The sequence below is a fragment of the Leptonotus elevatus genome, chromosome 12 (genome assembly GCF_054856555.1).
Source record: "Leptonotus elevatus isolate MCC_2025b chromosome 12, RoL_Lele_1.0, whole genome shotgun sequence".
In the NCBI taxonomy this organism is placed as follows: domain Eukaryota; kingdom Metazoa; phylum Chordata; class Actinopteri; order Syngnathiformes; family Syngnathidae; genus Leptonotus; species Leptonotus elevatus.
Genome location: NC_141250.1, coordinates 10973004 through 11109163, shown reverse-complemented (window position 1 = coordinate 11109163; position 136160 = coordinate 10973004). Strand labels below are relative to the sequence as shown.

Here is a 136160-nt window from a genome sequence, read left to right as displayed (position 1 = left end):
TGCAGCCTCAACTTCAAGTGCCAAATATATCAAAAAATAATAATAATTAACTCTTGCAATAATAAATTTGTAGATATTCATTTAATACATAATAATAATAAGTTATGGAAATTATTAATCATGATTATTAGTGAAAAACTGTCAGGTATGAAAGTAAAGCACCAATATTAGTACAAAACTACAACAAATATGGTATTGAACTAACATTGACGTACGTTCAGGTACAAAAAGTGAAGTACTACATTAGCAGAAAAAGTGACTTTTTCCTTTTCTTTTTATGTAAATAAGAAACGGACACTCTTTTAGGTGCAGCAACTAAGTTATGGAATTGGTAGAAAACGGAATTTGTTAGGGGTAACAAAATAAAATATAAAATATATAAAACTATTTTAGACTATTTTTCAGGAACGATAATGAAACCACTAAAATTAATATAAAACTAACTTATTTTTAGAGCAAACAAAGGTACAAGGATTTTAATTAGTCCAACATTGATTCTGTATTAATTTTCTAAATGTACCTAATGAAGTGTCTTTGCTGTTCTCGGGCATCTCGTGAAAGTTGTATGAGAGCACCACACTGTGGATACTTTGTGTACTGCGATTGTAAAGTCAAATACTGTACTCCTTTCTGTCTACCCCCCAGGATGTGCACCTGAGACTGGACTGACCGAGGCCAGTCATGGAGCCGGAATGGAACTGCAGCTCCCGCTGTGATGCTCCATTGTGCCTCAGCCTGGCGGGTGTCCACAGGCAGGAGAGCGTGGAGGTGTTGCAGAGACTGTGCAGCCTCAGTAGGGTAATGATTGGCACCAGCCATATTTGAACATCTACCTGGTTATGTAACCCTTTTTCCCCCAAATAGGATTTCGAGAGCAAAAATATTTTTATTGCATTATGGAAGGCAAAAACAACAAAATATGAAGCAGGTTGAAAATGTTTGCGTGTGTTCTCAGATGGCCGTGGACCTCCCGAGACGCTCACTCTCCCCGGTGTTGAGCGCCGTGGTGTGGACGCTGCTCTCCTGCGGCATCCTTCTGGCCTTCTGCTTCCTGCTCTTCACTCTGCGCTTCAAAAACAACAGGTGGCGCAACACTTGCGAAGCTCAATCACTAATTGAAGCACTCGTTAGAAGAAAGTGGACTTTTTTTGATTTTGTAATTAGTTCAATTAACATTGACATATTTTCAGATACAAACGTTACGGTACAACATTTTTTTGAAAATTCTTTACAGTAATGTGTTTTATGCAGCCCCACTAGTCTATACACTGCATTCTGATTATATTGTGTTTTATCCATTTTGGGGGTGTGGCCATTTTGTCACCGAGAATGACATCACAGTTGCTCAGGGAACAACTAATTATGCCTCAGCTTTAGAAAACAGCTGAGCCATGATTGGTGATCGTTACCTGAGCAACTGTGATGTCATTTTCAGTCGATAGCACGTGGATGGATAAACTTTAACTCATATTACATAAACACAATATTAATCAGAATGCGGTGTTTAGACTAGTCGGGCGCATACAACATATGGAAAAGAACATCTTTGAGTTGAATAGCCATATTGTTTATTAATTATTTTTTTTTGCAATGTCAATAAAAACTGACCTTTTTTTTCTACAAGGATAGTGAAGATGTCCAGTCCAAACCTGAATGTCCTGAGTCTCTTTGGAAGTGTCCTCACCTACAGTAGCGGCTTCCTGTTTGCTGTGGACCCACGACCACACCCTCAGATGGAAGCGTCTACAGCTGTACTACATGTGAGTAGCTTTCACATCTATGGATTTTATATGTCCATGTACTAGTATGCTCTTTGTTCTCACTAATAAGACAATTATGTTTATATTGGACTGGTAATGGTTTTTGATCTGTTACTAGTGCATGGAGTTTAACCATAAATGCTCAAACAGATTATGCATTTTATTTTTTGTCCTTCTTCAATGGAGGCTGTCTTGTTCTTAATTTATATATATTTTTTTTATTTTAAAGAAAATTTGAGTAATTTGCATTTCTAATAAAACATTTACATAATCTGATTTTGGGGGATAACTGAGAAGTCTTAAGGTGATATTGACTCTCAAATACACAAACAACTTTCATTATTCATTGTCATGTCATCCATAGTGATTACTGCATACTTATTCTTACGTCTCGCATGCAGGCTCGGGTGTGGACCCTTTGCCTTGGCAGCACCATGATGTTTGGACCCATTTTAGGGAAAACATGGCGGCTGTACAGAGTGTTCACTCAGAGAGTGCCCGACAAGAGAGTGGTTGGTACAGTAGTATCGTGCAACTCATCTTATTAGAACCCGGTTGTTTTTTTGTTTTTGTTTTTTAAATGCAGCGCTGTGTACTAACACATTTGCACCTACTTGGTCCTAACCGGTGCTCTTTTGCACTCCCATATGCCAGATCATCAGAGACATTCAGCTAATGGCCATGGTGGCTGTCTTGATCCTGGTGGACCTGCTGGTGCTGACTGCCTGGAACCTTTCAGATCCCGTCCGCTGTTCTCGATCGCTCGCTGCGGTCGTTAAGGTAGGTCACATACAGTTGAATTGAATCTATGAAAACTGAATGGACTACATGCACATTGTTTGTGTGTGGTTTCCCCTCGCACAAGTAATGCTTTTCTTCTGTCTAGATGGTGGAGAAGGACATCTCCTATTCTTTGTTCCAGCTTGAGTCCTGCTCTTCTGTGTACTCGGAACTGTGGGTTATCATTATAGTTGTTAAAAAGGTAGGTTAAAAGGTATTGAGGGCTCATTGGATTCAAAATGTAGGTATACTTGCTTCCCATTGAAGTAATGGTGTAGTGTTATGGTTGGGCCATATGAAAAATATAATAAAATAACATTACTGCACTAAAGAAAGTCAGAGAATTATAGGAATACAGTTAATTTACGGGAGTAAAGTTGTAATTTTATGATAATACTGTACATAATTTCTACAGTGGAAACACTGTGCTGTTACAGGAATGAGGGTGCAATTTCAGCAGATTAGATAATTTTATGAGAAAGGAGGAAAAGTAAGAATTTTTCAGGGAGAAGGTCTAATGGTGAAAACCAAAATGTTACAAGACTGAATTTAGAATTCTTCCAGGACAGGAGTAATATTACAAGGATAATGTTTTAATTTTAAGGGCACAAGTCAAATTGTTGAATGAATGAAGTCTCAAGTTAACAAGACGTATTTACATAGCGTGAGAAAAAGTCATAATTTTAACTCAAATTAAAATTACAGGAAAATGTTGTAATGTTAAGAGAGAAAAAGGCGACAATACTTTAAGATATTATTTTACAATATAAACATTTAATATTTTTAATTATCATTTTATGGAGAGAACTCATATTTACAGAAAAACAAATTTTGACCAAAAAACATATGGCAATTATTTTTTTTAAATTCATATTAAAAGAACATTTGGAAGCTTACGCCATTTTTTGATATGAAAGGTGAAAAAAAAATACTAGAAGAAAATGGTAACTTAAAAGAAAAAAAGTCTAAATTTAAGCCCTTATTTCACAGTAATTGAAATTTATGAGGCTAACAGTTTATGAGTTGCATTAAGGGTACAAATCATAATTTTCACAGAAAATTTTTAAAATAAAAATGAGCAAAAATTGAGTTTTACCTCCAATAAAACAGTCTGAGAAAAAAATAGTAGCCTGTACATGCTTCAAAGTGAGAACTGTTGATGATCTTGTGAAGTTGGTATCAATTGTGTGAGACTTTCAAACATTAAAACTACAACTTCTTCCCTTGTAATTTTACCTTTTTTCGTGTGACCTAAATACACCATTATAAATTCCTAAAACAATGTCTTCCCCCCGTGCTTCCCTCAGGGGTGTCTCCTGCTCTACGGCACATATCTGGCCGGCCTGACCAGCAACGTCAGCCATCCTCCGGTCAACCAGTCTCCCACCATCCTCACCGCCGTCACTTTGGTCACCATCTGCGCCGGAGTGGCCGTCCCGGTGTCCGTCTTCATGCCGGCTTGGCCCAACGTGGTCTACAGCGCCGTGGCCGGTGCCATTTTCATCTGCACGCTGGCTACCAACTGCATGCTTTTTGTGCCCCAGGTAGGAAACCTCATCGTTGAGCCTTTAACTTGAGGGGTTGCAAGTGAGCGATAGTATACAACGCCACCTACTGCTGAGCCAATGGCGAGTCAGGATTTTTGTTACCATGTTTTAAGGCAAACCCCTCGAGTCGGGTGATTGTGTGGAATAAAGTAATCAGATAGACACAAAGTGTGATAAGTAAATTGGCTGCACGACTTTCTCATTTTGTCTTGGGGAAACTCATCTTGAGTTGGCGTTATCACTGGAGGGTGACTCGCATAACGTTTGAGTCAAACAGGCAGCTTTATGACCTGCCAAGTGTCTGTCTGTTGATGTGGGTTTATGTTGTGATGAAGGAATGCATCTGAAGGAGAAGGAAATATTTTGGTGGTGAGCTGTTTGCTCCAAACACACCTGGTCCAACGCCATGTATGTACTCATCATCCATTTTCCATGGGCTGTATGAGCTGCTGCCTGTCCCTGTCCAGTAATCCCCCCCCCCCCCCCCCCCCCATCAAAGGGGTTACATTCCAGACCACCACCGCAATAAGTGAAATCCACGATATAGAAGTGCCCTATTTACATACTATCTAGGCATGATTTTATCACATTTATGGTATTGACTTATGGCACCGACTTTTAACATCAACACATTTCATATATTGAGAGAGAGAGAGCAAAAGCAATGGATAACACAAAAACATTGCACTAACACTGTACTCATTACTCGTTTTACAGCAGAAATCTATCAAATCAATCAAAAATGTACATTATAAAATTAACACATAGCCATCACTCTTTGTTGGAGTGAAAAGCAAGATTACAGTGGATGACATTCAATCATTTTCAACAAAAACTAAGCTGTGCTGGAGTACTTCCCGTTTTGTTCTTCCAAATTTACAGTCTCATACTAAATAGGTGTGCCACCATCTAGCGGTTGACAGTGGAATTACACCAGATATAAAGGAGTCCAAAATAGACTTTCGCCTCTCTAACGTGACTCTCAACAGTCTGGTTACGATAGATTAAATGCCCTGAATGAAATGGCCTGGATGAATGACAACATTTACAAGTAAAACTACCATTTAGTCTTCAATTTTTCCAAGCATGTTTTTGGAATGTATCTCGTACAATAATTTTTTTTTACCTTTTACTTTTTTAGGGGTGTCAAAACGAGTGCATTCATTTTGAGTTAATTTAAAGTTCCTTTAAAAAAAAAAAAATTAACACACGATTAATGACCGTCCCTTACTTGGAAAGCCTGTACTGAGGTCATTCCATTCGCAACGCACCTGACACATCCACATCAAAATTTAGCAGTAAACATTTTAATAATAATGCATATATTTGTGGAGACTGGGGTCAAGTTGTATTTTACAATTTTTAAAAAGTGCAGAATCTCACAAGTTACTTCATGTTAAAGATTAGGCCGCTCTTACTATGAAAAGAGAAATACACTGAGCTGTCACCATCTTACAAATGCAATTATGCCATCTAGTGGCAGAAAAATGACCAACACAAATCAATATCATGTTTTTTTTTTACAGTACAGTAAATATTTTTAATTTTAACTCAATGTTATGAATTATTATGAAATTACTCTATCAATGACTAAAAGATGCAGCCATAGCCTATTTCTATTGATTTAACCATTTTTTTTCACTTTTATGTTAACAAGAGTATGAAAACTACTATTTGCAAACAAAATATTGTTCATTTTATTGTACATTTAGAACAGATATAAAATGTGCAATTAATCGTGAGTTAACTATTGAAATCATGCGATTAATTGCAATTCAAAATTTGAATCGCCTGACACCCTTACTTTTTCTACTTCCGTCGCCGTCGCCTATACGAGCAGCTGACCGAATGGAGGCATTTCGAGGAGGATCACAACAACCCGAGTCAGATGACCAAGTACTTCAGCAGCCCCAGTAAGAGCCAGCCTTCAGTCTACAGCCAGGAAGATGTCTACTTCCTCCTCGGGGAGAACAACTCCATGAAGAAGCTTCTCAGCGAGGTACTATTTTATTTGTTGTTTTAGAGCAGGGGTGGGCACACTCGGTCCTCGAGGGCCGGAGTCCTGCAGGTTTTGGATGTTTCCCTTCTCCAACACAGCTGATATATGACCAGCTCATCAGCAAGCTCTGCATAAGCTTGGTAACGATCCTGTTGATTGGAATCAGCTGCGAAACCTACTATTGTAGTTTTGGGATTGTCTGGAAACCAATCAAGGGTGCATGTACCGCGTGTCTCGCCCAAAGTCAGCTGTCTATTTTGAAAATGGAGGGATGGTGAACGGACAATCATTTTGGACTGACGCTCTTGAAGCACTATGGTTGAACTTGATGTTTATTTGCCGTTTTCCAGAAGGACGCCGTGATTGACAGCTTGCAAGACCAGGTGAGCAACGCCAAAGACAAACTCCTGCGTCTGGTGTCAGCCAGCCAAACGTCAGATGAGCAGGAGGCAGACAACCTCCAGTCCTCCTCCACTCAGACCACAGAACTTCAGTCCTGTCAACTTCCAGCTTCTCTACCTCATAGCGACGTCGAGTCCAGACTCTCACCCCCGCCGCCTCCTCCCTCATCATCTGCTGGTCCAGGATCTTATGAACGTCCCCCTTTGCCGTGTTCTGTAACCCCCGCTGCTTCCCCCTCTCCTGTTTCTGGTGGCTTGGACGCAGACCCATGCGAGTCCATATCGGACCCACTCCGGTCTTCGGGCTTTCTTCGGACAGCAAAGGAGACGGCTCGCTTTGTCACTTCCTTGCAATCCTCCAGACTTTTTAACCCTTTTGAGGTTGAAATTTCAAGTAATGGGCCAACATCCCCCTTGGGAATAAACGCCAGACCGGCTGGTTTCGTTAGTAGCGACAAGTTGCAGGAAATCCTCCAAGAACTGAGTGTGGACACTGTCTTGGAAACGGTTCTAAAATCTGCCAGGAGGCCTTCTCATAGATTTACCGAAGACTCCTCACTTTCACCCATCTCTCTGCGGACACCGCATTCCCTTAACCCTCCTTCAGTCTTTCGCTACCCCAGCATCTCCCCCTACGCCATGAGAAAACGTCGACCGCCCTTCCACTCGCCCAGACGTGGTTTAACGCCGCCTTGTCCTTACGCAGAAAGGCGGATGAGGGACAGCCGTCAGAATCGAAGGGAGCGACCGGAGGGAGTCACCCTGAATAGGGGAGTCACTGTGGAGGGTGCCAACCTCCAGATTCCCAACTGCGACCTTGACTTGCAAGATGAGGAAGTGGGTGGTTTGGCAGCAAGACCTCGCGGAGATTCTCCAGAGCACGTCGATAGATCCGGCTTGGAGATGGGCCAGGAGAACGCCCGCGGGTACTGGGATTCAGACTCAAGCAGCTCTACGGACTACTGCTTCTACCACCGACCCTATTGCGACTCCTGTTTGCAGCGAGGCTCGCTGCTGTCCTCGGAGTCCTCAGACTCCGAGGACAGCGAGTACGAAGGTTACGACCTCTACCGCTCTGCACATCCGGTGGTGTTCAAGGAAGACCTCAAACCGACGTTTGTGTAAAAAAAAACGTTTGTGGCGACGTTTTCACAAGTCCGTATCCCACTGAGCGTTTGCCAAGGTAGAGAATCTTGATTTCTCGTCAGGGTTCGTTCAAGGTTTCAAACACTAGCTAGATGTTCTCCAGACGTTCGCCAACAGTTCTAATGTTTTTTCATGTTGCAAAGAAATATTTCCTTGCCACAAGAAACATATTGGCGACCATTAAAACTGTTGGCGGACGTCTTTGCATTCCTTGCATTATCCCAGATGATGGGAAATCACCATCCGCTACCCTCGCAATCGTTCGTTCCTATACGGGCTTTAAGGACAAACTCCATTGCAATGAAGGTCATTGGTATTTAAATGGGCTTAGTTTGATTACATTTTGTATTTAAGTGTAATTACATTTAAAGACACTCATGTGAAAATTCTTTGTGCAACTTCAGATGTTGAACGAAGTTTGAAGTTGTTGCCTCTCCGTCAGCGATCCAATCTTGGACATACTGCAATTCGTTTTTTGTTGACCACCTCATAGTTTTTGCACCCAAATAACTAGCGCTGCAACGGATCACAAAAGTCATGGATCGGATTGTTTTTAAAATAAATAAATAAAATGAAATCCGATAAATAGTACTTTGTCTTAATTTATTTTAGAAAATGCTTTTGCCCATTAAATTAAAATATATATATATATAAACTCAAAATATGGCCGTTAGGATTTAGGAACACAACTTTAAGTGCATTATAAGGCAAGATACATAATTATTTTATACATGGTGTATGTATAAAATAACAAGGTATCCTGCCTTACGTTATATTGCACTTGTATATATGCACTTGAAGTTGTGTTTCCAAAATCTAAATGGCCATGTTGGACATTTTGAATGTATTTTTTTTTAAGCTAGTTTTATAAAATAATTTTAAATGAAGGCAAAGTTCTATTTACTTATACTTGAAGTTGTGTTCCTAAAATCCAAATGGCCATATTGGACATTTTGAATGTTTTATTTTTATTTTTTCAAAGCTAGTTTTATCAAATAATTTTAAATGAAGGCAACGTTCTATTTATTTATTTTTAATAATGAAAAATACATTTAAGCGTAATTTAAGGCACCTTCCCTTCGTTTAAACAGGGAGAGTGGATTACAAAGTAGCATGTTAGCTCCACATAATTGAAAACAATAAGAAAAGCAAGTGAGCCAAGCAACAGCTGTCAAACTACTGTTGGCAGCCAGGCACCCAATGCTAACGCCAGAGACTTATACCGTATCGTGCAATGACGGCGTAATTAACTTGCTGTTTCTTCGCGTCCTAAATTAGCTATTTAATATACTTTTGGGGTGGCATTAATGGTGATAGAAAATATGTAATTTCACTAAAAACGTCGATAATGCAAGCCAAAATGTTTAATGGGAAGCAGTCAAGCTAGCGTTCATACCATCATGCAGGCAGACTTCAAAGTAAAATCGACCAAGGCTGTTATATTGTGTCAAAGTATTATTTAGTCAGCTTTATTTTGAAGTTTGTCTGAAGGAACTTACTCGTTTACATACATTTTAATCTTATTGTTTTGGTGAAAGAAGCAAGTATTTTTAAATCAAAGGGCTCAAGTTTGAGTGAAGTCACAAGTTATTGTTGGTAAAGTCCAAGTCGAGTTGAAAGTCTTTTAACATTTTGTCAAGTCAAGCTACCCTCAGATGCCTAATTGCGTCGCCGTTTCACTGTGCATGTGCAACTTAACTTCTCACGCAAGAACATGATACAAAGTGCATTTAAATTAGACAGTGGTTAAGAATAAATCACTTTACGCAGTTTTGTGTCATCGCCATTTCACAAAGTCGTATTTTTGTTGCAATTAGTCAACACTTTGCAATGTTTAATGTGTTATTGTATACTAACGTTGTGTTTGTATTTGTGTATTAAATTATTGCTGCTTTTGGTTTTAAATTGCGATTTTGGTAACACCCTTAATGGCCAACCTTTTCACATAAAATGTGAAAATGTAGTTGATTTCAAAATTGGGCTCAAATAGTGGGTCCTAGTGGCACATAAAGCACTGTGGCCCACTGGGAATTCTCCTGGTGCTGCAAATTAGCCACTCTGGGCCTATGTTGCGCAGTCTCCTCTCTCTCATTAGCATAGCTTAACTTGACAGAGTAAGGTTATAACAATTTATATAGTAGTAAATAGGAAATATAGATGAAAAGCTAGATAAAAAATAAAACAGATTTGAGAACTTTGCCTTGCTCTTTGAAGCCCTACAATGGGAATATCGGACCAATACCAATACAACAATGTCCATAGTCACACTTTTATGTATAGGGACAGTGAAAGAAATTATCTTCTATGGAGAACATCTCAAGAAATTGCCCTCACACGTTGCCACTGAAACCTCATTCAGCCAATTGTCTTTGAAACATTATTAATCATCAAAATAGGAAGAATCGCAAGCAAAGACTCATTTGATTATATAAACAAAGAAAATACATTGTAGTCTATATGAATCCTGTTTAAAAGGGATCGCAAAAAGTCATTTTTTTGTTCTAGTCATAAGCCATCTTACAAATATCCAAGCAGAATAAAGTCAAAAAAATATGTTTTTAATTTTAAGACAACAAAACTTCTTGCTTTTGGTGAACCAGTCGGATCCCAAGAACATCAGCTCTGCCCATAATTACTCATTGATGGTCATATCTGTCTTCATTTACAGCATTTTGTCTCCCCTCATTTTATCCCATCTTTGACATGATTCTAAGGTCAAGATTCAATCAATGGAAACACGGACAACATCAACAGACAGTAACCCGGAACTTACAACTGTTAAAACGTATACGTGCACAAATTAAAAGTTTAGTCATCCAACATAAAATAACCACAATGGCCATTTTGGGTACTCGCACCTGGGGGAAGACGAATGTTTATCTTACTGAGCTAACAGGCTGATAATGCACTTGTGTCTCTTTTAATGTCATGTTTGTCAATTCGCCGTCGGACTAATGGGTTTAGTATTAGGCTTTCTGTGAGGTTGTACAGTACATGTTGTGTTTTTACATGGGGCACCAATGGCGCTTCCTCGTACACAGCCGTTCACGCACACGCGGAACATCACACAGGTACGCTCGTCATAAAGCCTGATTTAAGCGTTGCCATATTCCTAATAAGCGATAACCTAATAATAACCAACCAAGAGCAATGGTTAGGAATAAGCAACATTTTAGCCCAGTTTGAAAATAAATTAACTGGTTACTGGTGACACGCTGGCCGATAAGGTTCGTACCCTTGCTAAAATAACAAGACTAATAAATGTAAACTTGTTTTCCCTTTCTTTTTCTTCTTTTTCTTTTTTTTACTGTATGAGCTGGTCTTGCAAATATACCAGCAAGACTAGCACAAACACCTCACCACACATTTTGTTGTGTGCAATTGTCACCGCTAGATGGCAGAAATTCTCTATCCAAAATGGAGTACTTTGTACGCTGTGCTTCATTACTTTAATCAAACACACTTATACATACATGTGAGAAAAAGGTGTGTCGTTTATGAAGTTGGGGTGCAAATGAAACAAGACAATGATATTTAACAAAGACAACCACCGCAAAAAAAAGAAGAAGCCATTATTGATTCCAATAGAATTGTAACGAACGATAGCTTTCATTTCTATTGGTTAGAGTTGAAAATGTTTCAAAGTAATGCTGCTAACACATTAAAAAAAATCTGGTTATCATTATAATAAATTCCTAAAAAAACAAAAAGAACAAAGAAAAGATATATAATATTTAGCATTTATCGTATCAAATAAAAATAGCATGGTTATCCAGACTTTTGTCAACCTATACCATGTGAGATGAATCCAACTTTTTATGTCGTTACCCACTTGTCATTGACGTACATACGGGCTACAATGTACATATGCTTCTTCCAGCCTCATGATATCACGCACCACCCATGCACAAGTTATAAATGCTTAGGACATCAACAACCTCAGCCTTATTAAAGGCCATATCAGTTTTGCCTCTTGTGGTGGGCACGTGAAGCCCCATAAATGTGCACTCAGGCTTTCAGGCTCAAAAATGCTTCACATCACTCAAAGGTCTATTACGCGGGGCGTCATTGAGGTGCTCAATGCTGCCCTCTTTTGTTTCGACGGACATTACAACAAAGCACGTCATGTTTGATGAGACTTCATTTGATTGGCTGACATTGGCCAAAGTACAAGTGCTGAGACATTGGTATGTCGTTTTGCATCCACATACAAGTGCAAAGACAGCAAATAGTTCAAAATGTGTGCATCAGTATACCCAATATGAAATAAGCTATTATTCATAAACGATGACAAGACACTGAAAATGCGCACAGCAACAACATTACATAGTGAGTAAGCTACAGTGCAAATATGGCACAAGTAAAAGCAGGATATCAAACAAACAGTATCTACCTGCCCTTTTCCCCCTATATGCCCAAAGTATCATTTTGTCTTTTCTTTTTTTGGGCATGTAATTTGTGTGTAAATTATTGCCTGTGATCCTTAACTGTTAAAATGTTGTCACAAAAAAAGAAGCTGCAAAATAGGTCAGTGATGCTGTAACAGGGTATGCATTTGCAACCCCAAATAAATCCCACTTTTTTAAAATGACATTAAAATAGTAATGTTAAGGGATAATGTGGAGCAAGACAGTTGTGAAAAGCGCAACTGAGCTAGCTAGCTAAGTTTATTTCCCCATTTTAGCATGCTAACATGTACAGAATTGACAATTACAATCTTACGTCACAAGTCAAAATGGCGGTCTTACTTCGATCATTGAAAAACATTGCTCTGGATCGTTGCAATTCGATTTGTGAGGATTATTTTAATTCTAAAATGTGATGAAATATCGTTTGACGAACAAAATCCGTCTGGTTTGTATACTAGTCACAGGCAAAAGTAATACAATAGGCCTACGTCGTTTGTTTACACCGTTGAAAGGAAGCATTTGCATTGCGTTGCTTTGCGGAAATATCAGAAATTGTCTGCATGTTCGGAATTGTCAATGTACACGTACAGTACAACACAACATGAAACAATCAACACAAGTGCTACCTAAACTTTTTATGTCAACTTGTTTTGATTTGTTTTGATTTGAGTGAAATCACGTTTCACATGCATAATAGTTGATCACGCTCAGGATTTGCTACTTTGAAAAAAGGTGATACATTCTTTTGTTTGAATATTTCCATTTTGGGACACCAAGCCCATGTTGTCAGTCGATTTGTACACTTAATTTAACTTGTGTGGGACTACAGAACACAAAGAAGTCCCGGTGACCCTCAACACTCGGCTGTTCTTACGTAAGCCTCCCCTGCATGAAGAAATCAACACAAAGTATACAAAACTGCCAGGGGGTAGAAACCAGACTGTGTTTGTTGTATGCTTCTTTGCTCTATGCCTTGTTACACTTTAATCGTTTGGTTTGACAGTGGGGGCATTTACTATGAACAGCATAAAAAAGTGGGATAATTAAAATACTTTTTCAGCATCCATTTTTTTTTAATATACAAGAATATCTGCTTATTTTGGTCTCCCTGCTGTATCTCGCATTATTTTTGCTCGGTTGCCTTATTTCTGGGACACGACTTTTCTTTTTGCATATTGAAGCACTGAAGGGCAGACTGGGAGGAATTCTCTTTGTAGTGTACAACATAGGCAATACAAACCACACAAAAGGCTCTCCGCCAGCTTTTGTGCGTGGGAGGGAAGACCAACTAAGATTAGCCTGGTACATTTTTTTTTTATGTAAAGGCCACTGGCACGCTTAAACAGGAATGGTAGCGTAAAGCCAGCTACGTGAATACAGCTCAAAGATGTGAGAAAGCAGAACTTACTACCCATTCATTTCCACATTTTAATCCCTATTCTGTATTAGATATAAATGGAACCAATTACCAGCTTTACCGTAGTTTTAAGAAGTCAATAAACGCTAATACTGGCTATCACCAGTAATGAGGTATTCTTTTCTTATTTGAGGGGACTTCAGGGCACATTATGATTGCCTGATTGGAAAGTTGAGTAAAACAGCCATCTCTTTGAAGTTAATTACCTCCGGCTAAAACTTTTTTTTGTCCTTCTCAACAGCAGAGAGGGGAGGGGTGAGCAGTTACACACGTGGGAGGAGGATCAGGGAGCAAGATGAAAAAGACACTGTGCAACCTTGGATGCATTTTTGCTCTGTTCATTACAGAGAACAATGGTGCCAGCATGTACTATTTAGCCCCAAGGACAACATGAGTAGCACACGGCTATGTTCTAAAAATAGTTCACCAGTGATGGGACACTGAGATTTACTAAGAAGAATTATAACACAAAGAAAGTCAACATTTATTTGTTCAAACTTAACATAGTTTCTTCCAATAATACCAATAATATTTTATAGAAAAAAATAAAGTAGATTGTGTTCAATGAAAATAAATATCGGTTTTATTTACCCAAATTTTTTTTTTTAAATGTCATTTTACCGCTGAAGTTTTAATACTGTGATTTCATGATATTTTCCCCTCACTGTCATTATACTTTCAGAATACATGGATTAAGTCAACAGGAATGCAATCTTACAAAAAAACAATGCTTAATGTTTTATTTAAAGCGTTGTTGAGACGCTAAGAATAGCCTACATCATTATGTAGACTTTTCATGTAGGCATCCACAATTTTAGAAATCCCCTGTGCTAACTGTAGGATGTACCTAATGAAGTGTCCTGTGAGTGCACGGTTAAGTAATTTAGAACAGTGTAGCAATGTATTTATTTATTTTAATAGCTATTGAGTAAAGTGTCCTAACGACACATAGTCAACTTTTGTGCTTTACGACACTATAACATTGTCCCGAAGGAAAGAACCGTCTTGAACTGACATAGCAACAGTGCTGAATTCTACTGGTACCCCGTGACAGCTGGCGGCTGTCAATGACGACGCTTAAATCCCGGATCTTTATTGGTCCATAAAGTCATCAATCACGGCCGAGGCTCCGCCCATCATATCTGTGGCGGCTTTGAGGGGAAGCCTTTGAAGTGCTGTAGGCGGTGCAAAGCAAATTATGCCATGTGGTGTTCCGGAACGGGGTTCTGATTGGTGTACTGAATTACTTGTTGACGCCTACTACTGGAAGAATAGCCCTCTGTGATTGGTTAGAGCCGCCATCCCAGATTCGCCATTTGCGCGTTCACGGCTTCCCGTATTCTCCATTTGGGTTTACATTAGCAGCGTGGGAATGACATGTTCCTTAACGCCTGTACGCAAACGCCGCAGCTAACGTGCGTAGTGACAAAGACGGCGAGCCCGAGACCTATGGGGAAGGAATAAAAAAAGAAATCCGGTATCGTCGCTCTCCACAATCCAACACTGTTCTATTTGGAAGTCGTATCTGGAATTAACGTCGGTTTAGGCTAAGATTTTGTCTGAAGGTGTATCTTACTAACGCTTGAGACGTTTTTGGAGTAAAGTAGACGGCTTGCAGCTGGACGTTCTGTAAGGTTCGGTCGGCTACGGCGAGGGAGCCGCCATGGCAGTCGGTTCACTGAGGTTCCACATCGGAATATGAAGAGGAACTGGACGGGCCACAAAACGCCGCATTTAGCCTACATGCTAACGTTAGCATCTTTGTGAAACCCACCCTGGATTCGGAGCTATTTTTTGTTTTTAAAACGCACCGAAGGAGGCCTAATTCATGACCACTTTAGTAGGAGACGCTTCTTCCTAAAGGGCCCCCTTGACAGAAAGATTCCAAGGAGGGGGAGAATGCACAGATTTGGACAGAAAGGTTTAGTTTATTAGGTGAGAGTCTCCTGTCTGTCTTCCCCCTCGTGCAACTCATTCACGATCGTCCCCTGTCCCGTTTTTTTTTGGATGAGAATCTCCAGAGATCGCATCAGCGGCTAAAACAAGTTCTCCGAGAACCGAGCGCTTTGAACATGTCGGGTCGGCCCAGGACCACATCCTTCGCGGAAAGCTGCAAGCCGGTACCGCAGCCGTCCTCCTTCGGCAGCATGAAAGTCAGCAGTAAGTGGTCTTCTACACACCGCCTGCACCGCGCCGGGCCGGGCCCGGTCGGTGTGGGCTCCACCCAAGCAACCGAATCACCCACCCTCCTTCCAAGCATACCCCCCTCCCCCCAGCGAACCGGAATGTTAGCCGCCGATTAGCTTAGCTCGGATCACGCGTGAGGTGCTCGCTCACTCGGGCCAGAGTGTGACAGCTTGGCTGGTGGTCGGCCTTGAGGTGGAAAGCGAGTTTCAATTCGGTTCCGTGGTGATAATGATGATTACGGTACTATGGATCATAAAAGATGAGTCATAGACTGGTTGCCACATATGCTGTGCGCGTGTTAACAGCAGGCAGGGCCAGGAGCAGGCAGGCGATTACGCAACTGTCACGGCGGAAGGTGCGCCCATAAAATGACTTCACAGGCTGGAGCCTGGAGTAATCCAAGAAAGGAGATTTCTCCTTGATATGCGTTTATACTAGAAATCAAGTGATGTTTTATCAGTGTCATTCTGCTGCAATGACAATGGCAGTTTATGGAATATCCAGGCCTCCCTGCTGCATTCAGGCTAACATGTTCTATATGAGGGGTGGGGAGCCTTTCGCCTATCAGGGGCCCATTCAGTCATGTATCCAAAAATACACACCACTTATATACATGTCATGAGCGTTGTGAGCAGCATGGTGGTCCACTGCCTTACATTTCTGAGTTCAAAGATACAAATGTTGGCCACTACGGATTCCTCCAACATCCTAAAAACATGCATGTTAGGTTCATTGAAGACTCCAAATGATCCATATTTGTGAATGTGAGTGTGAATGTCAGTGAGCTGTGATTTCCTGAGGCTACATCTCACCTGCGACAAAATAAAAGAAAGATATTCACTTTAATTCAGGTAATATTATGTATTGAAAGTAAAAATGGTAAGCATTTGTAGTATGTAAAGGTCGGTGTCAAAAGTAGTGATGGTAATGTGAATCATTCCTAAAATGTTCTAAAGTTGCTCAAGTGGTATATAAAAGGATTGATTTTATTATATAATTTTTTACAGGGGTGATTTATTTGTTGTAATTTGGTCACATTATTATTTAATACCAGTTAGGGAAGCTTCAGGCCTCCCTGCTGCGTTTAGGCTAATCATATTCTATATCAGGGTTGGGGAACCTTTTTCCTACCACGGGTGCCAATTTAGTCCTGTACCCCAAATTATACATGATGTGTATATATATATCATGAGCATTTACGAGTTAAACGTTTTTAGCACAGCAGCACGGTGACCTACTGTAGTAGCCAATCGGCCTCACAGTTATGATGTTCTGGGTTTGAATCTCAGCCATCTTGAGTGTGGAGGTGGTGTGTTCTCCTTGTGCTTGTATCAGTTTTCTCCAGTTACTTCACACATTCTAAAAGCATGAATGTAAGGTTCATTGAGGACGCTGCATGTGAGTGTGGATGGTTGCTTGTCTGTATGTCTGAATGCTGATGGAGCTTCAGGGCTGAGCGAGATGTGTGTAAGTGGGGTGAGGCCGGGGCTAGGGCTGTTCAACACGCGCGCACGCTAAAGCTAATCCTTCCCCGTGTGCCAGATATTGCTATCTGTGTGCTTCATGAGCTACAATGGCTAGTCTTGTCAATAGGTCAACTGTTGTTGTTTTTTTACTGTTCATGCAAAGAAGGACTTTGTCCTAATTGTCACTCAGCCACTTAATAGCCTGCCTGGACTAAACATTTCTGCGTGTGTATTGTGGTTTACAGCTAAGCGTGAAGCTCTATTAAAAGCTTTGCACATACTTAAGTTTAAACTAACCAAATCCATCTTGAATGGGTAGCTAACGTCACTTTGTTGATAATTTGTAGAAAGGTAAAAAATAAATAAATATATATATATATATATATTAAACCAGCGCTGATCCTGAACAGTCTAGGTTGATACAATGTGAATGGTTGGAAATTCTTGTATGGCAGCAATAACACATTACAAAAGGTTAGAATTCTGTTGTTTACAAAGATTTATGTAGTCAATCCATTGGACGGAAAATTGTTCTTGTACGAAATAATGGAAAGTGAATCAATCAGTTGCAGTGTGACATGATAATCCCTTCATTACCATGTTAACATTGAATAATTGTAACATTTATTAACAGATGAGCGATGATGCCAAAAGCAAGCAAGCAAGCAACCAGACAGTTCGCGCCTAGCTAGCTAGTTAGCTGCTAGTGCTAGCAGCTAAACTTAGCAGTCCTACCTATCGTCTGAACTTCAGTTTTGGATTTAGTTGCGGCTTTTTCACTTGCTATTCATTTTCCTCACCTTAAGGTCTTGTGAGATTTTCTAAAGTCAGTTTTGATTCCATGATTTTGTGTAACTTCAACAATATTGAACTATTGCCGACATCAGAACTTCTTTATCTGCAATTTGTGAATAGAGGCAACTGGACTGTCTTTTTTAGTTGCAGATGTTTCACCTTTAAAACACTTCTAAATCTTAGGTGTGGAGACTGGAGAGTGCCTCTTTTTATGCCTCAGTGTGTGTGTTTTCTGTGGGTGGTCAACACTGTTTTTGTTGTTGACCGGTGAGATTATTGGTAAACAACCGTCCTGCAGACGACAATAGGTGATGCCTCAAACCACCTCTGTTCAGTGACGGCTGTATGTTTGACAAAACGCCTCCTGTAGAACTGAAGAAGCTTTTTGGATTTAAGATGAAACATCTTGAGCAAACAAGAACAGCCCACTTGCCTTGATTCAACTTTTGCTGAATACCATGACCTGAATAGTATCTATGAGCATCTACTCGGACATCACACAGAACATTTATTTAAAATATCTTTATATATTATTTTTGCAAATTTGCAGGCATCTTCTCTGGTGAAGCTGGAATGCAAATCTTAGTGCAGCTATCTGTCATTTACGTTAGTTAGAAAGGCCATAATGGCGGACAAGAAAATGAAGTCAAAATGAACAAGCAAAGGTTACTTACCGTTCTTTTGACTCTCATTAGGTTTGTGTGACTGTACCTAATGAAATGTCTGCTACTCTGCTGAGTGTTCACTGGTTTAACACACGACCATTTTTATTTAGTTATGCATGTGCAATTTGCTTAAATTAGTACTTCAGAAATAACTTTCTGGCTGAAGTTGAGTAGTTGGAATTAAAAAAAATTATGGCATATGTAATTGTAGAAAAGAGATGGTCTAATGATTACCATTTAAGTTTGATTACTGATCTTATAATCAATATCTACTATCTCTCTGACATCGGTTTACTCTTACGGCCCTGGAGGGATAGCCTGTCCTATGTTTAAATGTACTCTTATTTTTACACATCTCTTACTGTATTGCTCTTTTTACTGGCTTAACGTGACTCTGTTAGTGCACCTCCTGCTCATATTTGCATACCAAAATGACACTGTAGTTTTCATTAGAAGCAAGAATTCTGAGAACTGATTATGATGCCAGTATTAACATGCTGAAAACTAATTTGCTTCCTTGTCTTTGTATCACTGTCAAAGGGAAGCCACTAATTGAAAGGGCTAACAAAATTACAATTGTGTTGAGCAGTAGCGCTATGAATTGACTAATTAGTCTCAGCTATTAGTGAGTCCTCTGCATATGAAATGACGTATGGTCGTTACCAACGGCACACACACTACATTAAGACTACGTTGTCATGTGGCACAAGAAGGCACTCTTGGTTACAACTTAACTTCCTGTATTTCATTTGATTGTTTTATATTTAAGGTCTAGAAGGTTTTTTATTTATTATTATTTTTTTTTTATAACCACTTCACTACTTCATTAGTGGAAAGTGTTACGACAAATTTGGTTAAGTCATTATTGTATGTTGCAGGAAAGAAAGTCAATTCTAACTCAAGGACCAACATTTGAAACTCTTTAATCAGTCACTTAAGATATTTCCTTGGTTGAGCACAATCTTTTCCAGGACACTGATTGGTCCTCAAATTCCAAACACAATTTTTCCCCCTCAATCTTGATTACCGTTATCCTCAACTCTTAACTTCCTATTTGACATGTACTGTGTACATAATATACTATGCTGTGACATGAGTGCCATACGTTGACACACCCATGTTTGCTTATACGGTTTTGTTTTTGCGGGGGAAAGGGGGGGGGGCAGCAGCAGCTGACCAAGACATGACCAAGAACAATGAGCTGTGTTTAGCATTTTAAAGCTGCTCCTCTTCTATCCCTCATCTTTTTTCACTATTTCCTTTACATTCGCACCTCGCTTCTCTTTTGCAAGTGATGGGAGCAAAATGAGCCACTTATTCTCTCTGATTCCAAACTAAACGAAAGAGCTTTCACGCACAAGATGAGAATGACTTTCTAGAACATTTAAGACTTATAGAGGATGAGACAGTCTTTTGCAATGTTCCTGATGTTGTGATATGGAGACTCTGTTGTAGAGACATCACACATTTTCTGTGCGCTCTGAACCTCACTGACAGCCATAATTAGAAGTCGTTTTCAACTTGGTTTCCCGACAAAAAAAACGACATTTCCTTTGTTATCCCGATTGCTCCCTTGCTGCTTTTAGTTGTGAGAAGTCCCTGTGCGAATGTGTGCGTGCGAACAGACTTCTTACAGTTTGAGGAAGTGCAGAGGCGTCCTGGAAAGGCCCTGCTGAGTTTTGTAGGCTGAATCATATACTGTTCTCTCGGGTCAGTGATGCTACAATAGTTTAATAGCACCGTGCAAGGCAGACAACCAAAACCTGCTACCTGTCCTCTAGAATCATCATCGACAATGTGTCGTCTGCTTTCATGGTAACCCTTCCAGAGAGTGAGGAAGCATTAAACTTCTAAACTTAAAAAAAAATAAAAATTAACAGAATTTAATGTTTGTGAATCTTAATCTTGGGAATCACCCCTGCAGTTGTGGGAGAAGGTAAGGCGATTGTTTATTAGCGATATTACAATTGACAGTAGTTTCGTAATCATTGAGTTCATAAAAATCCAAGAAAGTTGGACTTTTTGTAGAGGAAGACATTTTACACATATCTTCAGTTCTGGCCACTCCATTCCTAGTAAGTCCCCCAATTAAACTCTCAATAGTAAAAAAAAAAAAAATAAGACTCGTAAGCAGAGGTAAAATCCAGGTCCAGAAAAATAAAAAGACTGCCACAGTTTTACTTCTGGCAGGTAAACAAGCTCCAGGGGAGCCAGTTAAGTAGAATCTAAAGCCAACTGTGGCAGGTTTTTTACTTTTTGGACCTGGGTTTGACACCTGCTCGTAAGTAATTGTTCCAAAATTTGTCTGCTGAGTGTCTGTTCTTGCATAAAGTCATTTAGAAGATGTTCAGAAGACCATACACTTCAATCCCAGGTCCACCAAGAAGTACAGCTTAAGTGGTAGAAGATACGTTCGACTGTGAACTGATATTGCAGTATTTGAAAAGATGACCGAGCTATTGCTGTACCGCCTGCACAACCCTCAAAACGCAAGAGGCCTCAGGGTTTACCATTCCTAACTATTGTGGCGTATTGCAGAGAACCGCAAAGCCTGGCAGCAATGCCTCTTTAAATGTATGGACTACTGACAAGAGTGTGGAAACCTTCTCCTTTGTTCAGAGATTTCTGCTTCGAGTTTGACGTAGATGGCTTCCCAAACCGAATCTTGATATTGTTGTTCATTCTCCTTTTGGAAACAAACTGCTCAGTCTGATGGTTGTAAAGTATTGCCAAGGAGCAACATTGGACGAGATGTTCATCCTACCCATAATTCACTGTCAATTAGTTTGAAACCCTTAGCCACAGCTGACAACCACAGAAAAGCAAGTCTTTTTTTTTCTTCTGAAGTTTCACTTGTTCTAACATTATCTGAGCTGCAGTTCCATGTCCTCTCTCTGACTTTCTTTCTCTCTGGTTCCCTTTCAGGGGATAAAGATGGCAGCAAGGTAACAACAGTGATGGCCACTCCAGGCCAAGGTCCTGACCGGCCACAGGAGGTTAGCTACACAGATACAAAGGTCATCGGCAACGGTTCGTTCGGGGTCGTCTACCAGGCCAAGCTGTGTGACTCCGGAGAGTTGGTGGCTATCAAGAAGGTGCTGCAGGACAAGAGGTTTAAGGTAAAGGATGTTTCACCTTTCTCCCAAGTAACAGGAAGGCAGGCCAGATCCAACCCTTAATGTCATTTTATATAGCCAGCGAAAGATTTTTCGCAATGTTTCCTCTACTTTTTAGTCTTCGAAGATGATAACCAAATGCAGGGCTGTGTAACATGATACATCAATTATTCCCACACAGAACATATTACTTACGACATATAAGTGTACCCCAAAAAAGGAGTGACTAAGCCCAGTATGTCAGGCAGTAAAGATGGAAACGGTTAAAGCATGAGCTTCTGATTGGTTTGAAACATAGATTCAGAAATTAATGGGAGGGGAGCGCGCTCTGCCTCGCCGAACATTCACACTGTCAGTGGTGTTAGGGCATCAGAGTGAATTTCCGACCACACCTCATGTTGACGGCAGCAAATGAGTTCCGGTTGGACAAAACTTTTGCCTTTTACTATGGAAATGTGTTAACTTAACTTGACTTATCTTAGCTAGAGTTCCGCGTCAAATCATGACCAAAGGTAGAATCCTAGTCGATTATTGCGCCTTTTGGTGTTGTAAATCCTTGTTGTAATGTAAGGAAGCTGCATGCGAAACTAGAGATACGCCACACATTAGTTGCCATGACTACTACTTTCATTTCCAGCACAGAGGTGAGTCTCAAGTCCTCTGTAAAGTGGTTGATTGGAAAATGAGATGCCAAATCAGGTGTCTACTGATTAGTCAATTTATAGCTCGTTGATGCGGAGTAGTGTAGTTGATTAGTCTGGTCAACCCTGATCATATAAAGCGCATCTGCTTTTCCCATGTAAACTTTGTAGTTGTCTCCTAACCTGAACGCGTGAGTGCACAGTGGTCTTGTCAGCTTTCATTTCGGTGCCAGCGTGGAAATGTGCAATTTCACTCCGTACAAAGCCTTGCACGCACACTCCCTACCTGATTTTGACTCACTTTGGCGGATGGGCTGTTTTCGCAGCTTGGGCAACGTTGCTCATTAGCATGCTGTTTCTTAAAGACCAGTCTAAGTCTGCATTTGGAATTGAAATATTCAGTATTTGCATTTGAATCACTTTGCCACTCTTAATATTGGGGATATTTGTCTTTAGTGCCTCAATAAGGAGAAGAAATCCATAACCTAGCTGAGGCTCCAGTTAATGCCTTTACAACTTCATAGTTTGACATTGATTTGGAGCAGAAATCTCAAAAATTTGAATTTGCGAGTAGGAAGTCAGACTTGTTGTTCTGATGCTCTTTTCCAAGTTGGAGGTCAGAAATTTCAGACTTGCCAGTTTTATGGAACCTAGCGGATGACTAAGCTCCCTAATCGTTCTCTTCGCCCAGACATTCCGTTGTCTACCATTTTATTTCTGCTTTTAATTGAGAAATATTGTACTAGAAACATTGACATAATGTCATAATATGAATACCACCTCAAGCTGACTGTAACCCATTGGCGAGCGGCCATAATAAGATATTAACGCAGTGCATGCCCAAGCCCTTCAATAAAATCATTGAAAATATTTACGTCAGTGTGCTTTAATTGTGTGGTATAAAATAATAATTAAATACTATTTAATATTAAAATTAATAATAAAAATACCCCCCAAATTAATGTATCAATGTCACTCCAGCATGCCCACTCTAAAAGGTCACCGCTCGCCACTGCTGTAAAACTCAGTTAACCCACCCAGGATTGACAATACTGAAATCAGTCTCTTCTTATTATTTTTATGTTCCAGTCACATTATGAAGTCTGTTTTTGAAGTTAGTTTCTGACGCTACAACTTATTTTTGTGCTCTACAAACTGACCGAACTAAATACTCCACGAGTTTTAACTTTCCAACACAACAGGTGCAAGCCAGTGCTGCGCAATTATATGATGTCACTATATGGCATGTCATGTTTTTTGTTTTATTTTTGGCACCAGCATCTGTTGCAAATTGCAAAATGTCTGTTTGCTTGTTTATGTCTGCACAGGATGCTATCATGCAGCCAGCTTATGGTTAGCCTGTGGTTAGTGTGATTTACCAGTGGGTTGCATCTTTGAAGAACCCAGCGATTAGCCAGCATACATTATTTTTTTTCCTTCTTTTTTTTGTAAATCTCTTGCCTCTGTCGAGAACGCCTACTTGCTCGGCCAAATGGTTCTTCTTATAAAGGCGAATGAGCTTTAAGTCTCTCACATGACTTCCTGCAAGTGCGCCCCCCTCCCCCCACTCTTCTTCATTTTATTCCACCTGCTTATTTTTCTGTCTGCAGATCCTTATCTTCATTTGATTTTTTTTTGGTCTGAACTTTTTACTTTAACAAGAGAGTTGATTCTGTGTAAAGGTATAGCTGAGTTAAATGAGAGATGGGGCTATTGATGCATCATGGGACTGGCCTTCCTCTGCACCCATATGAAGGGATCACATTTCAGTCTACTGGAAAATGGATGCTCGCAATGGAACCAGCACTTACTTGCTTATTCTTGTACACACATGCATAATATTGTAAAAGGTTATATTTGGTTTCTTGTATTGTAAATCCCACCAAAAAGTCAAAAACCAACAGTGAGCTAGTCAAAATCCTACTTGGCTTAATCAAAGATATCCATTGTTCACTTAATTACCACAAACATTCACATTCGAACCTTTTTACATGTGATGCTTATATTTTTAATTAAACATAGTGTAACCTGGAACATAAGATAAATGTACTGTATACACGAGTGTAACACCGGTGTCCTGAGCTAGGGATGGGTACTGAAGACGGAACCTTTTGTGGTATGGACCGATTTGGGTCGGTACTTCCGAGCACCGATTCACGTAAAATCAAACGGTGCCATGTTTCGGTTCTGAAGCACGTCTTTCAAAGTTGTGATTGTGCGGGAGTTGAAGAGTTGACGATTTTCCCCTGGCGCACTTGGACGCAACGTGCACGTCACCCACTCGCACAGGATTTCACGTGCGAAGAACAAGGCAGAGGGCGACGTCGGGGCTCACGGGAGCCCGGCCGGCGTTAGGGCGGCGAACGAGTGCAGGTGTCGTCTCGGCTGAGAGATCGACCGCCGCCGCTGCCTCGGTCCGGGCCGGCAGCGAACGGCGCGGGGACGCCTATATTTCTGGGTTTGGAAACGAGTGAGATTTTTGCGCAGCCAAGCCAAACAAATATAGTTTATGAAGTATGAAAGCCTCTGCGCCGGACGGAAGCTGGCAATGTCCCCGCACAATCAGTGCAAGGCAAAGGGAGGTGTCGGTGGCGGTCTTCCCCCACCGAATGGATACATGCTGGAATGTACACGGCTTCACCATTGTTAAGGTACATAGACATTGTAATTTGGATATACTACTGGTGACCATATTTAAAATAGCAAAAGATTGTGGCCAAAATGTAGCGAGCATTACAGAACATATCGGGTAATTCAAATGATTCTTTTGAATCAAATTGTTGTCTTTGTTCATGTCATGTCCTCTCCCAACTGTCATTTTTTAAATATTTGAGTCCAACGCGGGTTCAAACTTCGAGCTCATCGCGCTGCAGGCGTTACGTCCTTGAAAAACAACTGCATCAATTATTATTCATTTATATATTTACGATTGTTCATTGCACAGAACTTAGATTCACCTTTTTTTTGTAATATTAACTCATGTTTATTAATTATACTTCAGTAATTGTAAAATGTTAAACCTTTATTTTTACTATTCCTCTCTGGGTCATTTGAATGAAATTGACTATTACATAAACAATGATGAACATTTGCTACCACCCAAATAAATTAATAAATGTCATTTAACAAAAAAAAAGATAGAGAAAGAGTACAAAAGTACCATTGAGTACAGGTATTGATTCCCAGGTACCGAGAACAGTACCGGTTCAAATGTGAAAGGTACCCATCCCTATCCTGAGCACAACAAAATTGAGCCATAACTGGTTGGTGCTGATGCAAGCTAATAGTTGTTAACTTTATTGATAATCTCATGAGAGTAACATGAGAGAAAATATCTATTCTGAATGTAATTACCGGTATGTTGTGAAAATCAATGCATTGTTATTCATCAAATGAGGCTATAATAAAACAGTGAAATATTCATGTTTTAGCTCCCTATAATTACTGCCTTCTTTATAATGAAATGTTGACGATAGCTTGGGAGCATATGAATTATATTCTGATTCGAATGAAACCGAAAGTCCAAACAGAATGAAAATGCTCCATATAAAGACCATATTTTACTGAGTGGTGCAGGCTTGCGAGCTTTGCTTTTTCGGCGGGCTTCGTAGAATGTTGCAAAACGTTGCAAAGACACTTGCCATGCACTCTCACACCCTCTTTATACTCTCAAACAGTTTTTCTTGTCGCAGAGGAATTTTGAACATGTTAGTGCAGCAGTTGTTTGTTACTGACCAGCCTGTCTGCTCCTGCTCCTTCTCCTCCTCCACTCAGTGCAAATCGTAAGATGAGGTTGCCTCCTGTAGAGCACAATGGTTTGTGACCTACATGCGTTGATGTCACATTTCGGTGTACAAGAAAAGCAGAGGAAGGAACCACTTTACTTAAGGGTGAATTAGATTTTGGCTCCTGAGAAGATAATGTGTACTTTAGTGAAGGAAGACACCGTCTTTATCTACTGTCCAAAATGCTGGCAACAGGCGCCGTATAATACAATGTTAGCGTAATGAAGTTATTTTATTAGTGTTCTTAATTAGCGATTGAACTGGATTTCAGGACGACATTGTGTCGTTGCCATCAGTTTACAAGTCAGCGGTTACACTGCGACATGCTGCCAGCAACAACTTTAAAATAGAAGTGTATCAAAGAACTAATGTTAGTGTTTTACTGCATTTGGAAAGATTTTATTTTGAAGTTGGCCTCACCACGTTGACTGCATGCTCTGGCCAGCTTGACTAGTTTTGCGCACAGTGTACACGCCAACAAATCTTTGAAACAAGGTACATAATATTAATAAACATACATTTGTAACACATTTAGTTACCGGTAAATGTATATAAATAGTTAATAATAATAAAATTCAGTGTATAGCACGGCAGGATTATTTTTGGATCATTTTATATGGAAAAAAATGTCTCATTCGCGGGACTTTGTTTGTTTGTTTATTTATTTATTAATTCACGTATTTATTTTTCAGAACCGCGAGCTGCAGATTATGAGGAAATTGGACCACTGCAACATTGTCCGATTGCGCTACTTCTTCTATTCCAGTGGAGACAAGGTGAGTTGCTGTACCATTAAAAACTGTCTTGTGCCTTTTGCAGTCGCAGCATCAGGCACACCTGCACACCTGCACACGTTTTGTACAAGATCAGTAGCAAAAGTGTGTCTGTTGAAGACCATCCATCCGGACTCCATTTCATCTGACTTGGGGCGAGAGGGCGGGGTCCAGTCTGGGTAGATAGCCAGTCAATTACAGGGTTGAATGCATTGTGCACTCAGTCTGTACCAGCTGCTTGAATGGCCCGTTTCCCTGAACACATGTACACATTATGAGCAGAATTATTATTATAATTTTTTTTACTTATAGGGTTATTTACAGTAGCATCTACTGGGCCCATCACTGCTTTTTACTGAGGATTATTTCTACAATAGTTTATGTTTATTGTGCAAGGTAACAGTTGCTATGATAGGACTGGCAAGACAAGGCTCTAGACTGACGAGTTTGGGGGCATAGGTGCCCTAATTTTTCAACCGCGAAACAGGAAAAAAAAATCTGAAATTGAACACGTGCAACCAGCCGCTCGAGGCGAAAAAAAAGTTTCCTTGACTCACAAAGCCTCACTTTCGTTCATCAACAGACACGCATATCATGGTTGCACAGCTAGTGAGGTCTCATTGGCAGTGGTCCAGATATTCCTGTATTTTTTTAAACTCTTTGGAGGCCATAAATATAAAACAATCAAATGAAAAACTAAGTTCAGAAGTTCCTAAGCATGCCTGTTTGTACCACAGCACAGCGTATTCATACGCCACTGCTCTTTCATTGGACGGCATTCGTAACCTTTGAAAACCCATCCTAAACCAAGGGCCAAAGGGAATTAATCATGAGCATTGCCTCTCGTGGCCAAGACCCGCCTCCTCCAAGTGTGCTAAAGGAGAGGAAGTGGACCAATCTTGATTACGCATCAGAGAACTAACACTGGTGGCCAAATGTACTGGACTTTAGTTGTCAAATGGGCTAAAGCACAGTTTGAATGGCCTAGTTTGTGTTGTCCATACGAGGTGACGATAATTTGTTCATCTACTGTATGTCCCAGCAGGTGTGTGAACCCAGCTGTTAACTCTGTGTATCTTTACACGCTCATCAGCACTTGGCATGAAGGGAAGTCCCTGTCCATTGCCCGACTCGACTTGTCAGTTTCTGTTGCGAGTCGGTGGTCCCCTGGAGACGACAAGGCGAGCCGGCGTCGCTGGCAAACTGTGCGTCTGCCAAATATAGACACACACGCACATGGAAGTTTTACCATGACTGAGCAGTTAGGAATGCTTCCTTGCTACATACCTACCCAAGCCAAAATATGGCGGCTGGGGATTTCAAAGAGGATACGGTGCATGGTCTCTAGAGGCGGCTGGACAAGGGCGGGGGTCTGTTAATTATAGACCTTCCCTCCATGCTGTTACACCATGTGTGCATTGACCTGCTAAGCACAGTTAGTTTTAAGGACAGTCTCACTCTTATTTTTACAGTTTGAATACATTTTTACTGGACAGTGGCGTAAGAAGTCATCACGCGGCACGAAAAGGTGCACAGTTACTCCCGTACTACAGGCCATGGTCTCTTGCTTGACACACTGTACGGTATGTAGCTTGATAAAATACAGTGAAGAAATTAACCAGATAACCAGCTCGTAAAGTTTGTCGTTAAGTTAATTTCTATTTATATACAAATTAGTTTCAATTTGATAGTAAACTGACAACATTCTGCACTGATTGCGTAGACTTCCAGCCCGTGGGTACTGAGGCCTCATACCCAATAGTTAAAAGCGCCGTTTGAGCACAGTGAGTTTTTGAGTGGGATTGTTTGCAGACATGTTGGTGGATCAGCGACGGATATGCACGTGACGGCCTCAAGCGGGCGGGAGATAAGATAAGAACAGTACAAGTTTGTATAACAGTCCATGCTGGGTGCAGCTGGGTGCCAAGCAACCGCTGCTACTAGTGCTACTACAGTACTAATTTATATGTGAGAGTGGGTTCTCAAAAGTCTTTAAAATGCTGCTTTGAATATTGTTTTGATTTTTTAGTGTGACTCAACCAGGTGACCTGACTACTATTACTCCCTCCCTCCGCTATTAGTAAACAATCTTGGGAATACTTGGAAGTGTTTGAATTGGACCTCGGAAAATACATATGAACCCTGAAACCCTGTGTTAGCACTTGTTTAGGTGGTCTTACATAACCAATGGCATGCAGTGTGGCTAGGCACCACTGCTTTGACCCGCTCAACACTTGTAAAAACTAGTGTTGGCCTTTTAAGTGTGATATTAATGATTAATTATTGACGTTTCTATTTAGCAGTAAAGCTGCCCAGAGGTCACATTAATTGCTAGTGTGGATGTAGTGAAATAGTTCCCAAAGCTGAATCAGAATCTGCTGTCTACCTAATCATTTGTCCAAGATGGACGCCCCGGCGGCGAGGATCCAGAGCTGTGTCCGAATGTCCACCCTTATCCCCTAACCCCTCATTCACTACATAGCCCCACACTTTGTAGTGGTCTAATATGTAGTGCCCTCATTCTGTTTGGCAATTGGGACAGTCAGCTCACTACTTTCTCCTCGTCGCATATCACGTGAGCACCGTAACTGTCGTGACGCACCGGCGCATAAATCTCCGGCTGTCTATTGTGAATGAAAATTTTTAAAACTGTACTTTATTTCCTTTGTTCAACTAAAACAAATTATTTCCGTAGTATGTATTTAATGCATCGCTTTGATTCCCGCGCTTGCGCCATGTTTTTTTTTTTTCATACTCTCAATGCATTGTGATCTATATCAACCCGTTTAAGTGAACATTGATGTTCACTACTTTTCAGAGTGCATTGTGGGTAATTTTGAGTGCCCTGCATTTTCGTTCCCTAGACATTCGGACGCCAAATGGCGTGACCCCCTCAGTAGGGCACTATAAGGGAGGAGGGTGCACATTCGGACACAGCCCAGGTGTACCTAGTGTTTTGTCAAAGATGGCCCATGAAACAGGAGAAAACAGAATGGTTCAAACTTTTATGTGGTTGTTGCTGTAAACTCTTATTTTCATAGTAACAAGATGTAAATAAATGATCACGTAGCCGATTTGTTAAAAAAAATTTCACCTGCTTACCATGATCGGTGTATTTGGATGACATAAAGCTCACGTGAATGGGCTATTGCCGATCTATATGTTTACTCTGCTCCTGCGTTGGCATATATCCAACGTGTATCACATTTATGTCCATATTTAGAAGCGTCCTGATTTCGATATGGAGATATCTGACTCAGTGCAGTTTTTTTTCCTATTTTCCCTGCCGTGGTGCATATTCAAATTGTGCCACTTGGGAGACAAAATGGAGATTGGCATTTGGCATCATATTCTGTAAATCCAGGAAAAAAACTGAGTGTTATGTTTAAAAGCCTCCCTGTTTTTCTTTATGTGTAATGTAGCTCATTTTACACTGCATCACATAGTAACACTTGGAGATGGACAACTGAGCCTGTTGTTCAGGTGTGCGAGTAGCTACGCCAGCAAATTGGCGTCTGAATTATTTAGCAGAGGCGGCCCAATCAGGTTGCCGCCTGGCTATAACCTATTGGGATCCAGTCAAGGAAGTGGCTTTGTAGCCAGGCAGGAAGTGAGTCATTGCTGTTGCTACGCTAAATATAGCTTGAGTGGCAATAGCGGGAGGTAGGGTCTGCTCTCTAGTAGTGGCAAATGTTATCAATGGGCGTCTACAACACACACACAGGGAGTGCAATGGGGTGACTCCAGAGTAATGTTCAGCTAAAGCCACCAGAGGGCTGAAAGCTGTTTGGCAAATGATGCTCATCATTGCTGTCTGGTCCTTTTCGTGCTCTATCTTTTTGGCTGAGTGCGAGAGAATCCCAGCCGGCATCCCCCATTGCATTCCTCGTTGTCTTTGTACAAGCAGGATTCTTCACAGCATACTGATGACAGCTGCCGTCTTAACTTAGATTACCGAATTGAACGATCGGTTTGTAAGTATCGATGCAGGCCAAAATCCATTCAGTGGCAAAGGGAAAAGGAAGTAGTCCCTGAATAATAGAGCGGCCCCTGTGTCGCTTCCAAGGGTCAACGTGCTCCAGAATAGAACATGTGAAACCTCGCCCTCCTCCATGGAGGAAATGATGTCAGCGTCTGCGGCCTTTTCTGGAGTACAGAACGTGTGTTTCCTGCCCTCTGGGGTTAAATCCTACACAATGAACCCCCAGTTCGACTTAAGGGGAAAAACGTCATTTACGTGAGCGCTCAAGAAGCTCCATTCATCAGGATAGGAAAGGAAACATGGAGACATTAAATAGCATATTGAGTGAAAGATGTATATGTGCTTTACAGTTATGTCTGATTTACTTTTCTTATCTTCACAGAAAGATGAAGTGTACCTGAATCTGGTTCTGGATTACGTTCCTGAGACGGTCTACAGAGTGGCCAGACATTACAGCCGAGCCAAGCAGACTCTGCCCATGGTTTATGTCAAGGTACTCTATGTGATGTCTCAATACTACTGCATCTTACATACAGTACATATATATCGGCTATATGTGACAAGATGTCCCAAAAATAACAATCAGTCAAAAATACACATTCAGAATGGCCACTTCAACCTGAGTACAGCGTACCAAGAAGTCGAAGAGAATCGGATGATGGGCATGGGCTCTGGAGAAATTTAGCTTCTTGTGTGGCGGAAATTTTGTTTTTGGTTTTCTTGAACATTTTTGTGTGATATCGCCGAAAGAAAATCTGTTTTCAAAGTAGAGTAACAGTATGGCCATTTGAAGAACCTATTTATCATAAATTGTACACAAAAGTGGCTCTTTAAATGTATTTTTTACTAAAAGGAAAATGATCAGTCTAAGCTATTCATAGTTGTATAAAATACATAAACCCAAAGAAAATGTTAAAATGGCAGAGTTAGTTGCTTACACACATTAGTTTCATAACATGTGTTTTTTGTCAGTTATTGTATTGATTGGCACCTGAAATTTTATTAAGCCCAGCTGAAGCAAAATGTGTTGATTATCATGTATTAATGTATGAAATCAGAGAAATTCTATCATATATGAGACAATACATCTACAAAAGTCAACGTGCAATACAAGTAAATTTGCTTCCCAGGAATAATTAGAGCACGAATTGTCTGTAAATCGAGCCGCTGTGATTACAAAAGCATTTCGCTGTAGTCATTGAATTGGTGTCTAATTTCTTGACTTTTTGTGAGCTTAATGAGCCACCTGATGCTAGTGCACGGGCATCATCATTTGAAATGATGGAAAACAAACATCACACTAATATCGTCATGCACTCATTCTATAGACTCAAGTCACCTTGACAAACGAGAAATAGAGCAGTCAAATCACTTCTTCATTTACATTTTTCCATGAGAATTTCCCCAAATTTTAAGAATAATAATTTTGTTAACGTAGCTGTCGGTCACTTAACAAGAATACTTCTGCTTTAATACTTATTCTTTTTACCTAGCATGAGAGAAAAAGAAGGGTAGTTTGTTCCACAAAATGACTGCAGCCATCACAAGATTACTCGAGACAAAACAAATATTTTGTGAGCTGTATTATTAACGCAAATTCATCCTACAATAAAGCGTGTGTTTCTGTTTGCAGCTGTACATGTACCAGCTCTTCAGAAGTCTGGCCTACATCCATTCGTTCGGGATCTGCCATCGGGACATCAAGCCTCAGAACTTGCTCCTGGATCCCGAGACGGCTGTGCTGAAACTCTGCGACTTTGGCAGGTGGGACGCTGTCCTCATCTGACCATGAGACCCTCACACTGGACAGAATAACACAGTGGTCCATTTTGTTTTGACTGTTTAGTGCCAAGCAGCTCGTCCGCGGCGAGCCCAACGTGTCCTACATCTGCTCTCGCTACTATCGAGCCCCCGAGCTCATCTTCGGAGCCACTGACTACACCTCCAGCATAGGTAAGCTTGAGCCCCCCTGTTTTAATTGATACGCTTCTTTTTTCCTCTCCTTAAAACTGAATTTGACCTTCTCTTCAGACGTGTGGTCAGCAGGCTGTGTGTTAGCAGAGCTGTTGCTAGGACAACCAATCTTCCCCGGTGACAGCGGAGTGGATCAATTGGTTGAAATTATCAAGGTAATGCAACCGCGAACAGACAAATGTTGCCATCCATGAGTCCCGTTCCTGTCACTGAGGATTTCATCCCTTCGTTCCAGGTTCTCGGCACCCCAACCCGGGAGCAGATCCGCGAAATGAACCCCAACTACACAGAGTTCAAATTCCCTCAGATCAAGGCCCATCCTTGGACTAAGGTGAGTCAACAGGTACAGGAGCCCTTTTTATTCTCTAATATACCATTTCATGCATGTGTGTTGTCATTATACTCAATGTGGGGCGGCTTCATTTTACTAGTTACCGTTCAACTAATACTCGGGTGCGACTTGTGTATTTTTAAAGTAGAGCTCGGTCACTAATCAATCCACATTATTTCTATAGCACATTATATAAACAAGCGTTTCCAAAGTGCTGCACATTGAGATATGTGCACATCATATACATAAAATGTAGTAAAACCAACAAAAAACAATCAATAAAATACAATAAGTAAAATAAATACATTTTAAAAAAAACACTGAAAGACCCCTAGGACCACACAATTCCCGCTGAACTAAAAGCCAAAGAATAAAAGTTTCCACTTGGCACTAAACTACTAAGAGCGTTGTTTAAATGTGCAGTTCAGTTATTCTGAGTGATCCTAAAAAAGGAGTGATAGAGACCAACTTTTGCTTCGAACATGTTTTAAAGTTTTTCTTTTTAGTCTAAAATAGCTTACTTTAAGTATAATCGCGAATCCTGGTCTTTTATTGCACGTTTTGGTGAGTTGTAAATCCTTGTGGCGTAAGGAAGCCGAATGCTGGTTGTGCCACGCCTACTACGAGTACTTGTTATTCGTCGACAAAGTTCTTCTTAGTTACACAGATATTAATTCAATTTGAATTAGGGTGTCAGGCAATACATTTTTAAAAATCATAATTAATCACATGACTTCAATAGTTAACTCACGATTAATCACAAATGTTATATCTGTTCTAAATGTACAATATGTACAATCAAATGTTTTTTTTCCTAAGTTTTATACTCTTGTAAGTATGAAAGTGCAAAAAATGTTTAACTAATAGAAAAATGGCTGCATCTTTTAGTCATTGATACAGTAATTTCATAAAATTGAGTTAAAATTAAAAAGATGTACTGTACTGTAAAAAACGAGTGTGATATTGACTTGTGTTGAGGTCATTTTCTGCCACTAGATGGCATAATTGCATTTGTAAGATGTTGGTGACAGCTCAATGCCTTTTTTTCAAAATAAGAATTATATAGTCTTTAACATGAAGTAACTTGTGAAATTCTGCATATTTTTTTAAATTGTAAAATACAACTTGACCCCAGTCTCCACAAATATATGCATTATTTGTACATTTATTACTGCTAAGTTTTGACTTGGACATGTCTGCTGCGTTGCAACTGGAATTCCGCCAGAACAGACTTTCCAAGTAAGGGGTGGTCATTAATTGCGCATTAAAGGAACTTAACTCAAAATTAACACACCAATTTTAACACCCCTAATTTATATAAAATGTACTAAATAAATTTTTTTTAAACATAGAGTCCTTAAATGTTAAATGCAGATGTACGTATTGAAGTTAAAATTTAAATCCAGGGAACCAGCATACTACACAATCACGGCCCTCGTTCGTCTGCCGCCTCATATTGCCTTGTCATGCTGTGCTTGTGCCCATGAAACAGAAATATGCCGTTGTGTTTTTTGACTTGTGTGTGTGTGATCACTGTACAGACGTCTGTGTGTGCGATGGGTGTGCAGGTGTTCCGGCCGCGTACGCCCCCCGAGGCCATCGCCCTGTGCTCGCGCCTGCTGGAGTACACGCCCACCGCGCGCCTCACGCCCCTCGAGGCCTGCGCGCATTCTTTCTTCGACGAGCTGCGCGACCCCAACGTCAAACTGCCCAACGGTCGCGAGAAGCCCTCGCTCTTCAATTTCACCACCCAAGGTTGACACTTTAGTAGCTTTATTACAAACAGTACCTAAAAAGGCTTTTATTTAATATGACTTGGCTTTAGCGGAATTGTGAACAAGGACGCACTGTAATATGGTTTTCTCTATCTTGTCTCCAGAGTTGTCCAGTAATCCGTCTTTGGCCTCCATACTCATCCCCGCCCATGCTCGCAGTCAGGCCGCCGCCTCCACCCCAACCAATGCCTCCGTCACCACAGGTAAGATCCACGCTGCCCTCCACCTGCTTAATTGCTCAACTTTGAACATTTTCACAGGCAAAACTTAACTCATTCACTGCCTTTCACAAGTATACTTGTCAAGTCATTTTTTTTCTACGGGGCTAGATGGGGGAGAATCTGATTATGCTCCTCTGTAAATGTCAAACTTGGCAACAACTTTACTGATGCACAACCACCAGTAGATGACATCATTGCCCCATTTTATACAAAATAAACACAGTTTGAGAGTCAATGGGAGTAACGGCTGCATTTTGTGAAACTTACATCGATCCTACTGCATACCTTTACAATGTCTTGCAAATGCTTTTTGTTTTTACAAGTAAGAAATCCAAACCAATAGATTTTTGTGTTGAAACATAGGAACTGGGAAAAAAAACTCATTTTTTTTAACAGTACTAATAGTCTATTACTGAATTGCACAGGTGCAGTCAGGGAATGGGCCGATCAAGATCAATCATTAAGTCAAATTACAGCCTCAAAACATCTCTTTATTTTCACATCGTTTTGTGTCAATCCTTGACAATCTCGACATGTTTTCTTGGTTCAATGAAAAATACTACAGTACAGGGCCGCAAAACCAAATACAGGGCCTATTTATTTATTTTTGCTGTGCACCGAATCACAAACTTTTTAATGGTCCACTACAGTAACTTTTCACTGCATCTTTTGGTAGGCCTTAAATGCAGCTTTTCTTTCTCTTGTAAAACATTTTCTGTTTCCCTTTTTAAATAAACCAACCAAAGACATGTTTTATACTCCATTTTGAAAGCTTGTATTGTGCCTTTTTTTTTTTTTTGTTTTAATGATACGACTTGTTTACAAATGGGTGCACCTTATTTTCAAAATGACACCTCTTTCAAACGGCAGTGTCTATGTGGCCTGTTACCAGGTGGCCTAAGTAATGGTAGAGGTCACCAACCTTTTTTAAACCGAGAGCTACTTCTTGGGTACTGATTAATGCGAGAGTTTGGTACACACTTCTTAATTAACAAATTTGCTAAAATCATCACCGTTTTGGCTGCTATCTTTTTTTCTCTACACTAACGACCTTTGACCTATAACAGTAAAAAAAATAAAAAATAAAACTCAAGCTATGCAATGTTCCTGAAAAAGTTGCTCCCATTCCCACTGTGCCCTGTTTGAAATGTTGCACGGATGATTTCAAATGACAACATGGCCACCTTGTGTCCACAGACGGCAGCAGCACAGAGCGACTCCCCAACACCACCACCGCCTCGGCTTCCGCCTCCAACTCCACTTCCTGAGCGCCACCGCCACCTTCCTCCCACCCTCACCCCCAGCCCGCGGCCTCCCTGCCATCGTCCCAGCCAGCACAAGAGGCTACAACCACAAACACAGATCTGCCTTTTACCGGCCCCCGCAAACCCCCTTCACAGGCCCCCCATCCAGCCGTCAGCTGTCACTTAGTGGGCCCTGCGGATGGGGCGGTGGCTCATGGAAACAGGTGTGTGAACTTTATTGTACACACAAAGCTCATCTGCTCATGTTTTCAAGGACGATTGTAGTATTAAAAACAAATAAAACAAATCTGAAGCTGCCCCGCTCAGGCGCCCGACCAGCCCCTTTCACATTGCCCCATTTTACGGCATCCTCACCGCCCCAATTCTTCTTCATACTTTTCCTCCTATATAGTGCATGGCCTGAGAATGGTTAGGGGATGGGGCTGCCGGGGTTGGGTGGGGTTGCAGGCAAGGCATGAGGCTTGTGCAAGCGTACACACGCACGCACACACACACACACATGCACACACGCACGCTCAGACACTGACACAGACATGGATGCATGTGCAAGGAAGCAAATCCAGATGGAAATTTTCTTTTCCTTTAGCCAGGGCTTGTTTTTAAAATGCTTAGCAAGCCATTTTACTCAACTTTGTTTTAAAAATATTTTTCTACCCCCCTCGGGCAATTATTTTATTTCATTTTTGCGTCGGATGTGACATGTTTATCTGGTCCTGTGTGCTTGTACAATATATACATACAAAAAAATTGCATTACATACACAATTTATAAATTACTTTTCCTTATGTATAAAAAGTATATATAGATATATGTATATTAACTACTAAGGTTCAGAAGTCTGTTAATGGGTGAGTTCATATCCATCACAAGCTGCGGCAATATTTGCTGCTCACGACAACAAAAGAGATCAGGGTTTTTTTTCCCTTCCTTGTTTCTCTGGAATGTGCTAAAATTCCAGCATCTTTTTTGTTCCCATTTCATCTTTTATTGAAGCTATGGATTAGCGTGAGGAACCTCTCTCCTTATACAGGCTGCCATGCTATTCAAAAAACATTTTCACTGTCATGAAAAATGTAGGCCAAAAGTGCTCAGACTATATAAAAATAAATGAGACATTAGTAAAACTTAAATGTCCCTTTTTAGTCAAACAGAATCAACAGCTGATTGTAAAACCTAAAATGGCCACTGTTTTCACAACCTAAAATGGCCGCTGATCTGACAACATAAAATGGATGCTGATTGGTCAAACTTGACATATTTGCGTGTCTAAACCAATAAAACGCATCATTTGGATGATGTCGACACTTCTGGTTCATGATTGGATCTTAACTAACCAATCACAATCGCAAGTTGATTTGCATGATGTTCATGTACAAAATGTTGCATATAAGCTTGGTAAGTTTACAACACGTTACAGCCATATTATCCTGGTGTCGACTATAGCAACTAAAAACATGAGATAAGCCCCCCCTCAAAAAAAAATTCCATGATGTTCTTATGTGGGAAAATAGTGAAAATCAGCACACACAAAAAATACATCGGAAAAAGTCAAATGGCCCGCAATAGGGATAAACTGAAATGGATCCAATTTGAAAATGGCCTCTTAAAAGAAAAGCTAAACTGGCTCCTGATTGGACAAGCGAAGGTTCCCCACCCTTTTCCATGGAGTCCTTTTTAACCACTAAGTTGCCCCAACCACCACAACAGCGTCTTACTGCGTTTGCTAGATCCATCAAAGCATCTTATGACACTCTCTACACACACAAAAAGGAAAAAAAAAGCTGAAATTGTACATACAATATAAATGCTCCTCACCAAAAGTCATTTTTACGTTGGTTTCTTTTTGTGTTATGTACATATTATGCAGACCCATGTACTGTTTTAAAAAAAAAGAGAAAAAAACAGCAGCAGAATCAGGGCAAATGTTGAGCGGCTGATGGATATTTTCGATGATCTTTATCCAGCCACATGTCCAATGTTGACCTGTACAGTACAGTAGATCTTCTTGTAATGACAGCTAGTCATGTATAGTGTAACTATAGTTTGGAGTGCCTTTGCTTTCATACACCTTCGCCTTGTCGCCATCCCTCCAGTAATCGTGACTCGCCCCCTTTTCCCTTTGGTGCTGTTGAACCCCCCACCCCCCCATACACACACACACACACACACACACATTTAATTGTAATATACAGATTGTTGATTGACTGTTAATAGTAAGAATAGTTTCCTGTTAGTGTTTATTTGACTAGGTGATTATAGTTTTATCCGGGACACGCGCACAAGCAGGCAGCACCGCAGTAGTCCACACGTGGACCTTAAATGAAAAAGAAAAAAAATGACACTATACATATTATGAAAATGCAGTACAGTATTGCAAAGGAGTAATAGGGCCACACCAACAGCAGGAGAAAAAAAACACACACAATCTTAATTGAAAGTGATGGAATTGCAAGAAAGTTGAAATGTTGCCAAGAGAAAGTTTTAATGTTACAGGAAAAATGTCCAAACATAATTGTATGATGATTAAGTGGAAGACAATTACAAAAATAAAATGATTTATATGTGAATTAAGTCACAATTTTACTGGAGTGGAGTTGAATTATATTTTGGAAAAAAGTCAGAATTTGACAAAAGTGAAGTTAATGTATTAAGAAAATAGAAATTGAAGTTGAAACATCAGATAAAAGTTGATGTCAGCGTTTCACTTTCACGAAAAATGGGATTTAACCCTTTGAACATTGTCTTTTCTCTTTTGTTTCAAACAATTCTCATAAAATGACAATAACAAAAAATACTTAATTGTTGTAAACAACAGTAATAAAAATGTTTTCATTGTACTCTAAATACCTCATGGGAAAAATTACGATTTTATTTAAGTAAATTACAACATTCTGACTTTAGTTTTGATCATGACTCATATTTCAAACTTTTTCTCATAACCTTACCATTTATTCCTTTCATCATTATGCCTTAAATCTCATATTCCACATTTATTGTAATAACACCTTCGTCCTCGTAATATTCGTATCTTCTTACAATATCACAACTTCTTCCCAAAAAGTGACTTATTTCTCATAGGACCATTACAAGTTGACAACTTAAGTTGTATCATTACACCTTTATCCTTGTATCATCACTACTTATTCTCATAATTTACAATGTTTTTCCTCTTAACATTAGAACCTTTTTCTTGTATTGCATCATTGCCTTTATCCTCGTATCATTCAACTTGTAACGTTACTACTTAATTCTTATTAAGCTTAAATTTTTACTCACAACTTTGTTCTCGTATCATTAAAACTTTTTTTTTTTGCCTTTAAGGACACAGCCTACATTACGATCCCGAGTAGAAAGTTGCACGCCGTTGTAACATTACACTTTTATTTTCGGAGTATTTCAACTCCGTTGTTGTAACATTGCGAATATTATGACTGTTTATGTGCAATACTTTATTGTTGTTACAACTTCATTCTCTCAATAGTGCAACTTTTATTTTCATGAGATTACAAATGTAGCCACTTAATTCTCTATTTTTATTAGCTTTTTTTTTTTGTAACATTACAACTTTTGGCATGAAAATTTCCAGTTTTTTTCCCCCCTCCCAATTGTGGCCCTAATAGTCCTTGTGTTGGTTGTTGGAGGTAGCAACGTGAATTTGTTTTCTTTATGTCCAACATATTTGGGAAGGTTAGTCAGTAGCACCCAAGGGTTCGAGTCATGCGACATCTCTCCCGCCTCTTGCTTGCTGTAATTTTGCATCCACAAACATGTTGCAGCCTTCCACGAGTACCACTTTTCCCCTCTCCCAAACATCCACTTCAATAAAAACACCACAAAGGTTGCCGAGAGAAAAAAAGTGGAGATGCTCGTGTTCCATGGTAGCGTAGCACAATGTGCTAACCGGGTTTAAGAAAAGAGAATTGTTGAAAAGACTATATATAAAAACAAAAAAATCCCGTATAACAGTACTACTACTTGAATGACTCTGTGACTGAACATTTTTATTTCATTTGTTTGTTTTTTTGTTCTGTGAAGTTATGCTAAATGTGCGCCTCTGTAAATATTCCCTCTGCGTGCTCTGAGGAATAGTTCCCTGGTACTGTAATTTGCATTAAATAAAGAGTAGGATAGCCTGGAAATGAACACACATTTGTCTTTTGTCTTTATTTAGCCAACAAGCCTCAGTCGTTTCCTAAATTGATTCCATGTTTTGGTTAAGGTTGTAATGACGGGAGGCAACAAAAGCAAAAGTGCATTGCATCACCGCCGCCTTCCGTCTCCCCGTTGTTGGCCCGGCCAGCACAACGGGCTACAACCATATACGTAAACGCTCCCGCAAGGCCCCTTCACAGGCCCCACCCCCATCCAGCTGTCAGTCGTCTCATTGGGCCTTTTGGAAGGGAAAGCGAAGAATTAAATGAATAGTAGCTTATAAATGAACCAACAAGCCACCATTAATTTCCTAAAAACGGATTAACTTATCTAGCAAAACTATCCTAAACATTTTCTTAATTAAACAAATGCAATTAAATGACCATGTATTAAAATGACCAATTTTCAATTATATGTATTCATTACTCTAAAAATGTATTTACTAAGTTAAAATGATGCAAACAAAAGTAAATGACCTCAAACCTAATTAGTTCTTTGAAATGAAATAAAAAGAATAAATATAAGATTGGAAACTTAAAATAAATAAATAAAACCACTTGATCTGTTTGAACTACAAAAATGTAGTTAACCAATAAATTGAATGTTTTGAATTAAAGATATATGACTTTTTTTTTCATTTAACAAGTTATTAAAGCAGTCGTTCGAAAAAACAAAGTTCCATGTTTTTTTTGTTTTTTTTTATGTGTGTGGATAAATAAAAATAAAAAAAAATAGTTGTGATCACATTTTTCTAAAAAGCATTAAAGGAGAGTGTTCTATGCAGCCCCAGTAGTCTAAATACGGTATTCTGGTTAATATTGCGTTAGTGGAATATGAGTTAAGCAGCAAAATCCAGCAGTTTTATCCATATCAGAAGGCGGCCATTTTGCCACTTGTTGTCAAGTGAAAATGACATCATAGTTGCTCAGGTCTAAGGTAACAACCAATCACAGCTCAGCTTCAGAAAACAGGCGAGCTGTGATTGGTCGTTGCCTGAGCCCTGAGCAACTGTGATGTCATCTTCAGTCGACAGCAAGTGGCAAAATGGTCGCCCCGAGATGGATAAAAATGGCTGGATTTCACTGCATAACTCATATTCAAAATGTCATGTTTAGACCAGTGAGGTCACATCTAACATATTGTCAAGAATTACAGTATTTAGATCTGTAAGGTGGGTGCTTCCTGCTTTGTTTAGTTCATATTGTGGAGATCATCACTTAAAAAAATCCTATTACACTTTACAGAAAAAGTTAACTAAATAAGGATCTAGTAAATCTACTATAACCAGCTGCAAGTAAATAAGTGTTTAAAAAAAAAAAGAGTCAAGGAAGAAACAAAAGAATTTTGCAAATTTTTTAATTGTGATGTTTTTTTGTTGTTGCAGTGCACACATCTTGTACTATTTGTATTTTGCTCATTTTGTAACTTTCCATTTTATTTCAAACATTTTACACAACAGGATCCATTTTGAATGTTTGACCGCACTCGGGGAGTTTTTCAGGTGAAAAGTGAATGTGGCGCTAGTGGAAAGAAGTGGTTTCCTCAGAAAACAGAAGGAGCGATAATGTGAGTGAGTCATTTGCCTTTCGCAATTCATTTTCTAGATTTGCTAAAGGTAGAAATGAAAGCGAAGCGCATCAAACTCAAATCACCCTAACTTTAATGTTCATCCTCAAAAACCTTTTGGGGAGGAGTCAATAATTTGTGGGTAAAATGTTTAACTTGAACAATTCCTCTGAGGTTTGAATTGGTTTTACAAGGGCTGCGAAGGGCCGTCTTCTTGAGCTGTGCTGTGACCCGGGTCCAGCACGTCGTCCAGAACCTGGCGGGCTGCCACATCGGAGGGGCGGGTTACCTGCGGAGTGCCCATTGTGCTGGCCACGATCTGCGGCATGGCGTTGCCCTCCACGATGCTACGCACCGCTAGGAGGTGTCTGCGCTGCCTCTCGTGCACTGGGGGAGGAGGGGGGAACACAAGCGGAATGTCAAGGTGGCCATCTTGTTCGTATGACATACAGCATTTTTTTTCAATGGAGATAAATAAGCTTCTGAAAAGTTTTTGTGTGAGTGCGTTGAGAGCATTTATGGAATAAGTTTCACTTATTGCATATCAGGGGTCAACAACCTTTCCTATCAAAAGAGCCATTTTAGGCCAAATAAACAAACAAAAATCTGTTTGGAACTGCAAAACATTTTAACATTGTGAAATAGTGTGTTAGTGATAGTCTAATGTACTGAGGGCCCAAGAGCTCATTAGAGCTGCAATCATAACATCATCATCATGCATCATAAAATATACAGCATCCAATACATACAGATTTATTTTCTTCTACCTTTTGTCTTTCAAAGATTTTTGGGGGGATTTTTTTTTTCAGACTTCATTTTTTATAGATTTTTAGACTTTTCTGCCTTTTTGTCACTTTTTTGGCAATTTTATGGATATATGGTAGATTTCTGCCTCTTCCTTTTTATTTATGACTAGTTTTTGGAAAAAAAATCTGCCTTTTTTTGCTATCAATTTTCTGAAATTTTGGGCAATTTTTAGGATTTCTTTTTTTGTTTTTCAATTTATGGTTAATTTTTGCCTTTAAAAAAAATAAATTTCCTGACTTTTTGGGCAATTTTATGGTAATCTGCTTTTCTGCTTCCTTTTTGGGACATTTTATGGTCACTTTTTGGACATTTTTAAAACTTTATCTACCTTTCGTGTCTCTTTGATTTTTTTTTTTAAATATTTAATTATTCATTAAAAAAAATCGAAATCATTAATTCATTTAAAGAATATTTTTTATCTAAAAAGTAAATAAATCATAATTTCTACATTTTTTGTTCGAGATCCATAGGGAGCCACAAGAGAGGGACAAAAGAGCCACTGGCATAGAACTACTGAAATGAACTTTTCTGCCATATTGATGCACCTGTTTATAAATCCCTGCCAATATTCTCAATGATGGCAACAAACCTCTCTGCCTGACTGTGATCTTCTCCACCTCAGGAATGAGAAAGCCGTAGACCAACTCCGACACGATCTCCTCCGACTGAAGATTGTTGCGGCTGTTGGCGCGCATAAAAAAACGGAATCAAGTGCAGTTTTGCACACAGACATTTATCGACACGTTGGCGCGGGTCCATCACCTCTCCTCGATGGCGTAGGCGATGTCGTTGACCTCCGTGGCCACCCTGCGGATCTCCTCTCGGGCCTGCTGGTCTGCCGTGATCTCCATGGTGTCCAGGATGATGTCCTCAAAGTACAGGTCCACGGTCTCCTGGTGGACCTTCACCACCTAACACACAAGCACTGGTGACGTCATCCATCTCGGACAGACTTTTTTCCAGCCGACGTACTTCTCTGAAGATCTGGTCGTCCTCCTTGCGGCGGCGTTCCTCCGCCTGCCTCTTGCCGCTCTCCTCGGCCTCGCGCCTCAGTCGCTCACGCTCCCCCAGCAGCGTGAAGGCGTGGATGCGCCGCTCCTCCTGCAGACGGATCAGCTCCTTGGACAGGGTGTCGAACACGTACTCCAGCTCGGCGCCCACGGCGGAGGCGTGAAGAGCCTCCTCGTGGGACCTCTGCCAGGGAAAAGGAGACGGTTGTAGGTAGAAGAAATGCGCTGGGTGGCGTCAAATATTGGGAGTAATGGATGCCCCCCAAAAAACGGTTTATGATTACCGAGATGTCACTAGATAGAGCCAAAGCACTACTTTTCAAATAGAAGTGCATTCAACGTAGTTCTTGGCAGTAAGATACTGCAAGGTGGCGCCAAATCACTACTTTTCTTATCGAATCTCTTCCCCTCAGTTCAACATGTTCCTTGACACTAAGATACTGCAAGATGGCCCCAAGGCACTACTTTTATTATAGAATTCACCATACTTCCTTGACACCAAGATGCCACAATATGGCGCCAATGCACTGTTTTTCTTACAGGAGTGCTTCCCCCATAATTAAACATAGTCCTTGACAGAAAGATACTGCTTTGGCACCAAGGCTCTACTTTTCTTATAGATTTCACCATACTTCCTTGACACTAAAATGCCACAAGATGGCGCTGAAGCACTACTTTTCTTATCAAAGTTATTTTCCTCAGTTCAACATACCGGTAGTTACTTAGCACTAAGATGCAAGATGGCACCAAGGCACTACTTTTATTACAGAATTCACCATACTTCCTTGGTGCTAAGATACCACAAGATGGCGTCAAAGCATATTTTTCTTACAGGAGCGCTTCCCTCCCCCAATTCATAGTTCTTGACAGTTGGAACCAAGGCACAACTTTTGTTAGAGAATTCATCATACTTTATTGGTACTATGATGGTGCCAAAGCACTACTTTTCATGTAGAAGCTCCTCTCTCTCACTTCAACATAGTTTCTTGGCATTGGATGCTGGAAAATAGCACCCAAGCTCTAATTTTCTAAGAGAACTTTTCACAAGATGGTGCCAAAACACTACTTTTATTTATTAGGATTTAACAAGTGCAATGTAACAATAGTGTCAATACAAATTGGAAAGGAAAGGAAGTAGTAACCCTTTAGCGAATGATAAAAGCTGCAATAGAAATAAAAAAAAAAAAATATATATATATATATACTGGATTCCAATGCTAAAGACAAATGATCATATGATATGCTAATGAGCTACTTCAACCACCTTACCCGAACTGCAAATTGTGGAAATACCTCGAGTTGCAGCTGGTCTCTCTCCTCTTTGAGGGCCAAGACCATCTCCTTGTCAGCCTTTTTCATCTGCTGCTCCTCCGCTCGCAAGGCGTGCGCCGTCCTCAGCTCCTTGATGAGGTCCAGGTGGTTCTCTTTGCCAGTGAATATCTGCACGGAGGCGCACACGCATTTTGAACACGGCAGCTGTGAGGACGAAGCGGCCATCACTGTCAGGACGCGTAAGCAAGCACCTCCGTTTGGATGCTTCTTCCCCGAATGAGTTTCTGCAAATGGATGACTGCCAGCTCCTTCTCCTCTTCCCCCTACAGAGCAACGTGACAATTAAAGTGTGACAAGCAAAACGATGACTTTTGAACGTGTGTGTGTATGTCAGGAGCGAACTGGCCTCCGGGGGCTCCTCCACAGTGGGAGTGACAGAACGAAGAGCGGGCTTTTCCTTCTTGACGAGATATCTAGAAATATCGTCGCTCAGATTCTGCACAAATGCGGATGATTTTTCAGTGAGATGTGGAGGCTTTTAAAGATATCCATTTTCTTTTAATAACCTTGTACTTCTCCAACAGAATGCTACGTCTGCTCTCGGGGGGCTTGACGACTTTGCCCGTGTTGGCTTTGGATTTGGATTTCTGCTGCCGGAGAAAGGCCTCGGTGTGTCTCTGCATTCGATTCAGTAAGCCTGGTAATGACAGTTCAAACCAATTTGCGCTTGGATCATAACAAAACTACACCAAATTCAAACCAAATCCATTCACAACTTTTCATAGCACGGCCGCGTGGTGTACATAAGTAACAGAGTAGATTTTGTATCCTTTTTTCAATTTAATTTTTACGATTTTTGAGTTAATTCTTCATGGAGGAAGATTCTGAATTTAAATCACATTTAAAAGCAACACATTTATCCTTGGACCATATCAAAGAAATGTCATCTACAGTATGTCGGGTTTACTTTTTTGTGTTACGTTTGCGTTACTAAAATGATTTTGAATCAGATTCGATATTTAAATCATATTTAAAGGGAAAGTCAACCCCCACCCCCCCCCCCCAATTTTTTAGGGACAATAATATGTTCTATGCAACCCCACTGGTCTAAATACGGTATTTTGTTAAAATTGCGTTCCAACCGTTTTTATCAATATCAGAAGGCGGCCATTTTGCTGTCGACTGAAGATGACATCAATGTTACTCAGGTTTCACGTAACAACAAATCACAGCTCAGCTTCAGAAAACAGGTGAGCTGTGATTGGTCGTTGCCTGAGCCCTGAGCAATTGTGATGTCATCTTCAGTCGACGGCAAGTGGCAAAATGGCCGCCCCCTAAGATGGATAAAAACGGCTGGATTTTGCTTCATAACTTGTTCCACAAATGTAATATTAATCAGAATGACATGTTTAGACTAGTGAGGACAGATATAACATATTATTGTTAAGAACTGTTTAAGGTTGATTTCTACTTTAAAGGTTTACAAGTCAACCATGAGTCTTACCAAAATAATTGTGGAAGTAAACTAATTTTGTCTTGTATCATTACAAATAAACAATTAATTCACTTGGGGGGGGGGGGGGTTATGTGTTCCAAAACGATAAGGATCTGGATTGCATCAAATTTTAATGTTATATTTCAAATTTTGGGGGAATTTATAAACCTTTTGGCTCTTTGTTTATCATGTAAGTGTTGTCAATCATAATCAATAGGCAATGATCACTTTCCAGTCTTTTCATCCCTCAAACCACACAAACATTTTCAATACACACCATCATATGTCTCCACACGTTGGAACTCATCATTTCCCGTTTTCTTGACGAAGTTGTCGCCGCATGCTCGCGAGGCGCACGTCAGGGAGGAGTACACCGTGTAGTCTTTACAAGTGCCCAGCTGCTTGATGTTCTCCTCCATGTTCCTCCGCTTGGCCTCCAGCTTCCTCATTGCTGCACACATTTTTTGCGTGGATCATTTCCAATCAATGACAATTTCGAACTGCACTCATTCCACTGCAGCGGCGCTCCGGTCTCACATCTCATGTGTTGCTTGTCCACCTTGTGGAGCTTGCTCTCCTTCTCCTTGAGCAGCTTGAAGTAGATGTTGTTGAGTCTGTCTTGGGTCAAGACCACCTGGGGCTCGTACTTCTGCCGCAGCATCTCCGCCAGCAAGGTCAGACGAGCGTCCTGAAGCCTGCAGATGACATTGTGCTGAGTCCTACATGGCTACTGACAGCATATTCAGAAGACAAATGGATAATTAAAAAGGAAGGAGATCAACAACAGAAAAATACTTTCTTCATTCAGTGTCTGAACCATATTTCAAATAATATAAAAATCACACCAAAGCAACATTGAATGGTCTCTAAAAAGTCTCTAAATGAATACATTAATAAAAATCAGTCAATAAAAGCATGTACTTCTGTATTTTTCCTTCTCTGAAGGCCCACTCTTTAGCTTCAATTTCCTCCATCATTCGCTTCCTTTTGCGCAGAAGATTCAAGTCCTTGAGTGCCGGAAGCCGAGCCTGCCAGGCCTTTCTGGCACGCGCCCGCTCGATCATTTCCACTTCTTCAATACTTGCAGGCAGACCTCGCTCTGACAAGCAAAGGCGCGTTATTACTGCATGGCTGAATAGAGTAGGATATATGTATAAGGATCGATTTTTTGTTACCAGTGCTACGGGAGGGTGCACATAAGCCTTCCTAACTAGCTGACAAAAATGCTATTTTAAATATGGACAAAATATGAGCATAAGTGCAAAATAAGTGTTTATTTTTCACAATACGTTTTTCAATGCATGTGTAAAAGATTGAATAGAACCAACATCAAGTGCAATAACTCATTTTGTGTTTTATTTTTTTTCACAAAAATCTAACTCACCCAAAATGTTAATATTATTAAGGTAGTATGTTTGTCCTACATGTCTTTCCAAATCTGCAAAAAATGTTGTAGGCCTACTCACATTGTAGTAAAGATCAGTATAAGACCTGGTGTAAGCGGGCTCCAGGTGGCGTCATTTGCCTACAATGCAGGTTGGCATGGGTTCGCTTCCTCGCCTGGGAGACCATGTTTGTATGTGTGCGTGTTTGTGCGAGTGAGTGAAAAAAAAAAAGACCTGGTGTAAGTGCAATGAAGTCATGACTGCCCTCTAGTGGTGAATGGTGATATTACAACGTAAAACCTAAAACGCGATTCACGTGGAATAAGGACAAGGCCACGACAAGCGAAAACCTGCACACGATTGATGCCCATCGGAGTGCATTGCGATTTAAAACAATAACAAATTCTACACCAAAACCCCCCCACAAATTTTTCCACGAAAATAGGTTAAACACACAATTTTTTTTTTCTTTTCTTTTTTAAAGTTTTTTAAAGTGGCTCCATTATAGTAGAAGGAACATGCTTTTAACGCCCCATACACACATTTATTTTTGGGGTGGTGGGGGGATGATTAACCAAGATGCCACAACAATGTGGTCCCCGCCATCCCCATCCCTGATCTAAAGAGTGCCGTGTGTGTACCCCAGGTGAACGAAGCCACCGCCAGCAGCTCTGAAGGGGTGGTCCCAGCGCGTAGCAAATAGTCCGGCGTGTACGGGTCCGTCTGTGCTTCGCTCTCCCTGTAGTCTGTCTGTATCGCCACGGTGAAGTGGGTGGGAGCGCCCTCAGCTTGCTGTCTGTCAGTGGCTTCTAATTCCTCTCTGATGAGCATGGGAAAGAAAAAAAACACTTCAGAAAACAGCAAATACCGGTAAATAAAAAATAACAGTGTGTGTTGAACTTACTCATTACCATCATGATTAACGTCCAAGGGAATCGTTTCCACAAATGGAAGAGGCCTGGATAAAAACAAACAAACAATGGAGTTAACGGGAATTGTTTTTTTCTCAGGTATCATCATGGTCCATTTGAAGTATGCATTACACAATCACTGGTCACTTGACTAGGTACATGACTAAGAAATGACTTTTTCCCTTTCAGGGGTAGCCACAGTGAATCACTTGCACATTTGTTTGACACCGTTTTTACACATACATAACATTTCTGACACAGCTCTTGTATTGGACCGTACTAGGTGGTGCAAGTGAGCTGATAAAAACGAAACGCACAGTGAATGTCTGTTACATTTGTATTTTCACAAAGAGCCGAGTGCAAACCTTTGAAAGTATTTCCAGCGATCAGCTCCACTTGGCTGACACGTTTCTCTTTTTTTCATCAAGGGCTGAATATTTGGAATGAATCTGTCAAGGAAGACGGTCATGAGTGACAGCAACTTTCATTGGAAAAATACAATGTGTGTGTGTATGTGTGTGTGTGTGTGTGTGTTACCCAGCCAGTTGCTGTAGCGCCTGCTGCCGTTGTTCTGCGGTGCCACGCCAGCGACGGTCCACAGAAAGTGGCAATGGATCGGACTGGTCCAGACGAAAGGTGACTCTCTCATTGCTGAACATGGTGTTAAATTCTGGCATTTTTTTCTGAAGATGGATCAATATAGAACAAATATTTTCCTTTACTGTTATGATGGCTCTCTCTAGTAGAGGAAGTTCATTAGGAGTTGGAGACGGAAAATTACACTTCTGCATGTGCAAATGTGACAATATAAAACATGATTAAAAAAAATTATACTGTAAAAACATACATGTACTGTATTACTATTTACAAGTTTAGTAATAATCATAATCATATTTTTTAAAGCTGTTAATGATAAATGATCTTACAAAAGGGTATTACTGCCATACCAGGAAAAAAAAAGTTTAGTTTCACAATATAAAATGATAATTTTCACTTACTAACATGTTCAACTATACATTTCATGTTTTAGTGTGATAAGTTAAACAACATAACCCAAGGTTCACGTTTTAACATAATTGACAATGTTAAAACATGTTAAATTTGAAATGCTTATGTTGTAGTTTGCATACTGAGAGGTACGTGGAAGTGCAGGCTGGTGTTTTTTCTTCTTTTTTTTTTAAGTTACTTACTCGTGCCACAAACGACTTAATGGACGAAATAGAACTGGCCCTGGCATGGTCGACCTCCGAAGAAACGAAGTATACCGGCTCTGCGTGACAAAAAGTGAGATTTAATACAACATGCCATATTTCCAATAAAACATTAGCTCGTTCCACAAGCTAGCTGGCTAATTAAATGTTCATAACTTACCGTACAAGTAGTCATATGCACGCTCCTGTTTGGCACATCTAGCGTCAGTCGGCTTTGGAATTGTGCGAGTGACAGTTGACATTTTTAAATATTGATTTTATCTAAAATACTAATTTAACTCGCAACTGCTGCCTGTCGCAAGCGGCGCTATTGAAGTCTCAATGTGAAGTATTTAAGTACACACTTGACAATAGTATACGTTCTCTATGACGTCACCAGCGTCGGTGGAAAATGTATGTTTAAACGAATATACTGTATGTAATTATTTTAGTGGTATCAAGTAGGCTACAGCATGGTTTTTTTAGACATGTGCTGCTTTATTTTGACATGTAAAAGCAAAAAGGTTTTTTTTCGTGCATGGTGTGATCAAGTGTATGCCTAGCAACACGTAGCGCATCGTCGCTGGGTAACCATGGAGACTGTAAACAAAAATAAAATGGGTTGACGTTCAATTGGCACCGTTCAACGGCAGTTTTAACAATTCGGTATTAAAGCGACTAAAAAGATGTCATATGACTTTCATCCCTGTACAGTGTCCAGAAATCTGCGTTTTTCTTGAAAAGAAAACCGTCATTACAGAGAACGTCAAATAACTCCCATGATGCATTTCGGCAAAGGCCAACCAAACAACTAAGAAACGTTTCTTGCTTTTTAAGTACATCCATCCATCCATAATAGGGCCGACCTAAAAATACTTTGAAAAGCTAAAACCAACTCTTTCATTTCAAAATTAAAGGATACAATATTTAATGTGAATAGTATTTATAATTAGTAAATCAGCATGGAACAATGTAATCTGAATTCCAAATATTAATGAGTTCTGAATTTTTGTTGAATATAAATACGTACCAATTAGTTACAAATTTTTGTTTTGTGTTTTTAGTTCGTGCACTAGTCTTGTCAGTATTATTTCATCTATCAAATTTATTATTGGAGTGTTTGAACATTGTTCACAACTGACATAAAGTTCCTTTCCTGTCACAAATACACAATTTAGTGTGAATTAAAAAGAAGAAAGAAAAGAAAAAAAACTTCAAATATAGCGCAGTTAAATTGTGTCAAAGAGGTTTTACATTTCTGTAGAATTTGGGAAACAAGAAAATAACAGAAATACATCAAGGCAATAGTATTTTCTGTAGTGTTATCTTACAGAACATATTGCCTGACCCTAAAGTTGATTTTGACGTCAACAGGATGTCAGTCTTATCGTAAGCGTCTCAGTGTTCACACACACTCATTCCGAAGCGTGTCAATGTTGCATAGTGTTTATGTACTTCTTTTTTTTCTTCTCTTCCCTAAAGTCAAATTTATCTCCACATATAAAGGTCATTTTTTTGGGGCCCGGGGGAAACTATGCTGACCTAAGCAACTAAAAAGCTGTGACATCTTTCAAAACAAGAAGACCAGCTCACAGTCAGTTTTGTCATTTTGTCTGACATGGAAAGTCTTTTTTTAATGCCTTTCTCTAACTTGTTGGTGCATACAAGCTTCCTACACGTCTTTCTCTGATTTATTTTCCATAGCAAACAGGACAAAGTGCACCGAATGAGCCACTGACTTAAGATTCATATGTCACAAGTGATGAAACTGCTCATGACAAGTGGTTAGTTTATACTTCTAGCGAGTGGTTTCACTATATTAAATCCTCTGAGGTCTGCAGACGTGGGTCAATTAGTGGAACCCAGAATTCAAAGCACACATGGTGAAGCAGCATTTAGCTGTTATGCTACACGCAAAACGAATAAGCGGCAAAGATAAGTGAAATGCTAACCGTTGGAATGCTAACATATGAATGTATGTTAGCACATTGCAACCTGAGCAGTCAACTTCCTGTGATGATCACATGATGATGGTTGTGGAGGAGGAAGAAGGGAGGAATTAGCACAGTTGACCACAGACTGCATGCGCCTTGTAAATGTGCTCCGTGGATTGGAGAAGCTGTGTCACTTTTTAACCGGTAGTTGGTTCAATCTAGACAAGATGGTTTAAAGTCGTGTGGATAGCTGAAGATGAGGGAGCCGATTGGGTTTTTTGCTGTCATTCACTTGTTGCTGTGCCAAGCATGGACTCAGGACTCAGGTCTGTAATGTAGTTATAATCTGTATTTACATGATAGTCATAATAGTCGTCTGTTATTGACATAGTCAATAAGAGTTATTAATTTAAAAAGACACATTATTATTATTATTATTATTATTATTATTATTATTTAATATTTCTAGTATTTTATTGTGTTTGTATAGTTAATCAAAAATGCATGTTTTTTTTTTACTTCAAGGTTAAGAAGTTCATTTTATTTTTACACTACCACAGAGGTATTCATATCAATAGGAATAGCATATTTTTTATGCTCATTATTTATTATTAATTGACTTAACTTCATGGTTTGTATCATGAGTAGGAAGCAGTACCCAATTTCAGGGACGTGGGGAGGCGAGGAAGGCTTACAATCAAAGACTATTTGATTCCCAAAAATGTAAAACTAAAGAAAACAAGGGACTATGGGACGATCAAAAACTAAATTAAAGTCCAAAGATTCAATTAAGTCCCCAAGCGTGACAACTGACAGGAATTACAAACAAAAGCAACAATCCAAATAAATACAAATAAACTGACGAGACATTGAGAAACACCAGGACAAAGACATGAGTGGTTGACAGAGTTGATTGGTGGACACAAGGGACCAGTTTGACGAACAGGTGAACACTAAACCCTAACGAGACAGAAAAGAGACAAACCACAAGAAAGCATGACAGTAAAAGTCCAAATACAGATTATGACGTAATAGTTCAGTTTAGAGGTTTTATTATTTTAAATGGTCAGAGAGGTATAAATATACCAACAACAAAAGTATTATTATTATTATTATTATTATTATTAGTAGTAGTAGTAGTATTAGTATTATTATTATTATTATTATTATTATTATTATTATTATTACTTAATGGTTTTATACTTTATTTTATCATTTGTTCTATTTTTTTAACTACCTAAGAGGGGTTTATTTACCATTGTAATTATTTTCATTATTTATTTTTTTCCTACATTTTTATTTAGCTGTTTATTTATTCTTATTTTCATTCTTATTCATTGTATTTTTTTAAACAACATCAGAGAGGTATAGTTTATGGTTTATAGTTTATTTTATTGTTATGTTTTATATTTCATGTGTTTATTTACAATTGTAATTAAAAAATAATAATTCCTTTATGTTATTTGTTAGAAATTTAGTTGTTTACCAATATTAGTATTATTTATTGCCCCCTTTTTTTTTACTGTTCCATTTTTTATTTGATCAACATTTATTTTTGCATGGTCGGAGAGGTATTAATTAAATGCATGTTTATTATAGTTAGTGTATAAATTGTTGTAGTGTAATAGATGGGTTGTGTTGTTACAGTTATAATGTAGTTATGAGTCAGAATGTTTACAGCCAGTGGAAAGAAAATTGAAGGAGGTGTTGGTAATGCAAGATGTTCCATTGAAGAAGCAAACTGATGCTTGCCCCACCCCCTTTTTTTTTATGAATCAACGAGCGCTAGACAGATTTTCAATTAAGTCATTTTTTCCACTTGCCCTAAAATTAAATACACATGCACAAGCCAATGACATCCAGTACAAAGAGTTCAACCTTAGCAAAGATAATAATGATGACTTGTTATGATTTTTTTTTTGGCAGTGGTCCACTTCGGGTTCAACATAGGCAGCGAGATCAAGCTGAACTGCAGCCACGCGTCGTTGAGAAATCTGATTTTTGTCATCTGGAATGTGGAGCTGGTGGGACGCAAACCGTGTCAGGTGGGCAGCAGCTTGATCGAGGGCAAAGTGTTAGACACCTGCGCCGACGGCAAGTCCCTGCGCAACACCTCCGAGTCCTCCTTCTACCTGCACATCCCCAACTTCTCCGAGCGTGACGTGGGCTTGTACAAGTGCGAAACGGTTTTCAATGGAGGAACCCACAGCTGTAACTTCAGCGTGTCCATCACAGGTGAAACCTAGGCACACTTTACGATTGGGAAATTTGCATGTGAATTGTGAACCCTTGGAATAAAAATGTTTCCAGAAAAAAGTGGTAATATTGTGGAAAACCTTAATTTTAACTACCCAAAGTCACCTTTTATTTTCAAGAAAAAAGGTTAAAGTTGTAGTTTCAATAAAATCTCATGATTTATTCTTCAAGCCGTAGGGGCCCTATTTATATGAATCAGCTTTGTTGAATGTGGGAAACCTCTAAAACATGCAGGACTCAGGCCGTCGAGGACCGGACTTTGAGACCACTGGGTAAAGTTAGCAGTTGTAAAATGCGCACTTGGAGATCTTCAATCACCAATTGTTTATCTGTGTGTGACTTGCTATTAAAAAAATGCTTGAAAAGATGATAACAATTACATCAATGAATTGATTTCTACAATGATTCAGTAGATGTGTTTGTCATTTTTATTAATGAATGAAATATGATGACATCCACGACATATCAACAGAGCTCAGAATCTGTGCCTGTGCCTCGATCAAATCCACCAAAAGCCCGTTACACCACCTGCGCCATAACTTAGACCTGCTTTTATCTTGTCTAATGTCTAGTTAACTTTCTCTCACCACAGCTCAGTCTTCAAAATTCCCAAACATTCTAAACTAGACTTACCCAGGCACGAAAATAAAGATGTACCAGTTTTTATGCTGAGTGCATGTCTATGAAATTTGTCTACGAAAATAGAATAAAGTTTAAATAATGCAAAATTTTAGCAGGAATATTGCCATTAAACCATTAAAAAAGTATTTTTGGGAAAAAAAAGTCAGAATTGTGTACAAAAAAAATAGCAAAGTGGATTAAAATGATGAAAAAGTTATAGTACATGAAAAATGTCTGCTTTTTAATATAAATATTACCTGAAAAGTTTTTTTTTTGTGTGTAAAATGTCAAAGTTGTGATTTTACTAAAATACAATTCAAGAATTTATTTTAAGTTTTAAAAGGTAATTTTCAAAGACAAACGTTGGAATTGTATATTTAAAAAAAACAACTCAATAATAATAATATTAAATTGTAATCAACCAATTAAAAAACGTCCTATTTTTTTTAAGAAACAGTTACGAATATTTTAAATTTTTTGAAAAAAAAAGTTGTATTTTTCATCATTATTTCGTACAAATAAAACTGTAAATTCAGGGGGGGGGAATATATTTTTGTAATAGTAAAACTTTATTCTTCAAGTTTTTGTATGTGCTGCCTTTGTACATTTTATTTTTTGGGTGTGTTAATTGTTTGAACCCCATTGCGGGCTTTCATATATTTGTTTATTTTTTTGTTATGGACTTCAAATAGAAATTAGCTTGGTGCAATATTATTCTGATATTTTTACAGTATTCTAACTTTATTTTTCACCAGTTGTACTTTTCAAAGTGCCAGATTTAAAAATAAGGGGAAAAAAACATGTTTTTATTGTGGATTTTGTATTTTTTTTTATTCCAATTTCAGAGATGCAAACAACACTTTGATGGCATTGACCCTCTCACTCTCTCCCTACCTGTTTAAGTATTCTTCTGCTCTGTTCTGTTTTTCAGTTCCTCCCCGTATCTCCTCCTGGTTGGAGTCGAGGGACAACAACAGCACGGTGGCCGTGTGCATGGCCGAGGGTGGAAAGCCGGCCGCCCACATCACTTGGCGCTACGCCGGGAATGTGTCGGCCGTGGAGACGCAGCGTATTTCCGGTGGATTGTTCTCCGTAGAAAGCCGCCTGAAACTACCTGAGAGCGCGAAGAATGTAACCTGTATCATCAAGCATCCATTCTGGCAAGAAGAGAAGATGTTGGTACCAAAGCACCCAAAAGGTTTGCCTGCCACAGACCTTTGCTTCTCCATTTATTTTCAAACATGGTACGAGAGAGCATGAGGACATGTCGTTTGTCACATGAGTTACTACCGTTTAAGAGGCTTAAAAAACGGAGTCATCCTGTCATAAGATTCTATATAAGCACCGAGGTTATTAACTCATTCACTGCCATTGACGGTTATAGACGTCAAAAAATAATTTCTATTACTTTGGTTAACATTAGTATGAAAACCTAGATTTTTTTAAATTGTACGTTTAGAACAGATATAAAATTAGTGATTAATCGTGAGTTAACTATTGAAGTCATGCGATTAATTACGAGTAAAAATGTTAATCGCCTGACGCCCCTAATTTTTAATAATCATCTCGTCAGGCAATTAAAAAATTTAATTGTAATTAATCGCATGACTTCACCAGTTAACTCACAATTAATCACACATTTTATGTATGTTCTAAATGTACATTTACATACTCTTGTTAACAAAAGTGGGAAAAAAATGTTAAACTAATAGAAATAGTTCAAATGAAGTTTTGACGTTTATAGCCATCAATGGCAGTGAATGAGTTAAAGTTCATGAAAGCTAACAAAATAAAACTAAAATTAAAAGTTCATTAAAAAATATATATTTTGGTGTTACTGTACAGCCGTACAAAAAAAGGACGATCGAATTGTAATTTACTTAACTTGAGTTCACAATACTTAGTGACCTTCTTTTTAAAAAGTTGGACTCAACAAACACTCCAAATATAAAACTAATGCTAAAACAATTAAAAAATAAACTAAAACAAAGCAATTTGGAATGATAAAAACAAGCCTGCTCTAAAAACTAACTTAAACTAACTGAATTTTAAAAACGAAATAAAAGCTCATTGTGATAAAAAATCTCAAACTATTACGTTGTACAACCCTGATCAGCACAAGCTATTCCAACCTTCCACCTGAGGAGGAATTTGTATCTGAGCCACTGAGAACTAGAGTTGGCTAATGTCATTTGTAAGAGAAAAGGCCGACAGATCAATACTGGATTAAATGGAGATTTCAGCTCTCCTTTCCAAAATGGTGACCGCCATGAAATAATGCTTAACCTAGCATGCATGAAAACCGCCCAGTAAAGAGTTGAAATATTGATGGAAGACTCAGACAGTAAGTAATGCCTTAGCCAAAATGGTGTCAAAATCAGATTAAAAACATAATTTCTGTGTTTAATTAAAAAGAAAAAAAGTATCCAAAAACAAACTAGAGTTAGCCAATTTTCATTCTTCGTTGCTCATTTGAACATGCTCAAGGCAAATTCAAAAGGCTGTCAAACATGGCAATTAAAATGACTCCATAACGGTGCTTATTAATGAACTTTACAGATTGACATCCTTTTGAAAATACTACTGTCTGTTTGCTTTTCTTTTACTCCTCAGGTCTTCCCTATGCCATGGTGTGCATTCTTATAGTTGTGTCAGTCTTAATGGTACTTGCTGCATTCTCATTTTTTATACACAAGAAGCAAATCATGAACAGGTGAGAATATTTTTATTTCTTATTAGATTGATCTCATTTGATAATTGTTTTTAATTTTATTTATTTGACCTATTTTATTTCATGTACTTCATGTATTTAAAAAAAATCTTATTTCTTTATTTGGACTAGATTGTTCCTTAAATATTAAACAGTTTTGTTTCCTTCCCCAGAAATTGTCTGCTCGCCGACCGCTCGCCACCCAAATCTAAGCCTGTAGGTGTTTTTTTGGGGGGGGGGGTTTCCGTTGTTTGCTTCTCTTGACGTTCAGTTTCTTTTCCTTTTTCGGGCACACTTTTATGTTTCTATAATGACACCATTCTTTTTGTGTGGCTTTTTTTTTCAGACGGAGGATGTAGAGGAAGTGGAGCCTTACGCCAGCTACGTTCAACGTGTCAACTCAATCTATAACTCATGATACGCGCACACACGCACACACACTCACACTCACACTCACACACGCACACGCACACGCACACACACACACACACACACACACACACACACACACACACACACACACACACACACACGCACACGCACACACATAACTAAGTATTGTATGATTTAAATGTACGTTTCCATACACCTCAGGTTGGTTGAGAACACTAAAATATTGGAAGTATATTAGTATACATACTGTATATCTATATACATTTCCACGACATGTACTTTCTGCAGAAATGTGACACATATTTATGCGTCTGCTTTTCATTGAGTGTTATCATCAGTGCCTTTATTAATACTTTTTTTTTTTAATCAACTCTTGATTTAATGTCAAGCAATTTGAAGCTTATTTGCCAATATATTTTTATCTTGTTGTATATCATCCAGTTATCAGGAGGTACATTGGCTACGCTATGTACCTACACTGAAACGTCTGTTAATAAAAATATAACTTCACAGTGACTTTCCGTACACCATGTATAGGTTTGAGCAGGTGTACCTAATGTTTTGGCCACTATAACTGTCTGCACAGTATGTCTTATACCGCCATGAACGCACAACTTATTCCAGTTAATATGACTGCATTGTGACATTATATTACAAACAAAAATGTGATTTTTGTCACAAGATGCTGTTATCAGCATGCTTCATGTAACTTCCTGTTTTTGGACCCATCAAGTGCAAAGTCACAGTCTGTATGTGTGAGAAATCATCATCATCATATCCACTTTCCTTTGACTCATCAGCAATTGTCTTCCTTGGTAAAAAAAAAAATCTTGAGGTAAACTGCAGTTAACGATGCCTTCGTGACAGGGAAACGGTCACAATGCACTTTCCACTATCTATCTATCTATCTATCTATCTATCTATCTATCTATCTATCTATCTATCTATCTATCTATCTATCTATCTATCTATCTATCTATCTATCTATCTATCTATCTATCTATCTATCTATCTATCTATCTATCTATCTATCTATCTATCTATCTATCTATCTATCTATCTATCTATCTATCTATCTATCTATCTATCTATCTATCTATCCCCGCTAGCTACTAGCTATCCACCAGAGGGCGCTGTTGAAGAAGCATAGCCCTTTAACGTCGTTTCGTCTGAATAAAAAGACAAGGGCAGGCATACAGCATGAAACAATTATAACACACATTGTCCCCATTCGGTCTTATGAGTAATTGAGGACAAAGGATAAGTGAGGACAAAGCATACAAATGTGCAGCAGTGTACCAGTGTTTGAAGTGAGCAGAGAGAAAGCGTCATCAATACACATGAGAGCTCACATATGTTGAACGTGTGGGAGGTTATCAAGTGGTTACACACAGACTCAATGTAGCTTAATGCTAACCACACTAACCCTGAAGCTAAACTTCGAACACCAAACCATGCCATGGCTATGTTTACATCATTGGTCACGGAAGCTCTGTTTGCCTAAAATGTAGTGGGATATTGGCCATTTACCCCTCCGTATTCAAGTCTCAGAGTTTCTTTACAATTTAACACGGTAAGCGTCCTCTCACGGCTTTTCGACAAACGAAACATGGATGCCGGGCTGATCATGTTTGTGGCCCAGGAAAAGTTGAATAAGAACCTCCCTTTGGGGTCAGGCTCCAGAGTCAATACATGTTTTATAATATTAGTTTTGTGTCAACAACCAAATCAATAATCACTGGCAATGAGCCTGATAGTCACAGACACTACACAGCGCACACGCATTGCCAGTAAACTTCTCTCATACACATTCAACCTTAAAGTCCCAAATGCATCACTGGGCCCCGTTTTAACCACACCCAAAGAATCTGGAAAACTGAAATGGTGGAAAATAGTTTATTGCTGTATGTATACAACTTTATACTACATTGCACGTTTCCAGCAATTATCTTGAAGCGTGTAGTGTTTGTACAAAAAAAAACAAGTAAAAACAAGACAAGGTCTTAAAGTGTTATAAACTGGTATGCCACAGGCGGCATTGTGTATATGTATATGTATACATATATATACATATTTGGGCGGTTTAAAAATCACTCCGGGCACCTACGGCAATCACGGGTGTGGAAAACATAAAACTGGAAGAACAAATGTGAACTTTCCGAATAAGAAAGTTGCATCCAGAATCAATCATCTACTTGGCTCAGAATGAAAGAAGCTGACACCTTTAGCACTTCACAATGGATTTTTTTTTTTTTTAAAGGGATCCAGCGTAAGGGGCAAAAAGTTGAATTCAAACTCAATTAAGCTAGAAAGATATACATTTTTAAAATATTTTTTTATTATCCTAGACTTTGCATCACCTTCAGTAACAATGTACATTATCATGCTTTTGTCTTTATGTGGATTACAAGCGCTATTTATAGGTTTACATAGCGTCATTCTAATGAATAACAGTGCTGGTCAGTTTTGTGCTGTATAAACACCCTTTATAGACAAGAGCATCTCCAAGTATACATTTGAATTGATTTCTTATGCAATTTACAAGGCTACTTGAATGGGACCTTCCTAAATAGTTCACACTTAAGGTTTCATACAATAAAACAAAAGAGAGCACATAATAGTAATATAACAATAATAAATGTTTTAATGCTAATTTCTCATCAAATACTTCTTAATAATACTTAAAGCATTTTGTTTGGTTAACTGTTGATTCTGTGTTTGAAAGAAAACAATACACTCTAAAAAAAAGAAAAAAAAAGTAATATTTACTTTAAAAAACCTAGTAATGTTTTGTCCAAGAAGGGTTTTAAGTACATTTTACCAGTTCATTAAAAAAAAAAAAAAAAGCTACACAAGGTTTGCAGAACAAACCCACAACCTTTAGGTTGGGAGATGGCCGCTCTACCACCTGAGCCATGCCGCTCCTGGAGTGTGTTAGTATATTTTTGGTGTCAAGGCAAAATCCTTGTACCTCCAAGCAGTTTTTGGTCTCATTTTGGACGCACCAGCAATGCAGTTTAGTGGGAGACAGCAAGCGTGGCATGACTCAGGTGGTAGAGTGGCTGTCTTCCAAGCTGAAGGTCATGAGTTTGTTCCTCAATATTTGAGTTACTTAAAAAAAAAATACAGGTAAAATGTACTCATAAACATTATTCTTTTATTCCTTTTCTTTGTTTCCTCTTTTTTTTCTTCTTTTTTTACAGTGTAGTGTGTATCCAAGTGAGCAAAAAGATTTGCTTTGAACCTTTATACAGGAGTCAGACGTATACGCATAAAGATGAATGTCATAAGGTTGTCGGTCCTAAAAAGGAATAGTGATTGACATCCTGTGGAGGTGTGAATGTCGGCCCTCGATGCGGAGATGATAGAAATGCTGTGAGGCGGCCCGCAAGTCATCAGCTGTCATCAGCTGCAACAAATATGAGCAGAGGCAACATAAGCTCAAAGGAATGCCACAAATGCATCAGTTTGTCTCAATGGATAAGATTGAATTCAAACCAGGTGGCGCATTCAATAAGTGGTTAGCACATCTGATATGGCTGTAAAAGCAACGACTCAACAGGCTCACCTTCTTTGCGCAGGAAGCACTTCCAGAGACAGAAGCAGAGGGCCAACACCAGCAGAGCTGCCACTGTGGTCACCGAGATGAGGATGGCCAGGGCCGTCCCGACTGCGAGGACAAAACACAAATGTTAGCTTATTAAATCACATCTTGCTCTGCTCTGCAGCTAACTAATAACAGCTAGCAAAGTGTCGTGTCGTGACGCATTTAACAGGAGAACGTTTCAGGCTGACTTTTGGTGTTCATGGACACGGCGATGGGGGCCTCCAGGCCCTTGTGGTGCACCAGACACTTGACGGACACGTCTTTGAGCAGCCCGGAGCGCAGGATCAGCGTGCTGATCACCAGCGTGGTGCCGTCGTCCCGCGGCAGCAGCGTGGTGACGGGCGGGCCCACGGTGCGGTTGTCCCGCTCCACGTTCCACACCATCTCCACGGGGGGCCGGGACACGGCGCTGCAGTTGGCCTCGATCAGGCCGGCCGACGTGCTCTTGTAGCTCACCTGAGGTTTGGGCAGCGCTGGTACAAACACAAGGAGAAGGGAACAATAGGATGAATAACAAATTACATTTTACATTTATAAAAGTACAAAAACTATTATTCCAGAAAAAAATGTCATATGTTTTATTTTGAATGTATTTGTTTTGGTACTACTGTTCAGCCGAAAAGAAGAAAGATCAAAAAAACAGTTGGTTTAAAAATAACCCAACTTGCCTTAAAAAGGGACTGACCCACTATTCAACTTTCTTTCAATTACATTCAAAATTGGGTCATTGTGCATAAAACAACCCCCAAAATCGGGTTGTAATTTTTTTCCTTTACTTTTTCACCAAAATTGCAACATTTTTAGACCACTCCACAAATAAATCATATGTATATGAAATCTAAAACTAATGCTGAATCTAATAAAAAACTATTTTAAAAAAGCATTGTCAAAAGAAAAAAAAAATAGAAGTAGAAACTAATCAAAACTAACCGAATTTTCAAAAACAAAAGTCAAAACGAAGTCAAAACTTAAAACGTATACATTTTGTTTAATCTGTAAAACACAAAAATATAAAATTTGCTGTGCGGCTCTTCGCTTTTCGAACACGCAACTCTCTTTGGAGCCTTTCGTAAAATTGAGAACGTTGCCCTCTGCTGGTCGGAGTTCGACATTGCACCCTTTTACACCATCATCCCCCACCTTCATTATGTTATTTTAACTTGTGATTATTTTTTATTTTTTTTATTTCTTGAGATGTTGAGTAAAAATAGTTTCAACATGTGAATTCCAGAAAATCCATACGAGAATCTCTGTCTGTTTTCAATTTGCTGTTCTGAGCTAGGAATGGTCGACTGGAACATTTGTGTTGGCAGCAACGCATTATTTGGCCACAGTTATTTGGACATTGTGAAGCTGGCCCGGGTTTCACTGAAAAGTTCACCTTTTTGTAATGTTCTGCTCAGTGCTACCATGTTGTGTGTGTGTGTGTGTGTGTGTGTGTGTGTGTGTGTGTGTGTAGTGTTCAGTTAGTAAAGTTTCAAGCACTACCAATAACCATACAAAAGCAAGTGTTGCCATTAATAACAAGATAATCCCGATGGGCAGCATGCATTGTACAGTATGAGGTCTGACATTATCTATAGCAGCACTTGAAGACAGGGAGGATGTCATGGAGGAGAACAATACAAATGCTAATGGTGATCGACAAATAGAAACACCTACTGTATTGTACTGCAGTCTTTCAAACAAAAGCACATGTGTTTATGGAAATAGAGAGCGAGGGAGTGGGAACCAGAGAGCCAAGCAGAGACAAAAGCATACAGGGCGGCCACTGTGCGCTGACAACACTGACAACAGTCATGCATCAGGATCTCATCCACACCATTTGCTCCGCAGCGCTACGATTCCTTACAAAATGCGCCAGGAAGACGAGATCAACATTCCTTCTTTAAGTCCCAGACATGTTCCTGAGAAGTCAGAGGGGGAATTTGCTCTTGTATGACCCCCCTCCAACCCGCCCCCATGCACACACACAAAGCAGAGAATGGATAGAAATGTTCTATTCTCAAATTAGTACCACTGAAAACTATGGAAACCACGGTAATGTTAGCATGTGGTTATTTTTGTATTGCTAACTGTTTATGCACTATCACTATGATAGAAAATGTTATCCTCTTCCACACATATACCACAAAATAAATACACACATGCTAAGCTAACATGCTAAGTATCCTCAAACATTACAATAGCTTATTTCTATTGGTATTTCTTTCAATGTTGGCTTTAGCATTTTTCTATTTATTTTTATTGAAATTGATAATACTTGACTAGAAATGGGGAAAAAAATGCCAACACTAGCTTAGCATATTCTTTTTTGTTTAATGTTTGTGTGAAAGAGGCTAACATTTGAGGATGCGCAGCTAGAAATGAGGAAATAAATGCACATACAGAACTAATGCTAATGCTTAACATCTGTGTCATGTTTTTTTTTTTTTTACTGCAAACATTAGCTTAGGCAAACTATTCTTTTTTGAGTTACATATAACATTTCAGGATATACGTATAGCCTGAAAAGACTAAATAAACACAGGAGCATACGCTAGCTTAGCATGTGAGTTATTCTTTATTTTTCTGCTATTTTCTGGTATCTTTGTAAAATTTGATTATATTTGAGGATACACAGGTAGAAATAAAAAACAAACAAAACAAAAACAAAAAACACAGGCTCACGTTTAATTTAGCAAATTAAGTACCCGACGAGCCATTTTGGCTTTCTACCACAAGAAGGAAAGAAAAAGACGAGAGAGCGCTACAAAACAATTTTGACATATAAGTTGAGGATAAGAATAACAACAAACTAAATAGCAAAATAACAGCTAATTAGAATATGTATTCTACCTGGTTAACATGATTTTTGCTCCTGAATCTCAACGTACAGTGTCAGCATATCGGGGCTGTAGGACGTCGCTTTCATTTTTACACATGATTTTAAGATGTCATCTGTTAGGCGTGAGCGACGTTTGTTTTTAATGTACTTCATGTGCAGCTTAGCATTAAACATTCAGAATTCTTCAGAAACCTTTATATGCTTGGGTTTAGCTATGGTTTTACTACCACAGGTTGCAGACCCTTTGTTTAGCATTCGTTTGTTTTTTTGGTCGCAAAAAAATAGCTTAGCATTTGTGTATATATGCTTTAGCATGTGTGATCTTTTTTAATGTAATCCCTGTATATAAGATGATATTGTAACATTTGAGGATACGCATCTTGAAATGACAAAATTAAACACACACACCAATGTTAGCTTAGCATGCTAATATTAGCTTAGCATGTGTGTTGTTTTTTTACAGGATCTGTGTAAAAGAGGCTTTGATACAACTAGCGATGACAAAACAAACATTTCAAACGCGAACATTAGCTTTGCTGCAAAGCTAATGATAGCATTTGTGTTGTTTTTTTGTTCATCTGTCTATGCCAGTGATGTATAGTGAAAGGCATAATAACTATTAAATGCTCTCCTACCAGACGAAGGTACATATATAACCTGTGTATCCACTTTTTTGACTAGCAGTGTGTTATGAGATTTTTCTCATGTTAAAATATGTGCTTTGGCGCAATGAATGTTGGCAAACTGACTTTGCATGCTCACCATATGTGGAGAGGCACACAGTGGAGCTCTTTGGGCCGTCCGCGTGCGTGCTGTACAGACAGGTGTAGCAGCCCTCATCCTGGATGGCCACAGGCTGGATGGTGAGCGTGCTGTCCGACAGGGAAGCGCTGAGCCACACCCTCCCCTGGTACGCGGACTCGATCATGGGGTCGCCCCTCTTGGCGTAGGAGGCCACTTCCGAGGATAGGCCCACCGGGGTCGAGGCGTACCGCCAGCTGACTTGCTGGACCTTCTCGGGCAGGCCGTAAGAGCACGACAGGGTTGCCGTCTTCCCGCTAACTGCTGTCTTGTTGCTGTCTGCTGTCACTGATGCTGAGAGGGGAACACACATACAAGGTCAATAAATAAACAGCGGCGAACTCCAGCTCACTTTTATTTTATTTGTTGTACTAAATAAATGGTTTGAGAATGAATTATTATTTTATTATTAAAATAAACTATTTTACATGCACACTTGTTTTTAGTCTTTTTTTTTAACCTCATTTGCAACTTGACCCTCTTATTTGTGTTTTAAAAAGCATATGTTATATGTGGTCCTCGAGCAAAAACATTTGGCTACTCCACACTCACACAGTAGGTAAATCACAATTCCAATGGAGAAAATGGTTTCAAAATTAGAACAACTTGTAAGTCAACCAGTGTCAGGGAACAGAGCACGTTGTCAGCTGTGAAGCATCAATTCCACAAACACACATTTTATCACATTTGCACACCGTTATCCTGTTTTTGTTATTTTGCCTCCGCCCTGACCCTTTGCACTCCTTTAACCTGACTATTTATTTATTCCCATCTTTTTTGAATTATTTTGCCATGTCTACCGTTGGAGGCCGTGCTCTTGGGACATTCTTTCCGGGAGCGGTTGGAGCGCAAATATTCTGAAAATATGAGCCCAAAACAGCAAGAAAATGAGCCACAGCTGTTTCTGCTTAGTGGAGTGAGTCCCTTTCTGTATTTTATGAACATACCTGGCTGGGCCTCAGCATGCTTGTCCAGCTCTCGAAATGAAGAACATTTTCATCTGGAAGCCCCACAGAGTTTGGGCATACAGGTACGTGTCACATGATACGCGTGCGATATGATTCCAAACGACTCCATTCATATACATTCTCAAGTTTTTTTCATCATTTGCCACACTTTTTTCGTCTTTGATGCCCTCTCATCGGATCTGTTGTTTTGATTCTATCCTTACTTAAGATAAAGAAAGGGATGAGGAGCACATTTTAGTCAGCTTTTCTTGGACCAGTCTAAAGCTTTTTCATACTCAAAGGAATGTGCTTTCACTACCCATGAGGCCTTGCAGCAGACATTATATGAGAAGTGTGGAGCGAAAACGCCTCTCAACTGATCCTTTCCTGTCACCAGGCGCATAACTCATTCGGACCTCAAAGAGAGACTTATTGCATGTGTTCTTGACTTAAACTGCAGGAGTGCACTTGATTTCTGGCTTTAATCAATGTTCAATGATTGTCTCTTTGGTTTAAAAAAACAAACACGCTGATGAGGTTTAATTCAATCTAACACATATGCAAAAAATGATGACAAATTACTTTTGGAAGACAATCTATGATTTTCTGGCTCCAGTTCATGAAGACAAGCATGACAGAAACTGAATGGATGGACTTTTGGAAGATTTATATCTGCACAGAGAAAATAAACATAAAACATACAATGTTTAAAAAAAAAAAGGTTTAACGATAGTGAAATGTTGGGCCTGCCTGGAAATATTTCAATTTTATTTATTTCATATTGGAATTATTGTGCGATGTGTTTTTATATTTTTACAGTGACAATTAAGACTTTTAAGACAAACACTTTTGTCATCAGTAAAGATGAAAATGAGTATTTTATCCTTACTAACATTTGTTAATTGACAGTTACACACATGTTCAATGTTGCTGAAAGAAGTCATATTGTCGTGCCCCCACTTTCTTTATACCAATATATACAGAGGAAATGTTAAGCTAACAAAGTTTTCATAGGTATGAGTGGGTCTGATATGCTATGCTAGTATAGCCGTTAGCCTCACATTACTAGCTTCGGGTAATCCAATTGTGGCTAGTCGAGAAAGATTCATTCCGGCGAGATCACGACACTGCCGACGAGGAATGACGGCAGTGGTGCTACGTGTTGTGCCATCTTCATTGTCAAAATGTTATGTCCAATAATGCAGTCAACAACTATGATAACAGTAACGTTATTTAAATCAACACAAATCAACAACAATCAACATCACCATACGTGTCGCTTTATAACAGTGGCCACTGGCCACAGACCGGTACAGTTAAAACTTTGGAGAGAAAAAAAAAAGGGTGGGGGGGGAGTACTTTTATAGAACATTTTATTTTGAAACGTGACCAGATACTCTCTAATTCAACTGTCTACGATGGACTCATGACGCATGTCTGTCAAGATGCTTATTATCTTGGTCGCTAACACTAATATTAAATACACAAGCAAGCAAAGTGTGTAAATAAATAAATAAATAAATAGACATACCACAATTCAACTGATATACTTTACTCACCAGTGACAGTCAGGCAGGTGCGTCCATGTTTGGCACCAGCTTGGACCAAGTCAAAGATGCACGCGTAGCATCCTTCGTCCCGGAAGCTCACTCTCTGGATGGTGACGGACGAGGTGTCCTTCGAGGAAGGGGTGAGCTCCACGTGCTGCTGCCCGCTCACACTGTCCCTGTTGCCCGGCTGGTAGCTGAGCAACGTCTGGTTGTTCACGTCCAGCCATTGCACCTGCCGCACGGAGTCGCCTCTGTCCTTCAAGAGGGCGCACGTCAAAGTGAACGGCTTGCCCACGCCGGCCTGCACATGCTCCGGTGCTGTCACCTTGCCTTGGACACATTCCATATACATGTGAATATTAATAAATCAATTAGAATATTGTGAGGTAATTTACATTTGTCAGTAGTTAATTAAACATGTAAAATTCATGTCACACAGATTCACTACGCACTGAGCGAAAGCTTTGAAAGTCTATTTTGGAGGATTTTTTGCATACAGACAAAAAAAAAAAAAAAATGCACCATCTCAACAATTTACCAAAATCAAAATTCTTTGTTGTGGCATCCTAAAAAGTATTTTTCTTCATTCGTGTTCACAATTCACTACAAACAAATTCAACCATTCATATTTCTAAAACAGATTTTATTTAGATAGTTAGTTTTAACATGATGGATATTTACCCTGTAGTTTTGTCACCAGCAGAAGGAGCAAACACACCTGCAGACCTTTCCTACAGGAGGCCCGGATCATCTTCATCATTGCTCATTTAACAGGGAAGACGAAGATCTGACAGCTGTGACATATACTTTACATTAGATTGTGATGGTGATTGTAAACGATCATAATGATACAGAATAGCTACATAAATATGCTACAACAGTCCATTTTGCCAATAATTAAATGCTTGTTTTTCAGTATCACAATTATTTTGGTTGCAAAAATATCTCAAAAGCCACAAAAACGCTGTACATAATAAAACTATATACACAATGGACTTGTCTGGAGAAGGATTAAAAAAAAAAAAACAAGACACTCACCTCTTCGTGTGTCCTAACAACCCTTGAGGATGTTCTACCTCAGCAACATGTCAGATGTAGTTCCTAACATCACACAAAAGTCGAACAAAGATTCTTTTGCTTCGACGTGACTGTTTCCAATTGTGAGCACAAATGTTCAGCAGCAGGCTGAAGCTCAAGATTGGACCCACACAGAGGGGAGAAATGAAAGGAGAGAGAGAGAGAGAGCCACTCGTAGGTTCCGTTAGATTGGACTCACAGCGCCCTCTAGCGAACGAGGCATTATTGTTGTTGTACATCAGACAGGCCATTTCAAGTTTCTTTCTTTCGTACGTACATACGTACGAAAAGACTTAGTTTATTAATATAAAGTAATGAGTGGCAGGAAAAACGATCTTTGATTCTATGTACTTGATAAAAAATTAAAAAGTTAATATATGGGTGAAAAGAGAAAACTCCCATTCTTTGCAATATCGACAGTAAGAAGACATGTTTATTGACAGGTTACTTCATGTTACAACATCTATCGAGAAAACGATTAGTGGGCTTCTAAGCTGCAATAGCGTAACAAATGACAATATTTTGTGAGGCTGAGCTTTATTGTGAGTTAAATACATGTATTATATCAATACAATATCATATATGTAAACAGAAATGAAGCCTAAACATCGGCATCATCTTTGGTACCTCTGGAAGACATTTTGTGCTAAAGACGTAGTGTTTTCACTACTGTTTTGCTGATTGCAGAAGTTGGTTGGGCATATACTGTACTGGATTCAACTCTGTAGAAAGATTTGTTTTATTAAAACAAAGCAGCCTGGGGTAAAATGCTACCATATGTTGCAACGTCAGTGCAACTAAAGACCTGATTTTAAAAACTAAAAATTAATTGTGGGGTAAATAACATTTGTTGCACCTCTTCGTGTGTCCTAACAACTGTTGGATTATTAACATTGTTTTTCTGTTTCAATATATATTCTTCAAAGTGTTTTTGATTTTAGTTAGATATACAACTGTTGCCCATATGTTAGTTTATCTGTGGTCTTGGTCCTCTTCCCTGTCAATAGTGAGGTGTCTGATTTAATTTAAACCAGAGGTGTTTGAACAAAAGGTCGGACCATAAATAACCCTGGAGCCAGGACGTGGTGGGGGCCGGGTGTTTGCCTACCTCCTTTGAGTTGATCAAGACACCTCCTGAAGAAAGATAAAACTGGGGGATGTGTAGACTTTAAGACTCTTGTTTTGACAGGATGTGCCACATGGGTTGGGCTATGCCTGGAAGGGCAAAATTTACTTCTTATCAATAAAGGGGGGAGGGAACTGAGATATGTATAAAGGAGTGAGGATTTTTAGAAAATGTTACACTTCTGGGACCAGGGCTATTTGAGCCGGGTTCTAGAGATACCTTTCAGACTCTGAAATAAAGCTAGCAAAACTTCTCCACGAGACTTCAACTTTGAATTTTATTTGAACACGCAGAAATCAGAGAAATGATTTCCAACACAACCCTTGAGGATGTTCTACCTCAGCAACATGTCAGATGCAGTTCCTAACATCACACAACAGTCGAACAAAGATTATTTTGCTTCGGCGTGACTGTTTCCAATTGTGAGCACAAATGTTCAGCAGCAGGCTGAAGCTCAAGATTGGACCCACACAGAGGGGAGAAATTAGTATGTAACTAAATGGTACTTCATTTATATATAGCTTTATCCACCTTACGAGGCAGATTTTTTTTGTAGTTAATAACTTTACTTTGGTCTAACTCTCCATTTTAATGGGTGCACTATAATTTCACTTTCGACCACTAGATGGGGGCACGCTTATTTAGCCTGAGACCATATTTAAAAGAAGAACAAAACCGGAAGTACTGAATTCCAACACATACTAGTTTTTGTTGTTTTGTTGAAAATGATTGACTGTTATCCACTGCAATCCTGCTTTTTAAGACCACAGAAAGTGACGGCTGTAAGGCTAATTTTATAATGAACATCTTAAGGCGTGATTATTGATGTATAATCAGGGTTGAGGAATCCAGGTCCAGAGAGAACAAACCCTGAAACAGTTTGACTTTAGCCACAGGTGCATCTACTCAAAAGGTGCTTCTATGAGCTCGTTTTTCTGCCAGTTAAATAGAAGCACCTGTGGCTTAAATTAAATAGAAGCATAATGTGTCCCTTATCTTCAGTCATTGATGGAGAGTAGTCTGACGGCTTCCACTCCCTCAATGACACATTGCACTTGCCTGGGGTCATCCTTCTCCATGAAAGGGGCCATCTTGACCAGCAGGGGATTGTAGGGTCCGTTGTGGGTGTCCGTGTTAATAGTCTTGGCTTCGACTCGCTGTCGCGTTAGCAGCTGCAGCTGCTGGTTCTCCCGACACAAGTTTCTGTTGTGGCGCTTCAATGCTTCCTGGTGGAGCTGTGCGCAGTTGTAGCGCTTCATCAGCTCAGGGAACTCGTAGATTGGCGACGGCTCCACCGCGGGCATCTCTGACTCCAGCGTGAATTCATCGGGGGTCACCTGCTCCTCCTTCTGCTGATCTTCTAAATGGCGACACATCTCGGCCACCTTCAGGAGCCGGGCACCCTTGGCGATAAGCAACCTCAGGCTGTTGGCGGCGGCGTTGCTGTGCACGCTCACCTCGTTGATCATCACCTGGATGGGCACGCGGTTGCGAGCCATCTGGCTGAGGAGCATGTGGATTTTGGCCTTAGCGGCGTTCCGCGCCGCCGTCAGCTTGGCCGTCATGGCGGAGTTGCTCTTCTCAGTGGCCTCCAGTCGGGACTGCTGCTCGATGATTGTGTTGTAGAGCGCCACGCCCTTCTTGGATGTGACCACGGAGACTTGCTTCTTGGCCTCCATGCGCTCCACGTTCTCCATCTCGTGGAGGTAGCGCTTCTCAGCCTTCTGGTTCTTCAGGACCTTCACGTTCTGGTCCAAGAAGCATTCCTCCACCTCGAAGGCCTTCCTTTTCTCATACACCGAATGGGCCTCCATGGGCTCGCTGTACAGCATGTGAATGGTCGCCAAGGCCTGCTGGTGGTGATGTTCCAGGTGGATCAAAGTGTCATCGAAACCCACGCGTGACTTCAAAAAATAGGTCACCATTCTTTCACTCAGCACTTCCATCCTGTGGCCTAAGTTGTTCTGACCCATGTCCCACTGCTCCTCCAGGAATTTAAGGCGCTTTTCCTGCATGGTACGCAGACGCTCGACGTGCTCGCGGTGCATGCGCCACACCTGCGCCGAGAGACGCTCGCCGTCCTGCACGCAGCACGCAAACCTCTCCATGGCGTGGGTCAGGTCCTGATCCTGCCGCTCAAAAGTGCGCCGGAGTGCCACTATGTCTTCCTTGAGCTGCTCACAACGGTTGCCGCGCAGGCCGACGCGATAGGTGTCCTTCAGCGTTATGGAGTTTGACACCGTGTAGGCGTCCTCCTTTTTCAGCTTTCCCCTCATGATATGTGGGCGCAGGCTGGGGTCATCCTTTGCCCCTTTGCCCTTCTTTCCCTTTTTCTTGGGCATCTTGACTTTCTGTTGTTGTCTAACAATTTGAACCAGCAGTGAAAATGTGTTGCTCCAAATTTCTGGACTTGCACTGAAATTGGCTGCTGCACAGATGACATCACTCCCTGTCATTTAGTGTGATGTATTAGAGGGAAAGGGAGGTCTTTGGCTCAATGATGCGACATTGTCATGATGATGTTATGTTATGCCCCCTTTTTTCTATCCTAAACAACTTAAAGCACACGAGTACAAATGATTATGGCATACTTAAAGATACTGAAGAGATTTTAATGAACCTAACACGAATGTCTTTGAAATGTGGGAAGCCACTGCACTTTGCTGATTATAGTGTATTTATTTAATTTTATTTAATTTTATTTATTTATCTATTTTACAAATAATTGAAAAAATAAATAAACAAGTTAAACTTGAATCAAATGTTGCTTGATTAATTTTTTGAATCGAGTCAACGTTTTTATTTGTATGCATTTATTGTTTAAACTTTTATCTTCATTTATTTTTTTTATAAATAAAAAATGTATTACATGACATGACCGAAGAGATCTTGACCTATGTGTGACGTTACGTGTCAGCGGTACGTCAAAGCCATCGGCAATATTTTTTAATTTTATTATCTTCATTATTTTAATACAAAATATGTTCAAATCAAACACAATTTCATTACAGCGTTGCAGCTAAATCAACTTATAATAACAAGAGCTTCACAAAGTAACACGGGTTGTACCGCTCCATTATGGCTGCCCTACACACGCATCAACTAAGTATTGTAGCAACAAGCTCATATGGTATTTTACGTCAACGTATATAAATACATATTTTCAAAACAATGTCTATTGTTACATACCAATTAAAAATACGAAAACATGAGGATATCAAAATAAATGGAAAATTACGTCACAGATGAGCGACGGAAGTCTACCGCAGAGCTGTCACGATGACGCAGTTTATAGACGACCCTTGTAACTTGACGTACTAACAACATCTCGTCCATTATGAGTAAAATAAATGTTTATCGTTCAAGGATAGTTATTGTTTTTTACGCCAGCATGATCTAAAAAGTGTATCCCACTCCCCTTCAGATGTACATCGATTATTTGGTGGATTGACGGCCGTTGGTTTGACGTAACGTCATGTCGTTTTTGGTGGATTCCGTGATCATGTTCACGTCTCAGGTACCGTCAAACGACAACAGTATTTTATTTTGATGGATTTCGTCGATTAATGCAAGATATTATTTATAACTTATTTTCCTCCCACTCTTTGTGTGACTTTATTGTAACAGGTTACGTGACTCGGTCAAATAACGTAGTAAAAAGTCAATCGAAATAAAACATCTGTATTTAAATATTTGCGTTTAATGTGCTGTATAATATTAAATCATGACGCAAAAACATTCATGTTCGGTTTTTAAATTATTATTCTTAAAATAATAATTTTCAATTAAACTTGGATATACTACACAACTTTATTTTGTATCTTATTGAAGGTGCTGTTTTTTGGGTTTGGCTGGCTATTCTTCATGCGACGGCTTTTCAAAGACTATGAGGTACATTAAAAGTCTTGGTTACAGTATGTAAACAATTTGTTACTATTCAATTGTGTTTGCGTGCATTGGCAGGTGCGTCGGTATGTGGTGCAGGTGGTCTTCTCTATCACCTTTGCTTTTTCATGTACCATGTTTGAACTCATCATTTTTGAGATTCTGGGTGCCTTAAGTACTAGGTAAGAACATTATGTTTTCGTTTATGTCCATCAATTTTCTGTAGCACTTGTCTTCATTCGACTTGCTAGTGAGCTGGAGTCTAAGGCGTGAGGCAGGGTACATACTGGACTGATCGATGTTGTCTCTGCTCTTCAAGTTCCAGATACTTCCACTGGAAGCTGAATCTCTACGTGATTCTGCTGGTCCTCATCTTTGTGGTGCCTTTCTACATTGGCTACTTTGTGGTTAGCAACATCCGCCTGTGTAAGTGCATTTGCCAAAACTGTTTGATTAATGTGCCACACACACACTGTATGCAGCACAAAAAGTTGTTTGCGTTGCAGTGCACAGACAGAGATTGCTGTTTGCGTGCATGGTGTGGTTTACCTTCATGTATTTCTTCTGGAAGCTGGGCGACCCTTTTCCAATCCTCAGTCCAAAACACGGTGAGTCAGCATGCCATCACCTGACAGTAACAAAGGATATATGTAATTGTGTTGTTATATGTTGTTTAGGCATTCTGTCCATTGAGCAGCTCATCAGTCGTGTTGGTGTGATCGGAGTCACGCTAATGGCTCTCTTGTCAGGCTTTGGTGCCGTCAACTGTCCCTACACGTATATGTCCTATTTCCTCAGGTAGGTCTTAGCTGTAGAGACATTCTGATACATCTGATGTTATTTTTTGTCCCTGTTATTTATTGTATTAATTTGTCATGTATATATTCATTAGTAATTAATACAGGCCTACAGATAATTTTATTATGATTTTTCTCCCAACCATTTAGTTATGTTCTGTTTTTAAATGTATTAAATAGATGAGATATTACAGGAATACACATTACATAGTTTCTTTCCCCCAGTGCTTTCTAATCCTGGTGCACTCACTTTCCCCGTCGCCGAACAAAAACTATATGGCGACCAAGAAATCTATTAAGAAATCAAAATTGTAGCAGAATATGTATGTCTATGAATCAGTCCCTGGCGGAAAAAAAAAGTTGGGACTACACTGTAAAAATGGCAAGTGATATTTACTTGAAAAAACTTAGTAAAGTTTGATACAATCAGAAATTCGAAGTAAATTTTACAATGAGTTTAACTAAAATTTCTGATGTGAAAAATATTTTCTAGATCTAAATATCAATCCCCATTTTTTTCAGTGTACTGAGTTAGAGGATTTCAGTATTTGTATTGTTTCTTATTTAAAATGATATGATTTGTTTTATTTTAATTCGTATTCTTTTCAATACAACAACAACATCATTCATTTAAGCATTAATTGCTGTAAATGACAGGAATGTGACAGACAGTGACATCCTCGCTTTGGAGAGGCGGCTGCTTCAAACTATGGACATGATTGTCAGCAAGAAAAAACGGTAAGGCCTAGTAAGAAATATGAATCTTTTTTTTTTTATTCTGGAAAAAAAAATGCTAATGGCATAAATAAACTTGATGCGCAGCATCGCCATGACGCGAAGGCAGATGTACCAACGCGGAGAAGACCAGAACAAGCAGACGGGATTGTGGGGCATGATCAAGAGCGTCACCTCAACACAAACAGCCAGCGAAAGTATCCTCCATTTTAAATACTTGATGACAAAATGGCTTCCAGACAGTGTGACTTACACATTTGCTATTCTTCCACACAGACCTCTCTCTCATCCAGCAGGAGGTAGACGCTCTGGAGGAGCTCAGTCGACAGCTTTTTCTCGAGACTGTGGACCTGCAAGCCACCAAGGTACGACACACACGCGCGGATATATTATGATTAGCATATTTCATGCACAATATTCTGCATTCTTCCCATCTCGGGCTGCAGCTGTTGAATATCGACTTCGACAGAATATCATATTGATAAATTGGATGAATATTGATTTTTGTATTAATAAACAAAATCCTATCTCTGAATCTTTCTAGGAGCGCATTGAGTACTCCAAGACGTTCCAGGGGAAATACTTCAACTTCCTTGGCTACTTCTTTTCCATCTATTGTGTGTGGAAAATCTTTATGGTGAGCACATACATGCAGATTTGTAATAATATTTTAAATTGTGTGGTTCAAACATGGTTGTCCATCCACCGCAGGCCACCATCAACATTGTGTTTGATCGAGTGGGAAAGACGGATCCAGTGACCAGGGGCATTGAAATAACAGTCAATTACTTGGGCATCCAGTTTGACGTAAGACCTCAATTTTCACTCTTATGTGACATGACTACCCCCTTGTGGACAAATGCACACATGGTCGTTACCATGAGGTGAAAATGGAAGAAAATGTGACGCTTCCGTTCGTCTAGGAAAACTTTATTCATTCATTTGAATTCATCCCAAATGTGATTTCCAGACAGATTTTTCCACTGCGCTGTGCTATGGAAACAGAAAAAGGCATTTCTGTTAAGCCCCAAATTCCAGAGCCCCAATTTTTTTATACACCATGTACTAATGAAATATCTTTAGTGACTGAAGAATTCGAGTTTTCTCTTCTCTGCCTTTTTATTCTTAATGTAAAAATTTTAACCACAATTAAAGCCTTCAATTGGTAAAAAAAAAAAAGCCATTTAAGGATCACCTCACATTTAGCGCATTTTTAACAGTGCCAAATTGCAGACTAGGTGTATGTGCGTATTGGAGAGCATGAGAAAATCCTGTCATCATCTCTGACGACGCATTTGTAGTTTTTAATATCAAATATATGGTTATGTTCCACTCTCAGGTGAAGTTTTGGTCCCAGCACATCTCCTTCATCTTGGTCGGCATCATCATTGTTACGTCCATACGAGGTTTACTCATCACCCTCACCAAGGTACAAAGTGACACATCTGGGTTAAATGATGTTAGTAAATGGAGTATAGCCCCTGAAGGACTTTGTAAAAATAAATAAAATGGCCACTTTGTTTCTTCATTGTAGTTCTTCTACGCTATATCGAGCAGCAAATCTTCCAACGTCATTGTGCTGGTCCTTGCTCAGATCATGGTGAGTTTCTTTGACTTGTCTAAAAGAGCACAGCAATGATCTAATGTGTGTGTGTGTGTGTGTGTGTGTGTGTGTGTCAAGGGCATGTACTTTGTGTCGTCGGTGTTGCTGATGCGCATGAGCATGCCGCTGGAGTACCGCTCCATCGTGACGGAGGTTCTGGGAGAGCTGCAGTTCAACTTCTACCACCGCTGGTTCGACGTCATCTTCCTGGTCAGCGCCCTGTCCAGCATCCTCTTCCTCTACCTGGCCCACAAGCAAGCGCCCGAGAAACACATGTCACTGTGACCCACCCCGCCCCGCCACCATCTTCTTTTGTTGTTCCAACCGCCATGTTCCTGAATCAGGAATTTGAAAAGCGGACCTTTAAACACAAAGTGCGGAATAAAAGGATTGTATTTGTTCTTTGTTAAATTGGATTATTTTTTTGTGCTACTTTTTATTCTTTTTTTTTTGTCTTAACACACTGGAGCTGCTTTTTTCTTTTTATTTTTTAAATGTCACTTTGTTTATAACTTTCTTTTATTTCACCATGCATTTCTAAAGCATTCAATAAAAGCAGCGGTCTTTGTGAAAAGGACAGTTATTGTTTTCTCAAAATCTATAGTCAACAATTGGCTACTTTTTTTCTCCACATTTTTTCCAATAATGACAATATTTGTACAATTATGAGAGCAACAAAAGTAGAGCCGCACATCTGAGGTACAAACAAGTGAAAGGAAAACTATTGCGTCGTACTTCTAATCTAGAGGAAGTAATTTCCGCGGCAGCCCCATTTCAGGAAACAACACAACAAGATGGTCGTCAGACAAACGAAACAGGCCTTTATTGCTAGTGATGGGGAAATGAAGCTTCATGAACCACTCACGATTATTATTATTTTTTTACTCTATTTACTGTGGTGTTTTTGGGTGAAAGCTGGAGTAGAAATTTAATACATTTCCATTGCACTAGCCTTTTATCTTTTAACATGTCCCCTCGCACCAACGAAGGACTGGCCTAATAAAATAAAATGCAAAGTTTAAATATTGATTAAAATAACATTTATTGTATTATCAACATCATAAAAGCAAAAATTATAAGCTTATAGGGGAAGTTAACCCCCCCAAAAAATTCTTCACAATATGTTCTTTGCAGCACCACTAATCTAAATACGGTATGTTGGTTATTATTGCGGAATATGAGTCCAGTAGCAAAATCCAGCAGTTTTTATCAATATCAGAAGGCGGCCATTTTGCCATTTGCTGTCTAGTGAATATGACATCACTGTTGTTCAGGTCTTCAGATAACAGGTGAGCTGTGATTGGTAGTTGCCTGAGTCCTGAGCAACTACGATGTCATCTTCAGTTGACAGTAAGCGGCAAAATGGCTGCCCCCTGAGATAGATAAAAATGGCTGGATTTTGCTGCTTAACTCATATTCCACAAATGTAATAATCATCATAATGTCATATTTAGACTAGTGAGGTTACATATAACTTATTATGGTCAAGAAATGTGTACGGTTGACTTCCCCTTTAAAAATAAACACTTTTGAATATGTTGCACCCCTACAAGTCTAAACACAGGAATGATTAATACTGCATTTGTGCAATATGAATTAAGTGGAATTAAGCGGCCATTTTTATCCATCTCAGGAGGCGGCCATTTTGCCACCTGCTGTCAAGCCCAGAAACTAGTCGTTACATATCTTGCCTTTGTAGTGGATTCAATTATATTCATTCTTCATCATGATATTTTGTTTATATTTACATTTTACATAATGCCCAACTTTGTTGGAATTGGGGTGTGCAAATAATAATAATAATAATAATAATAATAATTGAAAGTTGAAATTAGTTAACTTGTAAACATATGTGTGAAAAATTGGCGTACCAGTGAGGTTAGATGTTTTTGTTTTTGTTCGCTCATGAGGATTGTTAGACAATAAGAACATTTAGCATGTTGTAGTTGCTTTTCAAAGTCTGTCATCCATACTCTGACAAGATGAAGATGAAGACACGGAAGAGGTCTGCAAGAAGAGAAACAATTCAGACAAATCAGTATCGATGGGATTTTAGTGTAGTATCTATTGTCGCTATTTCTACGTTGATTTGAACGTGTCAATATGCTAACGTTGATTGAAAGCAATGATTGATGTTCCGACAGGCACCATCATCTTCATCTTCATCTTCATGATGGTACACGTTTCTAAAAATGGAATTCAAAAAAGCTGCTCACCCTCTCCCGAGCCGTCTCCTGGTCTTCGCTGTGGACTTGAGCTTGCGACGTGTTGCCGAGCAGCTGGCGCGTGACGGCCGTCCCTCTGGCCTTGAGCCGGTCGTAAACGCTTTTGGTGGCCACCAGCATCTCCAGCCTGCTGCCCGTGGCGCGGATCATGTCCACCACCTCCTCATGCGCGCACTGCTCCACGTTCTTCCCGTTCACCTCCACCACGATGTCGTCATCCTCCATGCCCGCCAGCTCGGCGGCGCCGCCCTTCACCACCTGAGACGGATGACCTCGGGCGATGTCACATAAAATGCGTGCCTACTTTTCGTTTAATTGTCTTACCTCTTTAATGTACTGCCCAAACACACCCTGGATGCCGTTGAGATGAAAACCATATCCAGCAGCTGATTTCTCCATCTTACACAACTTTGGTTTAAGCTCTACTTCTTCATCTTTCTTCTTCTCCTGAGCTGGTCTGAGTGGTTTCAACACGGCGGGAAGGGTGACGGCTTCAGAGTAACTAGGCGGAGCAAGAGAGTCCTTCTTCTCCTCCCAGAACAGCATAGGTGACACTTTACCCTAGGTGGACACACACGAGATCAGTGATATAATACAAAATGTCTGCGCTTACAAAAAGTGTTTAGCCCTCAGTAGAGCATAAACATCCACCGTGGCCCAAGTTGTTTATCGACATCTGATGTATGAATTGCGGTCATTGGTAAATAGCTCATTGATTTATGAATATAAAAATAATTACGGCTGGGCAAGTACCAATACCAATACCAAGTAGGCCTATTTGGCTCATACACAGCTTTATTTCAAGGTATGAGTAGGACATAGAAATTATAATAAAAAATGCTATATTTGGATATATAGATCATTGAAATGATCTGTCATTGTTTTATTTTGGGAAATTTAATGTATCAAAAGTATTAGTGGTATCGATATTTGGCATCGGTACTTGGTATCGGTGACTGCTCAAGAAGAGAGTACTCGGACTAGTATTGGACTGAAAAAAAGTGGTATTGAACATCTCTAATAACAACAACAACAATAATAATAATAATAATAAAACTAAAAATCAAAACCTTGAACAGTGATAGAAATGGAAGGTTGGATGATGATGATGATTTTTTAAATAGATAAAAATATCAATTAAATATGTATAATTATTTAAAAATACCATACAAATGTAATAATAATAATAATAATAATAATTTTTAACTATATAAAAAATATTGAAAATAAGATCTGCATACCTTCACAATAATTTAAAATAAACAACAAAATTATTATTTTTTTTAATACTAATTTGCATTATCAGTATAAAATATTAACCATCTTTGAAGTATTCTGAAAATTTAAATACATCAAATTATATTAAATTACTGAATGCAGGATTATTTTAAAAGTTGTGAAATTTGGAATTAGTCTATATTTCCATAATTTATTTTATTTTTTTTACCTCAAAGTAATTATTATCATCATGCCATTCAAATGTACTATACATAATTATACTGTCTATAGTTTTATTTGATTTTAATGACAATAAATAGATGATCCCCTTTTCTCCCTCTCTGCCGATTGTCTTGGTGAAATTACACTGTTCTACCGTTTAAAAAGTATTCTTCCTACGGTGTGTAAGCGTATGTGGCAAACGAGTGATCGCACCTGAGCATAAATGAGGTCAGTGTCCTTGTCCACCACGAGCAGGCAACACTTGTTGCCGCTCTGCATGATGGCGTCCACCACTTGCTCGTGTGTGCTTGTGTTCATTTCTTTGCCGTCCACAGCCACCAGCCTGTCCATGTCCTTGAGACCTCCTCTCTCCGCTGGACTGCCTCTGTCTATATCCGTGATCACGTGTCCTGCACACATGGACAAGCTCGCGGTCAGCGCTCACTCATCTCCATGGCGACGGGTGAACGCAATGCACCTGCCTGCCATGTTGGCCTCCTCCTTGAGCAGGAATCCGTAGCCGCCGGGCGCTTTGGTCAAGTTGACGATGCGAGGCTCGCGAGGGAGGCATTTTGTCGTGGCAAAGTGAGCGGCGACCTTCAGGTTCATGCTGCGGTAGTACCGGTCGGCCTCCCCGTCCACGAGCAAGAACATGAGGCTCCCGTTCGCCGTTTTGACCGTGTCCACCACTTGCTCGTGCGTGGAGCTCTCGATATTTTTGCCGTTCACTTCCAGCAGGCGGTCGTCGGTGTTGACGCCGGCCCGGTCCGCCACGCTGCCCGGGACCACTTCAGACACGAACACGCCTTGCTCACCTGAATATGGTATAAGAGATGTTATGGAGACGGGTGCAATCATCGGTTAAAATGTTGGGTACACCTGCAGTGTCGCATGAAATTTACCGGTAGTAAGTTGAATTATCATGTGGCGCGACCAAAAATAAATAACCAATTGGGGACTTTTATTTTGAAATACATTTCAAGACAGGATTTGTATCATCCACAAGAAAGTCAAGCACCCTTGAGAGCAACTATCAAGTTTGTTTGGTCTTACAATTATGTAAAAAAGTTACCCTTTTAACAAATGGTATGTAGTGGTCATGTTTGGACATCATGTGGTTACGACCTGAATTTTTTTTAAATTTTGTTCAACAAATATATATTTTCTAGGGTTGTCAGGCGATAAATTTTTTAAAATCGTATTTAATCGCATTACTTCAATAGTTAACTCATGATTAATCACAAATTTTATACCTGTTCTAAATGTACAATCTTAACATAAAAGTGAATAAAAAAGGTTAAACTTATCGAAATATGATATATTTTAGTCATTAATACAGTAATTTAATAATAATTCATAAAAATTAGTTAAAATTAAAAATATGTACTATACTGTAAAAAATTTGTGTGATATTGATTTGTTCAGAGGTATGATATTTGTCTCGACAAATACAGTATATGATTATTATTAATCATGTTTTTAGTTGTTATAGTGGACGCCAGGATAATATGGCTGTAACGTGTTGTAAACTTACCAAGTTTATATGCAATTGCAACATTTTTAAGATGAACATCATGCAAATCAACTTGCGATTGTGACTGGTTAGTTACGATCCAATCATGAACCAGAAGTGGTGACGTCATCATCCAAATTATGTGTTTTATTGGTTTCGACAGCAAATATGTCATGTCCACTGCAATGATCTATGGGTTTTGAAGGGGTTCAATTAGCTGAAAATGAACACACTAATGTTGACAACCCCTAATAGTTTTACTTGTGTGGCTAGCTAGCTTGTTTTGTTTAGATGGCTTATTGTGAACTTCATATTCTTGATTTACGTTGAAAATATGTGGTGCGACCAAACATCCTGTGGTGCAACCATTGTAGAAAGCTTTGCATGATATATGTATGTCTTAAATTATGATATATAGTAGAATTGTAGATAATAGCAAATCATATAAAATAATAAATATTTGATGTGTTTTATAATAAAATAACTGTGCTGAGTCTGGTCAAAATCCTTATCCGTCAACGACCCTTATACAGATGAAAATAAAGTATGAGTAACTGGCTGGTGAGTTTTAAGATGTCACCTTTGATTGAACGAAGAGAGAAGCCGTAGCCTGAGCCGGACTTGACCAGGTAGCAGAGTCTTGGTTTGGGAGCCTGCTGGCCGACACCGTTGACTGCCGGCGTGCGGTGAGGCTCACCCAGGTTAACCCCCTGCGTCTTGGCCTGCTTGTAGGACGCTTCATCCAGAATGTGAAAGGTGGCTGTAGCCCCGCTGCTTTTCACCAGCTCCACTACCTGACCTCGCAGAGCAAATGCGTACATGAGCGGAATGAGACTTTTCGAAAATTGTGTTCAATACCGCGGGCTCGCTCACCTCCAAATGGGAAAGGCCATCGACAAATTTGCCATTCACTCGGAGGACGCGGTCCCCGTCTTTCATGCCGGACAGCTCGGCCGGACCGCCCATCTCCAGGCAGCGGATGAGGTGACCCTCCTCACCGCGCTCGATCCTCAGGTAGAAGCCGAACGTCTGGCCCGGCCTCTTGGTTATCGAAATCACCTTCGGCTTGTACTCAGCCATGTCCTGTCACAAGCAGAGACGTGACAAAAGGTTTAAATGTCTCAGTCTACATGTGATCATCAGATTTTCATTATTTCATTCAAGGTAACCCAAAGACCAAAGAAGTCTTAAAAGATAAAAAGTTCATCTTCGGTACGAGCTTCAAAGAAACAGTTAATGGTTAATCACTTTTCTCGGTGATGACTCAGGTTGAAAAGACAAGCTGCACTTTGAACTATATTGCAGCCGTTATCCACCTTATTACATATCAGATGTTATTATTGCCAAGGATGGTAATACGTGCTGTTGCACTCGTTGATGTGCACGTGCCCAATGACAAAACGGTCACGGGTCAATCTCTATCAGCAGGGAGTTAACATGACAGGAAACAGCAGGGAAATTATTTTTGTTATATTTTCATTCAATTTTAGAGTGTAAAACGTCTTTTTTTAATCAAACCACCATTTTTTAAAGAGTAAATAGATTCAGATTTATTATTTTATTATTATTGTTTTTACATAAATGATGCATCAACAACAAAATTTGGACAACCCAATTTTGTGGTTGTTTTCATACAAAACAAACCCAATGTTGGGTCAAATTGATCCAAGCAGCGGGTCGGACCAATTTATTTTTTTTACCAACATTGGGTTATTTTTGATCCAGCAGTTTTAAAGTGGACATACGTTATATTGAACAGCAACGATAAGATCAACAAGGGCGGGGTCGGGGGTTGGTTGGAAATCTCTCTCCACATTTGTATTTAAATAAATGGAACAAATGATCTAATGGCTGGTGAAACAAAGTCAAACGACAGACATGTCAATCTTGGACAAGCATGGCTTTATTATTATTATTATTATTATTATATAGCACCAAAGAATAATAAAAACGGTTATTTATTTATTTATTATTATTTTTAAAGAAGACATTTTCAACAAGTGTCACTTTGGGTCATCATAACTGACAAGAGATGGTCAATAAACAACTCACTTACCAGTTCACGTCTTTGCTCGGTCACAGTCTCAAAAGCAAGAGCTAACCTGTCACTGCTCCAGCGTTAGTCCTCATACACGCCTCCTCCTCCTTCTACAGATGTTCTCCAAGGGAACTTTGGTGGGCCGAAGGTGAACCTAAAGGTTGAGTTATTTAACAGTAGGTAGGAGTGTCTCTACAGACTTAAGTCATCTGGAAGAAGGCTGCAGCCATAAAATTGGTTTCAGGTTTGTCTGACACAGGTTGCGAAAATGCAAACGTCACGTGCAAGCGTACACGCTCTTGGAGCATACCTTCACCTTGTTGTTCGTGGAAACGGTTCAAACAGTTACCTAGGAATGTAATGACTAGCCCAATGGCACCCAATATGATATGAAATTCATTCCGCTTTACGATTGTCTCGCACTTGGTGTTGATTCTTCACAAAAAATAATCACATTTTGTATCTTGATGTTTGAAATATGAAATGTAGCAAAAGGTCAAATGTTCAAGGGGGTTCGAATACTTTTGTGAGCAGCTGTGCTTCACTACATTATCTTGCTAAACTATGAAGATTATTTTGATATTCTTTGAACAGCAGATGAGATCGAACAACACATTTGCATCTGCAGGTTGCTATGGAGGACTAAATATGTAAAAAAAAAGAAAAAGAAGAAGAATAAATATAATTAAAAATCAAATACAAAATATAAATTGAAATTAAACATCACAAATAGTATTTTTTTTTTTAAACATGATTCAAAAAATAAAAATAAAAATAAATGTGGCAATAAATACAAATATATAATGATTTTTGGGGGGATTGATTTTAGAATTATATTTTTGTATCTGTTTTATTTTCCCTTTTATTTATCTTTTTATTTTGGCAGTTTTGATCCTCCATAGGTTGCAGCCAAGTTGCAGCACACTCAATTACGTTTCAGTTTATAAGACAAGCTTATTATCATTTCCGCACAGTAGATACAATTGTTAGCAAATACATATTTTTTAGCCACTGACTAATTAGTATTACAGCCCAATGAGAAACATGCGACTCTGAATTTTGTGATCTTTTTCCCAATTATTTTTTATTTTGTTTTTCAGATTGGAAGATGTAGGAGATGCATACTTTTCAGTGACAACTAATAATAATCAGTCAAATTAACTTTTTTTTTTTGTAATGTTATTTATAATTATCTTAATTGTTCTCATGTTTGTATTATGTATACTTAAATCTTATTTACGTATAATGTTATTTAATTGTACTAATCTTGTGACAACAAAGAAGAACAATGTAAGAAGAAAGACGTGGACATTTATTTCTGGGAGTGCAAAGAAGACACTGAAGGGACGGTGCGTGCTGTCTTCCAGGTAGATTTATGGTTTCGCCACTCTGCAACTGCGAGAGAGTCCTTAAGCTATAACAATCTAATTATGATATCTCAGCGAGTTGGGATGGGACAAAGGTGACACAAACGGCTAAGGCCTGAAAAAAAGATGACACAACAATTCTGACATTTCTCTATGAATAATGTTTGATACACAGCTAAAGGCCGTATTTTCGGAACGACCTAGAAGGATTTGAAAGAGTGGAATGTAGTTCATATCAGGTATGTTCGTTCAATTTCTACCGTATAGTGGAGTAGTTTAGTCGTTGGCTACGCTTCGGATGCAGCTTCAGGTGCAGCTTCGGGTGCAGGTTCGGGTGTAGGTTCGGGTGTAGGTTCGAGTGTAGGATCGAGTCCGGGTTCGGGTGCGGCTTCGGGTGCAGGTTCGGGTGCAGCTTGGGGTGCAGCTTCGGGTGTAGCTTCTGGTGTAGCTTCTGGTGCAGCTTGCGGTGCAGCTTGGGGTGGAGCTTCAGGCGCAGCTTGGGGTGCAACTTGGGGCACAGCGTCGGGTGTCGCCTCGTCCTCAGCCTCACCCTCAGCCTCCTGCGACGTAAGGCCTGTGATGCATTTTGGAAACCACTTAAGAGTAGCGGAGCCCGGCTCACCCCATTCGCCTTCGGCCCTGTCCTGTGGAGGGAGAGTTATAAAGACGTTTATAATTTGCTGTGTAGCATAATTCATGTTCTTGTATTTACTTCTAAAAAACAAGATACTTCTTAAAAAAAAAATCTTCTTGTAAAACAAAAGCTGGAAAAAAAAGTAGTGACATCACCATAAAGGGGTGATTTTTTTTGTGGTCTACTATCAGAATCAGATTTATTGGCGAGGTATGTAAACACAAGGAATTTGTCTCCACAGTCACAACAACGTCAGAGAAACATAAACCCCAAAAAATTCCAACAATGACCAACAGAGGGAGACAGAACAGGAAGCCTGGTGGTTCGCTAATGACCACTGTCGGGTTTTCTTTCTTTAACAGAATGGGACCAACAATTTCGTCCACGCGTGTATGTACACTTCTACTTTAAAACTGTGTTTACAGAAGGCAAATAAATGCACAGCGAACAACCGGAGAAAGAATCTTATCTCGAGACAGCAGCAGCACCTGCACTGCTTGTAATTTTAACATTCTCCTCGATGGTAATTGGCTGTGTTGTTAAGTTGTTGATGTACTTGCTGGTGTTCAGACACAACATAAGTTGTTGATGTAATGAATAAATGTGTTGCTGCGTGTGTAATTACCTGCTCTATTTGGTGATATTCACCATGCTGCTCACAGCCAATGTCAAATATATACTTTCCTGGACCAGATGGCTACAACACAATAACAACAAGAACTTGATTATTATCAACAATTTGACAAATTACCAATAATACTGTATGTCTTTTGTGGTGATCATGCATCAAGTCAAGATATTTCATGCAAAGCGTCATTTAAAAGTGAGCATTAGTATATTGGTGTATTTTGTACACTAGTGATTGTATTTTGTAATACTGACATGAAGCAGAACTCACAGTATTGTTGACAAAGTTACTGCTGTATCTGTGGTTGGCGTGGATGAACTCTCCGACAGACTCAATCTTGCCATTCGCCCACATCCCAGTGTACACTGAGCCAGTGTCATGGTAGCGATAGGTGCCCTCGCCGTGCCTTTATAGAAAACATGCTAGCAAATTTGTCTCCTACAAAAATTAACACCAAGCTGCATTCTACGTGAGACCTCTGATTAGCATTCGTTTCTGATTCTTAAGTTCTCCATGAAGTTGTTGATACAGTCAAAATAGGCGTACTTGTGTTTGTTGATGTATCCATGTGTCACATACATTAAGTATTATATAGTATGTAATCAACCGGCTGTTGCCACAAGGCAGAATGCTTTAAAGACGCTCATGCCCCCACTGCCTAAAGAAGTACCTCATGTGATTGAGCCACTCGCCAACATACGTGTCCCCGTTGGAGTATGTGTAAACACCATGACCCTGCCTCAAGTCCTCAGCCCACGAGCCTGCAGATGACGGAAATGATTTGTTAATTAATAATTAGAATCCACAGTCACAGACAAACGTGGCGAACTGTTGACATACCTTCATATTTGGACCCATCCGGGTAGTAGAAGATGCCTTGTCCATGTTTCATGTTCTGGTGGTAGTCTCCCACATATCTCGCGCCGTTCACGAAGCGGTATGTGCCCTATCAGCAGCACGCAGACAGACAACAAGATTTCTAGACAATGGTGGCATTCATTGTAGTTGATTGTTGTGTTTTTGTTCTTATTCATAATCCAAATACAGAGATCGCATGTTTGCGCAATCTATTTATTTTCTGTAGCCTCATTAGGGTTGTGACTCATTGGTGAGCTGGAGCCTATCCCAGCTGACTTTGAGTGAGAGGCAGGTTGTCAGCCACTTGCAGGACACATACACAAAAACAATTTAATTCACACTCACGCCTGTAGACCTAAAAAAAAAAACAACTTTATTTCCATTATATGTATTTGTAATTTTTTAGATTGTTGTTGACTGGTTGGAGCCAAAGTTTGAGAAAGATTCATGGAAATACAAAAGTTACATTTGGTCCAACAACACGATAGTATGACAGCGTTAATACCTTGCCATGTCTTTTACCACGTTCATATCGTCCTTGATAAACGTCTCCTTTCGGCAGAACAGCTTTACCCATCCCATGTCGTTCTCCAGCCTCATTTCTATCCCCTTCGTATTCCTGGTATAAGTAAAAAAATATAACAAAATCATGAAATTATCGCCGCCAGCTAGCTTGATAGCCGATGCACAAGCGTCACCTAGGTTACCTCACAACAACAAAACAGCCAAGTTACGAATCATTTCTAGTTTCTCACCCCGAGTTTATTGCGTTCCTCATCAAACTCGTCAGAGTCTATATCGGACATTGTTATTAACTTTTTGTTTAAAAATAAAAATACAAAAGTTGAATTTATAAAGGAGATGTCAGGAGTTGAGGCGTCGAGGCGCGTGGACACCAACCCCGGAAGTTTACATCATTTAGCTTGTCACGTCCTCGCGACAAATATTTATTTATTTTAATTTTTTATATATAGCACATTTTCTCCACACGGCCCCCGTCATATATCTTCAAACACATATACATGACGTGCTGTGCTTTGATAGTTTAAACTCAAATGAACTTCCCACGGCCCCTTCCACCGCTTATTGTATTTTCGCGACTATAAAACGTTATCCCAGGCACTCTTACAGTTTGATCACAAAACAAGAATTACAAACGGACAATTTCCGTACGTTCTTATTTCGAAAAAAATAAAATAAAACGTGTCAACGCCGGAGTGTTTAGTTGTTATGACAACCGTCAATCAAATGTGACCAACACAGTACCGGATGGCATTTGCTGACTTTGTCTTCGATTACTAATACGGTATGTACTGTATACTGTAGGCTACTTGTATCGATTGTTGTATCGATTTTGTAATATTTAATTTGTTCACTTTCTAGCTCAATGACACCACTGTGATACATTTTCAGGTTAACAAAAATAAAAAAATAAATACAAATGAAATAAAATAAATAATCATATGCTGCAATAGCCTACATTTACCAAACATTCTGGATTCCTATTTTTTTTTAAACAATAAATTAATGAATTAATGAATATACATGTATAATTGATAATTAATTGTAATTAATATGATTATATACTTAATAAAAAAAAATGCTAAATGGAGTGGTTACAGCAAATGTGTGTGGTTCTTTAGTCCATAGACACTATTCAGTGTCCCATATGAGAATGACAAGAAACACACAATGAGCCTCCAAATAAACTGGCAAATCCATCGTTACAAATGATGCAAGAGTCCTTTCTGCTTCATTGGATCTTATTCAAAAGTACTGAGTGTAGTGTGTCTAACTTCTTCTGGAAAAAAAAAATATACAGCAATATTCACAGAAAATAAATTACAGTGCAAAAAAAGCCAAGGTCAACTTAAACATGCACAAAATGACAGAAAATGCTGCAAATTAAAAACTGCCAAGAAATACCATTAAGTGTTCCTATATAAAGGCAAATTGATGAAGAATAGCAGCATATCAATAAATAAATAAATAAATAAATAAATATATATATATATATATATATATATATATATACAGTATAAATATGTTAAAAATCAGCAATCCTTCAAATCCCAGTCATTTTTACAGATACGTGTAGCTGCTGATGTGTGTATCACGCCATGTTCACGCTCCAGTTGTGTTGTGACACAGAATAGCTTATTCTAACGAATGACCGATTTTGAACACTGACGTCCATCTATTTGTATATGAGTCTCTGCCTCACACTGCACTGTTAAGCAACAGAGAAGTGTGGAGGTGGCCCAAAATCCTCTTGAGCTCTGCTGAGCACTGACGCGTGCACCCTCCATTAGGCCCGTCTTGAAATTCAACAGCCAAGAGATGGATGTTTTTCCGTGACGCTGAATGTAACAGCAGTGTTCCAAAAAAAAAAAATCAGACATGGCAGTTGCAAAATGCCACACTAGAAAAGATTTATCTCCAACCTGTCTTCATCAGCAGTAATCAACGTGTTTTGTGATTACCAGCCGCCACGGGGAAGCACTAGTCTCGCTCCTCATCCAGATTGTCATCCTCCCATGACTTGTTTATCTGGGCTGAGTGGCTCGACACATGACCTAGCCGAGACAGCCAATTAAGCAGAGGAGGAAAAAAGTGATTAGAGGTGAGGCATAATAGGCCTGCCCTCCCTCTACCTTTCCTGTCATTAAATTTTTTTTTTCAAGTCCAAACAGATGGTCCCCTGTTTAGATTTAATATCACAACACGTTAACCACCCAAATGTTTGGCATGGTGGACAGTCCATTATGTTGTATCTGGTTGTCAAAAAATTCTAAAAAATACAATATTAAAGGAATTGTTAAAAAAAAATAGCCCCAAATATTCAAACCACAAATGCTTAAAATAAATACAATACAATAAATGCATTTTCCGTCAGCTTTGACATTTTTATAAAATCTGAGCTGGGCCCCTGAGAGGAAAAAAAAGTCTTCATTCTGTGATGCTAAATGCTAAAAGGACAAATGCAACCACAGAAGAGGAAATGGAAGTCACTGTGACATTTCATAAAACGCAATTTACCATTTCTTATCATCTTTCTTGCTCACCATTTCGCTAACACCTTCCTATTACCCACTGCAAAGTATAAATAGTTTTACTTCATTTTTATTATACTGTGGTTAACATATACTTGGTCAAATTTTTTTCAAATGAAGCATAAAACTTATCCCGCACAGTTAAAACATGTTTTATGATAGCAACAGTTTCCATGCAACATGTCAATTAATTACATTGTGTGGAATAAAAAATGAAAATGTTAATAACTTTCAAGTCAAGCAGTGTAATGGACCAGATTGTGTTTTACTTTAGAGTTGCCACTTTATATCAAACAAAGCTCAAAGGCCACACAATTCATGTTGAACCCATTTAAATGCAGAATCGATACATCAATAATCAAGGTATAAAACAGATTGCACTTTTGTTCAGTCAATAAGATTGCATGAGCATCCCCAAAGCAGGAAGCACACTGACATTAATGCTGTTATATCACAACAACACAGAACCTCAACGAGGTCAGGGCCAGTATGTGCATTTGTTTATATCCTGCAGATGAAACTGGACAGAGTGAAGCAAGTGGATGCGTAATTGACCTCCAACAGCCAGTGATACTTAAATTTGCGACTCTCATCTTTAGAGTTCAAAAAAGAAGAAGTGCATGGAATGAACAACAAGAAAAAGAAGAAGAGGGGTTACACTGTTTAACAGTAACGTCAACTGTCATCCAAGAAGAAGAATTTGGGGTGCGACGAGCCCGTAAATGGTCTGAAATTCCCAATGGCCACCACGCCGCTGGCTACCAGTTTGACTTCCTGACCACTTATTATTTGGGGATTAATCATCTCATCACCATTGCGCCCACTGGCTTGTCTCTACGAATACTATGGTTTGGTCATGGGCTGTAGCTAATAATCTTTTATCTATACTAGATCTTTAAAAACAAAAACAAAAACAAAAAACAACAACATTATTACCAAATTTACAATGTGTGATTGAAAATGAATGGCACTAACGAAAATAGAAAATTTAGCTGACATGAAAGTGGTGCTATTTATTATTATTATTATCCATCCATCCATTTTCATGACCGCTTATTCCTTACAAGGGTCGCGGGGGTGCTGGAGCCTATCCCAGCTGTCTTCGGGCAGTAGGCTGAACTGGCTGCCGGCCAATTGCAGGGCACACAGAGACGAACAACCATCCACACTCACAATCACGCCTAGGGACAATTCAGAGTGCCCAATTAACCTGACATGCATGTCTTTGGAATGTGGGAGGAGATTGGAGTACCCGGAGAATACCCACGCAGGCACGGGGAGATCATCCAAACTCCACCCAGCCTGGACTCGATTTTACGCCCTCAGCACGCACTGGGAGGCGGACGTACTAACCAGTGAGCCACTTTGCGTATTTATTTATTTATTTATTTATTCTAGATAGTAGAACTGACCCAAATCAGTTTGTTTTCTATTTCTATATGTTGGCTTCCTTAAGTCTAATTGTTTGCTGTTGTTCTATTGTTACTTGTTTATAAATCAATATATTTTAAACTAAAATATATGATCCACTCCTGTGTGTCTTACATCTATCTGTGTGTGTGCGTGAGTGTCCTTAGTTGTAGGAGAAGCAGTTGCTGACCGTGGCCACAAAGAGGCGCTAAAGTGCATGTAATACTACTCCAAGTCAGTCTATCTATAACAACGCATCTGGAGTGAGTTAACGCACAGAACAATAATTTTTCATAAATTATAGGAATTCCTTTCCTTTTATGGCGCGCTGTAGCTTTGAAAACATATGGATCCTCAATTACAAGGCTGTCATGAAACTACCACATGAACGATGACTCCCCCCCCCCCTCCCCCGCTTCCTCTATAAGTAACCCACGTCTCTCACCCTCCATGAGATTCACTTGGTGACAACATAGCAGTTTGCAGGGCTCTCCCTTCCATTTTTTTACGCGCACAGACAACCAGCTGCAAAGAAAGATACTTTATTCTCCCCATGCAAGAACTTGGCAAGCACTACGTCATGAATGCACGTGTGCTCGGCAGCACTTTGGAATTTGAGAGCATGTAACTTTTCACCCGTCGATGCGTTGATTGAAGAATTATGGATTTGTTCGCGCCAAACGAGACGTCCGGCGAGTGTGCAACGGCGCGCGTCTTCGTGGCGCAGAACGGGAGCGCGGACGCTTCGAACCGGAGTTGCGGCAACATCTCCGCGGCGCTCACACCTCTCGGCGTGCGGCCAAAGGGTGAGAAAATACATTGAAGTTAATTGTGTGTGTGTGTGTTTTTTTTTAAGACAACGTACATACGTGGCACGGTGACGTCACGATTTCACTAGTCACCCAAGGTTCTTACTTATTGAGGTCAATACTGTCAAACTCTCCCAAACTCAGTTCAAATCAGCAATATTGGACGTCCACAATGGAATGAGACCCAACAAGAGCAAGAGGTTGAATTTTGATTGGCATTAACAGAGAGTATTCAATCAAAATGTTTATACTGATATCAAAAATATTAGTATTTGATGCAGTTGCACCCTACTAAAAACAATAATAAGCATTGAGGAATAGGACAACTTCTCAGACATAGTCAATCAAAAGCAAACAATCTTGCCATTTTAAGGTAGAATATTGATCCATGTATTGCAAGGATGCATCATTTTTGAGGCTGGCTGGTATAACTACAATATTCTTGAAAATCAGCATTTGTGAAAGGAAATGTTTGTTTGCACCACGATAGCAAATCTTCATTTAATTTGTTCCATTCTTATTATTTAGTTTGAATTCATTGCATGTATTCTTTTATATTGGTAAATGTGATGTATTTTAATGAATTACGTATTGTCTTGAACAAATTCGATTTAAGATAGCACTGGCGTATTGGATGGGATTTAAAAACATCATTTACATTAAGAAGTCAAAGCTGTTAATATACAGTATATTTTGAATTTGAAACATCTAAAACAAATTCTGCCAAGGCGGTCGGTATAAGAGGACAACACTGATGTACTGCAGCCCGGCAGTCTCAAATAACTCAACGCCATGTAGTGCGCAATTCCATTATTTGGAAGCCCTAAATGTAGCCGCTGCAGTGGCATGAGGCTTAAGAGTGCAAATGAAACCTGGCAGCTGAGGAGGATTTAGGTGATCAGCTGACCTCACATCTGGACTGTGACACGGTCACCCTTCTGTATTTTGGAGTGGGGAACCGTTTTCCTATCAGGGGCAATTTTGAATTTTTAGAACCCCGGGGGAGAGGTGTGAAAAAAGAATGCAAAAGCACTACAGAAAATGGGTGTAAGGTCAAGCCAATTTAATATGATGGGAATTTGTGTTTTGAGAGAATTCTTATGAGCTTTTTGGTCAAATCAAATAGAATTCAATCTCTGCTTTACAGTGCTGTAATATGCAAAGTATGGATGCTCATTTGATAGAAAACAAAAATGGAGCATCCACACAAATCATGCAATTTTTTAATTTTTTTTTTATCTAACTGCCCCTACTTAATTGTTTGCTGATAAAGTGTGTGCGCGTGCCACTGCACAAAATATAGTACCTTCATTAGGAGTGTCGACAAAGACAATACATTTTCTAATCAGCGCTTTCATGCTGCTCAGACTACCGGTGCCATTCTCAAAACCTGTCACACAGGTTCTTTAGTTGCCCGTCGTCTTCAGTTCCCATCCCCTATAGGATGTCAATCACAGCGCTATGAGAAAGTCTCCAATCAACCTAAGTGCGCTGTTGGTATGCCAAGCGCCTTGTAGCAATTCATCGGACTCTTATGTTGCTTTACATAGAGCTCTACAGGTGCATGGATCATGTGATCACAAAGCGGCATGACATTCTCTCATTACATTGCTTGGGTGTCTTCATATCAGGCTGACTGGTTCCATTTAAGTTGCAATGACAGCAAACCAGAATTGATGGTTTTTTTGGTGGCACAACAGGGGAACATCATGGGTAGATCTGGATTCCTTGGCCAATCTGAATAAGGCAACCGTCTCAAACCTTTGATGTCAAGTTGGATGCTGTACTGAATTTTGACAGCCAGATCACGGCAGAGTTGTTAAGTCCACGTTCGATCACTTAAGGCATCTGGCCAAAGCCAATCCAATTCTTTCAAGGCAACAATTCGAAACTGTAGTCCACGGCATTGTCAGCAACTTTGCTGGAATAATATAATGGGCTCTAAGTGGATACCAGTGCATTTTCCATTAGTCGCCTACAAGAAGCTGCACGCGTCTTAACGTGCACATGTAGCACATTTCCCCTATTTTAGCCTCAGCTCTCAGACTGTTAATACACTTCAGGATTCATTTTAAAGTTCCATTACTTGCTTTTAAATTATTAAATGTTCTTCGATCATTTTTTTGATTTATGATAAACGATTCATGCTCAAGTATGATACAACTACCTGAGCCTCAGAATATTGGCGCTGATGGGCCTTCTTGTAAGCTAAAATGTTGTCACCCTTTTGTAATCTATCAACTACGCTTATATTTTTAATATAAAAAAAAAAGGAGAGCAAATTTTCTCTGTAACCACAGATTTTATTTTGACAATTTTAATGTCTCTCACTTGACAGTAATTGTGAACCTAATAAAATATCCAGTGTGTGTATGACATTAAATAAAGACCCCAGTTTTCCCTCAGGCACCATACCGTGCCTGCATAAAAGAAGTCCAGAGAATATCAGACCCAACACAGCTGCTGTCAGCGTCACCGCGCTCGCAGTCAGCTCCCAAATGATGCCCCAACCGGCTCACGGCCACCAACCTCCCCCCTCCGCCTATTTTCTTGGTCCATTAAACACATGGTCGTCATTTATGGAGCTTACCGAGGCGAGGTACAGTCAAGATTAGCATGGCGACAATGTGCATTTATCTCCAGACCCGTCAATATGCGGCATATGTCCAATCACCAACAGAATGTCATGGAGCACATTTAATTAAAAAGACATTCCTTCTGTATCAGGGAATTTAGCGGGTCATGTTGACACGTGTGACAACATATGTTGATTGTATAAAACACATGAAGAACTTTACTTCATCACAGAGAGCATTTTTTTTTTTTTACATTTTGGTTCCTATAAACTAGACGAAGTTCAAATAATTGCTTTTTAAACAAAAGAGGGGTGCAGGTGTTTTGTAGGCACACAGCCAACTGCCACAATGAACATCATTTCACACGCCGGCAGTCGTGCAGACATCGAGTGAAGTGGCTTGGCTGGATCGCCGTCTTGTTGAGTGCAGACGAGTGAGAAGGTCTTTTGCGCGTCAATGAAAATGTTGATGAGCTATCCAGGATGAGGGCTGATTGCAATTCATCAGGAATCAACAGGAGGGCATTACTTGGATGATGAGAAAGGGGGAAAAATAAATGGAGTGCAGAAAAACTCACTTTCACACTGCTGACCTCAAAAGCCTCAATGGGAACATTTCATACGATTCCTGTGCTGCTAGTACGCTATCACCTGCGTCTCTTTTGATCTATCTCAGGGGCGGGCATTTTGCCAAATACTGTTGCTCAGGGCTCAGGTAATGACGAACCACGGCTCAGCTTGCAATGGTCTCATAATCAAAGCAGGTGAGTCGTGATTGGTCATTTTTTGAGCCCTGAGTAATTGTGGTGTCATTTTCACTCGACAGCAAGTGGCAAAATGGCCGCCCCCTGAGATGGATACAAATGGGTGGATTTTGTTTCTTAATTCATATTCCAATATAATACTAATCAGAATTCTGTTTTTAGGCTAGTGGGGGTCATAGAACATATTATTGTAAAGGCAATTGACTTGACTTCCTCTTTAAGAGAGAGGAAGAGTGAGGGAGCTAGCATGCTAGGTTAACAGTCTGTGTATTTTTGCACTTTTGATTGAATTTTGTTGTTTATTATGTTCAGGTGTGTCTATACATTGAACAAAATAGAATTGGCTTGTAAAGTGTAAAACGTTTGTGTCAAATATTTTATTTGATTAAAATGATAATAATATAGCCTCTAATGAATTTGTTTTAATATCTTGCCGTCACTGTTGACTTTTTGTTGTAATGTCAAAAAGTAAATAGTGTAGCTGAGTTCTTATTTTTGCATTACAAATAAAAGGTGTGTCGTAGCTTAACTTGTAGCTGAGATTTTTATTATTAATATTAATATTAATATTAACATGTTTCTTTTAGTAATAGGACAGTACTCCCTGCATATTTTCGGTTCACAACGCACAAACTCACCTATTCATGCTTTTGTTGCCATTTAAGAAATTCTCGATGATGGCACCAAAGCTCCTGTCTAACAAGGAAAACGTGAACTTTTGGTGCATAAAAAAATAAATAAAATAATAAATATATATATATATTTAAAAAAATATATAAAAATAAAAATAAAATAAAAAAATTAAATAAAAAAATTAAATAAAAAAATTAAATAAAAAAATTAAATAAAAAAATTCAAAAATTCAAAAATTCAAAAATTCAAAAATTCAAAAATTCAAAAATTCAAAAATTCAAAAATTCAAAAATTCAAAAATAAATAATCAAATAATATGGATGGCATTTATTCCAATGATTAATGGAATACATTCTCAAACAGTTAAATATCATTTCAAAAGGAATTTGAAATGATATTTAACTGTTGGAGAATCATAATTTGTGATATTTTTATGGTTTAAAATATTACAAAAGACAATAATGAACATTTTCAGAGGGAGTGTCAATTACTTGCGGCAGGGCAACAGGGCAAGGTCTGCCCCCTGTGAATAGAGGGGGCCAACTCACTGCACCATGATAACACAAAACAGTGACAATTGTGTTCATGACATTCATTATATGAAATGTTCATACCGTTTCATCTCTAATTATGTACACTTGCACAATGCAATATCCAGTTCAAGAACTACAACAGCGCTGAAAGGTATACTTCTTTTGAATTATACTTACAAAATTAGGTGCCGTTTGCAGTTTTGCAGTGTATGCAGTAAATCCCCAAAAAACAACAACGTTTTTTCTCTACATACCGTGGAAGCAGGTTGAACTTGTATCGCATCTCGTGAGATGTTAGCACATCTGCTGCTTAATTGGTCATTGTTTTACATTCAATTGGTGGTTAACTTCTTTTCACACTTGTTTGACGGTTAGAAGAAAATGTGGTGAAGTTTTATTATATTATTCATTCATCATCTTCCAGGTTTTGTTACGTCTACGCAAGAGGGCAACATCGCTCAATATGATGCTGCAATACAATAATATCCTGTTCCTATTGCTAAATAAACATTGTTGTTGCAGCCTATAGCACAGAGAGCTGTTTCCGATATTGCCAGCAACCGTCTCATGAAGCGGAATAAGAAAATATTACATTGTTAATTGAATCAAAACGGAACATTATTATCTTTTGCTACATGTCCTGTGTTGGATCTCATTCGATTGTGCAAGTGTAACTGTTGCTTTCAATTAGAAGTGTGCAAGAAGGGCCAATGCTTAATAGTCCTCCTTCCTGAAGAGGTTTCCAGCACCCTCCATTAACTGTTGTGGGTTGTAGTTGAGCTTAGTGACACAGCTGAGGTGACATTTGCAGTGCCGGATAACACACTCACGGTGACATTTACCAATACATCCGCCTTATAGAAGTAAGGGCAGATTTTTATTTTTTCCTGATAGACACGATGACACAAGAGCCAACCGGAATAGGAAGTGTCGTGCTGCATATATATCAGACAGGCGGGGAGAGAATAATTCATAGTTCATAAAATGTCAGATTTGTTGAATGAGAAAAGCAGATTAAATGTTAAATATTCATGGACAGACAATGAACTCTATTATGAACCGAGCCACCAGTTAACTGTGTGTCTAATAAAAGCCTCTGCTCATGATTAATCTTGGCTTAGATGAAAAAGAAAAAGAAAAAGAAAAGCAGATGCAAGTTGGATGCTTTTTTCCTAGTGACATGAGTCAAAGAGCAAAGGATTAACAACCTCAACTCACTTTTTGCGAGAAGTGTGGTACACTGGTCGTCAGTCATTCACAGGGCAAGAGAATGAACATCATTTGAATAATAGAAATACGTTTCAATGAGCATTTTCACACTTGGATTGGTTGGGAAACACTGCACTTGACCATCATGCTATTCTGACAGTTTCGCCCCACAAAACATTAAAGACAATTGAGGGTGGCATGAGTGATCGAAACATTCGCCGGACACTTTATTAGGTACACCTGCAGTATGAGAGTGCAGTTACACTACCAACCACTAATAGACATTTTAATTGTGTAAAATCCCGTCTCTTTGTTGTAACTGCAATAACACTATAATATGTTCAGCAAATACCACCCATTTTAATTTGGGGGAATTAAAACAAGAATCGGCGTCAACATGGGCTACAAGCCAACATCATTATGTCTTAAACAGTCTTGTCATCCGTTGTTGTGTTTACACAAGAATACAGTGGCAGTGAATGTAGCAAGATAAAAAAAAGTGATTTATTCTACCATCTTAGAGCAGAGGAGTGATTTTCTGCAAATTTTCTGAGCCACCTTTTAATGTAAATGTGCTGAGAGACTTATCAACAGCCAGGCGGGCACACAGGGAAGCTAATTGGTTTCGATTAGGCGGAAGCCTGGGCAGCATATTCTGTTCAGCATGGCAGAAAGAAGAACCTAATGAAGGAACATCTTTTCTATCCAATCACCTGCCAGCACATTTTTTCATACTGCTGGAGCACGGAGGAAGAAAAAAAAAAAGATCACCAATCACGCTTTTAGCTCCTGCTGTTCACCACCTTGGTTTCGAAGCAGCATCCTTATGTTCCACCAGCACATCATGATGAAGGGAGGCAGTTGTATACACTTACTGGGCCAGAATGTAACAATGTAATCAAATGCGAATTCTTAAAGATGATTTAAATGACTGTTATGTCCATTCTGAGTACAATTGAAAGTTAACAAGTTAAGAAATTGCCCCTTTCAAGCTGACAGTATTCATCATGACATACCTAGTAGTGACACATCATCACTCAATTTGTATTTGAACCCAAATACAGGCAGTCAAAATGTTCTCATGCTGAGGTGTTGACCTGGACCTGGATTATTTTTGATAAGCCACGCCATCTGTGCATTTCACATACTTATACATATTTGCATCCCACGTGGTCCACAGAAGAAAATGTGGCTATTATTCAGTACACGTGTTTGGCTCCTACTTGCCCTCAGGGAATATTTTTGAGAGGACAAATCAGTTCGCTAGAATAAATCGATGAGAGTGTAATTACCTCTCAATCTTAACGCACACGACAACCTTGTCGAACGAATCTATTAAGGCACAAACCTGTTTTATTTCATTTTCTTAATAAATGGTGCAGAAGAGTCACGAAGGAAAAGGAAGCATAGAAGACAGATCCATGGAGAATGGGTGCAAAAGCTTGAAAGATATACAGGGCATACTGTACATAAGAAAGTGTTGTTTATTTTCTGTGAATTCAGGCTCGAGTAGTTTTGGTTGCAGACGTACGTTTTACCCCCCTTCACTACGGATAGGTTCACTTGGATGCCCTTAAGCCTCACAAACTAGCAGCTTGTGTTGTATGCAAGCAGGGGGGGGGGGTGAACACAAATACATCTCCAATACATTGATTAGTTAGTGATTTCCGTGGCATTGTAAAAAATGGTATGTTTGCGAGTAAACTACTTTTATGCCTGTAAGCGCGCATCAGAGAGGCTGAGAGCATAATGCGAGTAGATTGGCAAGAATGAACTATTAAGGTAACTTGTAATTTAACTTAGTTACTTTAAAATCAAGCAATCAGTAAAATAACTTACCTTTTAAAGCACGTAATTAGTAAAGTAACTTAGTTACTTTTTTAAGGCATTGATCATAGGCCATAAATTGTAACTATATTGTAAAAGTGCATCTAAAAAAAAAATGTCATGCAAAACATAATTTAATAAAGTAGAAGCTGAAAAAGTGAAACTCATAGATTCAATATACTCAAACAATTAGAATATCATAAAAACAATTAACTCAAGTTGGAATTGACCCTCTGAAAAGCATTTTCCTGCGTCTATATGAGTCTCACTTTTTGAGTTGAACTATTTAAATTAATGAACTGCTCTACAACATTCTATCACAGATTCGTTGTTCCCCTAAGAAATGCAGATCAATTGTTGACATTAGTGTTGACATGAGTGAGCTGGAGGCTGTCCCAACTGACTTTGGGTGAGAGGCGCAATAAACCATTGAAGTCGTCGCCAGCTAGTGTGCACATACAGTACTGTCCGTACAGACAAACCATTCACAAATTAAAATTCTCACCTTTGGACAAGAGTATTCATTTAATTTTACATACATGTTTTAGCAATTGTGGAATGAAGCCAAAATATGAAAAAAATACTATCTGGGCAGGTGACTGACTGAAAAGTAAAAATTTCTTACACTATTTGTTACATAATTAAGTAATCAATCCACTCTAAAAGCTTTCTTTTCAACTTTTTACTATTTCTTTCAGGTGTTTTTTTTTTGTCAGCAGACATTAGGTTGTTATGCTATGTTTCAGTCACAAATTATTTTATAAATGTCAAGCTTTACTGATGTCAGGTCGGATCTACAGGTGGTTTGTACTACTGCAATATAGGCAAAGTAAATGATAGCTGAAGCAACATTAACTCATTCACTGCAATTGACGGCTATAGACGTCAAAAATTCATTTGAACTATTTCTATTACACTTTTTTTCCACTTTTGTTAATAAGAGTATGAAAACCTAAACAAATATTTTACATTTAGAACAGATATAAAATTATTGATTAATTGTGAGTTAATTATCGAAGTCATGAGATTAATTACAATTAAAAAAATTAATTGCCTGACGCAATTTAAAAAAAGAAAGAAAAGATTATTTAAAAATTAGGGGCGTCAGGCGATTACAATTTTAAATGGAATTAATCGCATGACTTCACTAGTTAACTCACAATTAATCACTAATTTTATATCTGTTCTAAATGTTCATTTTGAAAAAAATCTAGGTTTTCACACTCTTGTTAACAAAAGTAGAAAAAAATGTTAAACTAATAGAAAGAGTTCAAATGAATTTTTGACGTCTATAGCCGTCAATGGCAGTGAATGAGTTAATAGATGCCCCATTTAAGTTCTGGTTGCATTTGAATGATACAACCTTTATCGCAAATACAAAGCCTCAATTTGAAGGACATATATTTATCATCTAAAAAAAAATAAGAAGATCTCCACATTCTAACATCATACCTTGTATGTATTTTTGTCTGTGCTAGATGGCAACCACATGCTGAGGATCCTGCTCTACTCCCTCATCTTCTTCTTGAGCGTGTTTGGAAACCTGCTGATCATCGTGGTGCTGACGGTCAACAAGCGCATGCGGACCGTCACCAACACCTTCCTGCTGTCGCTGGCTGTCAGCGACCTGATGATGGCCGTATTCTGTATGCCCTTCACCCTCATCCCCAGCATCCTCCAGGACTTCATCTTTGGCGCAATCATGTGCAAGATAGTCACCTACCTCATGGGTGAGACGAGTCTAGGGAAAAGGGGAAAAGATGATTAAAAAAAAAAATTATACACAGGGGAAAATAATTATCTGATCCACTGCTGAAGTTTTTAGTTTGTCACTTACCAAGAAATTTACATTTTTAAAGGCTGTTTACTGATTATGGCACAAAAAAAAAGAAAAATCAAAAAAATTACTCACCTATTCTCAGAATCAATTTCTTCCTTCCCAACCTCTATACCACCATTGGCAAGACTAACAAGCTCAATGTCAAAACACGTACGAGACAAGATTATAAACCTGGACACTGAAGGTGACAACTATTTGCACCATTATTCAAGAAGTGACAGCCCAAAAAAATGACTCTCAGTTACCCTCTGTCTGACGCTCCATGCAAGATGTAGCCTCATGGAGTGAGGATGATGATGAGAAAGGTAAGGGAGCAGCCCCAAAGAACACGGCGGGAACCTGATAAGGATCTGATGGCAATTGAAAATTTTAGTTAACATATTGACTGAAATGTTGCAGGGGGCAGAAGGTCCCCCGGCTCAATAATGAACATGTACAGGACCGTCTTAGAATGGGCTGTCAACGGTAAAAAAAAAAGAAAAAGAAAAAGAAAAAGATTGGTGCAAAGGACGGTGCAGAAACTGTAGTAAGTTTTGGCAGGTGTGCGTTCCCGTCCCCAATGGTGAATGTATGAGACAGAGAGATAGAGAGCAAGAGACAGAGAGCGAGAGTGTGAGAGAGAGTGAGAAAGAGAGAGAGAGAGAGAATGGAGAGGGAGGGAGGGAAGGGGAGGTATATAGAGAGGGAGAGATAGAGGAGAGAGAGAACATGAGAGGAGGGAGAGAGAGTAAGATAGAGTGGCTGAGAGAGAGTGAGAGAGAGAAAGAGAGAGGGGGGAGGAAGAGGGGAAGAGAGAGAGAAAATTAGAGAGAGAAGGGGAAGGATGGAAAGAATAGGGGGGAGGAAGAGAGGAATAGAAAGAGAGAGACGTGAGAGGAGGGAGGAGAGAGAATGTGAAAGGAGGGAGAGAGAGTAAGAAAGAGAAGATGAGTGAATGAGAGAAAGAGAGAGGGGGGGGAGTTGGCGAGACGGAGAAAGAGGGGGTGAGAGAAAGAGGGAACGAGAGAGGGAGGACAGATAGACAGAGAGAATGCAAGAGGAGGGAGAAAAAAGAGAGAGGATTACAGAGAGAGTGAGACAAAAAGAGAGAGAGAGGGTGAGGAAGAGGGGGGAGAGAGAGCTCTATCATATTTTGGCACAATAAATGGATTAGTGAATTAGGTATTGCAAAAAATTTTAAAATTCAAGCAACTTAATTTGGGGGACCGCATCAGAACATGACGGGGCTGAACTGAACTGAAGTGGACCTTTGAGCTGCCAGCACTCAACAGACCAGTTCTCCCACTGCACTTCTCGGGTACCATAATAGACTTAATAATAAAATCTTAGCGAGACTGGAATATGGAAAAAAAAGAGCGCACGGCGCACTTCATTTCGGGCAAACAGAGCCGCCGTAGCCCACGGGATGATAATATAAACATGGCCTTAATTAACTGAGCATGTAAATGACTCAGAAAAAGCTTGGGAGATGAGAGCTTTGGTCAGATGACATTTGAGTTAAGCAATCTGGCATAAAGTCGACCTGCTGTTCGAGAGGATGAAAACAATCAGTATGACCCGGAGGACACCACCCTGTCAGTCAAACGTGGAGGTGCTAATGCTATTTTTGGGCAGTTTTTAAGTATTGTGTGGCCAACGAACGGATCCACGTACAACACAGTAATATCTTAAATAAAACCTCAACCTAATTACAGAACCTTCCGAGTAACAAATACAGGAAGACCATAGCAACTGACAACATCATCATTATAAGGTCGTAGACTCGAAAACATGTGGAGGGAGCTGAAGTGTCAAATTTCCAAATGGCAGCCAAGTAACTTTTTAGATTTTAAGATATAAATTTCACGGGATTTCTTTGTGACAAACCTTCCAAATTCAGCAGGGAATCAAATAATTACTTCTCCGGCTGTATGCAATTCATTACATATTATATGATTGTATATAGAACTACTGATACAAGGATTGCGATTGATCCAATTCTTGTAATGGATCTCACAAGATTGCGGAGCTGTGCTGGTGAGTGGAACCAAAGGTTGTGCCTCCGCAACGTGTCAATGGAAGTGACTTTCTTGAGGGAGTTGGCTTTGACAACACACTTCACCTCTGACTCACACACCCAAACAAATCTTCACAGTTTGCATTTTGAAGTACGTGAACAAGAGAGGCAAAGAGTAATTTCCCGTCTGGCCTTGTCAGGAGGGAAATGGCAGATGGGATCAGTGTCTGAGGCCAACATGATTTCCTCTCCTACAGATACCATCCCTGCCTCTCTGCCTCACATATGTTTTCGTAAACACGCCACCGCGTCACCGCTTTTATTCTCACTTGAATTACCGATATCACATACGTGGGTTTGTTACTTTTTACAATGGGCCGAAACTCAAGAATACTGATAAACACCAATGGGTGCCGTTGTGCGTTTTTAAATAAGGTTTTGTCTTCCCGCAGGTATATCAGTGAGCATCTCTACATTTAGCCTGGTTGCCATAGCGATTGAGCGCTACAGCGCCATCTGTAACCCTCTGAAGTCCCGGGTGTGGCAAACTCGTTCCCATGCTTACCGGGTAATTGCCGCGACATGGATGATGGCCCTCATTATCATGATCCCGTATCCGGTGGTCAGTCACTTGGAATCCTTTCCTCGCGCCGACAACACCACCGCCCACCAGTGTCGTCGCAAGTGGCCCATTGCCATGGCTGAGCAGTCCTGGTGAGTCCGGATGCAGAATCAGCAAAAAAAAAAAAAAAAAGTTAAAAAGTTCTGCTGTGTATGTTAGAAGTAAATCCAGTGTTGGAAATCTTTCCGATGCAAGATCTCTGGTACATAATACCGACAACTTGGTTTTCTGTTTTGGTACTCGAAAAGTGTATCTAGTGTTGGTTATTAATGTCTCTAAGGTTCTGGCGGGCGTAGCGATAGTGCATAAACAAGCTAGGAAATAGTGCAAAAACAGCCCCCCCCCCAAAAAAAAGAAGAAGAGCACCAGGCAGGAGATATGTAAGAGGCTTCAGCATTCTGATGAATCCCACTTCGCCTCATTAGTAAATAAGACAATGAGACAAAGACTATGAACCAAAACAGTCTTGAAGGTTTGGACAGTTTCCCAAAAACATTCCACCCCTCGTAGATAAGCAAAGTAGAAATGTTTTAGTAAGTTGGCTTAAATGGTCGTGGGTGGACTGAATCAGGGAGGGCAGCCGCCATAAAACGGTGCCAAACATATCAAGTTTTTCGACTCACAGGGACTAAGCCGAAAGAGAGTAAACACAAAACTTATTTTAGTAAAGGTATAAGAATGTAAGCTTAAGAAATAAGCGCTTAAGTAAGTATGATGTATGAAAAACACAATGCATGGCAGTAAGAGCGTCATTGAGAACATATGTTTGAAAGTACTGTAACTGCATAACTGTAAAAGAAAGAGGATGCATATTATGTTAGCAAACGTGCAAGCATGTGCACAAGTATGCAGAAAAAGAAGTACATTCTGTAAATATGTTAGCAAGATCACAAAGTAAGATAACATTTATTACGGCAGTTCCATAAAGGGGAAATATGCATCGTTTAAGCAGCAATAGTAGATATAGGAAATAACAATTTTAAAAAAAGAGCACGCAGTAGAAGCCATTCATACAGAAACCTCAATTTTATCGCCCGTCATCAATAAGCATCAGTTAGCAATTTGTACGCGAGGTCATCCAAATGTTCGAAAGCAAGCATAAGTAACCACAAAACTAAGACAAAAAGAGATTATGACTATTAAAGTTATCCTAATCAAAACTTACTGATAGCAGTTATATCGCTTGGTTTTGGATATCTACCTCATACACTTCATTTAAGCACAATATAGGGGGCATGTACGTAAGGAAATGGATGAGCAAGCATATTTCAAAGTAACTGCAAGTCTATATTGAAGTACTACGTTGCGGTTGCTTTCTATTTCTCCAGTCAGATCTTAGCTGTGTGTGCACATAAAATGTGGACACGCTCGATGAGTGAAATCTACAAATATAATTTTCTTGCACTCGAAGCAAGAAGGCACTCAGGAATGAAATTACACACCGTACACAAAAGCAATACAATAATTCTAAACTTGTTTGGATTTCAAAGGAGGAAAAAAAAAACTCACTGCGGGGAAAAAGGTCAATATTTTGCTTTCATTTTGCAGCAGATAACATTTGTATCAAGATGGTTTATACGTGCGTTTAATAATGCTTTCACTGGGTAAATATTCCGTGTTCGCACATCAGTCCAATCCAATTCTCACCTCCGTTACTTGAGCGCCACCACAGAACGCATGACGGGTACTAACACTTTCCAGGGTACGTGCGTGTCTTCAGCTCGCGCGGCTGTGAACTGTCGTATGTACAGAATGTGTGAAAATTGCATTGAGACCCTCCGTGTGTCTTTAAGGTACGTTCTGCTGCTGCTTATGTTATTTGCCATTCCTGGGGTGGTGATGAGTGTGGCCTATGGACTCATCTCCAGGGAGCTTTACAGAGGAATCCAGTTTGAGATGGGCCACAAGAAAGACTCGACAGGTGAGGACATAACGACCACAGATAGAGAAAAAGGTATTTTCCCTCACGGCAATTTGGACAAAAGGGGAAGTCAACATTAAATAGTTCTTGACAATTGTTATTTGTGACCTCACGAGTTGAAACATGCACATTCTGATTAATATGACATTTGTGAAACATGAATTAAGCAGCAAAATCCAGCTGTTTTTATCAAGATCAGAAGGCGGCCATTTTGTTGCTCAGGTCTCAGGTAACAAACCAATCACAGCTCAGCTTCAGAAAACAGGCGAGCTGTGATTGGTCGTTGCCTGAGCCCTGAGCAACTGTGATGTCATCTTCAGTCGACAGCAAGTGGCAAAATGGCCGCCCCCTGAGATGGATAAAAACAGCTGGATTTTGCTGCTTAACTCATATTCCACTAATGCAATATTAAACGAAATACAATATTTAGCGGGGCTGCATAGAACATATTATTGCCAAAAATGTTTTTTGGTTGACATAGGAATATGTCCCATAAGTGTGATGCTGAAAAGTTGCATCATCATTGCCTAGTATTATCATGACAACCAATAAAAAATGTATATATGAGCGAGGAATGTCAGGTGCAAACGTGACCGGAAAACACTTTTCCTCTTTGCCATTACCGGAATTGTCCTGTGGTGGAATTGGAAATAATAATAATTATAATAATAATAATAATAATAATGATAATAATAATTTTAATAATAATAATAAAGAAAATAAGAACAGACAGTAGCAAATTTAAAGGGGAAGATATCAATCACGTACGACCATAAATTAATATTTAGTTTTTTTCGTCAGTTGGACGCAACTGCAACCTACAACCAAAATAATAAACACATTGTTAAATGATTTCCTCAGTGACAGCACTGAAAAACATCTTTGCAATGCCTGACACTTTTGTATTTCATCTCATTCTATCAGCAATCCCCCCTGCATGACTTTTCTCGAGATGAATTCAATTGTGACTGTAATGATTTCATTAGCAACATCACTGGTTTGTGCTGTGGCTGGTGAGGTACTATATGTAACTGTCGGTGTACTTACAAGAGGGTCTGTAGACTAGAGGAGGATGTCAAAGGATGGAATTGGCTGGCAGCTGCCGGCATGGACGTCGCCATCTGTTTGGCCTCGCATGGAAAGAAGTTGTCTAAAAAAGAGACGAGCAGATATTTAAAAAAAAAAAAAGAAGATAAATCTAAGTGGAAATCCGATAAAAGGGATAAAACCTTGGCTGTGGCTGACTCCTGGGAGGTTTTATGAGACGTTAATGGAAAATAAGGCAAATTTAATAAACCATTAACTATATTCTGTGTACTTTATTGAGGGAAAAGTGGAACATCCTAAGTCAGACATGTCCTAAAACCTTTAACTTTGCAACAATGATTTTCTGAGTAACCTTTTAACATCTTTCACGTGGACACACAGATAAAATAAAATAATGCATCATAAAACTAAAATAAAGTTGAAATATGCACCCTCTCAAGAGGCCTGCCAGACATAAAGAAAGAAGAGTAAGATGTTTTGTTGGCCATTTTCATGCTATTTTTTTTATTTTTTTTGCATCTGCACATTGTTTACATTAACACTTGGCAAAATCATTTTGTATTGCTAATGTAAAGTATCATTTTAGATTCTATAGTCGTTATAAGCATCATTGTAAGCTAGTGGTTCGCACATCTGCCTGAAATCTTAGGTTCTGGGTTCAAATCTTGAATCTAGCCTTCCCGCGTGGAACTTCTGGGTAGTCCTACTACCTCCCACAATAAAAAAAAACAACAAACATCTATGTTAGGTTCATTGAAGACTTATAATTGGCATCACCCAAAACAACAAAAACATCACAGATGTCTCACAAGAATTGCTGAACTCTGTTGTGACATCACGCAATGATGGTTTGTTTGCCTTAGGTCGAGTTTGTACAGCTTTTGTGGCGTTACGACTTTAGACATTACACTGTCTCCAATCAAATATTTAATCATCGTATCAATAATTTGTCATTTCCTTGACGGAGATGGTTAAGAGAATGAATCAGAATGTTTTTCATCTGAGCACTGCGGAATGAAAATAAAAATAGTCACCGTGCTGCAGGGCAATTTAGTCTGGTCTAGTGGTCTTAGTCACTGGCAAACATAATCAAATATGTTTTTGCACTGTGGAGCCATGGTGGTAACCAGGGCAACTGTCGACAGAGATTGTAGATTGAAAGAATGCAAACATTAAAAACATTGACTTGATTGTCTCATGGTAAAGATAAAAATAATGGCTGCTTCTTTGAGAGGATGAAATTGAATATTTACCATCAGTAGGAAAACAATATAAGGTGTCAATTATGAGCTTATAGTTCCGTTTGTGAGGTGATTCAGAATCATTTCCCCTTTTGGTTATGAATTGTATTTCCTATGTTTGTTTCTATTCCCTGTCTTTCATCTGATTATTGGTTCTGCCTGTGTCTCGTCAGCTCTGCCTGTGTCTCAGTAGAGTTATGAAACCAGAATGTACAGACTCATTTCTGTGCTGCTTATCCTGTTCTGAGTAAGGTAAAGGTAGGAAAATCAGCTATGTGAACCACTACACCACAAATAGCCATTCATTCGAAGCTTTTTATACATAAGACAATTAAATCAAATAATATAATGAGTGGTTTATTTCGGTTCCATACATAGCACAGACAAGAAAACACAAACAACATTCTTTCGAACAAATCAATTAACCGAAAATGCTTATTATCACCTATCCTATACTGTCCCATGAATCACATACAGTAGAATTACAAATAAATAAATACTACACTAATAATAATTCCTACATATTTTATATTTTATCAATGGCACTGTAAGCATGAATTATTTATACATTAGAATTTTTTCTTAAACCCCAACAAAGAAGTGCACAGTTTGAACACGTCATTAAGTCCATTCCGCAATGTTAAACCCAAAACTGAAACACGTCTGTATTTTTTGTTGGGCCTCACTTTACATGTTCCAGACATAAATAGACCCCTTAACCCTATAACACCAAACGTATCACATTATATACAATATATTTTTTTGCCATTAAGACCTTGACGTAAATGATAATCCATTAGAGGGCAGTATCAACCAGCTGTTGGCTTTTCCAGCGACCTTGCAAGTTCGGCCCCATTGAGAAAGGAGCGACACCTATACTTATTGATTGTGGGAAATGTTCTTTCTGATTGACTAATATGTTTGGTATGCATGTTTATTATAATATTTTTGACAGTTCTAAATGTACAAATTTAAAGCGTTGTGACCGGATGTATCAAATATGACACAAATCCAAAGTTATATGTGGAAGTTGATTTTCAATTTTGTTTGTTTGTTCAAAAGGACCAATAAATACTGTATTTAAAAAGAATCAGAATTTTCTCTCATATATTTCATGGTTCAGGCTTTATAGGGTTAAATGATAGTTTCCTTCTTCTTTTAAGAAATTCTGAATACAAACAGATAGGAAACCAATTTGCAGTGTTTTCAAATACACATTTTAATGTGCCCAAAATGTTATAGATTTTGCAAGGTTTCATTGAATTTCCCTCACAAGATGAATAGTGTCTAAAGTAAGTTGAACTCTCTTTCTTTGCTGCCCAATACAGATGTTAAGAATGGCTTAACTTCAACAGTGTCATGTGGCAGTGATGACGGTGATGGCTGCTACGTCAATGTCCAGCGGCCCTACTCGTTGGAAATGTCAGCAATGTCCGCCTCTGTCAAGACGCCCAAGACTGACCGGCCGCGCAGCAACACATCAGAGGCCAAGCTGGAGGCCAAGAAGCGAGTCATCCGCATGCTGGTGGTGATCGTGGTCCTTTTCTTTCTGTGCTGGATGCCTTTGTACTGCGCAAACACGTGGCGCGCTTTCGACGACAGCTCGGCCAAAAAAGCCCTCTCGGGCACACCCATCGCTTTTATCCATTTGCTGAGCTACACCTCCGCCTGCGTCAACCCCATCATCTACTGCTTCATGAACACCCGTTTCCGGAAGGCTCTGTTTGCTACGTTCTCCTGCTGCGTCGCCCCTTGCCGTCGCCACCGCCGCCGCCGCCGCCGTGGGCTGAGGGACAACGAGGAGGACGTTACGGCCATGGGACCGTCCATGTCCAAGTTCAGTTACACAACAGTCAGCACCATGGGAGCCTGCTGAGGCTGATGGAGTTGGCCCTTCTGTGGAAGAGACAGTTACCACGGCAACACGGTATACAACATGTGCTTTCTTTAGGCCAAAGTGAAAACAGTTGGCATAATGTAGCAACATAGAAGCTTAAATCCATGATTGTGAGAACATAAATAGGGGTATTCAAATCCCAGTGTTTCAATGTATATACCTCAATACACACTAAAATGGAAAGTGCTGGTTTAGGTGTTAAATCAGGGGTGTCCAAACTACAATGTGGGCGCCAAATGCTTCCCGCTCACCTTTTTTTTTTGCAGCCCGTCATATATTTAAAATTAATTGACTACTGGTTTTATATTTAGCTTTCTAGATTTGCAAAACTGCAAAGAAACAATTTACAAGTGAGATAAGAAAAAATATTTCTATTCCAAATGATCTAAAGAATAGAGATAATTCAAGTGCGGGAGCAAAAAGTGTAAATTACAGTTGTTTGCTCCACTTTCTGCTTTATGTCAAGGTCAGCTTAGTACCGATTGCTTTTGTTTTGGTTCAGAAAGTGGAGACAGTGGCGAATCTATTTTGGCGGGATGCAGGGATGCAGGTCACCCCCAAATCCTAAAAATCCTTAAAGGGGAAGTCAACCTTAAACATTACTTGACTCAACAATGGGACCTCACTAGTCTAAACATGACATTCTGAATAATATCACATTTGTGGAAAATGAATAATGCAGCAAAATCTAGCCGTTTTTATTCAACTCATGGGGCGGCCATTTTGCCACTCTGCTCAGGGCTCAGGCAACGACCACCTATTTTCTGAAGCTGAGCGTTGATTGGCTGTTACCTGAGACATGAGCAACTGTGATGTCATTTTCACTTGACAGCAGGAGGGCAAAATGGCCGTCTTCTGATATTGATAAAAACAGCTGGATTTTGCTGCCTAACTCATATTTCATTAACACAATATTAACCAGAATACTGTGTTTAGACTAGTGGGGCTGCATAGAACATATTATTGCCAATACATTTTGGGGGGTTGACTTCCCCCTCAACATTTGTTTTTATCGCCTATCTGCTTTTGATTCATAAATAATCTATGATATATGTAAAAAACAACAACAACATATAATTGCTGAGCATATCTTTACCTAAACTGATGCGTTACTGTAAATAAAGTTGTGAAGAATGTTAAAGCAGCCCTTGCACCCTTCGATTTTTCTGTATACACACCTTGGAAGAAAAAGTTTGGACACCCCTTTGGTAAAGACTTGCCAACTTTGTGGTCCATAAGTGAAGAAAATAACTTGTTGTGAAATCTTTCTGTCACCTATTTATAGACATGATTGTTCTCAATGGTAATTCAGCTGCCTTGTGCAATAAGTGCCTGCTTGTTAATATTGTTCTTGTCTGGGCAACGTCATGGCATTAGTGTGGATAGAAAAGCTGAAGAAACTTTAAGCATAAGAAATCTGGCGCTGCGGTCTGAAGAGATCAAATTCAGCAAATGTTGTAAATCAATCAAGTTCCTTTTAGTAATAAGCAATGGCAACGCTTTTTTGGGGGATTACTGGAATATTGCTTTTCAGAGAAATGTGACAGATGACATCATATTGTACTTCTCTAGACAGCAAATTAGTTGATTGAATCAACAGCGCCCCTACTGGTCAGCTCCAAGTAGTGCACTCCCTTTTCGCTCAATTGCTTCAGGGTAAAATTAATCGCCACTCACTTCTACAAAATCCACTGATTTCTTGATTAATTAGTAGATAATGACGGCCATCACTAATCCCAATCGTCTAGTGCAATCATCATCGCGTACAAGTTTATATTCTTGTATGCCAAAAACTCTGCACTGATAAAAATAATTGTGGGCCAATCTGAACATTTCTTATTGTGATATATATTTGATTTGGGATATTGGTTTGGTGCTGAGAATACATGACATGTAGCTTTAGGAATAACACATTATAACAAGTCTAATGCAGAAAACAGGGCTAATTGATGGGTACTTAATTAATGCGAACAACATCCACTTTGAAACACACTTCTGAAACTAAAATGAGCCCAAATTACCTTACATAATGTTATTGTATGTTATTATTAAAATTGAATGATATTCATCTATGAGACGACACTGATAATGGCAACGATTTCTCACAATAGGATAATAAGCACATTTTCAATGTGCAACTTTCCATAACTCTCTGCCAGTGTTTTCATTTTCAAATGATCCCTTCTAAAACAACCGTAGAAAATCACAATGTCCCATCACAACATACTATTCGTGTGGCGCTTGGGAGCTACCTGGTGCTAATGAGTTTTTTTCCCCCTCCTCCTCCTCGTAACCGCGAGTTGGAAGCAGCCTTCAATTTTGGCACCGAGGGTATCATAGTAAATAAATTTCGCCACTTTTCACAGACTCCCCGTCCCTGCACAACTAACATGCAAGCTTCATTATTACTGTCAAGCTTCTACCACTATAATGTCTGTCGGATAACACGACACTCCATTGTGGTTGTTATGAACCAATTCTTAAACGAATCACATTACAAGGGCATTCTTTTTTAAGATCCAGTGTGTGCGCATGTGTATAAATACTGTCGGGCATATAGAAAAGTATAGAAACGCAATATCGACTGTGTTTATGAGTGACACTTTGAAAGCTTTTTTTCTCCCCAAGAGAGATTTATGAGGATAATTTCCCTGCGGTGTCACAAAGGTTGCGTGATGTCGACACACACCCCGGCTCATCCACTTGCCACTCACACTGACATCTTCTTATTAAATTTGTTGTGGCAAATAGGTGCCACTCATACCAGGCATACTGTACTCGTGACATTCAAGTGATGAATATTTGTGTTCGATATACAATACGTTGAGTTGAATAAGGAGATTTTAAAATGACTTTTTAGAGTTTTAATTGCGTGTGTTTTCAAATGATTTTGAGGAAATTACCTTCAGAAAGTGTCGCAAGAACCTCAAAATGTAATGTATATAAGCAGAAAATACACAAATATATGATTGGATTGAAAATATATGACATTTTTTTCTTGTTACTCTTAATTAGAACACTGCAATAGTCATGATTAGGGATGTCCGATGCCACTTTTCATTTTTTTTAAGTTATTTTATTTTTATTTTTTATTTTTATTTTTATTAGGCCACTTTTCAGACCGATTCCAGTATGAGTATTCAACTCATGAGCGGTCACCGATACCTAGTTCTGATAACACTAGTACATTATAAATACTGTAAAATTTCCCCAAAAAACAATGACAGATATTTTCAAAGAAATACTTATATAGCCCAATATTATAATTTTACTTAAAAGTGCATTAAATTAGGGCAATTTGCTATTCTTCTCATTTCTAGGCCAGTGGTTCTCAACTTTGTCGAAGGTACTGAATCCCATCAGTTTCCTATGCACATTCACCGAATCCTTCTTTCTTGAAAAATTAAATATATAATTTTCGCTTCTTTTTTTTTCTTTTTGAGAGAGAGCTCAGTATTGTTCATTCGGTAATCTTACCAATTTGACATGTCATCATCATTGCTCTCTCTTTTTTTTTCTTCTCTTTTTCTTTTTTTGTTTGTGTGGGAGAATGTGCATGTGCGGGGGTGTGTGTGCATATGTGCGTGCGTGTGTGCTCAATAATTCACCTTAAATCTATTAAAAATCCCATACCGTTCACCCTAAACCGAATACTTCAGAATCCAGCTAGAGTCGTGAGGTTGTCAGGAGACCTGAGGAAGGATTAAAGAAAAGAAAGTGAAATCCAGCACAGACCAGACATCCCCACTGGGTTACCAACCAGAATCTTTCACCAACCCCAGAAACATCTCAATTAAAATATATATTTTTTCAAATTTGAGACATATGTATAGGATGTATAGAATGAACAAAATGAACGAGAAGCGTAGCCTTTTCATGGAATCATTCTCTCTTCACCTTGAATTCAGAAAGTGTTGTGCTCTTGTATTCCCCATCTCCATGCATCTTAATGAAGTTGTGCTGGACTGTGATTTCTCAACTTGGCATAGCAAATCATGCAGATAGGGCACAGACTCCCATCACTCAATTCGACTTTATACAGTATTTATAGAGCACTTAAAAACAAGTGCTGTTTTCTTAACTCACTCCCACCCATTTTCCACAGAAGCAATCCCTTTCATTCCCGGCTGTTTTACTGGATTTTGACTGATTTTGCAAGGCCCACAGAATATTGTGTTCTATTGCTATAAAAACATGGAACCTACAAAAGGAAAGAATAGAGTCTCTTCTTTCAGCAGGAAAAAAAATGGATCTGTTTCCGTTTTGCAGCAATTAGCATTAGAATATAGCTAAATCTCACCATTATTCACAAATCTATTTAGAAATGGGAGTAATGAGCTTTTTTTTTCCAACATGGCCCTGGTTCATTTCTTATGCTCTGCTGCCACCTGCTGTCCGTTTGTGTAATAACTACCATTTCTTCAACCGTTCTTTGCAGTTAAAAGGCTGCATCAAAGCCTTCTGTAAGCTCTAGCATAAAAAACCATAAAAAGCATATAAATACGTCTTTGGGACACGTAAAACATTTAAAATAGAACGTATTTATACGTTTTTGGGAGCAAATGAGTGAATATGGAACCCATGGGCAACATATTTAATGAAAAAAAGCAGAGGTCCCAGAAGTGAACTCTGTGGAACACCATACATTCCGTTATACATATGAATTGATATTGCACATTCATTTTTTTGCTCGACTTAGTTATTATAAAGGGATTGCAACAATAAAAGGCAGGGAATCGGCCTGATATGATACCTGATATCGATACTTGCCAATCCTTTGTATGTAGTAAGGCATCAGTCCCCAAACACCGGTTTGTGATCTGATTTGGTACTGGGCCGCATAGACAGACACATGTTTGTTTGTTTTTTACTTTTAAAAATACAATTATTTTGGAGCATATTCCAGCCCTGACAGGGAATTGACATAAGTGGAATAATATGTCAGCATCACCCGCAACCCAAATGAGGATAAGCGATCTAGTAAATAGATGCATGCTCCATCAGTCATGTTTGGGCGTGGCAATGATTTGGCCTTTATGGAGTGGCAAGTCCTCACTCAGTCTTGTCATTACTATGCAGTTGGTTAAACCCGCCCCTCATCTCTGTGAGGAGCACACAAAGTGGTTACCAGGTGATTGATTTCTCACTCCACCAACCCCCAAGCTTGTGATCACCATGCTTGATGAGGACAATTGTTCCTTTTAACATCGTTTGTGCCCCTTTCTTAGAATTGTGCGGAAAGTGTCACTGACAAATGGAGCAGGTGCTGTTTGGGGAAATGTTGCAAGTGAATGATAAAGATGCTGTCTGCAAGCAGCGAACAGGAAGAGCTGAAGGCAAAATTAAGTTTGCTGTTTGGACTGGTTTTAAATCCTGATATCTGTGGAGAGAAAAAAAATACCTGGAAATGTATTTCCCCTAAGTGCATGCAACATTGAAAGATAGTTTATGGTTTGGGGTTCTCTGTCGAGCAAATTACACCGTGTTTGAACAGCCAAATATTATGAATTTTGAATTATGAACAGATTTCTTTTTGGCTTATCATTTAAAAGCAATTTCAAGAAGCACCACTCGTTTGAATAATACAATGCTTGGAGCAATGTTGAGGAAAAAACACAGCAAACGGGGTTCAGTCAAGCCTAAAAAATGTTTTGCCATAGTAGATGAACATATATGGTTATTTAGGCTTATATTTCCGAAGAAAAAAAAATTATGCAGCATAATGAAAACATGATTTGTCATTTTTGTAACTGTGGAGGGAAAAAAATTATCCCAAAAAACAAAATGTGGTTTTTCACTGATGAAAATCAAGCAGGCACAAAAAGGACTATCTGCTTAAATATAAGTTCATTATCAAAGGTTGTTGACACATAAAATCTGTTTATCTTATCTGGAAAAATAAAAGAAACACATAAATAAAACAAAAATGACAGCCATTGGCTAGAATTGAGTAACCGGCCTGACTGTAATAAAAAGGCCAACTGGGACGGTGAGGTCTCAATAAACGTCTTTTGAAGGACAGTTCTCGCGGTCAGAGCAGATACTTGTTACAAATATAGTTTCCATTGGTCGTCTGGCTACATACTCTCAACGGGACATGCAAGAGATCATAGACAATTATATTAAAACGTCAACATTTGTATAAAGGACAGCAATAATATACGTGAAAAACGTATAACATAACGTACGTATAACGCATAAAGCAGTGAAAAAACGGATTTGTGCAGTCAACTTGGCAAATCTGGATGACATCCAAAGTACTAATTCGACTGTTTTTAGATATATATTTAATATATATTTAACATAGATATGTGGGAAGAATTATTTGTTAAAGTTGTAATAATTTTTCCAGAGCGATGGATGCACTTGTAGGATATTTCAAGCCAGTGACAAGATGATTAAGGAGGTATCCGTGCTGAGGGGCAGAATATTTGATTTATGAGGTGAGCCATAATACTTTGGTAGACCATGACAATGAAGATTAAAGGCCCCGTCTTATTTGAGTCACGCATTCAGGCATTGTTTAAATGTACACCGGCTCCCAGGCGGATTTTCGGATTAGTGCAACAGGCTTACCGCAAATGTCAACACGAATACACGGAGACACGAATAATGTGCACTCCTGCTCGTCTGTGTCTAAATACGGTGCGGTTTTAGATTGAGATTCTCCTGTCATGTAAAAAAGAATGCATTCTTTTGTTTTGTGCCTCTTTGTGAAGAAAGTGTTTAGTGATAGTGTGCCATGTTTCCGAGCAGCTTGTTGGTGCCGAAGGCTACACGAAGACGGAAGAGTAGGGGGAAGCGTACAAGGGCATTCTTATGTCCACTTGAATTGTCCCGCTTGCCAGGCCACCCTTGCATTAAATGTCGCTTTATCGTACGCTATCAGTATTTTCTCTCATCCCTAATGTATTTATATGGGTCAGTGTTGTTTGGGACCAAATGGCAAATTTGCTTCAGGCTTTGACTTGACCTCACATCATAGTAACGCAGCCGAGATTCCTGTGACTGTTGTCTTTTCCGGAACAGAGCGACATTGTAAAAAGTGTGCTTTATTGTGACAACTGTCTACAAATGCTCAAATAATTTTTTGTGCAACTGTAAAGGCCTTATGTGTTTGCTTGTGCTTGGATTGTAATTCTGAATTATCATCTGAGGTTACACGGAGGAGGTACAACAAATCTACCTCTGTCAAGTACAGAAAGGAAAGGAAAACTCTTAAAGTGTATTCAACAGGAATGTGTGTGTAGCCTACTGAAGTCAGTTTTTTCTCTGCTGCTGCTTGTTTGTGTAATATTTAAATAAATTATTATCTACCCATTGATCCCATATCTTGCTTTTTGTTTTTATTTTTTTTACTTAATTAATTAGTTTGAGCAAGATTGGGCCAGTCACCATCCCCCGCAAATGGCGGCAATAGAGTAAATATAAAAGTACTCCCTAACCAGCGCAAAATATATATATATATATTTTTTTGAAAACCAGAATAAATTAGAGTGCTGTGTGTGCAATCATTGTCTGATGACTGGACTACTACAATGCACTCTTCATCGGGATTCCTAGCAAGAGCCTCCCTCTCTACTTGTAGCCCTTTGAGATCTTGCGATGTAAAGGGCATTATAAATAAAATCCATTATTATTATTATTATTTATCAAACTTTGGATTTGTATAGTGGTCTCTCTTGAACATTTTAGAAATAAAGAGATATAATAATAAAAAATAAAAAAAATATTTATAAATATTTGCGCACACTCAAATTATCACCACAAACTGACCTCCTTTGGGCTCATAGAAAAGGTCTGTTCTTAAAAAGAAATCACTGACTTTCATTTTAAATAAATTTAAATTGACAGATGGTACGAGGTGGCATATATATTTTTCTATTGGGAGAATCACATAATTTAGGACAATGAAATTGAACATAATGCTCATTTATGAACTTAAATTTTCCTGAAATATTTACATAGTTTAATATTTATTTAATATTATTTATAAAGATTTTTGCCTGGATGCTTCTTTTGACATTTATTTTAAAATCTCACAAACGCCCTGGAGTGCCTTCACGTAACCCCATTTGAAAAGCACTGCTCTAATTGAATCGTACATTCTCAATTGCAATTGCATACTCAATTGCTGATCGCTGATCATGATCGTGTATAGCCTACTTCAAAGTGATTGCACCAACTCTGGGTGTCGATCTTCGTAAACAAACCTCTCGTGAGAACATTTCATGAGCTTTTACGAGAATTACGTGATCTTCCGAGATGGACGCTAGGAGAATTCCTTCCCAGAAGCCAAACACACACAATGTAGAAATGGAACTTTATCCAAATATCGCTTTTATTTTGCGAAAAACTGGTAATGGAAACCCCAGCTTGTGTTTGCGAGGGTAGCAAATATTGATTTTACGTAAGGGTTCGTTCAAGGTCACCAACGTTCGCAAAGATGTTCGCCAGACAACAGTTTCAATGGTCGCAAAGAGTTTTTTCTTGTTCCCAATTTCCTTGCGGCAAGAAAAAACGGTTGGCGAACGTTTGCAACCTTGAACGTACCCTGACGAGAACTCAACATTCGCTACCTTTGCAAACACAAACATTCGTTCAGTGGGATACGGGCTACAGTTTGACCCTGGAATGTAACTTACTTTAGTTCTATCTGTTCCCTTTCGAAAGAGCAATACAAGTCAAACGGCGCTTTTCAGAAACTTGAATGTTTGAATCCTAATCCGTTAACAAAAACTGAAACGCTACAAGAGTAGCACAAAAGGACTGACTAATAGAGCGGCTGGAAAACATGCAGTTGGAACCATCAGCCTGACCTTCCAGTGACAGGCTGACACGTGTTTGACATTTTAATTGTGACAGATAAGAGTGACCATGAAGAGGTAATCATCTCCAAGCGCCGCACGTCATTTAGATGCTGAGGCTGAGCATAATGGATGACTATTGATTAAAGGGTGTACTTGGTATCAATACGTTCGGCCCGAATCGATGTGGGATTTCCTCATCCTTACAACTGAACAATGAGCAGCAAACGCTCTTAGCACCAAGTAAACCAAGCAATTATTTTAAATTGTGCTGCCGTCAATGACATTTCTTTGCTGATAAAAAGCCTCTTTGACAGATTGAAAAGGTGGAACCTCAATACTGTAAGGTTTTTCACGCTCTTTGAACATCTGTTGTTTGGCAAGCATCACACAAACCGCATTCAAGAAGATTGCTTCGACTCTTCCTATCATTCAGAGTGACTGACAACATTGTCACGTCCACATTGAAAGGCAGACAATACATGTCAGGCGGGAGAGAAGCACGCTGTTCCCCGCGTCCTCGCTTCTGATGTGTTAAGCTAATCGACAGCACTCAAAGCTGTCTCAGCAAACGTGCAGAGTTTGGGATCGGCAGGAGGCCGGCGTCTGAAGAGCGCAGCACAAACATACCGATAATCGGGTTTCATTTGATCAATGATCAATGACAGAAAAAGCATCCGGAATGTTGCTGTGGTGTGAGCTGTGTTGAACACATTTTTCCTATACAGCGTGGGGCGACCTGTTCAATATTTTGGATCGTAAATCATTTTGTGTGTGGTCGTGAAGCCTTTTACGCTTTTAGGTCATCATGCGTTTTGAAATTCAGTTTTTGCACATTTTCCAAACAAACTTTATTTTATTTTTGTTCAAAGTACAAAGTCTTTTATTTATTTATTTATTTATTTTAAGGGGGAAGTCAACCTTAAACATTTCTTGACAATAATATGTTATATGTGACATCACAAGTCTAAACATGACATTCTGATTAATTTTACATTTGTCTGTATTTGTAAGTTATGCAGCAAATTCCAGCCATTTTATCCATCTCAGGGTGCAGCCATTTTGCCACTTGCTGTCGACTGAAGATGACATCACAGTTGCTCAGGGCTCAGGTAACGACCAATCACAGCTCACCTGTTTTCTGAAGCTGAGCTGTCATTGGTTGTTACCTGAGACTTGAGCAACTGTGATGTCACCTTTAGTTGACAGCAAGCGGCAAAATGGCCGCCCTCTGATATTGATAAAAACTGCTTAACTCATATTTCACCATCACAATAATAACCAAAATACCATATTTAGACAAGTGGGGCTGCATAGAACATATTATTGCCAAGTTTTTGTTTTTTTGGGGGGGGGTTCCCTTTTAAACAAGTTATAAGGTTTTTGACTTTGGAGAGTTCACAGTATTTTTCATTATGAACTTAATCAAATAAACATCCATATTTATAAAGGTCAAACAGAAAAACAGGGTTTATTCAGGGCGTAGTAATTTGGAGGTCAACAGCACACAAATGGTTTCCATAGCAGTGGCGATGAAAAAAAGAAAAGGTTATTCAAGGAGCAAGAAGTCGTAAGAGTAGAAATTAAAGAGAGGAAGGGCAGTTTGGGATGATTTTCATTCAATAGAACATTTACTGAACGAAACATTCATATAATTTAGTCGATTCCTGTAACTTAGCAACTGACTCTCTGATATTTAAAAAAAATAAAAAAATAAATTGCTTCTTTCGTTGTCTCACTACAACGACTGCAGATCCTAACAATAATAAGGCAAACAGGAAGTGGGAGCTTGGACTAAAAATTCCATGCATGTAGTAGATAAAAAAAAAAAGCAAAACTAAATACATTTTATCAACATTTATTTAACAGCACTGTCAATGATGTTAAGGAAAGGAAAGGAAAGCCTCTTATTTTGTTTTGTTTTACGAATACATTTGTAAAGAGCAAACAAAGAAATATATATATATATATTTTTTAACTTCAGCAAAAACGGTGTGAGAGCCTTCAAGCTATCAGAAGCACAGACCTACATTTGCAACTTGCATGAAAGTGTAATAATTTATTTCCAACAGCCTTTTGGTACACAACGCACACATTCGCAGACGTGTACACTGTCTTTTTTTCAACCCATCAGATTTTAGATTCATCATTCTGCACCATTGCGAAGGCTCGGAGTGACTTCTGATTGGTTCAGCACGTTTACGTCCGCGGCGGATCGGGGTGAATACAGACGGTCATTGCGTGTTTTTTTTTTTGCGAACCCTTCGCGTCATAAAGAAACCCTTCACGAAGCACTGGCCGTCAATGACTCATTCATTTCAATGCACTGCTTTGCATTGACCATATATGGATAGTTTTGGGCTTATAGAGGGCAGGATCCATGAGCGGGTTCCCAAGTTCTGTGACTTTCCACTCGCCATTTTATCTTCTCTGACGAAAGGCGCACAGTTCCACACGTTGGCAACCTATGTTATAAAAAAAAGAAGAAAAAAAGAAGAAGTATGATTCCCATTTTGTGGAAAGTGTTCGGAGAAGGTTTTGCTATTCACGCAGTGCACACAGAAAGGTCCATAAAGGCATGATGGATGATGGCGACCAACAACATATTTTCTTCCATTTTCTCTTCCCGGTGGTTGTAATGTCTCGGTGTCCTGACGGTTTTGTCCGCCGCCATGTCTTGGAACTTTCACCATTTATTACTAATTCGTGTCCCGATATAGATATGCAGCATGTGCCACGCATAACAAACATGTTTGGGATTGTGCAGTCACACAAGCACACAGAGAAGCACACGTTTAAAATTCATTTTAAAGTTGTTAGAGGTTATTAGTAATTTCACCTGGGTGACGGTCCCTAATGATGACTGATGACGCGTGGGGAGGAGAGAAAGACAAAATGAGCTCCGTCCTCCTTGCCTGAGCAGAGCTGAATTCTAACTTGCTCATTAAACTATGAACCCTTTTCCAGCGATGGCAAATTAGCATTTAATTTCAAACAGAGCGAAACATGCACACATCCCATAAATGGAAGGAAGACAGAAAATCACAGTTACCATGTTGGGAGTATCACCTCATCGAAATGGGGAGATGCTGTGGTCTATATTATGGACCTCATATTCTGCCGTGATTTTTTAAAGAGTTACTATTACAGCATGTTATTTTTCAAAAATTCAGAGAAACTTTTTCATGTTACAAAATGTGGGCTGAGGGAACCTCTAAGAATTTAGTTGATCCACTATGGTGTTAAGTTACATTAACTCCTGATTAATTTCACCGGGGAAACCAGTTTTTGTTGAGTTAAGTCTGACAGCAGTTTTCAACTTTATTTTGGATGCAGAATCCAAAACTGATAGCAGTTTTTCTCTATCAAGTCAAGTTCTTGAGCTATAGAATCCCCGTATTTTTAAGATTTTTTTTAAATAAATGTATAAGTATGTAAATAAATACTAAGTTGGAATTGTTACAAGCTTTGAAAACTTAAACAAAAGTTACAAGATTAGGCACTAATCCTCGTATTTGCTACTGTGCTAGCTTTGTTTGCAGATATTGATAGTCCTGACCTATTGGGAGCTCTCACCGTACAATCTCAATTGTGACTGCACAAACAATTGGCCACGTAGTCAAATCGTAATCACTTCTTCTTACAACAGACTTACTACAGCTAATCAGTGGAATCTGGAGGGAAGCTATGGAGAGAAAAAAACGTGATGTGTCAGAAAAAAATGGCTGAAATTTTGGAATCAGCATGCTAATTTTTGTTTTAATTAGCATAAAAATCTAAATCAATTTTTATTATTTTTATCCAAATTGTTGACTATTGTTATGTATAAAATTGAGTCATGTCTATAATAAACATTGAGATTGGGAGAAACCCTCTGAATGTCTCTCTATTGTTGTATTGAACAAAAATAATGCTGCCTAGAGGAGTCAACTTTCCATAGCTGACAATTAATTTACCCTTCATTAGGCAGCAAACAAGTTGAGACCAAATCCACTGTGCTTTTGCTAGTTGCAGCCAAGTACTTGGTCCCAATTGCTTCAGACGGAATTAATCAACCATCAGAATTCTTAACGCTCAATTGAACCTCTTCTGAGTTGAAATTAGTTGTCTAACCAATTATACACCTTCTGCTCCTAAATGTGAGTCACATTTGTGGAGCGAGTCAAAGGCAAGGGAACTGAATCATCAGCATACATGATCAATTTTTGTTGTTGTTTTGTGAACTACAAGTAAACATTGCATTACATCAACGTGTAGTTACAGCAAATGCTTTCCCAAATGCATGAAGGCATACCATGTGTTACCCAACAAAGATGGATCTCAGGAAACCACGTCAACCTTTGCTTAACCTCTTTGGTCTTCATCTCGTTCACCGTCTCCTTCGGGGTGTGCTTAGAGCGCCCCATGACCCCGGGCTTTTTTTTCTAGTTTTGCCGTTGTTGACAACACAGCATCTTGCACCCAAAAAAACAATTGGGTTAAAAATAACAAAATTTGGGTCAAGAATGGACCAATCCACTATTTTGGTCAATTTGACCCAACTTTCTGGGTTTACAACATCACTTAAAAAAAGAAGAAGTAATTTTATACAAAACAACCCCCAAAATGTGGGTCATTTTGTTTAAGACAATGCATAAAAAAATGGGTCATTTTGTGTAAAAAAAAAAAATCTCCAAAATTCGGTCATTTTGTATTTTGTACAAAAAATGACCCAAAATTTGGGTCATTTTGTTTAAGACAATGCACAAAAAAATAGGTAATTTTGTTTTAAAAAAATCCTCAAAAATTCGGTCATTTTGTACAAAACAGCCCCCAAAATTGGGCTCATTTTGTTTAAAACAACTAATAAAAAAAGGGTCATTTTGTACAAAAATAACCCCCAAAATTTGGGTCATTTTGTTTAAAGAAACCCATAAAACAAAAATGTTCATTTTGTAAAAAAAAACAAAAACAAAAAAACAACTTGTTTTTTTTTGCTCCAAAATTGGGTCATTTTATTTAAAACAACCGCAAAAATGTGGTCGTTTTGTACAAAACAACCCCCAAAAGATTGTGTAATTTTATTTAAAACAAACATGGGTCATTTTGTTTAAAGCACCCCAAAAAATTGGGTCCTTTTATGCAAAACAATCCCAAAAATTTGATAATTGTGTACAAAATAACCCCTCAAATGTGTGGAATTTTGTTAAAACAACCCATAAAAAATGTGGTCATTTTGATGGGATGAAAAAAGAAAATGAAAAAAATTGAGAGGGTTGTTTTGCAACAATCAAGAAACTTTGAGTTATCTATTTTTTTAATAACATTTTTTTTCTAACATTTTTTTTGTTTTGGTGTGGCTAATTGTTGGCAGCACCACTCACAAGAAATAGAATCAAGATAAGTCAAGTTTATTTATATAGCCCTTAATCACACAAGAGTCTCAAAAGGCTTCATACATGCCCTTAGTTGACAAATATCAACGACATCCCCTAATTGAACCACAAGAGGGCAAGAAAAAACAAAAAAATCAGGCGAAAAATGAGAAATCAAATGGATCACTTATTCTGTGTAAAAGCAAAAATATTCTTGGCAGTTGTTACGTTCCTTGTAGTAACTTCAGAGCCATCATTTTCAAGTTTCAACCAGCCACTGTTTGATTTCATGTCCCATCTACAAGTTTTCACTTTAGCCTTGTAACATTATTGATAGAGCACAGTGACATAGCGGGGAGATAACGCTGAAAAACTGTGAACAGTTCAAATTAACTGGCCTGGTTTTTGTCATCACGCTGCTTCAAATCTGCAACAAGTGCAATGATCTTTATCTGAAGTATATGGCAGAAGTCGAAACATAATGAAAACAAAGATGACAGGAAAAAGACATTAGAGTGCAACCTGTGTTCGCAAACAACCTGGTTTACAAACAAATTGGTTTATGGCAAATTAAATCAGTGGCTATGTGGAATGGTTTATAAAAATCAATATCTGTTTGGATATGTTGTTGGAATTTTGATAAATGATGTAATTTAAAGACCCTAGGACAGAGGTCAGCAACCTTTATTGTCAAAAGAGCCATTTTAGGCCATATATATAACAGAAAATCTGTCTGGAGCCGAAAAGCATTTGAATATTGTGATGAAGGAAAACAGTGTGTTAGTAATGTAGTGAGGGCCCAGGAGCTAATTAGAGCTGCACCACAACACAAAAATAGGAGAGCAGCATCCAATATGTAGACATTTATTTTCTTCTACTTTTCCCCTTCTGTTGGAATTTTTCAGACTTCGTTTTTCATACTTTCTGTCAAATTTCAGACTTTTTTGTGTGGCAATTTTATGGACATATTCTGGTCATTTTCTGCCCATCTTTTTTTTTTCCTTTACATCTTATGGCTATTTTTTTCAAACATTTTTTTTCTACGTTTTTTTCCCGACATTTTTGGCAATTTTGTTGAGATTTCAAGGTATTTTTCTCCCTTTCTTCTTTTTTTTTTGGACATTGTATGGTTACTTTTTGAGCATTTTCTTTTCTGTCTTTTTTTTCCCCAATTCTCTGACATTTTTTGTGTGCAATTCATGCACATTTGCTGCTTTTGCTCTTCATATTTGGGCATTTTTAGGTATTAAAAAGAAAAAAACTTTTTACCTTTCGTCTCATTTTCTGACAGCTTAAAAATGTGGACTGACATTTTTGAACATTTAATTAGTCATTTAAAAAAATCTGAATCATTAATTAATTTAAAACATATTTTATCTAAAAAATAAAACAAAAGATGTTTAAAAAAAAAGAAGCTATTTTTTTTCTTCATTTTTAGAGATCCACAGTGAGCCACAGGAGAGGGACTAAAGAGCCACATTTGGCTCCAGGGTCACAGGTTGCAGACCCCTGTTCTAGTACATGTAAATACTCAGATACTGGGATTTAAAATGACACCAAAAATGTTGGGATACCCTCTATATAGTTTTACTAAAACATGAATTATTTAAATTACCTCTATTTTCCTTGGAGTAATGCTTCCATCCAAAATCAGAGGTTTTGCCAACGCCCCTGTTAAGGTTCCAAAGTACTGTAATTATCATGACTTATTCAACTCATATAAAAGGAAGCTAGCGAGGATTCCTTAAAGAATCATCCGAGTACTCCTTGCATTTCCAGCTGTCAGGGTTTGCATGCAAACATAGCTGGCCCTCTCCAGTCTTTCCTTCACATCCACTCACGCTTTGTCTTTCATGAGCCAGCTCGGGTTAAAACGGATCCAACATTCATCGCCAGTGGGGAGAGGCATGTCACGGATGATATGCAGAGCAAACATAATTCCCTGCCAGACTTCTTGCTTCTAAATCCAAGTGGAAGGAAGAAGTGCCAAACAGAAGAAGCATAGTGACCGTAGATTTACTGTGTCGATTGAATAAACATCGATAAAATGCGTGAGGTGGTTGCTGATTTTTTTTTAAAGCTCAAAAAGAATGCGCGTTTGAGAAATAAAACAACACAAGAAAGACACTGTGGGGAGCACATCTAGCCTTTAGGAAAGCGGCGGGGGAAAGCATTCATCCGGCATGCCATGCAATTCTAAAAACAGATTCAATCTCAGATGAACTGGTATAAAATGCACATAATCATAATGAAAATAAATATGTAATTATTGTGGCATTTTAAGTCGGCTCCTGACAAAAAGGCTATCCAAACACCCTTGATTAAGAATCAGTGTTTATGGAAACAGGTTGAATATGACGTTGCGTGACCTACGCTACAACAATCCATCCAAATTCATGAGCGCAGTGCAGATCAATTTGACATGATCCCGCGGAAAGACTGAGTGTAGAAAAGCAAATTCAGCAACATTGTTCCACCACGTTTGATTAAAAACATTTATAGTGATACTCTTGTTGACAAAGCCCTCTCAAGGACATGGATACGGCACTGAAGGCGTTCCAGGTGATAGATGTACCTGCACCTGTCGCAGAGATTTACTGTAACACAACCTCATCTTTTTCCAACCAGGCCTTGAGATCTGTCGACCACCGAAAACAGCTAGATAAGGACTTTCCTGCCAGTTTCCTGCCAGTGGGCGGAAAAGAGCGTTAGTCCGACAGGGCACTGGCCCCTGCGAGTGAACTCGCTCGTCGCAGCTTAGCCGTTTGGAATCCCCCAGTCGAAGCTCGGATCTGGACGGGATTAACCGACGCCGCGGTCCGGCAAGGAAGAACGGCGGGAGCTCGTCCAGAAGGCTTTATCCACTGCGCCTTCCGCGGTATACTCGCAAAGCCCATCCACATGGAATTAATTCAGATAGCCCGTGAACGGTACTTTGCTTTCTTAGGCATGGAATCACAAGGCCAATTAAAATAATCGTTGAGGTCACCATGGGCCAAAGTACAAATCATTATCGTGCATGTTGCGATACAGGGGTGTTACAAAAGCCGATTTTGGAATCCCAAAACCGGTTTTGATTTATAAGATACAAGTGCATCGAAAACGAATTTTTTTTTGAATCGTTCCACTTTAAAATACATCGAGATACGTATTGAATTTTAATGGGGAAATATATTTTTAAGAAAATGCCACATACACAGAAGTGACAAATCATTCAAATCAATGTATTTAAACACAAGAAACTCATGAGCCATATCGTATCAAATCGAATTGCAATTCCACTGAACTGAACTCAATCAAATCAATCCACTTCAAAATGGAACCACCCTTCGTATTCGTAATCGTAATCGCACCGTATCACTCCCCAGGAAGGAGAGCAGCTATTGGCTGTCCTAATAAGTAGCTAGAAGTCGCTAAATGACATCATTGCCTAATTTGCATAGTTGTAGGAGAGAGGAATAACATTGCGGGAGAGGCAAAAAGTGAATAAGAACACCGGCTTTTGACGGGGGGAAAAAAAGTTGCCAAATTTAGCAAGAAAGTGGCCAAGTTGGCAGCATTGCATCGCATGTATCAAGATACACATCAAATTGTCTTATTGGAAATTTGTACACCTCATTGCGATATTTGAAATGGCTGACTAAACCAAACACGATGGTTGCGCATCCCTCCAATAAAAGTCGATTCGATACCTACCTCAACACTAAGGGTGCAATACGATCCGTTTGGGAAAACGATTCATTTGGTTTGATTCAGTGGGATTTCCTTCAAAGAGATTCTATGTAACATGGAATGCGTTAGTTTGTGTGTGCGTGTGGTATTTTAGGAGGCCTGGGATGGACTAACACTGCACTTTGAACACGGCGGAGGTCAAAGCAGGCACAGTCTATTTTTACTCGCCAAGCCGCTTAGAAGTCTTTCATAACAGCAGTTCATATGACGTCACTAACTGAGGAAAACATCTGTATTGATTTAATTACCAGCTTCCTGTCTGATTCTATCAGTTTTGTAGGTCGACGTGTCACATGCCCGTCCAATAATCTCTTTTTGGGAATAATTATTGAAACATCAACAACATGGTCTAGTCTTCTCGCCAACAGGGCAACAAACTGAAAGCAAGTTTTTACCATTTCAGCTTGTTTAGATTTTTCTTTTCATAGTACACCCACGTACACATTTCTCATTTGATTGGTCAATATGTAAATTAAAGTGGACTTCCTTTGGGTGGTATACTAATGAGATTTTAAATAAAAGGCAGCTCAGCAGCCTTCTTACAATCTGTGCCCAGAGCGAAAGGTCCTGTGCACAGCTGTGCTGATGAAAACACCACGTTATAATCCTCGCTGTGCCATTCGGATCTCTCGGACTCCAAAAGCCTCCAAAATCCGCTTTTGAGTTGCATCAGCCCATCCAGCGGAACACACTGCAGGCTAAGCAACTACTAGCCACTGTGAACCCAAATATTTGCCTGATGAGCCGATTGATTTTTTTGGGGCGTGCTGATGGATCAGTCGAGTGGACCGCCTCCAAGGTTTCCAAATGTAATATCTCAACAGCTGTTGTCAGGGATGTTCGATTATATCAGTAAGGGCCACTTGAGTCATTTCAACAACTTATGAAGGTACTCAAAAGTTGACCACAATGTTTTTTTTCTTGTAGTCTGCCTCCAATTTGGTTGAGTTTCAAAAAAAGAAAAAAAAATCATACTGTCACCATCATGAAACCTTTATAAAACCTACAGGTAATCAGTAACATTAATCATTATCATGCAAGGCATAAGTTAACCATCCTGTTAAAAACACATAAAAAAAAACCTTTCATAATAAATAAACCAGGGCTGTCAACACTCACTCATTGAGCGTGACACGCATTTCTGGTCATTCTCTCACTCTAATTTCTCACGCTAAAAAAAAGTATTTGTAACCCATATGTATGGTTGATCACCAAGCGTCATCAAGGGACGCACTTTGTCCTGTAATAACGTTCCTAGGGTAGAATATGACGATACAGAATCCACTCTTTATTTTTTTTTACATTTTTAACTCTTAATGTTGCTCACGGAAGTACATAGCGGAAGACAACCCGCACCAGTCTCGGCAAATCACACTCAGTTCTGTCGGGAGCACCGAATTAAGGTGAGAAAACGGTGCACTGTTATAAAACAATTTATGTGAATGATGAATGTTAAGCCTAGAGTTGTACATGTCTTTAAATATGTATGATTATAAACTGAAGATATATCTCTTAATTGAAAGTGTAAAAATATGTTTTTCAGGGAGATGGAGGAAATGTAGTAGTAGTTATGGCAATGATTTTGGCCATGATAGCAATAAGCACTGAATATCTCATAGCATTGGCAATTTCTTTGATATATTTTGATTATAATGTGCATATGCACCTGTAAGAATTTTGCACTTTTGATTTTAAGAAATTATTTGTGCTTTTCCAAGTTATGTGAACTTGTTCAATGATGAGCGTTTCAGTTTGTTAGCTATTTTTTTTTTTTTTACACATTAAAGTGAAAATGTGTTAAGTTATGCTACCTATTTTCATTAAATATTATACGTATTCGAAACTATCCAAACGACCCTCACAACTTTAAATAACTTTAAAATGGCGTGATTGCTGTGGGATATTAATGAAAAAGAAGGCGCTACGGACGAGGCACGGGCACCGTAAAGTCGAAACGATGTAGGTCGCGCACGACGTATATCGAGGTCTCCCTATCAGCTAGCAGCTAGCTTGTTTGACGCTAACTTGTCAACATCATCATTAAGTCAACAACTTTTAGATCCAGTAAATTTGAAACATCCCAGATCCTAAACATCCGGAATTGTGTCGCGTGCGAGCAATGGGTGGATATTTTTAACTGAAACTTATCAGCCAATTGCGGAAGGGAGTTCCCCAAGTCGAACGGGTAAAGGAGAAGGTTGTACCAAAGTTATGTACCGTTTGACTCTAATTTGAATACATTTTTGGGGGCAGATTTTCTTTTGACGATATCACACTAAGACATTTCCCAAAAAGTAAAACAAATAAAAAATAAAATAAAAAATCCAACGCAAACAAATAATTCTCTCCGGAACCAATTGTCCGATTTTTAAAATTCTTGGAGTGTTGTACTCTGGTCGTAGTGACCAGACTTTGATTTGAGGAAATCTCATCATGTTGCTATTGTCAAAACTAAGTTGTTCTGAAATAGGAACATATGCCCGATAAATTGACACCACATAAGATGACAGTTTAACGACCGAAATTTACACACCAGACATAATAAGGCTTTTGTTGTTGTTGTTGTGAAATTCAAAACCTTGCGAGATTTGAAGCAGTACCAGTTTATCCTAAATAAAAATGACATGGCAACCTGATCGATTGTGTTTGCTTGTTCCTTCGCGTCTGAGATAAAAAAATAATAATAATAATAATAAAAAAATAATGCACTCTTGGGATCAGCATGTTTGCCTTCTGTGGTGGCAGTAATTTTGCATCAGAACATAAAAGTGCACCGATCATCCTTTGTGATGCTGACGTATGGGCAGAAACTCCTTTTAGGTGATTGAGCAAAGACAGATCATGCTGTCTGCTCTCAAATTCAGAGCATCTACATTAGATTTTCTTTGCATCAAGAAGAAACTCCCGGGCCTCAAGATGAATTATGGGAGAGAAAAAATAACAGAAATAACAAGATACGAGGTATCTGTCTGTCTGGGGGCTGCCATTTAATTTCACTGTTCTTTGTGGGATGCTGTTGCTAGTAGCAACCAGCGCTGACGGGTTTCCTTTTGGTCTGATGCGAGCATAATGTTCAACCGATTAAATAAGACATTTAAAGTTAGCAGTACAGAAACTCGCTCAGACTAACATTTTTCTATGTGTTGGACTGCACAGCCACAAAATGACACATACAAAAGAGAATGGATCACTTTTTTTGGGTACATTTGAAAACTTTGGACATTCAATTATGACAGATTCTCTACTGCACTGCATGGAAATAATAAAATGTACTGCTTGTTGGAATAAGTCATCATTCCAAAAAAAACACAGCAAAAGTTGAGTTGAGACAACTGGACGCTTCTTGGTTGTTACTAATTCATGACCTGAACGACTGAGAATCTACAGACATTTAATTAAAACATGTTAATTAATTATGTTCAGCAATACAGTATGTTAATTGTTTCCAATTATAAAAAAAAAAGGCGATATTATCAGCGTAACCTAAAGCAATTGCATGCAGCACAATTAATACTGTTCTGCAAATGTAGTTTCCCGTCACGACACTCCAACCTGTAAAATAAATTAACAGAAACAATATTTGCTGACATTTATGAATGTTGTGCCCCTTTGAAAATGCACAATTGTATTTATTCTCCGGACAGCAAATTCTATTCTTTGATTTGATTCATGAAATGCACACCAGAATAATCGCAGTGCACTAAAACACGCTGATGTTTGCTCACGGGAAACCATCATCATCCCAAAAATAATTATTTCAATACAGATGTAATGCTTACATTAAACACAGAGCAGTGATTTTACTTCCATCTACTTTTTTTTCAACTTAACTCATTCACTGCCATAAATTCATGAAAAAAAAAAAAGATTATTAAAAATTAGGGGCAAGAGGCGATTACATTTTTTAATTGTAATTAATCGCATGACTTCATTTCACTAGTTAACTTGCGATTAATCACAAATTTCATATCTGTTCTAAATGCACAATAAAAAAAATCGAGGTTTTCATACTCTTGTTAAAAATGTTAAACTAATAGAAATAGTTCAAAGGAATTTTTGACGTTTATAACCGTCAATGGCAGTGAATGAGTTATTGTTTCTGTTCCGATTCGCCCTCCAAGGCAGCGACTCGCAACCACTGTGCCATGGCACATTATTGTACATCAGTGAAATGATCAGGTGTACCGTGGGAAATGATCCAATTTCATTTAATTGGTCGAGGATTATTACGGCAAATGATCTTGTCTTCTTTGCATCTATTCTATGCCAATGACTTTTAATGCAGAACATCCACATTCCTATGAGAGAAGAATAGGAAACAGGCCTCAGATGTCAACCTATGAGAAGCACATTTGTGAGTTCATTTGAACAAATCCTCAATATCTTTGGAGGTATACGGGCACGTAGGTCACTTTGGGCGAGACGGTTTGGACCCTGTAGGCCGCCAGGAAATCACATGACACAGGTAGGCAAGGTAAGGCAGCTTTCTTTACATAGCTTTATTTATATTTTATGCGCAAGGTAACTCAATGTGCTTCAACCGTGTTAAAAGGACAACATTTAAAAGCATTTACACCCCCCTCCCCCCAAAAAAAACAAAAAACACTTAACATCCCCTTGTTTGTCTGTGCGACTCCAAAGTTAAAATGCAATATAGAGTATATTATTAAAATATACATGTATAAGCCAGAATGTTACATGAAGATTGGCATGTATGACAGCAGCAGTCCTTCAAACCTGATTAATAATCTTTCCTTGGTGGAAAGACTAATTAGGTATAATTAGCTCGCCGAATGACTATGACCATGTCCATTAAATAATAATAATAATTTAAAAAAGCTAGTTATAAATCAAGTAATGCTCATAGTTCAATTTGATTCGGAATAGATGTTATTTTTTTCCAGATCAACTTGAAATATTACATTAGGCCCAATCTAGTTATGTCATCTTATTCATTAAAAAATATTTCAGTACAACTTCACCAACACTTGCTTCTACATTATTAGTGGTTTCATTCTATCATAGCCACGTAGCATTTACCGTCAGTCTATGGTCTTATTGTGATGGATTACTTCCTGCTCTGAGAAATAAAGGGGTGATTAGATGCATATAATGGCCTTTATTCAAAGGTGAACGCTCAACAAGGGAATAAGCAATACATCTCAAAGATGATTTCAATATCCTGCCACTTATTAAAAAGAAGTACGGATGAAATTTACTTGTTGAATGATAATAATAACAATAATAATAATAATAATAATAATAAGCCGTTATGCTAATTGGCTTCCAAGTGATTTTTTTTTTTTTTTTTTTACTGCAATACCAAATAACGTAAAGTGGATTAATTATTTCCAGGCTCAAACTGTCACCTATTAAATTACATGTTCCCATCCCAATACAACATTTATAACCGTCCAATGCAGAGAGATTTCAGCCAGGAAAACTTCTCACTCCTTGACAATGCCTGACAGAAATGTAATGGAGAGGAAGCAGGACCTTTTGGTTCAACTCCAAACTGTACCAATTGATTGATTATTAATAAATAGCATTGATGTAATTTTGGTTCCACTCATTTTGGGAAGAAAAACACACAACCAAATGACAGGGAAAGATTAACATTACGAACAAATGATAGAGCATCTTTTGGAATCATGACAACTGTATCATGCCCTCTCATGGGTTTACTTGCACCTTTATAATTGTGTTTGCGCAGTTCCAGTATGAGACTGCGTGGCAGACCAATCCCTGAGGCCATTTTGTTGATTACTTTGTAGACACAGGTCCCTTAAGTGCGTCACCGGGTCCACATATGAAGTCGCTGTACATGTAAAAGTGGACGTTAACTATTTTTGTCATATTTCATGGCCAGAAGAAAGGTGTGGACAGATTAATCACAGCCATATTTACTTTGGTGCGCCAGGGTCATTATAAAACATGAGCAAGGGTCCTAATGAATACTATCAATTACTTCTGAGCTTTCGCCCCCCCCCCCCTCTCTCATTTGACATGTCTAATTGGATGCCTATGTAACGATGATCAATTTTAAAACAACAGTTGACTTTTTTTCCTCTCTCTCTTTAAGGAAGTTGGCAAATTGCCGCCATCAAAATACCTTTTATTGCTATTTAAGTGAACATGCGTAGCCGTAAAAGTGAACCTTGGGAGGCCAATTGTCTGTACCTTGCAGCTATGTGTGGCTCCTTATAAGGTCATCGTTTTGCAAATTCTATAAATGTAGACGCAGGGAGCACAAGAAACAAACGGGCCACTTAAAAAGTGCGACTGACGAAGAAATGTGTGCTATACTCAAGGAAACAATGTCAATGGGAAGACCGGAGAGACAGATGTGCTCTTCTTCAGCATAATAAAGATTTTAACAAATGCTCATTTTAGTTCTTCAACAAGAAATAGATTGAATTTTATATCTCGAACTAGTGGATGCACTGCAGTAGGCCGTTTGTTTACCCCCCCCAAAAAAAATCAATCATCTCATTCGTCAAACCAGAAATCGTGCACAATCAAATTTTATGGAGCACCCTGACTGAACTGTAAGAGGACTGTCGGAAAATAAACACAAGAAAGGAGCAAGGAAAGCTGTTAGCTTACTCGGAAACTTGATTCCCGTAACAACTCTTGTGCTTGTCATTTCAATGGCGGCAAAACTTACAGTATGTAAATATTATGTAAACACTAAATTCAATGTTTTTTTTCCTTCCATTTCAAATGTCCGTCTCACTTGAAGCTTCATCTTTATTTGTTTGTTATTCTTCCAACTTCTTCAGTCAGCTCAGTGAGTGACAATTAAAGAGTCTACAGCTCAAAAATGTAAATAAGGTACAAGGTTAACAGTTGCAACTGAAGTTGCTGACCATTTTTCAAGGGAATTTAAAATCACTTATAACACACCTCACACTACAAGATTTATTTTTTATGTACTGTGACCCTAAGCCAACAGATAATTGGGCCTGTGCTTATTTTTGGGAAATTGGGCTGCAAATCGTCTCATTACGTTTATCTGCGTACCTCAGTTAGGACAAAGTGTAAGGTCAGACATGCTAAATGAAATCAATTGGCACCAACCACTTGCATAACCAG

General features: G+C 39.0%; 10 protein-coding genes and 1 long non-coding RNA gene across 17 annotated transcripts in view; 5 read left to right on the top strand and 6 right to left on the bottom strand.

Annotated features, from left to right (window-relative positions):
• The window catches only part of gpr156 (G protein-coupled receptor 156), an 11921-nt gene extending 3624 nt beyond the window's left edge, over positions 1 to 8297 (top strand). The window contains exons 2-10 of the mRNA XM_086091532.1: positions 646 to 798; positions 956 to 1083; positions 1625 to 1760; positions 2162 to 2272; positions 2415 to 2540; positions 2647 to 2742; positions 3848 to 4084; positions 5928 to 6086; positions 6437 to 8297. Of these exons, the coding sequence (XP_085947658.1) occupies positions 682 to 798; positions 956 to 1083; positions 1625 to 1760; positions 2162 to 2272; positions 2415 to 2540; positions 2647 to 2742; positions 3848 to 4084; positions 5928 to 6086; positions 6437 to 7612 (2286 nt within the window). The 5' untranslated portion in view covers positions 646 to 681 and the 3' untranslated portion in view covers positions 7613 to 8297. The remainder of the gene's footprint in view (positions 1 to 645; positions 799 to 955; positions 1084 to 1624; positions 1761 to 2161; positions 2273 to 2414; positions 2541 to 2646; positions 2743 to 3847; positions 4085 to 5927; positions 6087 to 6436) is intronic.
• A 6519-nt stretch (positions 8298 to 14816) lies between these two features.
• gsk3ba (glycogen synthase kinase 3 beta, genome duplicate a) lies at positions 14817 to 40578 on the top strand. 5 transcript variants are annotated; one of them, XM_086091066.1, is made up of 12 exons: positions 14817 to 15394; positions 15481 to 15619; positions 21498 to 21691; positions 26807 to 26890; positions 31252 to 31362; positions 32503 to 32633; positions 32716 to 32822; positions 32901 to 32998; positions 33079 to 33186; positions 34716 to 34929; positions 35054 to 35152; positions 36368 to 40578. In XM_086091066.1, exons 2-12 carry the CDS (start codon positions 15532 to 15534, stop codon positions 36436 to 36438), a joined length of 1305 nt encoding a protein of 434 aa, XP_085947192.1. In that variant the 5' UTR covers positions 14817 to 15394; positions 15481 to 15531; the 3' UTR covers positions 36439 to 40578. The 5 variants fall into 5 exon arrangements, with proteins under 5 accessions (XP_085947192.1, XP_085947195.1, XP_085947193.1 ...); XM_086091069.1 differs by having other exon boundaries at positions 14817 to 15619; positions 33079 to 33174; positions 34743 to 34929; XM_086091067.1 differs by having other exon boundaries at positions 14817 to 15619; positions 33079 to 33174.
• Positions 40579 to 41927: 1349 nt separating this feature from the next.
• cfap91 (cilia and flagella associated protein 91) lies at positions 41928 to 50964 on the bottom strand. Its single transcript, XM_086091225.1, has 17 exons — positions 50405 to 50964; positions 50224 to 50303; positions 49571 to 49716; positions 49399 to 49482; positions 49027 to 49080; positions 48764 to 48942; positions 47659 to 47836; positions 47275 to 47432; positions 47015 to 47188; positions 45809 to 45939; positions 45649 to 45738; positions 45494 to 45565; positions 45264 to 45410; positions 43933 to 44154; positions 43723 to 43871; positions 43550 to 43641; positions 41928 to 42540 (listed from the first exon to the last, which is right to left on the bottom strand). The coding sequence occupies exons 1-17, from the start codon at positions 50484 to 50486 to the stop codon at positions 42341 to 42343; spliced, it is 2238 nt and encodes a 745-aa protein (XP_085947351.1). The 5' UTR covers positions 50487 to 50964; the 3' UTR covers positions 41928 to 42340.
• LOC147164546 (cell surface glycoprotein CD200 receptor 1) lies at positions 50174 to 58653 on the top strand. 2 transcript variants are annotated; one of them, XM_086091227.1, is made up of 6 exons: positions 50174 to 50317; positions 54084 to 54392; positions 55966 to 56232; positions 57648 to 57747; positions 57918 to 57960; positions 58091 to 58653. In XM_086091227.1, exons 1-6 carry the CDS (start codon positions 50269 to 50271, stop codon positions 58160 to 58162), a joined length of 840 nt encoding a protein of 279 aa, XP_085947353.1. In that variant the 5' UTR covers positions 50174 to 50268; the 3' UTR covers positions 58163 to 58653. The 2 variants fall into 2 exon arrangements, with proteins under 2 accessions (XP_085947353.1, XP_085947352.1); XM_086091226.1 differs by lacking the exon at positions 50174 to 50317 and adding an exon at positions 52317 to 52483.
• A 1366-nt stretch (positions 58654 to 60019) lies between these two features.
• Positions 60020 to 69067, bottom strand: LOC147164545 (OX-2 membrane glycoprotein). The gene is made up of 7 exons (XM_086090394.1): positions 68908 to 69067; positions 68551 to 68663; positions 67879 to 68199; positions 65334 to 65666; positions 61933 to 62217; positions 61706 to 61807; positions 60020 to 61546 (listed from the first exon to the last, which is right to left on the bottom strand). Exons 2-7 carry the CDS (start codon positions 68627 to 68629, stop codon positions 61533 to 61535), a joined length of 1134 nt encoding a protein of 377 aa, XP_085946520.1. The 5' UTR covers positions 68630 to 68663; positions 68908 to 69067; the 3' UTR covers positions 60020 to 61532.
• A 563-nt stretch (positions 69068 to 69630) lies between these two features.
• LOC147164544 (dynein regulatory complex subunit 2-like) lies at positions 69631 to 72648 on the bottom strand. Its single transcript, XM_086091687.1, has one exon. It carries the CDS (start codon positions 72526 to 72528, stop codon positions 71071 to 71073), a length of 1458 nt encoding a protein of 485 aa, XP_085947813.1. The 5' UTR covers positions 72529 to 72648; the 3' UTR covers positions 69631 to 71070.
• A 705-nt stretch (positions 72649 to 73353) lies between these two features.
• On the top strand, positions 73354 to 77666 carry gphra (golgi pH regulator A). The gene is made up of 14 exons (XM_086091978.1): positions 73354 to 73589; positions 73904 to 73963; positions 74036 to 74139; positions 74277 to 74383; positions 74464 to 74565; positions 74635 to 74755; positions 75412 to 75492; positions 75577 to 75686; positions 75766 to 75854; positions 76034 to 76126; positions 76201 to 76296; positions 76829 to 76918; positions 77024 to 77089; positions 77171 to 77666. The coding sequence occupies exons 1-14, from the start codon at positions 73548 to 73550 to the stop codon at positions 77375 to 77377; spliced, it is 1368 nt and encodes a 455-aa protein (XP_085948104.1). The 5' UTR covers positions 73354 to 73547; the 3' UTR covers positions 77378 to 77666.
• Positions 77667 to 77883: 217 nt separating this feature from the next.
• On the bottom strand, positions 77884 to 84402 carry pdzk1 (PDZ domain containing 1). The gene is made up of 8 exons (XM_086091977.1): positions 84327 to 84402; positions 83144 to 83353; positions 82851 to 83064; positions 81240 to 81572; positions 80971 to 81167; positions 79642 to 79878; positions 79309 to 79575; positions 77884 to 79099 (listed from the first exon to the last, which is right to left on the bottom strand). The coding sequence occupies exons 2-8, from the start codon at positions 83348 to 83350 to the stop codon at positions 79046 to 79048; spliced, it is 1509 nt and encodes a 502-aa protein (XP_085948103.1). The 5' UTR covers positions 83351 to 83353; positions 84327 to 84402; the 3' UTR covers positions 77884 to 79045.
• A 1187-nt stretch (positions 84403 to 85589) lies between these two features.
• Positions 85590 to 88728, bottom strand: rsph1 (radial spoke head component 1). Its single transcript, XM_086091548.1, has 7 exons — positions 88551 to 88728; positions 88301 to 88414; positions 87778 to 87883; positions 87608 to 87698; positions 87208 to 87343; positions 86935 to 87006; positions 85590 to 86319 (listed from the first exon to the last, which is right to left on the bottom strand). Exons 1-7 carry the CDS (start codon positions 88599 to 88601, stop codon positions 85963 to 85965), a joined length of 927 nt encoding a protein of 308 aa, XP_085947674.1. The 5' UTR covers positions 88602 to 88728; the 3' UTR covers positions 85590 to 85962.
• Positions 88729 to 92729: 4001 nt separating this feature from the next.
• On the top strand, positions 92730 to 118496 carry cckbrb (cholecystokinin B receptor b). 2 transcript variants are annotated; one of them, XM_086091608.1, is made up of 5 exons: positions 92730 to 93064; positions 102087 to 102338; positions 104897 to 105158; positions 106860 to 106987; positions 110631 to 118496. In XM_086091608.1, exons 1-5 carry the CDS (start codon positions 92920 to 92922, stop codon positions 111149 to 111151), a joined length of 1308 nt encoding a protein of 435 aa, XP_085947734.1. In that variant the 5' UTR covers positions 92730 to 92919; the 3' UTR covers positions 111152 to 118496. The 2 variants fall into 2 exon arrangements, with proteins under 2 accessions (XP_085947734.1, XP_085947733.1); XM_086091607.1 differs by having other exon boundaries at positions 110604 to 118496.
• Positions 118497 to 121530: 3034 nt separating this feature from the next.
• LOC147164539 (uncharacterized) overlaps positions 121531 to 136160 on the bottom strand; it is a 20575-nt gene continuing 5945 nt past the window's right edge. The window contains exon 3 of the long non-coding RNA XR_015096733.1: positions 121531 to 122444. This is a non-coding gene — a long non-coding RNA (uncharacterized LOC147164539). The remainder of the gene's footprint in view (positions 122445 to 136160) is intronic.

What these genes read in the sequence shown, in the direction of transcription:
- LOC147164546 (XM_086091226.1), top strand. Translation starts at nt 52,414, where the DNA reads ATGAGGGAGCCGATTGGGTTTTTTGCTGTCATTCACTTGTTGCTGTGC. An exon ending in AGCATGGACTCAGGACTCAG is followed by an intron (nt 52,484 to 54,083) that starts GTCTGTAATGTA and finishes TTTTTTTGGCAG; the next exon opens with TGGTCCACTTCGGGTTCAAC. An exon ending in GGTACCAAAGCACCCAAAAG is followed by an intron (nt 56,233 to 57,647) that starts GTTTGCCTGCCA and finishes TTTACTCCTCAG; the next exon opens with GTCTTCCCTATGCCATGGTG.
- gphra (XM_086091978.1), top strand. Translation starts at nt 73,548, where the DNA reads ATGTCGTTTTTGGTGGATTCCGTGATCATGTTCACGTCTCAG. An exon ending in GGCTTTTCAAAGACTATGAG is followed by an intron (nt 73,964 to 74,035) that starts GTACATTAAAAG and finishes GTGCATTGGCAG; the next exon opens with GTGCGTCGGTATGTGGTGCA. An exon ending in CTGGGTGCCTTAAGTACTAG is followed by an intron (nt 74,140 to 74,276) that starts GTAAGAACATTA and finishes CTGCTCTTCAAG; the next exon opens with TTCCAGATACTTCCACTGGA.
- rsph1 (XM_086091548.1), bottom strand. Translation starts at nt 88,601, where the DNA reads ATGTCCGATATAGACTCTGACGAGTTTGATGAGGAACGCAATAAACTC. An exon ending in GAGTGGCTCAATCACATGAG is followed by an intron (nt 87,344 to 87,607) that starts GTACTTCTTTAG and finishes TTTTCTATAAAG; the next exon opens with GCACGGCGAGGGCACCTATC. An exon ending in AATATCACCAAATAGAGCAG is followed by an intron (nt 86,320 to 86,934) that starts GTAATTACACAC and finishes CTCCCTCCACAG; the next exon opens with GACAGGGCCGAAGGCGAATG.
- pdzk1 (XM_086091977.1), bottom strand. Translation starts at nt 83,350, where the DNA reads ATGGCTGAGTACAAGCCGAAGGTGATTTCGATAACCAAGAGGCCGGGC. An exon ending in CTGACCTCATTTATGCTCAG is followed by an intron (nt 79,879 to 80,970) that starts GTGCGATCACTC and finishes GTGTCCACCTAG; the next exon opens with GGTAAAGTGTCACCTATGCT. An exon ending in AGGAGACGGCTCGGGAGAGG is followed by an intron (nt 79,100 to 79,308) that starts GTGAGCAGCTTT and finishes CTCTTCTTGCAG; the next exon opens with ACCTCTTCCGTGTCTTCATC.
- cfap91 (XM_086091225.1), bottom strand. Translation starts at nt 50,486, where the DNA reads ATGTCAACTGTCACTCGCACAATTCCAAAGCCGACTGACGCTAGATGT. An exon ending in CGCTGGAAATACTTTCAAAG is followed by an intron (nt 49,081 to 49,398) that starts GTTTGCACTCGG and finishes GTTTTTATCCAG; the next exon opens with GCCTCTTCCATTTGTGGAAA. An exon ending in GATCACAGTCAGGCAGAGAG is followed by an intron (nt 42,541 to 43,549) that starts GTTTGTTGCCAT and finishes CTCCTCCCCCAG; the next exon opens with TGCACGAGAGGCAGCGCAGA.
- cckbrb (XM_086091607.1), top strand. Translation starts at nt 92,920, where the DNA reads ATGGATTTGTTCGCGCCAAACGAGACGTCCGGCGAGTGTGCAACGGCG. An exon ending in TCTCGGCGTGCGGCCAAAGG is followed by an intron (nt 93,065 to 102,086) that starts GTGAGAAAATAC and finishes TGTCTGTGCTAG; the next exon opens with ATGGCAACCACATGCTGAGG. An exon ending in CCACAAGAAAGACTCGACAG is followed by an intron (nt 106,988 to 110,603) that starts GTGAGGACATAA and finishes TGCCCAATACAG; the next exon opens with ATGTTAAGAATGGCTTAACT.
- LOC147164545 (XM_086090394.1), bottom strand. Translation starts at nt 68,629, where the DNA reads ATGATGAAGATGATCCGGGCCTCCTGTAGGAAAGGTCTGCAGGTGTGT. An exon ending in TGTGTGCCTCTCCACATATG is followed by an intron (nt 62,218 to 65,333) that starts GTGAGCATGCAA and finishes TGTTTGTACCAG; the next exon opens with CGCTGCCCAAACCTCAGGTG. An exon ending in CGTGTCCATGAACACCAAAA is followed by an intron (nt 61,808 to 61,932) that starts GTCAGCCTGAAA and finishes TTGTCCTCGCAG; the next exon opens with TCGGGACGGCCCTGGCCATC.
- LOC147164544 (XM_086091687.1), bottom strand. Translation starts at nt 72,528, where the DNA reads ATGACAGGGAGTGATGTCATCTGTGCAGCAGCCAATTTCAGTGCAAGT.
- gsk3ba (XM_086091066.1), top strand. Translation starts at nt 15,532, where the DNA reads ATGTCGGGTCGGCCCAGGACCACATCCTTCGCGGAAAGCTGCAAGCCG. An exon ending in TCTATTCCAGTGGAGACAAG is followed by an intron (nt 26,891 to 31,251) that starts GTGAGTTGCTGT and finishes TTATCTTCACAG; the next exon opens with AAAGATGAAGTGTACCTGAA. An exon ending in GGACTAAGGTGAGTCAACAG is followed by an intron (nt 33,187 to 34,715) that starts GTACAGGAGCCC and finishes ATCACTGTACAG; the next exon opens with ACGTCTGTGTGTGCGATGGG.